We start from the raw sequence: 140588 nt of genomic DNA on the forward strand, positions 1-140588 counted from the left end.
ATTGAAAAGCATGAGTTCAACAAACCTCCCGCTGAGCCATTCAGATTCTGTGAGCCCGCACTCCACCATGATTCTCAATGACAGCAACTCAAGTTCAATAGGGAGTTCTGCCTCCATCCCGTAAACTAAAGAATAGGGTGTCGCTCCTGTTGATGTTCAAATTGACATCCGATACCCCCAAAGTGCTAGAGGTAGTTGCTCATGCCAATCCCGGGTGGACTCAGCAGACTTTTTGATAATTGTCACAATATTCTTGTTTGCCGCTTCAACAGCTCCATTCGTTTGGGGGCGATAGACAGTTGAATGATGGATTTGGATTTTGAACTCTTCAAACAATTCCAATACCCTGCCTTTGAAATGAGTCCCACTATCCGACACAAACGCTTGAGGTACACCGTATCGATAAAATGATGTTCTTCTTGATAAAATGGGCGACCTAAACTGTAGTTAGGGTTTTGTAGGATTCGGCTTCCACCCACTTGGTAAAGTAATCTATCGCCACCAAAATGAACCGGTGATCATTCGAAGCAGACTGTCTGATCATGCCGATGACATCAATGCCCCACACAGAGAAAGGCCAAGGAGAAGTCATGCCAAATAGGCTAGAAGGGGGAACATGCATTAAGTTGGCATGGATTTGGCACTTATGACAACGCCGTACGTAATCTACACACTGAGACTCCGTGGACCAGAAGTAACCCTGTCGTAGGATTTTCCTAGCAAGCATGACACCACTCATATGAGGACCACAGACTCCCTCATGAACCTCCTCCATAATCCTTGTGGCCTCAGAGCCATTGACACAGAGCTTGTGCATCCCACAATGGGATCTCTTGTATAACTTTCCTCCACAAAGGATATATTGGGCCGTTATCCTTCGTAATGCAAGTTGATCCTTCTTAGAAGTTTTAGCCGGATACTCCCCATTTTCAACAAAATTCCATATGTTGTGTTACCAGGGTAGGCCATCATCTACATCATCGATGATGTTGACATACTGATAGGCAGGACAGTCCCGCTGTTCGATCAGAATAGGGCGGAGTTTGACACCCAAAGGAAGTTCGACCACGGAAGCCAAGGTTGCCAAGCCATCCGCAAATTGATTCTTCAACCGGGGAATATGAGTGAAAGTAACCTTATTGAAACGAGGAATGAGATCTTCCAAGTCCTGATGATACAGTTTCAACTTTTCTTCGCGAACTTTCCAATCCGCGTTGGCTTGAGATACGACAAGGTTAGAATCACCAATGACCTCGAGTTTTTCCACACCGAAGGTAAGAGCGGCCTCCATGCCAACAATACAGGCCTCGTATTCAGCTTGGTTATTTGTGACATCGAAGTTGAGCTTGAACGCAAGCGGAATGTGAGAACCATCATGTGTAATCAACAGCACTCCGATCCCATATCCCTTCTGGTTGGCTGCCCCATCAAAGTAAAGTGTCCACACGTCTTCGACAACTATTAGCACTTCCTCATCTGGGAACACAAAATCTGAGTCCTCTAGTCCATCAACGGGATGATCGGCTAAGAATTCCGCAACTGCTCGTCCCTTGAGAGATTTTTTTATAATGTACTCAAGATCGAACTCTGCCAACAAGAGCAACCAACGTGCTAACTTACAAGTAAGCGCTGGCTTCTCAAAAAGATACTTGAGAGGATCCATTCGGGAAATCAACTTCACTCGATAAGCCAGCATGTAGTGTCTCAACTTCTTAAAGGCCCAAACAAGAGCCCAACACGTCTTTTCCAAAGCTGTATAGCATTCTTCACACCCTACCATCTTCTTACTTAAGTAATAAATGGCCTTCTCGACATCCTTATTTCCTTCTTGAGCTAGTAAATACCCCATAGACGAAGGATTCACAGAGAAATAAAGTATCAATGACTTCCCAGGAATCGGTGGCACAAGGATCGGAGGATTCTGCAAGTATTTTTGAATGGATGTGAAAGCCGCTTGGCACATGTCTATCCATACAAATGGGGTATTCTTCTTTAAAAGACGAAACATCGGCTTGTAAGTCAAAGTTAACTTGGCGATGAATTTGCTGATGAACTAAACCTTCCCCAAAAAGCCCCGCACTCCTTTTTCAGATTCTGGTGGCTTCATTTCAAGTATAGCCTCAATCTTCGATGGGTCAACTTCAATCCCACGAGTAGTGATCAGAAAACTAAGCATTTTACCTGTCGTGACCCCAAAAGTGCACTTCTGCGGATTGAGACGCATTCTATACTTACGGAGTCATTCGAAGAACTTTCAAAGAATAGGGACATGCCCTTCACGAGTTTTTGACTTGGCAATCATGTCATCCACATAAACCTCAACTTCTTTGTGCATCATGTCGTGCAGAATGGTTGTAGCAGCGCGCTGATAAGTAGGACCGACATTCTTCAACACAAACGGCATGACCAAATAGCAGTAAGTCCCCCATTCAGCGACGACAAGTACATCAATATGCGGCAGGGGAAAATCGTCTTTTGGGCTCGCCCTGTTCAAATCCCTGAAATTAACGCATACCCGGATTTGTCCATTCTTATTAGGAACCGGCATAATGTTGGCGACCCAGGTGGGGTATTGAGAAACCATAAGGAATCCAGTGTCGATCTGCTTAGTGACCTCATCCTTGATCTTCTGTGCCCAATCCGGCCTCATTCGCCTTAGTTTCTGTTTTACAAGTTTGGCATTCGGTAGTAGAGGAATTCGATGCTCCACTATCTCTAGGTCAATGCCGGACATGTCTTGATGAGACCATGCGAAAATGTCACTGAACTTCGTAAGCAGTTCTTTGAAATTTTGATATTCCTCTAGACACAAAGTGGAGCCCACCCGAACCATTCAGGGATCGTTTTCATCTTTCAAATTTAAAGAAACCACTTCTTCTTTTAACGGCTGAGCATGCCTTTGATCTTCCTTTTCGATGAAAACACAAACTTCCTTGGGAATATCCCCATCGAAATCTATCCCTTTATCGTCGGGGTCGACACAGTTTATGTATAAATCATCAAAGTAGTCAGAAGTGGATTCTTTCATTTCAAAAGGCCCTTCGGGGTAACCAAGTACAGTAGAGTCAAACTCGAAATAAAAGCTATAACGTGGAGGGCCAAGAGGCACAAACTCCGACTCAAAGCTAGACTCAGAAAACTCCGTGTCAAACTTAGACTCAGACACATCATCAACGCAAGTTAGGCGTGGTTTGAAAATGCAATTTTTAAGGCTACCCTTGGCTTCTGTAATAAGAGAGATGGGATCCTCAAGGGTATCCGGCTCGAGCATGAGCACTTCGGCTTCTTCAGCTTCCTCGGCCAAACCCACTTGAGAGAACTCGTGGAACAGCTGCTCCAAGCTTCCCTGATTGAAAGATCCCAACCAGTTAGTCTTGATCTTGGGCTGATTGAGCTTCTTCTTGAACTCCACCCTTGCTGGCTCCTCATCACTATCCGACCAGGTGTCGTTAGCGAAAATCTCAAAACCTGACAGTATCTCCCCAATCTTTGAGTCAATAAAGGGCTCAGCCTGCCCTGTGTAAACAGTATTTCCCTTCTCGCAGACAAAATAGCTATCGGGATCACCATAAAGAGTTCGAGATTTTCCCGTACATTTCCTTCTTTTGGCATCATTGGCTAAGGCGATGTACCCCAAACCAAAGCGGCCCTCGCAGGAAGGAAAGGTAGGGAACTCCGAGATCCCTTGCTAGTGAATCCCTAAGCCCAAACCAGGTAGATAGGACATTCTCCTCATAATGTCTAAAGCGACAGAACTTATGATGAAGTCCCCATCCACATTAATGGCCAAGACGGAGCCAGATGTATCAAAGGAGAAACCTTGGAGATCCACGTCTTCTTCACCATGCATAATTCCCAAAACTAGAGTACCATCCTCCTTGAGCGGGCGAATGCCTGAGTCCCCGCAAATTGTTAACGTGCCAATAGGAAGTCCCAGCATGACCTTTTGGTGGAGAGTTGATGGCACAGCCATGATATCAGATCTATGGAGCCACGGCCTACCGAGGAGAAGGTTGAAAGTGGCAGGGATGTCAACAACATAAAATTCAACATCCATTTCAAAGCCCTCAGCATCGAACTTGAGTATCAGCGTGCTTTCGACCACACGACGAGTACTGTCGTATGCCTTAACGGCTAGATTAGAAGGCGCAAAGTCCTTTTTGGTCAAACCCAAACGGTAAGCCACCCTCAAAGGGCAAACATTGATCGCTGAACCATTGTCGATGAGGACGGTCGAAACCCAGAGCCCTCGGCATTTGACAGTGATGTGCAATGGGGCGATTTTGGTCGACTCCTTCAACTAGTAGGTCCTTATCTATGAAGATCATGGTGTGCTTGGAGGTAGGTGGGAGGATGAGAGATATCATTGCCTCGGAAGTGATATCAGCTGGAATCTCAAGACGAGCAAGAGCGTGACAAAGTTTTTATCGATGCTCACGGGAAGAACAAATTAGTGCCCAGATCGATATAGCAGCGGGAATCGGCTCAAGTTGTTTCTGAATCACATCCGTATCATTGGTGCCGGCAGGTACCTCAAGCGGTGCAGACTTGGGAAGGTAGAGGGCTCGTTCCTTTGGTTAAAAGGGTTGGATGAGCTTCCAGCCTGCAGATTAGCCGGCTGAAAAATTCATCCATTCCTCATAACGTTGTGAACACTTCCCAAAGAGGGCACGACCTGAGGTTCTTGATCAATATCCCAGAGATCAGCAAGGACTTCACCTAGCTTGCGCTACCCTTTGTCGGCCGTTGTTGCCATCATAGGAACTTCCAAGTCTAAACCCAAATCTTTAACCAAGTCATTCACTAAAAGCATGTCCCAAAAGTCCAAATCTTTGACTGCCGCAACCTCTGCAACAGGTTCTGCGTTGGCGATGAAGGGAACATCCCAAAGTCTGCTTTCGGCTAAAGAGCGATTGACCGTCCAAACGTCTGCCCCAACTTGAACATTAACTATATCGTCAACATCCCAAAGATCGGCTGGCGGGATAAGGTCCATCACCATGATACTGCAGTCTTCCCTAGCCGAAGAAGAAACTATAGGACGTGGCAATCCTTCATCAACAATGTAGAAAGTGGGGTCATACTCGACGTCAGATATCGAACTGCTGAGCCTGTTGACCGTAGAAGGGCGGAAACATTCCCCCAAGACATGAGGTTCTTCTTGAATGAAATCATCCTCCACAAAGTAAGTCATGTAATCTGGTAAAGCATAGCCTTGAAGAGGATTAGTGTCGAAATCCAATGAAAATTGCCAAGTGGGTTCGGGATCCCAATAATATTCCTTTTCGGGAAGCAAAGGTTCGGGTTGCTGAAACAACATATACAAGGAAATGCCATCCAAAGGATCGAGCATCACCTGGTTGTGTCCGACCTGCCATTCTTCGTCCCAAGCTTGGTCATGCTGAGGGAGCGGGAGATACTCGGGGTGTAACGGGAAACCTTCTAGCTCGAGCTGGTTCCATTCTTAGATTATAGGAGCGGCGTAATCATCACCGTCGGCTATGGACCAACCCACGGCCTGCATGCTGAGCTCAGGCTCTCGCTCAAAGTATGACGGTAGTGCAGCCCTGAACTGGCTTTCAAAATTCTGAGAAGAACTAGGATCCGTTATGACCAGGATAGGATCACGACGAGTCGAGGTGAGACCAAGTCGTATAGGCTGAATAGAGTTATCGCGGAGATCACCCATGATTTCGTTGAAGAGATCGAAGCTTGTCTGGAGAAGTTGAAGGCTTGGATTAGAATAAGAAGGTTCTCCAATGTACATGAGTTCTGCTTCCGACTCCAAAGGCATAGATACAATCGGTTTGGGCTGGTTCACCGGGATTATATGGTCAGTGGGGTTGAATATGGTGGAGCAAGGGTCGATTTGAGTGGAGCTAGAGGATATATGGTTGATATGGGGAGCAACATTGTGCTTTGGCATAGAATTAGAAAGGATGTTTGGTTTTTGAGACGGGGGAGGTGGAGCCTGAAGAGTCCCTTCATCTATAAGATCCTGAATCGCATGACGGAGGCAGAAGCAGGAATCTATAAGATGACTAGCCCCTTGGTGATAGGAGCAATAGAGATTGGCTTTGAAACTGGGTGAAGGATTTTTGGGTAGAGGAGTTGGATCAAGGGGTTTCAGATGTCCTGATTTGATTAACTTTTCCATAACAGAGGACAATGGAGCCTCAAATGCGGAGAAACTATGGGGTTGGTTACGAGGATAGTTGTTCTGTGGAGTCTGCACTTGATTGACATCGGCAATGTGATTGGCAGTGTTGGATGAGGCGTTAGTGCCACTGGTTGCTATGTTGGAGAAAGTTCCACTCCCAAATAGTGCATTGGTGTTGCCAGAGTATGCCCGAGGTTTTGATTTCGGAGGGTTAGAAGATTCTCCTTTTGATAGGATGCCACTTTGCAGCGCATCCTCAATGGCCAGGCCGGAGTCGAGGCAAGTTTCAAAGTTTGCCGATGCCTGAACAAGAACTAAATGCTTAGTATAATCTGGCTGAAGATTGTGGGAAATGATGCGGAGTTGATCCCTCTCGCTTGGACGATCGGTTATTAGGGCAGCCTTAGCCCTCCACCTCTTGACAAAGTCCGTGAAGGACTCTTTGGCTTCCATCTTAGTAGATTCAAGTTCCCGAGTCGTCACTTGCAGCAAGGAATTATAACTGTACTACGAAATAAATGCAGCAACAATATCCTCCCATGTCTTCCTCATGGCAATGTCGAGTGACAAGAAACAATGAAAAGCCGGACAAGAGAGAGTCTGAGGGAACAACTGTGACATGGCTTCGGGCTCGACTGACAAGAGCTTCATAGCAGCGTGATAACTATATAGATGAGTCTTAGGGTCACCACTGCCGTCAAACTTGGCTAGGTTTGGCATTTTAAACTTGTCAGGAAGCTTGGCATTGGGATACAAACAAAGGCAGTCTAAGTCAATTTCCCCGGCACTGATCCTTTCAGATTTAGAAACAGATTCCTCCAGCTTGGTGATTTTGGCCATGAGAGCAGCCAAATCAGGATTTTGAGTAGGCCTAATGACAGCATGGTCTAGGTTTGCGGCTATTGGGCGAGCTTCTCTCGGATTGGGCTGAACTATGAGCCGCCCAGCATGATTCGGGTCTTCGACAAAGACAGGTTTTGCATAAACATCCTCATCGACCTCGCCTCCCATTTCTGCTACTGGTGGAAGACGAGTGTTGAAGAGGTCATTCAAACGGGAAACATTGGCATCTGTCTGAGCAGCCCTCTGTTGCATGATGGCGATGCTATTCTGAAGGCTTGTGAACATTGCTTTCATAGTGAGCGGTTGAGGTTGATCTGCCATAACCGGTGTTTCAAAGGAACTTGATGAACATGAAGGGGTTGGCGATGTCAGAGGTTTAACATCTTGGAGAACTGAAGACGAGCCTGACTGAAGAGTAGCCAACAGAGAATGCGGAGAGTCTTCCGTTACAATTGACTGGGATTATAACCTGATTAGCCTTGAATCGGATTCTGATGCAGACATTCCTAAGTGGGGTTGCCTTTCTGCTTCGATACTCTCCGTGGTGGTGCAATGATTCAGAACTTTGCTTGCAGTAAAGTAAGAAAAAGGCTTAATCGGGGTCTTGCAATAACTTTAATCCAAATAAAAGACTAAAGCGAAAGCGCAATCACCGTCGTCAGTGTCATCCTAGACTCTAGATCTAAAAGAGAAGTCCGTCTCAAAAATGTTCGGACACCGCCAGAATCCTCAGAAATCTTTTCAAGAGTGTATCCTTTGAATAGACTGATGAAGACCAAGAGATGTCAAAATAGCCTAAGCCTTTGACTATTCCGTTCTCGGCGTTTCAACTTTGAACTTTGGAACAACTTGGTGTAGATGACGTGATACCCTAACCTGGGCGGCGTAGATGGCACAGCACCATAGCCTAAACGATGTACGTGCGTCGCACGATGAATAAGGAGGTGTAAGTATCACGGCATTTTCTCCGTTGTTCCTTATTTTTCTGTTTGAAATTTTGATTGGGTATTAGACAAAGATTTAGAAAGGTTTTGATATCCCAAAGCCTCATTAATCTAAGGATTTTGAAAATTGATAACATGCACCATCAAGAAGCATGACTCTTCATCAGGCCCGAAGCAGTGTCCTAACATTTTAAGTAAGACTCGAAGACTTGAGAACCTAGAATCCACCCTAAAACATGCTCCTACGCAAGCGGTATGTATGTACAGTGCATGCGATAGGGAAATCAGTAACACGAATACAGTATATGGGGGTTAGATTCAAGTAATCTTACCCTGTAGGTACCTGTCCTAGTTTGGAGAGTTCTAGTGCTTTATATATGTAAAGGCTAGTTTTGGCTTGTAACGGGTTCCTCGGACTAAAGCCAAGATATACCTCCCGCTGCCCGCGTAACCGCAGAGCAACAGTCGAACGGTAGAATGACTTATCATCATCGAAGGTTGTTGGTCATTCGGGGTCCCCAGGCTCCGGTAAACCATGCCAGATTACCAAAACGATCCAACGAGGCTTATCCCACATCGATGCAAATGAGAATGCTAGAAAGTTGATTAATGAAACAGAATGGCAAATTCGCAAATTTGCAAATGCCTTTTCAAATTTGGCTCTCTTTATCAATCAATACTTAGAGGAAACTACACAAGAGAACAATCGGAAAAGCCTCAGATCGGATTGGCCGGACACGAGGTCCTGTTAAATCACCATTCCAACCTTCGGTAGCGCGAAGCTCACCGTTTTGACAGACTTTTGAAGGGTTGTTCACAAGTGAATTAAACTCTAAGTATGGATTAATATTGATTCAATGTATCCCCAGTAGAGTCGCCACTATGGGCAGCGTGCCCTTTTAAAAGGATTTCATTCCTCTCAAAATGCCAATTTGAGGGAACGCTTAGCTGGACGACAAGCGCTCGCGAAAATACAGAGTCGCCACTCGGGTTTTGAAGGTCCGACACCCAAGGAACCGTATTTCGAAGCACCTGCCGCGCTATTTGATTTGAAAAAGTTTAAGAAACCAGTCCGTCATAACCATATCTGGGTTCGGGAGCCAGGTTACCAGAGGGGAAGGGTTTTAAGGCACTCCTCTCGCCCAATCCGGAGATCGGTCTCTACTTGAGCATTTTGTAAAAAAGTTTTGCGATTCTTCTTTTATTAATCAATTTCTAGCCAATTAGGGCGGGGAACAATTAATCGAGAATTAAAACTGTAACACTTTGCAGGATGTGAAAAAATAGTATGAATGGAAGGCATGCTTGAAAAAAAAACGAGATAAAACCCAACACCATTGGCGGGTATCAAAACAGTGCGTTGATGTTGGGGGATGAAATCAATTGGTGTTTCGAGCTGCACCAGATTGTAGCGGCTACTCGTGCCTCTTCACCGGAACCCTAGTTCGTTGCCTGAACCCTAATCTGCAAAACAGACAGGAGGTGAGCGCACCTTTGCCCCTCGTGGCAAAGGCCCTCCGATGCCTAAGTTAGTATCACGTACCAGTAATCGAACCCTAATTATCAGTAGGAAAATAATATGAATGTCACGTATTGCGTACCTCTTACTTCTAGGTTTACCTCATATTTATAGATTTTTGGATGCTTGTTGCCCAAGTATCCGTGTTGCTCTAGGTTTCCTACCTCGTATAGGAAAACAGAATATCTTGGACTCTCGTTCCTTTATCAGTTCATTACTAGTTCATTTTGGACTATTTTCCATAGCTGGCCGAACATCCCACTCTCGTTGGGTATTCTATCTAGATCCTGTAATCTCGGGATCTCATTCCTTAATAGAATAACACTGCTTTTGGATCCTTCCAAAGTGTTCTCCTTCCTTCAGCATTTGATTAGAGTTCTTTCGTTGTTTGGCTCTCTCGTAACCGAACAGATTGTCTTGGACTAGCTACTTCACATGTAACTGGTCCGGTATTAACTATTTGGACCACTGTCATTGTATGTCTCTATCTGCTGAACAAATAGCTTGGATTAATGACTTCTCATACCACTTGTCCATATCGCCGATCACCGCTCATGGTGGTTCGTATCACCCGTGATTCCACGTACCACGTATTCGGCCATTTGATTGTACTTGTTCGGGAATACCTCCCTACAATCGCTCTCTAGCTTTGCTTGTTGCCACTGTTCGGAGACTACAGGTAAAGCTTAAAATTAGACCTTGAGCCGAGCTCCTTGAGTCCCGTGTAGATATAATACCCAAACCCATTGACGTTTTTGGCGGTTTAGTCATCATTTTCTCAAAGTGGTGACTCCACATAGCACGTTTCGTACGCCTTGCATTTAATTTGAACTGACATTCCTTCCAAACGGCATTTGAACAGTCCCCCTGGTAAGTTTGCTTTCTGTTACTTTCATGTAACAGAGTCGGGAGGTGTCGTTTCATCTCCATCTTCCCTTTAAGCCTACTTTTGGGTCTTTTGGGATTTTCCTCCAAAAAATCCAATTCCATCCTTTCTCTTTTTCAAACCAGATGAAAGTTTCCTCCTCTTCTGCCATCGCCGCTTTCTGCAACACGATCTCGTGCCTGGGAACCATTGCCACACTCCCGTAAGATTCTTATTCCTTTTTTCTTGTTTTGTTCTAAGATTTGTCATCCTCAAACTCATCTGCCACTAGGGTTTGGTACGTATTTTCGAATTCGTAGAACTTCCAGAGTATCCATGACGGATGAAAATGAGAATCCCCCAAAACCTAGCAAGTTTAGGAAACTCTGTGAAACCCCTACTGCCATGGTGGCATTTAGGGCCGAATATAGCGTTCCTGATAATGTGAGGCTCGAACTCACTCTTTTAGGTGCGGATAGAGATAGCGGTTTGTGGGATAGAATGTGTATTCCAATCGTAGCCATTGTAGAGGGTGGAGTTCATTTCCCCCTTCATCCACTGCTTCGTCAGGTCCTGAATTGGAACCGTCTTACTCCCATGCAAGTTTCGACCAACGTCTTTAGACTGGTAATGGGGATTGTAGCCCTGAATAGGATTCTGGGAACCCAGCTTGGGATTTGGGACATCCAGTGGTGGTATAGCATAGTTTTAAACCCTGAGTAAAACACGTACTACTTCAAGGTTAGGAGAGCAGAGAAGCATCTTGTGCTGAACCTGCCAGATTCTGCTCGTGATTACGAGATTGATTTCCTATATGTTACTAATGCATTCGAACCTATAGGGGAAGATGGCCAAGTGGTGGGCCTTCACTGCCCCCACATATGGGGTTACCCACGTATGCTTCTAATTCACTTTGCCCTTAATCATAACTGTTCTCTACTATTCTTTTTTATTTACTCCATGCTTGTATTTCAATATGCAGCAGATAACGCCAACAAGCATCCCAGACGAGAGCCAAGTTATGTCCGAACAGAGGAGATTAATAGAATTCTGAAATACACTGGTGAGCCCGGTAACTCAACAACTGGTCGGGGTCGTAATGCTGACATACTGTTGTGATACGATCCTTTTTACAGAGGCGTTATTGATAGAAGACTTGCCCATCCGAGTACCAGTGCTGCCTCAACATCGACCGCTCCACAGTCGAGGATTTTAAGATCCAGTGCTGGAGTGACAATCGTCGGGTAGCCAGGTGACGTTCCTATTTCAGAAGGCCTCCCGCTACCTCGTGTGGTACTTAGAAGACCCTCTCAAAGGCAGGCTGCTTCTCAACGACAACCCGAACAGCAAATTCCTGATCGTAACACCAGCCAATCATCTTCTTCTGGCTATTCTCCATCTCATCCAGGCTCAGGTACTATGACCCGTCAACCCCTGAATCTTAGTACTCTACTCCCTGTCACTTCACGGGGACGTGGTGACTCCGGGAGGGCATCATCAACTGGCCGAGCCCCCCCGCCATCTCGTCAAATCAGGGGGATTTCAACACGATCCTCTTCCTCTCCACGGGAACGTGACAGTTCCCTTGAGGCTACCGATGCTCATCGGGACAAACGCCCTAGGAATCAAGAAGGTGGGGATCCCGATGCTCAAGCTGCTGCATTAGTTTCAGAAACTCTCCTATCAACCATTCAAGTAACTCATGAAACGTGGGCCCCTCAACTCATAAAGGGCGATCATCCAGTAAATGTTGGAGATAGTGCTAGTTCTACAGAGACAGCACTGGCCCTAGCATAGGGCTTACTACTACCTATTGACATGCAGAAAGAGTCCTTATCTCCTTCTGATCAGCTTGTGTCCACTGGACTCGTTAGTGGAATCAAGGTGAGTTATTTTTATTTCACGATTTTAAGCCTCGACCTTTTTCCGTGTTTAATTGTAAAGGGAATTGTAGCTCTAAGCTGTACTTGATGTCCCTTAGTTTATCCAAAAGATGGTCACGCTGAGCCAAAAGCTCCAAGAAGCTGATACTGAAAGAATCAGACTGATGAATTACAATACTCGGTTGCTTTGGACAATCTCAAGATTGGAAAGAGAAAGAGATAAAGCTAAGTCCGATTTCGATGGGGCAAAAGGCAAACTTGAGATTGCCGAAGATAGCCTTAACCGGGCCTTGACAGAGATCGATAGCACCAAAAAAGCCGTTTATGAAGAAGGGTACCAGAAGGGCTTTGATGCTACAACTGCTAGCTATGTTGAACAGATGCCAGCTATTCAAGACCAGACTTTGGAGTGCATGTTGGGAGGCATGTTTAACAAAAGTTGGCGTTGCAGACGACTCCCCTCTCTGGGTTGAAAATGATTTGCCGAGTAGCCAGGCTGCAGCTCCCTAAGAGCATGAGGAGCCCCTGGAGGATGACGCTGAGCAACAAATTGAAGATTTTGTTGGTACAGAGGAAGATATTCTATCTGATACTCACCCTGTCCAATCACCTGTTTGTGATTCAATCAATGAACCTATCAACCTGGAAGAGAATCCAACTGGCGGTGATGCTACCACTAAAGTTCATGCAAAGATCCCGGATGAAACTGCTCCGGAGGTTCAAAACCTGGACTGATAGGTAAGTATTTGGTATGAAAAAGTTTGGCTGGTCCTGCGTGATCGTAAGCATTGGCCCTGCGAGGCACTAGTACTTTTAATACTTTTGATAACACAGGTATTCGGCCCCTTGCGGCATAACTATACATTTTGCTCGGCTTCTTCATGTGTTTGCATGTGTTCAGATGCAAACAGTTTATCCAAACAAAGTGTTTGATGATTAACCCTTTAAGCATATGATCGTTATGTTTATTCAGCCTAGTGTTTCGTACTCAGTAATTTTGCACATCTAAGTTTCTCGTACTTAGATGATGTTTAAGTTGCTCATACTCTAAATGAATTGTAAGTTTTGTGTACTTGTACAATCCTCAGTTTCTCGTACTTAGTGTATAGGTGCCTGTTCCCTGCTCCCCAATACGAATGGGGGAAACCAAGCCCGTAGTTCGTATTCTTAGAACAAATACCAAGAACGCAATATTATACTGCAAAAAGTGATTTTATTCATAATCTTTGAAACTCAAGAGGGCGTTATTCGTATCCCTTGCAACTAACAAGTAATAAAAACATAAAAGTTTTACTCGTAACTCCCACACAATCACGATATGCAGCCCTAAAAGACTGGAGGCTTTTAAATAAAAAACTTCCTTAAATTATGGACATTCCAAGGCCTTGGTACTGGGTTTCCTTCCAAATCTGTCAATCTGTAAGCCCCTATGCCCACAACCTTAGTCACCTGATACGGGCCTTCCCAATTGGCCCCTAACTTGCCATCGTTGGCAACCTTGGTGTTACCGAGCACCTTTCGAAGTACAAGGTCTCCAACACCAAACTCTCATGGGTGGACATTTTTGTTGTAGCTTTTCATCAGCTGCTCCTAATATGAGGCTAAATGAACCAGAGCACCAAGTCTTCTGCTGGTATCTGAATCATTGGTGAGAACTTCTGACACTTTTCACAGATTTTCTCATAAACCTTGGCATCTTCCTGCATGTGTGGCCACCAATAACCCTGGGTAATCGCTCGATGGGCTATGGATTTGCCCCCAGCATGGCTTCCACAGGTTCCCTCATGAATTTCGTGTAGGAATTTTTGCACCATCTCAGGATGCACACAAAGCAAATAGGGACCTGTAAAAGACTTCCTGTACAATTTTCTCTCTGGGGACAACCAAAACCTAGCAGATTTGGTCCTTATCTTGTGAGCCTCCTTTTTATCAAAAGCGAGTATTTCGTCTCGTAAAAACTCCACAATTGGGTCCATCCAACTTGGTCCTTGGTTCACGTCCAAGATCAACTCCACACGTCTCCCAATGCTCGGCTCACTCAGATACTCTATTGCCACCTTCCTTTTAAACTCAATTGGTACAGCTGCAGCCAACCAAGCTAATGAATCTGCGTGAGCATTCTGTCCAGAACTTATCTGTTCAATATTTACCCTTTCGAAGGTATCAAGCAGATCTTTGGCTGCCTGCACATAGGCCTCCATCTTTTCACTCTGGGTCTCGTATTCCCCGGACAGTTGATTGACCACGAGCTATGAATCACAATATACCCTAACCCGTTTTACTTTCAATGTTCGTGCACTCCTCAAGCCAGCTAAGAGTGCCTCGTACTCCGCCACATTATTTGATGCACTGAACCCTAACCGAACAGATAGCTCCAACATCACTCCATCAGGGGGAAAGAGCACAATCCCAATCCCTGACCCTGTGTTACATGCTGATCCGTCAACAAATAGCTTCCATTCTAGGGGATCCTGTTCGGCTGGGGCCAAGTTCTTCTTTACTGGTGACCTTGTTACCTGCTCCTTTCTCGTAGGAGGCAAAGGTGCTACTGAAGGTGAGAATTCTACCACAAAATCAGTCAACACTTGGCCTTTGATTGCTGCACGCGGCTGATAATCAATATCGTATTGGCTTAACTCGATGAACCAAGTTGAGATCCTTCCCGAGAAGTCTGCTTTTCATAGCAGCGACTTCAATGGGAACTCAGTATAAACCACAACCTTATGACTTTGAAAATAATGTGACAATTTTCTTGTCGCTGTCCTTAATGCTAGGACCAGCTTCTCAAGGGGCAGATACCTTGTTTCTGCATCTAGCAATGTTTTGCTCACGTAATAGACTGGGATTTGCTCGGATCCTGTATCCCTTAACAGGACCGCACTTACAGCATGTTCAGAAACTGCCAGATACAAAATTAAAGACTCACCAGGTAGTGGAGTTGACAGAAGTGGGGCTTCGGCCAAATACTTCTTTAGGTCCTAGAAGGCTTGCTCGCACTCTGCTCCCCATTCAAATCCTTCCCTTTTTTTTAGCAACTGAAAAAAGGGTCTGCACTTATCACTTGATCTGTTGATAAATCTGTTGAGTGCTGCAGCCATTTTAGTCAATCTCTGGACTTCCTTTGTGGTTTTGGGACTTTGCAAATTCTGTAGGGTCATTATTTGGTCAGGGTTTGCCTCAATCCCTCTCATGGTTACAAGGTGACCCAAGAACTTTCCAGATCCCACTCAAACGCACATTTCGAGGCATTGAGTTTTAGTTTGTACTTCCTTAGGATTTCAAAGGCCTCCTTTCAATCTGCTATGTGTCCTTGGTGAGTCTTACTTTTCACCACCATATCATCAATGTAAATCTCCATGGTTTTACCAAGGAGCTTTTTGAACATGATGGTTACCAATCTTTGGTATGTTGCCCCCGTGTTCCTCAGTCCAAAGGGCATGACACTATCTCGTGGTGTAATGAAAGAAGTTTTGTCCTGATCAGGCTCAAACATAGCAATTTGATGATATCCTCGATATGCGTCGAGAAAGCTCATCTGCTCATATCCAGCAGTGGCATCTACTAACTGGTCAATTCTAGGAAGAGGAAAGCTATCTTTTGGGCATGCTTTGTTTAACTCTGTGAAATCTACACAGACACGCCATTTTTCATTCTTCTTTTTCACTACCACTGTGTTGGATAACCATTCTGGATAATAAACCTCTCGTATTGCCTTGGCCTCCAAAAAACGATCTACCTCTTCGATAACAGCGACAACATGCTGCACGGCTGCCCTTCTTTTCCTCTGAATGACTGGCTTATGTTGTGGGTCAACGTTCAAATGGTGGCAGATGACATCTGCATCCACCTCGGGCATTTCCTCCAGTATCCAGGCAAATACGTCAATGTATGTCTTTAGGAAACTTACCAATTTAGCCTCTTCCTCAGTCGGTAATGATTCTCCAATGAGGAAATACCTTTCTGGATCAGTCTCGTTGATCTGTATTTTCTTCAAACCCTCAATTACCCTCCCTGTTGGGTCCTTCCCGACGTCCTCGATAGTTGGTTGATCCGAGACTTCCACTGTATGAACATGGTGGGCATTCTGGATTTTTTTTATGATGGACACCAAGCACTGTTGAGCTACCTTCTGGTTACCCTTGATCTTTTCAATCCCATTGGATCTCGGGAACTTTACCATTTGATGGAAGGTGGAAGAGACTGCCCTCATCTTGTGTAACCATGTTCTCCCTATGATCACGTTATAGGGGATGGCACATCCACCACCAGAAAGTCAGTTTGTAGTACCACTGTCCCAGCCCGTACAGGCAAAGTTACCTTTCCTAATGGCCAAACTACTCCTACCCCGAATTCGATCAATGGGGTTACTGACTGTACCAAATCTGCTTCAGTCAGTCCCAACTTCTTGAATGCATCGTAATATAGCACCTCGGTGCAACTCCCCGAATCCACCAGGATTCTTTCCATGTCATATTCCCCAACTCGTAGGGTTATGACTAAAGCATCATTGTGAGGTACCTGGACTGCTCCCAGATCCTTATCCGTGAAAACTATGCCCTCGTTGTATGTTCCTTCGTCACGCCCTCTCTTCTTTCCCAGCCGCGTTATGTGTTGGTCATGTTTGATCTGTCTTTCGAGTAATCTCACTTTGTTCCTCGTATAAGGCTCGGCCAATCCATGTATCATTTGGATTATACCCTTTGGATTCTGCTCGTAATCCAATTCCATTGCTTTTTCTTTATCCTTGGGATCTTCTTGGATAAATTCCTTGAGATAACCTCGTGAGACTAGATCGTCAAGGTGTCTTTTAAACATCTCACAATCCTCAGTCATATGACCCCAATCCTTATGGTAGTTGCAGTGCTGATTCGTAGCACGTTTTGTATTTTTATCCCCACCAAGACTTGGTGGCCACTTGAAGTAAGGCTGATTCTTTATTCGATAAAGAATCCTATAGATGGGCTCATTCCAAACTGTGGTAATGGAAAAGAAAGATTTGGGATCAGGTGCTTGTTTATTCGGCTCTCTCTTAACCTGCCCATAGTCCTTCCTCTCTCGATAGGTTTTGGGCTCTGGCTTGTCTACTTTCATTGCAAGGCCTTTAACTTGCTCGGCAACTACCTTGTCGTCTTCTCGGAGTATGTCGTCTTCGTTTCTGGCATGCTATTCTATCCGTTCTATTAACTTTGCAAGTGTTCCCACTGGACTCATGTTCAAGGATTTACGCAGTTCTCCTCGAACAGGCAACCCGGTTTTGAACGTGGCTATCGCGTACTCCTCACTGCAACTTTCAATCTCATTGAAAGTCTCCCAGTATTTCTTTGCATAACTCCTGATCGGCTCGTCCTCGCCTTGTTTCATAAAGGAGAGGCTCTCAAAAGTTTTTGGAGCGCTTCTCCTCGTTAAGAAACGAGCAGTGAATTCTTCGGCCAACTGTACCCATGTTCGGATGGAGCGTGGTTCCAACTTATGGAACCAAGACAAAGCTACCTTCCCCAAACTTGATGGGAACATCTTGCACACAATTGCATCGTCTCCTTCATGCATGAACATTGCTTGCTGGTAATGGTGTATGTGTGCCACGAGATCAACATCTGTTTCACAGATGACGAATGTTCCGTGTTTCACTCTGCTCGGCAACCTAGCCTCCTGTAACTTTCTTGCAAAAGGGGAGGATGCAATATTCCTCAATGATTTTCTTGCTACTTCTCGTGCAGTCATGGCTTCATCTTCTAGTCCCTTTGTTTTCTTCGGTCTAGTCCTTTCCCAATCGGAATCAGGTCTCTCGTACTTGTCCCTATGATGTTTCCTAGTCCCATCCTCCTCAGGGGTAGAACTTCGGCCCCTGCTTCTCCCCTTTCTTGAAGAAGCGCTCCTTCATTTCGGTGTTCGGCTTTTACTTTGCTCCTCTTTTTTCATGGAGAAACTTTGTGTCGCCTTGGGGTTGGACTTCTGCTTCTGCTCCTTCTTCCTCGTGAAGGGGCTTTTCTGTATCTTACCATAACATACCCGTTGCCCCTGGAATTTCTTCAAGACAGTCCGGAATCCTCCAGGTGTTCCCTGATTCCCAGAGCTCCCTGATCTCATGCTCTCATTTTTTAATCAGACGAGCACACTCCTCGATTTCTTGCCTCTTTTTATCAAGGACATCTTTGCTATGGTGCACACTCCTAGAGTGTGCGATCGATTCATCCCTTTGGTGGGATTTACTCTTTCTCGTGGATCTCGAAGCCGTCCCTCCCTCTCTATTCTTAGAGTTGTCATGAACAGTAAGGGAGCGGCCCTTACTCGTGGTCCTCCTTTGTCTGCCTTCGGGCTTTCTCGGAGCCCCGGGCAGAGATTTATCTCCACCTCCATCTGGCAGATTTTTTGGATCGTGAGGTGTTGCTGGATCTATTTTGTAGGGAGGTATTCCCGAGCAGGTACATTTAGTTACCGAACACGTGATGTTTAGGAACACGTGGTAAATACGACTAGACTTACCGCCGGGCAGTTCGGTGAACAGTGATATGAGAAGTCATGGCTATAAATAGACTGTTCGGCAGTTAGAGATATCTTGATTACATTGGACCAAGATACATGAGAAGTAGTTGGTCCAAGCAGACTGTTCGGTTATGATACAGCCGAACAGATGTTGTAAAGAACCTAGCACGTGATACGAGTGATCACGGGTTGAAAGCAATGCAATCGATGTCCGAATAAATGGTACGTGGGACCATAGTTTGAATATAGACAGGACGGTCATCGTGCTAAACAAGTGTTCGGCAATATGGACCAGTGACATGAGAAGTCAACGGTCCAGGAAGGTTGTATGGGCTCAAGGACCAGTTACATGTGAAGTGAACTGGTCCAAGCCGTCTGTTTGGCCATGAGACGGCCGAACAAAGAAGGAGCTCCAATCGAGAGCAGGAGCAGAAGGAATACTCTGGAAGATTCCAGAATAGTCATATTCCGTAAAGGAATAAGATCCCAAGAATATAGGATCTGAGAAAGATACCCAACGAGTATGGGATGTTCGGCTTGTTATGGAAAAGAGTCCTACAAGGATTAAAGTAATGAACTGATAAAGGAAACGAGAATCCTTGATATCCTGGGATTCCTATACGATTTAGGAATCCTAGGGCAACACGGATGCTTGGCCAGCAAGCATATGTGAATCTATAAATAAGAGGAAAACCTAGAGGTAAAAGGTACGCAATACATTGCATTATTATTGCTTTCCTACTGATAATTAGGGTTGAGTTTTCTAGTACGAGATACTAACAAAGGCATCGGAGGGCCTTTGCCACGAGAGGCAAAGGTGCACTCACTCCCTGTCTATTTTGCAGATTAGGGTTCAGACGTCGAGCTAGGGTTCTGGTGAAGAGGCACGAATAAGCCGTTGCAATCCAGTTGATAGGAAGCATCAATTGTTTTCATCCCCCCACAATTGGCGCCGTCTGTGGGAAGACGAAAGAATTCCCTTTTGAAATACGACCATGGTGGAAGTAACTCCAGCAACACCACATGAACCAAAAGATGTATTGGATGGAGGAAGGGACAAATCACCACCTGGGGCTCCGAGAAAGCCCCAGGGTGGGCACAGGAGGGACACGAGTAAGGACCGCCCCCTTACCGTGCATCATAACTCCAAAAATAGAGGAGATGGAGAGACGGCTTCGAGATCCACGAGAAGGAGTAAATCCCATCAAAGGGATGAATCGATCGCGCACTCCAGGAGTGTGCACCATAGCGACGACGTTCTTGAAAGGAAGAGGCAAGAAGTCGAGGAGTATGCTCGTCTGATTAAAAAACGAGAGCATGAGATTAGAGAATTGGAAAGAATTAGGGAGCATCCGGAGGATTCTGGACTGTCTCGAAGAAATTCTAGAGGCAGTAAGTATGCTATGGTACAATACAGAAAAGCTCCTTCACGAAGAAGAAGGAGCAGAAGCAAGAGCAGAAGTCCTGTTATAGGGCATCATGAGGCTTCTCCACGAAAAAGGGAAGAAAAAGTAGAAGCCGAACACCAGAGAGAAGAACTTCTTCACGAAAAAGGAGGAGCAGAGACCGAAGTTCTACCCCCGAGGAAGAGGATACGAGAAAGCATCATCGAGACAGGTACGAGAGGCCTGATGCTGATTGGGTCAAGGCTTCGGCCCACAAGTCAAAGGAGCAAGAGGATGGGACAGTGACTGCACGAGAAGCAGCACGCAAGGCCCTGAGTAATATTGCAGCCTCCCCCTTTACAAAGAGGCTACAAGAAGCAAGGTTGCCGAGCAGAGTGAAGCACGGTGCATTCGTACTTTACGAGACAAATACGGATCCCGTAGCTCACATACAACATTATCAACAGGCCATGTTTATGCATGAGGGGGATGATTCCATCTTGTGCAAGATGTTTCCCTCCAGTCTTGGCAAGGTAGCATTATCCTGGTTTCATAAATTGGCCCCACGATCCATACGAGGATGGAGGCAGCTAGCAGAGGAATTTACTGCTCGGTTCTTAACGAGCGGAAAGGCCCCAAAGACTTTTGAGAGTCTTCCCACCATGAAGCAGGAGGAGAACGAGCAAATTAGAGATTATGCAAAGAAGTACTGGGAAACTTTCAACGAGATTGAAAGTTGCAGTGAGGAGTACGCAATTGCTACGTTCAAAACTGGTTTGCCTGTTCGGGGAGAGCTGCGCCGTTCATTGAATAAACATCCAGTAGCCACCTTGGCTAAATTGATGGAACGGATAGAGCAACACGCCAGAATGGAGGATGACATACTCCGTGAGGATGGCAGGGCGGTTGCCGAACAGCCGAAGGCACCTGCCAAAAAAGTGGATAAGCCAGAACCCAAGTCTTACAAAGACAGAAGGGAGTACGGGCAGGCTAAGAAAGAGCCATACAAGGACAAGCAAGCTCCTGACCCCAAGTCCTTATTTTCTATCACTACGGTTTGGAAGGAGCCAATATACAGGATTCTTTATCGAATAAAGAATCAGCCATATTTTAAATGGCCCCCAAGTCTAGGCGGAGACAAAGATGCAAAACGTGCTACGAATCAGCACTGCAGTTATCACAAAGATTGGGGCCATATGACCGAGGATTGTGAGGTATACAAGAGGCACCTTGATGATTTGGTCTCTCGGGGCTATCTCAAGGAGTTTATCCAGGAGGACCCTAAAGAGAAAGGGAAGGCTATGGAGCTGGGTTACGAGCAACACCCTAAAGGCGTGATCCATATGACACATGGGTTGGCTGCACCTTATACGAGGAGTGAGGTGAGGCTGTTGCAAAGACAGGTCAAACACGATCAGCACGTGATGCGATTGGGAAACAAGAGAGGGAGAGAGACTGATGTATGCAAAGAGAGCATGGCATTCAGTGATGATGATTTGGGGGAGGTCCAAATACCCCACAATGATGCATTGGTCGTAACCCTACGAGTTGGGGAATACGACATCGAAAGAATTCTAGTGGACTCGGGCAGTTGTACAGAGGTATTGTACTATGATGCATTCAAAAAGATGGGGCTGGCCCAATCAAACTTAGAACAGTCCACAACACCTCTTATTGGGTTCGGTGCAGGAGCAGTCTGGCCCCTTGGGAAGGTGACGTTACCTGTTCGGGCCGGATCAGTAGTGTTGAGAACGGACTTTTTGGTGGTCGATGTCCCATCTTCCTACAACGCGATTATAGGGAGGACATGGTTGCACAAAATGAGAGCAGTCTCCTCGACTTATCACCAGATGGTAAAATTCCCAGGTTCAAATGGGATTGAAATCCTTAAAGGAAACCAGAAGGTGGCACAGCAATGCTTGATTTCCATCATTAAAACAGCCCCGAAGGTCCACCATGTTCACACATTAGAAGTACCAGACCAACCAACCATCAAGGATGTTGGAAGAAGCCCGGCTGAAAAAGTGGTTGAGGGCCTGGAGAAGATTCAGATCAACGAGATTGATCCTGAAAGATATTTTTTGATTGGGGAATCATTACCAGCAAACGAAAAGGCTGAGTCGATAAGATTTTTGAAAGAATATATTGATGTTTTTGCATGGGTACCTGAGGAAATGCCTGGGGTAGACGCAGATGTGATCTGTCACCATTTAAACATTGATCCTCTGCATAAGCCGATCATTCAGAAGAAACGAAGGGCAGCCGTACAACATGTAGATGCTGTGATCGAAGAGGTCGATCGTTTATTGGAGGCCAAGGCAATACGTGAAGTCTATTACCCAGAGTGGTTATCCAACACTGTTGTGGTAAAGAAGAAGAATGGGAAGTGGCGTATCTGTGTGGACTTCACAGACCTAAACAAAGCATGTCCTAAGGACAGTTTTCCTTTGCCTAGGATCGACCAATTGGTTGATGCAACCTCTGGTTACGAGCGAATGAGTTTTCTCGATGCATATCGAGGATATCATCAGATTGCTATGTTTGAACCTGATCAAGAGAAGACTTCGTTCATCACACCACGAGGGTTATACTGTTACAGTGTTATGCCCTTTGGACTGAGGAATGCTGGGGCTACATACCAAAGACTTGCAACCATTATGTTCAAAAAGCTCATCGGGAAGACTTTGGAAGTTTACATAGATGATATGGTGGTAAAGAGTCGAGAAAAGGGAGGGCATATTTCTGATCTGAAGGAAGTGTTCGAAATCCTGAGGAAGTATAAATTAAAACTCAACGCCTCGAAGTGTGCGTTTGGAGTTGGCTCAGGAAAATTCCTGGGCCATTTGGTAACTTTGAGAGGGATAGAGGCAAATCCCGATCAGATTGATGCCTTACAAAGACTACAGAGTCCCAAAACTACCAAGGAAGTCCAGAGGCTGAATGGGATGGCAGCAGCACTTAACAGATTCATCAGCAGGTCAAGCGACAAATGCAGACCCTTTTTTCAGTTATTGAAAAAAAGGGAGGGATTTGAATGGGGAGCAGAATGTGAACAAGCTTTCCAGGACCTGAAGAAGTACCTGGCCGAGCCCCCACTGTTGTCGACTCCACAGCCTGGTGAGTCTTTAATTCTGTACTTAGCTGTTTCCGAGCATGCAGTAAGTGCAGTCTTGTTGAGGGACTTGGGGATCGAACAAATCCCCATCTATTATGTTAGCAAGACATTGTTGAATGCAGAGACGAGATATCTGCCTTTAGAAAAACTTGTCCTGGCACTTAGGACAGCAACCAGGAAATTGCCACACTACTTCCAAAGCCATAAGGTTGTGGTTTATACTGAGTATCCATTAAAATCACTGCTTCGAAAGGCAGATTTCTCGGGACAGATCTCGACATGGTCCGTAGAGTTAAGTCAGTATGATCTCGAGTATCAGCCACGTACAGCAATTAAAGGCCAGGTATTGGCTGATTTTGTGGCAGAGTTTTCCCCCACTGTTGCTCCCTTGCCTCCTACGAGAAAGGAACAGGCAGCTAAGACATCATCCTTGAAGGATCAACCCGTAGCCGAACAGGATCCCAAAGAATGGAAGTTATTCGTTGATGGATCAGCGTGCAATGTTGTCCTCTTTCCTCCTCAAGGAGTTCTCATTGAACTCTCTGTTCGGCTTGGATTCAGTGCATCGAATAATGTGGCTGAATATGAAGCACTCTTGGCTGGGTTAAGAAGTGCGAAGACCCTTAAAGTAGAACGGGTCAGGGTGTATTGTGATTCCCAGCTTGTTGTGAATCAACTGTCCGGCGAGTACGAGACTCGGAATGAAAAGATGGTAGCCTACGTGCAGGCAGCAAAAGACTTGCTTGATACCTTCGAGAGGGTATATATTGAGCAAATAAGTTCTGGACAGAATGCTCATGCAGATTCTTTAGCTTGGTTGGCTGCAGCAGTACCAACAGAGTTCAAAAGAAGGGTGGCAGTAGAATACCTAAATGAGCCTAGCATTGGGAAGAGTGTAGATTTGGTCTTGGACGTGAACCAAGGACCAAGTTGGATGGACCCAATCATGGAGTTCTTACGAGACGAGATACTCCCTTCTGATAAAAAGGAGGCCCACAAGATAAGGGTCAAATCTGCTAGGTTTTGGCTGTCCCCAGAGGGTAAGTTGTATAGGAAATCCTTTACGGGTCCCTATTTGCTATGCGTACATCCTGAGATGGTACAGAAGTTCCTTCATGAAATCCATGAGGGAACGTGTGGGAGCCATGCTGGAGGCAGATCTATTGCCCACCGAGCAATTACGCAAGGCTATTGGTGGCCACACATGCAAGAAGATGCAAAGGTGTATGTAAAGATTTGTGAGAAGTGTCAAAAGTTCTCACCAATGATTCGAACGCCCGCCGAAGATCTGGTGCCATTGACAAGTCCCTGGCCTTTTGCTCAATGGGGGATGGATATCGTGGGTCCATTGCACAAAGCAACTGGGAATCGAAAGTTCCTGCTTGTTGCAACTAACTATTTTACTAAGTGGATTGAGGCAGAACCACTGGCCAAAATCACCGAGCCTATGATAGAAAGGTTCGTGTGGAAAAACATCATCACCCGCTTTGGGGTCCCTTATTCATTGATTACAGACAATGGATCCCAATTTCAAAAGAAATTCAAGGCTTTTTGTGCCCAGTATGGAATACGAAATTATTACTCCACTCCGGCCTACCCTCAGAGTAATGGGCAAGCAGAGGCATCCAATAAAACTATCCTAGATGGGATAAAGAAGAGGCTAGACAAAGCAAAGGGAAAATGGCCTGATGAGTTACCATTAGTTTTGTGGGCTCACCGAACAACGCCTAGGAGGTCTACGGGAGAGACCCCCTATTCGTTGGCATTTGGAACAGAGGCTGTCATACCTCTGGAAGTGGGTCTGCCGACCAACAGGACAGCTTTGGTTGAAAGTGGAGGCAATGACAGGGCCCTTGAAATCGAGCTTGATCTTGCCGAGGAGAAGAGAGAAAAGGCCTTGGTACATCTTGCTTCTTACCAAGAACAACTGATGAAAAGCTACAACAAACATGTTCATCCTAGAGAATTTGGTGTTGGGGACCTTGTGCTACGAAAAGTGCTCGGCAACACCAAGGTGGCAAATGAAGGCAAGCTGGGGGCCAACTAGGAAGGCCCGTATAGAGTAACTGAGATTGTGGGCATAGGAGCCTATAGATTGGCAGATCTGGATGGTGATCCAATTCCCAGGCCTTGGAATGTTCATAATTTACGAAAGTTCTTTGTTTAGAAGTATTAAAATCTGTTTTGGATTTACACTACGTGATTGTGTGGGAATTACGAATATAATTCCTTTGTTCTAGTTTTGATTATTTTTGCAAAGGGTACGAGTAACGCCCTCTTGCGTTTTACAGATTATGAATACAATCACTTCTTTCGCATAACTGTTGTGGTATTTAAATACGAACTACGAGTTTGGTTCTCCTTATTCGTATTGGGGAGCAGGGTATACCTTTTGAGTATGTGAAACTTAAAAGTATTATACATTTTTAAGTACGTGACACTTAACGAATACAAGTACGAAACACTTGTATAGAATTTCAAGTATGTGAAACTTGGGTATACATTTGAACGCAAGTATGAAAACACTTGTATGTATTTTCTTAAATATGTGATACTTAGCAAGTATGAAAACACTTGTATGTTTTCTTTTAAAAAGTACAAGTACGAAATACTTGTATGGACGTTCAAAGTACGAGATACTTATATGGTATTTTAAGTACGTGATACTTGAGAAACTATATTGGCTTGACTTATATGTAAGCCACATTTAGTTTAAGTACGTGAAACTGATGTTCCTAAGTATGTGAAACTTGAGGAAAACCTTTATGATCAAGTGTTTGTATGACAACACTTGAAAGACTTTTAAAACATAACGAGTATATGTTAGCCACATTTGTTCAAGTACGAGAAACTTAAAAACATTACGTACGTGATACCTAAACACAAGTACGAGAAACTTAAAAACATTAAGTACGTGATACTTAAACACAAGTATGAAACACTTGTGTGATTTCCAAACGGTTGAGTACGTGACACTTAAACACAAGTATGAAACACTTGTGTGATTAAGTATGAGCACACTTATATGCCTTAAAAACCATTCAAGGTGGAACGCTTTTAAGTACGTGAAACTTAGAATTCAGAACAGAAAATCTTGTGTGAAAGATTTGCTAAAAGTACGACATACTTATGCAAACAAATGATGCTTAAACAGTACGAACTACTTAGATTGAAAATTGCATACGAACAGATGCAGCAAACATGGAAGCCGAGCAAAACATAAAAGTTATGCCACGAAGGGCCGAATACCTGTTTTAACAGTAAAATATTGATAGTACTGGTACCACGCAGGGTAAAAAAGGCTATGGTCATGCAAGACCAGCCGGATGATTTTTAAAAAAACTTCCTGTTTACTATCTTAATCCAGGTTCTGAACCTCAGAAGGGACATCAGCCTCATCAACAGCAGTAGCAGTTTGTACCTCTGGGATAACGATCTCAGTGGTCACTTCCAGAACAGATGATTGCACAACGTCATTTTGTGCTTCAACTTGTATTTCTTCATCAACATCTGCAAAATCATCAATCTGTTGATCAACATCGTCTGCTGGAGCTGCAACTTGGCGACTTGGTAGATCATTCTCAACCCATAGGGGAGAATCCTCAGCAACTCCTACCTTTGTAAGGCACGCCTCCCAGCAAGCAACCCAGATTTGGTCTTGAATATCAGGCATCTGCTCGACATAACTTGATGTTGTGGCGTCAAAACCCTTCTGATAACCATCTTCAAAGGATGCCTTTTTGGTGCTGTCCATCTCGGCCAGAACTTGATGCAGACTCTCCTCCGTGGTCACAAGCTTGCCCTTTGTCTCAGACAAGTCAGCATTAGCTTTATCTCTCTCTCTCTCTAATCTCGTGACTGTTCGGATCAACCTGGTGTTGTCATTTAAAAGCCTGATCCTCTCGGCTTCAGCTTCCTGGAATTTTTGGCCCAGTACGACCATTTTTTGGATAAACTATAGCAAAAACCAAAACTGGACACAAGCCGATCAGGGGGAGACAAAGACTCTTTCTGTAAGTCAACAGGGAGTAGCAACCCTTGGGCCAGAGCAAGTGCTGTCTCCGACGAACTAGCACTATCCCCGACGTGAACGGGACGGTCTCCTCTAGTGAATAGAGGAGTCCATGTTTGAGGAAGTACTTGGGTAGTTGGTGAAACGGGGTGATGTGTTTCGGTGTCTGCTTGAGAAGCAGTACCAGTAGGGTCTTCTGATCTAGGCCGTTTGTCTCTGTGAGCATCACTGGCCTCTATGGTAGTCTCTACTTCACGAGATGAAGTGGAGCGGTTCGAACCTCCTCTGTTACGACGGGGTGCAGGAGGGGCGTTCCCTGTGGAAGCTACCCGACCAGATCCCCGTCCCCGAGAAGAGACGGTGAGGAGAGAGCTGAGGTCTAAAGGCTGACGTGTCATGGTGCTCGAGATTGGAGGAGATAGAGAATAACCTGAGGATGAGGATTGGCTGGTTACACAGATGGGAGCTGGCTGTTCGGGTAATGGTTGAGAGGAGGCCTGACTCCGTGAGGATCTTCGAACTCTTATTCGTGGTAACGGAATTCCTTCAGAAATTGGGACTTCACCCGGTTGACCAGCTACAGTTACTCCTGCGTTGGCTCTTGTGCTCCTAGGCTGAGGAGCAGTTGATGTGGAGGCAGCACTGGTGCTGGGGTGAGCAAGCCTCCTGTCGATAGCGCCTCTGTACGAAGGATCGTATCCCAGAAGCACATCAGCGTCACGACCCCGACCACCTGTTCGGGTACCAGGCACGCCTTTATATTTTAGGACTTTGTTAATATCCTCTGTTTTGATGTTGCTTGGTGTACGTCTGGGACGATGATTAACGTTTTCAGCTGCAAGTTTCAAATTGAAAAACCAAATTTAGTTCATGAGAAAGCTACGAGAAAGCAGTAAATGAAGAATTGTAAAAGAGGAAAATCAAGAGCATACGTGGGTAGCCCCATATGTGGGGACAATGGAGCCCCAACACTTGGCCATCTTCCCCTAAAGGCTCGAATGCTCCAGTCACATAGAGGAAGTCGATCTCATGGTCACGAGCAGAGTCTGGCAGATTGAGCACGAAGCGCTTCTCTGCTCTCCTAACTTTGAAGTAATAAGTATTGTACTCAGGGTTTAGTACTATACTATACCACCACTGGATGTCCCAGATTCCTAAATTGGTCTCTAGAATCCCATTTAGGGCTATAGTCCCCATTATCAGTCTAAAAACGTTCGTAGAAACTTGCATGGGTGTAAGACGGTACCAGCTCAAAATCTGGCGAAGTAATGGATGAAGGGGGAAACGGACCCCTCCTTCGACAATGGATACGATTGGGATACACATTCTATCCCATGATCCAGCATCCCTATCCGCTCCTAAAGGGGCAAGTTCAAGCCCTACGTTTTCAGGAATATTGTATTTTTCTCTAAATGCCGCCATGGCAGCAGGGGTATCACAAAGCTTCCTAAACTTACTAGGTCTAGGAGGGTTGTCATCCGCCATGAGTATATTCAGAAACGGAGAAATAATGGAAGTGGATACGAATCGAAACCCTAGAAACGACCCACGAATCTGAGAAATAAGATCTCAGATGGAAAACTAAGCAGGTGAAATGAAGTGAGAACGAGAAATCTTACAAGAGTACTGTGACGATTTCCCGGTTTGCAATCAAGTTTGCAGAAGGCGGCGATGGCGGAAAGCTTAGAGAGAGAGAATGAAAGTTCGAATGTTTTGGGTAAACAACCAAAAAGAGCCTTTTCAGGGGTTTATGGTTAGGGGACGGAGACGAAACGTTTCCTCTCACGACGTTACGGGTAAAAGTAACGGAAAGAAGAAACTGTTCTAACGCCGTTTCGTAGAACGTCAGTTCGAATTTAATGCTAGGCATATGAAACAAGCCACGTGGAGTCATTACCTCGAGATGGTATAATGATAGAGGCGCCAAAAGGCATCAATGAGATATTGAAATTATGACTGCACGGGATCAAAAGAGTTTGGTCTTGATAGAATTCTGTTTCTAAGCATCATATATTGCCCCCGAACAGTGGTAAATACATGAAGCTGGGGAGCAATTGTAGGGAGGTATTCCCGAGCAGGTACATTTAGTTACCGAACACGTGATGTTTAGGAACACGTGGTAAATACGACTAGACTTACCGCCGGGCAGTTCGGTGAACAGTGATATGAGAAGTCATGGCTATAAATAGACTGTTCGGCAGTTAGAGATATCTTGATTACATTGGACCAAGATACATGTGAAGTAGTTGGTCCAAGCAGACTGTTCGGTTATGATACAGCCGAACAGATGTTGTAAAGAACCTAGCACGTGATACGAGTGATCACGGGTTGAAAGCAATGCAATCGATGTCCGAATAAATGGTACGTGGGACCATAGTTTGAATATAGACAGGACGGTCATCGTGCTAAACAAGTGTTCGGCAATATGGACCAGTGACATGAGAAGTCAACGGTCCAGGAAGGTTGTATGGGCTCAAGGACCAGTTACATGTGAAGTGAACTGGTCCAAGCCGTCTGTTTGGCCATGAGACGGCCGAACAAAGAAGGAGCTCCAATCGAGAGCAGGAGCAGAAGGAATACTCTGGAAGATTCCAGAATAGTCATATTCCGTAAAGGAATAAGATCCCAAGAATATAGGATCTGAGAAAGATACCCAACGAGTATGGGATGTTCGGCTTGTTATGGAAAAGAGTCCTATAAGGATTAAAGTAATGAACTGATAAAGGAAACGAGAATCCTTGATATCCTGGGATTCCTATACGATTTAGGAATCCTAGGGCAACACGGATGCTTGGCCAGCAAGCATATGTGAATCTATAAATAAGAGGAAAACCTAGAGGTAAAAGGTACGCAATACATTGCATTATTATTGCTTTCCTACTGATAATTAGGGTTGAGTTTTCTAGTACGAGATACTAACAAAGGCATCGGAGGGCCTTTGCCACGAGAGGCAAAGGTGCACTCACTCCCTGTCTATTTTGCAGATTAGGGTTCAGACGTCGAGCTAGGGTTCCGGTGAAGAGGCACGAATAAGCCGTTGCAATCCAGTTGATAGGAAGCATCAATTGTTTTCATCCCCCCACATATTTTCACCATGGTCATTTTTCAAAGGGAAATCGTTCATTTCCCACAGACGGCACCAATTGTAGGGGGATGAAAACAATTGGTGTTTCAAGCAGCACCAGATTGCAACGGCTGCTCGTGCCTCTTCACCGGAACCCTAGTTCGTTGCCTGAACCCTAATCTGCAAAACAGACAGGAGATGAGCGCACCTTTGCCCCTCGTGGCAAAGGCCCTCCGATGCCTAAGTTAGTATCACATACTAGTAATCGAACCCTAATTATCAGTAGGAAAATAAAATGAATGCCACGTATTGCGTACCTCTTACTTCTAGGTTTACCTCATATTTATAGATTTTTGGATGCTTATTGCCCAAGTATCTATGTTGCTCTAGATTTCCTACCTCGTATAGGAAAACAAAATATCTTGGACTCTCGTTCCTTTATCAGTTCATTACTGTAGTTCATTTATAGGACTCTTTTCCATAGCTGGCCGAACATCCCACTCTCGTTAGGTATCTTGTTTAGATCCTATAATCTCGGGATCTCATTCCTTAACAAAATAACACTGTTTCTAGATCCTTCCAGAGTGTTCTCCTTTCTTCAGCATTTGATTAGAGTTCTTTCGTTGTTCGGCTCTCTCGTAACCGAACAGATTGTCTTGGACTAGCTACTTCACATGTAACTGGTCCTGTATTAACTATTTGGACCAGTGTCATTGTATGTCTCTATCTGCCGAACAGATAGCTTGGACTAATGACTTCTCATGCCACTTGTCCATATCGCCGATCACCGCTCATGGTGGTTCGTATCACCCGTGATTCCACATACCACGTATTCGGCCATTTGATTGTACTTGTTCGGGAATACCTCCCTACAGTTGATATGAATGTGGCATAGGCAGCGGCCAACTTGCATGCATGGCTCTGCCAACATGCAAATCAACTGTCGCGCGACCAACTCAAACCTTCGCGCGATGATCATATCCTTCCAATAGATTCAATTTTACCTCCTTCTGAGCTCTAGATGGACCAGTGCACACCCAGGACCAAACCAAGCATTTTATAAGTACTGAAAGTAAATAATAATTACAATAGAATAAACGAAATTGAGATACAACCCCTAAACAGTGGGGGTATTAAACCAAAAATCATGGACCAAGTTGCCCCATGCAAGGGCAGTTCCTGAAAATAAACAAACCATCGCGCAATGGAACGAAACTATCGCGCGTTGATCCTGACTGGACTTCCAGGAATTGCTTTACACGCCTGGGCTCTAAGACATATTCAGAAGCAACCCAGGGGCATTCCCAAGCTAATGACAAAAAGTTCTAAGTTAAGCTACAAATTTTAGCATGCAAAACAGTGGGTCTGGTTTTAAACATACTTCACAGTGATTTAAAATACTATAAAACAGAAAATAACCAACATCCCATCCCCACGAGGACCGTCACGTGCTGACTGAAACAGTTGTGCGATATAGTGAGTCCGTCACGTGTGGGTTTGCTTGTAACACGGCTCTTGTAACCCTGTTGATTTTAGAACCAGGACTGATATTGATTATCAGCCTTAGCTCTGCCAGCCCCCCTTAGGGATCAAAACAGTAAACAGCAGGAATTATACCTTTGCTTGAGTGTCTTGAAAATGGATTGAACAAGGTGGTGTAGCTTGGAAAATGAGTGTATGGATGTGGTTAGAGTGAGGAGATATCAAATGTTCTAGGGCTTGTGAAGTTTTTTTTTTGCTTGAGAATTGGTAACCTTTTTTTGTAACCCTTTGGAAGAAGAACCATAGGGGGTACTTATAGGGCAAGAGGAGGTGTATGGTGGGTGGAAGGCTTGGCCTAGCAACTAGCCAACAAGGCTGGCCACCTTCCCTTGGTGGAGGAAAAGGCCAACAAGGTGATGGGAGTGGTTGTGAGGGTGGTGCAACCCATGCACCTGCAGAACACTATTTAGTCGACGAAAACGGGGTTCCTCAGGACAGTGGCCCCTTGATCATCACAAAATCCAACTGGAAAAAGGTGAAAGTGACGGGTGTTGACCATCGCACGATGGAGTGATACCGTTGCGCGACAGTTAACGATGGTCAACAGTCAAGGTTTTGACTTTGACCAACACCTGGCAGATAAAGCATCATGCGAGGGATCCAATAGGTTGTGCGATGGTCAAACCTGAGGTCAGGGTTTTGATTTAGGGTTTTTGGGTTTAGGATGGGCTCCACTCACTCCAAGCTCAAACCATTTCACTCTCAAGACTGTTTTTGATCTGATTCATCATCGGAGAAACAAGAAACCGAAAAATCAAGTAAAACAATCGGGAAACCGGATTGGAGTGTCTACAGTATTCATGGTTTTTTTATTTTATGAGGTCAATAATAGAAATAAAGATCATGATCACATGCTTACAATAAATTAATCTGTTTTGTCAGATTATGTTTTCTGCAATAATGTATGATTATTTTGAAGCATTTATTGAGAAATTTTTTCTACTACTGTGTTATTGTATATGTGAGAGTTATGGTTAGAGTAAATGTCATTGAACGGATTATCAATCACATAAAAGAATACTTGGTTGTGAATATTTTATTTTTATTAGGAGTGATTGAGTAAAAGAATGACATCAGCATAACTCGAATAAAAGAATAGAGTATATCATTCGTTAGTTTGATACTAATAGAGATTACTAATTTGATAGTCACCAAAGTGACCTAGTTTAGTGAAACTTATGAATATTAAACTGCGTTAAAGTTTGTTAAAAGGGTAACAATTAAGTCAATGATATTCTCGATTGCAATCATAATTATAAAAATGGAACTAGGCTCAAAGGGGAGTCACATTTAAATAATTATGAACTGGTTAGGGTAAGTAATTTGTGCAACTTAGCGGGTTAGGATTGGATACTCAAAGGTAACATGACTAACTAGATAAGTTGTATAAATTATTTAGACCTACATATATAGGTGATTATGTTGCACCTTGTTAATGAGTGAACAATAGATATGCTTAGGTTTCGCCCAAAGGAGGACATAGTTGATGTCAATAGTTCATCATTATAAATGTTTATATTTCTCAAAGCATAAGTATTGACCTATTTTGTTTCCTGTTACAGTTCTTTATTTCAATGCACTAGAATACCTAAAGGCTAGGGAAAATTGCTTTTAAGTCTGTTGATAAGTCACTTGTAGGTACAATTATGGCTAAATTAACCACCATGAAATATGATGGTAGTCGTGGAGTTCAAGAGCACATCTTGAACATGTATGACAAAGTTACAATGCTTGCAACCTTGGGAATTCAAGTGGATGAGTCTTTCCTTTGTTCAGGCTATACTTAACTCAGTTCCAGCACAGTTTGGCCCATTCAAAATTCACTGTAATGTCAACAAGGAAAAGTGGAGTTTGAATGAGCTAACAAACTTGTGTGTTCAGAAGGAAGTAAGATTGAGAAAGGAAAGGCGTCACACTGCATTAGTAGTGACTCAAGTTGTTATGAAGGAAAAGGGTAAACTGAGAAAATATTCACCAATGAAAGTCAGTAAACCAGAGAAAAGTAGTCAGGCTCATAATGGTTTCACTCTCAAGTGTCACTTTTGTGGCAGTAAGGGACATGTGAAGGAAGACTGCAATAAGTGTAAGGCTTGGTTCAAAAAGAAGGGTAATAATCTTTCTTTTGTATGTTACGAATCAAATCTTGTTGAAGTTCCTTCTAATATTTGGTGGATACATTCTGGAGCTACGACTCACATTACGAATTCCTTCTAAGAATACCTTTCAACCTGAAAATCGGAGGAAAGTAAGAGATTTGTCTATTTGAGGAATCGTCTCAAAGCTGGGGTGGTAGCGATTGGTACCTATCGCTTAGTTTTAGAGACGGGTCATCAGATAGATTTTGAAGACACTTTCTATGTTCCTTCTAAAATTTTGGTTTCTTTATGTAGATTAGATTGTTCTGGATATTCGGTTTTATTTGGTTATCGAAAACTCATATTGATGTTTAATTCAATAATAGTTAGTTCTGGTGATTTATATGATACTTTATATAAACTCGCCTTGAATCATGAGTTTGCACAATCATTAGTATCTCTGCATTCGGATGTTGGTTTAAAACATGATCAAATTGATGAAAAATCATTTATCCTGTGGCATAGATGATTTAGGGCATATCTCCAAGGATAGAATTGAAAGATTGGTGATGAATGAGATTTTAGAAGACCTAAACTTCACTAATTTTCAAATTTGTGTGGATTTCATTAAGAGAAAGCAAACCAAACACATAAAAGAAGGTGTCATTAGAAGCAATGCACTTCTTGAGATAATCCACATTGATATTTGCGAAATTCCTATTCCATACTTTACTGGACAAAAATACTTCATGGTCTTTATAGATGACTTCTCACTTATGGTTACGTATATCTAATTTATGAAAAGTTTCAAGCCATTGACATCCTTGAGGTGTACATTACTAAGGTCGAGAGACAATTAGATAGAAAGGTCAAAATAGTGAGATTGGATAGATGTGGTGAGTTTTATAGAAAATATGATGAGTCAGACCAAAATCCTGGCCCATTTGCCAAACTATTAGAAAAGCATGGTATTCATGCTTAATACACAATGTCTGGTACGCCACAACGGAACAGTGTTGCTGAGAGGCATAATCGTACACTTATGGATATGGTTAAAATTATGATGAGTTCTTCAAATATATCCGTTTCCTTGTGAAGTGAAGAATTAAAGACCGTTATGTATCTCTTAAATAGGGTTCCTAGTAAGGTGGTTCCAACTACTCCTTTTGAGTTATGGACTGGTCGCGATAGGTAAGGTCTTCCCAAGTGCGTTCTCAGGAGCTGAAGACGCGATTTTGGTAGGGTTGTTTGTGATTGTGTTTTGATTTCTTGGGTGGTTAATTAGGCAGTTGTGTTTAGTTCCCTAGTTTTATTTGGGGCCTGTAGGGCTAGCTCCATGGTCGTTGGCCATTTTTTTCAATTGTCAAGACTATCTCCCTTGGTTTTTCGTTTCGTTGGTTAATTAATTATATCAGCTCACTTTTGCAAGATCAAATCTAAATTATCCATGAAATCAAATCATATATGTATGTCTACGTCAGTGCAATCTTTCTGACAGATAATGTACATTATATTCATGTCAAGATATTTCTCCGTATGACAACTTATCCACACCAACTGAGAATATTCGGTCCATCACAATCTACTTTAAAATGATGGTAAACATCAATACATGTCACGTGTCCTTGTTACTTAGTTGTTGGTTTTGAAGGTTGAAAGATCCATAGATTTATCATAGTTTTTGTTTTGACGTAGCTAGTTTTTTAGTCCTTCATCATGGTGGACTACAATCAGACGCTTACGTATGATGTTTTACATTCTTATTTTCGTAGGAATATAAAAGTAAAATATGCAACCAAGAACATTAAGATAATGTACCTAAGAAGCTCATCATCTTATCAAATATATATATATATATATATATGAGAAGTTATACAACAGTTCTACATGTGAATATTCGCTACATCGATCGATCGCAATTTTTAATTTTTTTTGGAGTACTGCATAATATCAAAAGAAATCATCTGTGCTTAAGTTATTAAAAAAAATCTTCTATACTTCTTTTTTAATTAATTTAACTAATCGGTGATTTTGAAGGATAAAGAATCCATAGATTAGTCGTCACATGTTTTTGAAGAATCCTAATTACTTACACAAAGTATTATGACCAATGTTGCCAATCTTATATCAGCCACGTATTGTTTCCTTTACTGGGAGGGTACATACTTTATTAGAAATACTTTATACATTTCTAGTATGTATAAGTAAAATTGCAAAAGTTGAAGTGGAGAAACGAAAAAATTGTCACTTATAATGTGCATTGATATCAGTTCTAACAACAAATGAACATGATCAATATATTATATATGGACTTCTAATTTTGTTTAATTATCTTAAAATTAAGCCTCTCGTCAAGAAAAAGACATGAGTAATTTTGAACCAATTGATATTCTCCTGGTATAGGCCAGTATCTGATCAGTACAAACCAGTATTTTTTACGGTACAGAACACCATGCTACTATTCTGTTTGGTGTGTGTACAGCGTGGGATTGGCAACCCCGTTGGCATAGCATATTGAGGTAAGCAACTAAGACAAGATAACATGAGAAAATTTCAAAAAAACTCTTGAATTTTTAGGAACTAGAGAAAAAAACACATGAACTTTAATTAATAACAAAAAAAATATCTGAACTTGTCATTCCGTTAACAAAAAAACCCCCGCCGTCTAATTTCGTCAATTTGTAACGGATGGAGTTAACGGAAGGCGTAAACCTCCCTTTTTTTTTACTTTCAACAATTACTTTTTAACTCTTTCTTTTTTAAGTAGTAAATAAATAGGCAATAAATTTTTTTTCCTTACTATTTATCAAAAATTACTAATTTTAAACTACATTTAAACATTTTAACGAGATCTAAAATATGAAACAAATCGATTATTGAATTACGTTTGGCAAGGGGCCGGGAAACGCCAAATTGCACAAGGTGCAGCTTCAGGTAAAATTGAAGTTAACCTCCTAGCTCAGGTAAAACTGAAGGGGCCTCCGTAATTTTTTTTTTTAATCAATAGAAGAGATCGTTTTTTCATCAGATATGAAGTATATTGTACAAATCCGGGACCCTACATCAATTGTGAGAGTCCACGAGACAATCAAGCCCAACAACTCAACCAATACAAGAAATAAACCCATTATAGGGTAGAAACAAAGAAAGAAAGAAAAAGTCCTCTGAGGGAAGAAAACCAGCCCGCATATGAGGAGACTCGAATTCCTAACCTTTTAATGAGATGTAAGAGTTCTAACCAACTGAGTTAGCCGCAGTTACTTCCTCCTCCATGATTAGATGGGGAAAGTTCTTTTGCTAGTTCTTCAACTTCTCAAGAGATATACTCCGCATATACTGAATGACTAATTATGGCGGTGGAAGTAAGAATTAAAACTTCACCCATTGGTGAGGTAAGATCCTACGGCATCATAATTATTTATACCGTCAAACAAATAAGTCCTCAAACTTATCATTCATTGGTGCAATTAACAAAGGGGAGATTTAGCCAAACATCTCTCGTATTTTTATTTTTTGAGTTTAAGGACAAACACTTTTTGCAATCAAATATAAGGATAAATGTGTCTATAAAAATGTCTAAAACCCTAAGATACTCTATGCATGAAAGTGCCTAAAATCCTAAGGTACCTTATGAAAGTGCTTAAAACTTTATGTTATCCTATGAAAGTATCTAAACCACTAAAATCCTATAATAGGAAGTGCACCCTAAAATCTTATAAAAGTGCCCAAACATGTTTTGGCCTTATAGCTAAAAAACTCAAAAAGTTGAAAGATCTTCACTGAAAACGATTTTACCGGTGTCTTTCCTTGAATGAAAACTATTTTTCTGTCCTTATGGCTAATTTTTCCTTAAAAAAAATTATCGTGATCACATTGAAGAGATTTCCGTATAGGTTTTGTGCAAAGATAATTAGTAGTTATTTTCTCCCAGCTAGATTGCCCAAAAATTAGAGGGAAAACAAAATTGGGACAAAAGGGGCATAATGGGTTGCGATTGATCGACTTAATTTCTTCATATTTATATGAAATGATGATAAATAACCTAGGACGGTAGAGAACGTATATGTGAAAATGCCTGCTTAATTTTGTGGAATTGAATCCTATTTAAAATTGAGAGACTTAAAAATTCGTTCTTATTGCTCTCCTCACTTGTGAATTCATGATCATCATGTCATTTTCAACAACTTATAATTTCTTTTTTCTCATACTTTTAATACCTCTATTGCCCTTCGAGTATTGTTAATTGTATATATGTATATATTTTAAACCATATATATAGGCCTGATTTTAAACCATATATGTAATACAAACTTTTCGATTTTATGATAAATTATTTATAGCATTTACCATGAAATATGTTTGTATATTCCTATCATTTCATGGTTAATTATTTGGACCATTTACCATAAAATTTTATGGTTAATTATTTGGACCGTTTATCATGAAACTAGTCCTGCGAAATCTGTTAGGCTGCTACGCGGACCAATTCATATAAGGATAGTTTGAAATGTACAAATACTTATGTTTACATCCTAAAATTCTTGGCCTATATAGACAATAATTTTAGGATGTAAATTACTTATGTTTACATCCTAAAATACTTGGCCTATATAGACAAGAATTTTGGGATGTAAACATAAGTATTTGTACATCCCAAACAATCCTTATATGAATTGTTCCGTGCAGCAGCCTAACAGATTTCGTCGAATTAGTTTCATGGTAAACAGTCCAAATAATTAACCATGAAATAGTTTCATGGTAAACAGTCCAAATAATTAACCATGAAATAGTTTCATGATAAATGGTTCAAACAATTAACCATGAAATGATAGAAACATACAAACATATTTCATGGTAAATGCTACAAATAATTTACTATGAAATAATTTACCATGAAATCGGAAAGCTTGTATCTCATGTAATTGCAGAGATTGATATTCATCCCAATCCTTTTAGTTTAGAAAACCGTAAATGTATATATTTATATAGATATCATAATAAAGAGGTAAGAAGGGTAATTCAGGCATTAAAATGATGAAACTATAAGCATGCAAAGTGGGCAGGATGAAATATTACGTGACATGGATAAAGATGATGATTATTTAAATTTTCCTTTAAAGCTTCAACTATTTTTATTTAACTAAGGGAGCGAAGAAGTGTTTTTTGCATTGCTTGATTGTATTTTTAATAACTAAAAATAATCTGTTCTGCATGAGCTAGCATTGCCTTGGCTAGTACACCTTTCATAAGTAATAGAAAAGAATTAGAATAATATCTAAATCATTCATTAATGATATTTGCACTTTATATTTAATTCAAACCATTTTCAAGTTTCCTATAGCGCTCTCAGGGTTGTCCTTATCGAAAATCACAATGTGATACTATATAGTATACGTTTTATAATATTTGATTCCATTCATTTCTAGTCAACTAGCTGGGTTTTTTTTTTTTTTTTTTAACAGCAAAGAAGAATATTATTAAGGATGGGAAGAGAGAATACATAGGTAGATAAAGCAAAAGAAAAAAAAAAAAAAAAAAGGGCATCACAACGCCAAGGATATATCCCAACGAGGTTGGCACCTATCCCGGCGACAATCATATGCCAACAAACCCAAGCCAGCTGATAAGGAGTCAACTAACTTAGAGAACAAAAAACAACCCAACAAAGTTTCCATCCAAATGCCATTTTACCCTTGACTTTTGTCACCACATTCTGTCTATAGTCCCACATGTACAGTTTCCACATTTCTTCTCTCAGCAGCTTCTTCCTTTTGATTCTCCCCTCGTCATCAATGCTCCCAGACTCAACTTGTATATGATCAACTAGCTGTTTCAAGGCTCTCCTCACGCAAAGACGCCATACAACACCACAGAGTACTGTACCGATTTCATATTGTTAGTAGAATACTTTCCACAATTGACTATATATTCAAATTGGAATGGCGAAATCAAGGAAACATTGATTAAATTGGAACATACTTAGGTTATTCTCATTATAAGTTCGAATGTGAATAAGATATTCAATTCATTGAATTTGAATTTTATTTTCTATTCCAACCATTTCATGCCTCTTGATGATATCAAAGGCTAGTTCTTCACACAAAAAGCTACCGATAATACTATGTAGCAGTACATGTTTTTTTATTCCAACCATTTCATGCCCCTTGACTCTCTGAGGGTTCTTCCAATGAAAAGACGTCATGCACGCAATACAATAACCCCATATACGACCGGAAAAGACTTGATCCAAACAGTTTTTCATAAAAATACATGTATAGCATTTTTATTAAAAAAATTGTTTGGATCAAGCCCTTTCCAGTCATATTTTTTACCGATTTTTCATAGGTATCCTTAAAATTACGTTTTAAACACATTGAATAGTTCGGATCATCAAAATTTGATCGGAAACAATGTCAAACTCATAAGGTCCTTAACTTAGCAAGTTAAGGGGATCCCTTAATAAAAGCTCACTCTGTGTGTGTGTGTGTATATATTCTAACAATTTCATGGCACTCGCGCTCTTAAGATTTTCTGCACAAGAAGTGGTCATGCAATACGATAGTATATAAATTGGTACATTGGTGAATCTCCGCTCAACTTTTGACGAGAAAAAACACAACATGGAAAATTAACATGATGGTATCGGAGAACAACATGACTGAAAATGGGGAGGGAGAGAAACATGAGCTTGACATAATGGTGTCGGAGAACAACATGGCTGAAAATGGGGAGGGAGAGAAACATGAGCTTGAAAGCATCAAATTCAAGACCAAGAAGAAGGTTGGAGGGATCAAAGCAATGCCGTATATCCTTGGTGAGTTTCGGGGTTTTCATGTTCAAACTACTTACTTAATTCAAATACTTGCTCATTGGTTTTGTTTTCTTGACATGAGCTTGAAAGAGAAGTTAACACACACACACACACATACACATTCTCTTGATCATAAGCATATATTGAATTCACAGTGTCATCACACCTAAGTGCAGCTATATATACAATTGTTGGCCAAGTGCCCTAGTCAGTCATGGTTTTTTGTTTCACCATACAAAAATGCTATAATTGTTTCTGCTGATGTGCTTGCAGGGGCAAAGCAACCTTTGGGGGTGGGGGACCGGGGTCCCGGGCCACCTTCAACTTTGCTAGTACCACTCATGTATAATATATACACACTCACATTTATATTGTAATAATTTGCTTTATCGACCAACACCCGCAAACCTGAAAAATTCAAAATAAGCTAGACACCATAAGTAAAAGTGAATAATTTTGTAAAAGGAAGCAAAGATTACTAATATTTACATTCATTTGTTATGAGAGACTCAAAGGTAAAATAAAATTATGAAAAGCTTGAATGAGATTGATTTTAGCACTCCTCCTAACATAAATTTGTTAATTAATACCACACATGAAAAGTTTTACACAAAAGAGTTTGAACTATGAGAAAGACATCGCTGATGCATATTCATCATCTCCTACCATTTCGCTTCCATTAGGTGAGTGATTTTTATTTAAGTGTTAAATCAAATTTCATGCTTAATTTTTAAAATATATGATATGAAAACGTACTTAAAAATTCATGTAATCATGTCAATACATGGAATTTTAGGTTTTATGTTTCGGCCTCTCCTCCGTGTAAATCCTAACTCCGTCCATGTGTGCTTGTCGTACTTGACTTCGTCTTAGGCTGTTAGCCCAAAACAACTAGAAAAGCTGTAACTGTTGAGGAACTTTATTTTGAGCGTTTGCATTTTGATTTCAATAATCAGCTTTTAGCTCAAGTAATGCTACGTACGACCAAAAAACCATAAATATATATTTCAAATCAAGACCTTTTATTCAGTACATAATACCTTTCATGATTGGTTAAATTCACATTAAACTACTTTTTGGTTGAAAATTAATTAGCAGAAGAGAAGCCAATTCTGTAGTATGAGTTAAAATTATTTCCACCTGTGGTGGAAACCTGAGCCCCACGAAGCATTTTTTGTTATAATCTGAATCGTTCATATTGTAGAGCCCGCAGAATAGTATATGCATGCAAAAAATGAGCTTGATCGGACATCAATAGGTATATTAAAAATTGATTTTCGGTTTAGGAAATGGACAGTCATAAACAGTTTAACTTCAAAATCTGACCCTCCATTCAAGCTGATTTTTTCATGGGTATACTACTCTATGTGCTCCACAAAATAAACGGTTCGGATTGTAAGAAAAAAAATCTTGTAGGGCCCACATGCGGTGGTGGAAACCATGGGGTTTCCACCTATGGTGGATAGAATTTACTCTCCTGTAGTATATAGTATCTTGTGAAACTTTACTCAAATGGTATACTATTTTTCCAATAGATCATAAGAAATAGCCAAACGTGTGTTACTACGTACGTACACTTCAAATTATCTTTCTTTTACTAGTGGTTCTAATTAAAGGATTCTGCACCGACGAAATGTGTGGGGTCGATCCACTCTGGGTTTCGTACAGATGAGGTACCGAAGCCTTTGATTACGTATAATTTTATAAAGTATCATTGTAAAAATCAACTCAATCAAATATTAGTAAATACTTCATCGATTCATCTTCTTCTTTTTTATAAATTCTGAATTGTGAATTTTGGATCGGTGCCCTTAGGAATATTTAATTTGTGATAGAAAATGTAAATCTCTCATTGAATTATTGAATGAATCATACGGATGAGAATCGATATTCACTTATACTGCTAACAACAAAACACAACAGAATACCTTTTACTACTTTACTAAACCGACTACCCAAACTACTTTACTAAACTGACATTCCACTAACTAAGTTTGTTACAATAGAAACTTAATCCTCTACACTTGCATCCACACCATATGAACTACTCTCAGCCAGAAGTCTTTGCTGAGAAGGCTTTGTATACACATTGAGAGTGAGCAGTGAGACGTAAATCAGTGATTGGCCTAACCTCATTAACATGCCCCCGCAAGCGAGTGGGTGAGGCACAAACCAAGAGCTTGTCACGAAGATAATGAAAACGAGAGGTTGGGAGAGGTTTGGTAAACACATTAGCAACCTGATCCATAGAAGAGACATGACGAAGTGCAAGCTTCTTAGCAGCCACCTGTTCTCAAATGTAATGGTAATCGATTTCAATGTGTTTGGAGCGAGCGGGAAACACAGGATTTGTGGCAAGAGCCAAAGCACTGAGATTATCACACCATAGAACTAGTAAAGAGGAAACAGAAATAGTAAAGTCCCGTAACAACATCTGTAACCAGTTTAATTCGGCCACAACATGAGCAAGAGCCCTATATTCGGCCTCCGTAGAGGAACGTGAAACCGTTGGTTGTTTCTTTGCGGACCAAGAAATCAGATTACTGCCCAAAAACACACAATACCCCGAAGTAGAGTGGCGATCAACAGAATCTCCAGCCCAATCAGAGTCAGAAAAGGCTTGGAGAGTGAAGGGACCAGATGTAAAAGTAAGACCATGATCAAGAGTACCCTTGACGTAGCGAAGAAGCCATTGGACAGCAGTAAAATGAGCAACAGTAGGAGAAGCCATGTGCTGGCACGCGTGATTAACAACATAAGCCAAATCAGGTCGAGTAATAGTTAAATACTGTAAAGCCCCAACCACACTCCGATACAAAGAAGGATTACCAAAAGGAAGAGAATCCGAAGCAGAACCAGCAGATTTAAGAGCAATTGGAGAAGCACAAGGTTTACATTCCAACATACCAGCTTTGGTGAGAATCTCAGTAGCATATTTGCGTTGAGATAAGAAATAACCATGTTCCTAAGACTGAACTGATATACCAAGAAAATAAGAAATAGAGCCAAGATCTTTCATGGAAAAAGTACTTTGCATTTGCTGAAGAAGCATGTCAATGGCAGCAGAATCACTACCAGTAAGTAGAATGTCGTCAACGTAGACAAGAACAATGAGAATAGAAGTAGAAGTTTTGTGAAGAAAAAGAGAAGAATCACAATGACTAGTAAGGAAACCATGGGAAAGGAGAAAAGAAGAGAAAGTAGAGTACCAAGCGCGAGGAGCTTGCTTAAGCCCATAGAGCGCTTTATGAAGTTTACAAACCAGGGTGAGAAGGATCAACAAAAATAGGTGGTTGAATCATATAAACCTCCTCGTCAAAAGTACCATGGAGGAAGGCATTAGAAATGCCGAGCTGTTTAATAGACCAATGAAAAGAAAGAGCCAAACTGAGTAGAATTCGAATGGTTGGTTGTTTAGCAACAGGGCTAAAGGTCTCATAATAATCAATACCTTCCTCTTGTAAATAACCTTTAGCTACTAATCGTGCTTTATACCTAGCTATAGACCCATCAAAATTTCGTTTCAACTTGAAAACCCATTTACAACCAATAGCATTCTTATGACTGGGCAGAGAAACCAAGGACCAAGTACCCTGTGTTTGAAGAGCGCGATACTCTTCTAACATTGCTTGAAACCATTGGGAAGACTGAAGAGCTTCTTTTACAGTAAGTGGCTCAGTAATAGAAGAGGATGAAGTGACAGCAGTGAGACAAGGAGTAGAAGAGATGACAACAATTTTAGACCTGGTTTGCATAGGATGAGGTGGAAGTTTAGGTTTAGGAGGAACAGAGGACAGAGATGGTTGAGCAGAAGAAGAAAAGGGTAAAGCAATGGAAAGTGAACCAATAGGAATATGACCAGGAGGGACAGAAGTAGTAGTATCAGGAGCAGGAACGGACATAGCTGTAGAAGTAGGGCTAGAAGAGGCAGAAGAAGAAGGAAAATTCGGAGAAAAAGGTGTAGTATAAGGAGAATGAGGGTCTACAGAAGATGTAGTGGATACAGTGGAAGAAGAAGGCCAAAAGAAAGTGGAAACCTGAGAAAGAGACTCAGGAGCAGAAGAAGATGTAGAAGATTTATATGGAAAGATATGTTCATGAAACACAACATGTCGGGACAGATAAACCTTACCAGAGTGAGGATCTAAACACCTGTAACCTTTGACAGTGGGATGCTAACCCAAGAAAACACAAGGAATAGATTTAGGTTGAAGTTTATGAGAAGTATAAGGTCGAAGCCAAGGGAAACATTGACAGCCAAACACTTTAAATGAAGAATAGTCAGGAGAAGTCTGAAACAAAACTTCATAAGGACTAAGATTTTGAAGAACAGAACTAGGCATACGATTAATGAGAAAAGTAGCTGTAGCTATAGCTTCAAACCAATATGTAAGAGGCACACCAGAATGATAGAGTAAAGCAATTGCAGTGTCAGTGATATGTCTATGTTTTCTCTCTACAATACCATTCTGAGCAGAAGTGTATGGACAGGTTTGTTGATGCACAACTCCTTGGGAAACCAAAAATTGATCCATCTTATGATTGACATATTCAGTACCCCCATCTGTTCGAAAAATCTGAAGGGAGGTTGAAAACTGTTTTTCTGCAAAGGTCTTAAACTCTACAAACTTATCAAATACCTCACTTTTGTAGTGTAAAGGATAAAGCCAAGTAAATCTACTAAAATCATCGATAAACAAAACGTAGAACCTGAAAGTAGATGTTGATTTATTAAATGGACCCCAAACATCGCTGTGAACAAGAGAAAGAGGCTTGGACACAGTTGAATTGGACAATTTGAAAGGGAGTCTATGACTTTTTGCCACACAACAAGATGTGCAATCAAGAGCAGCAGACTTGTCACAAATAACATTCAAACCCTGAAGAATCTGTTGAAACTTTGTGAAAGAGGGATGACCCAAGTGCTGATGCCATATGACAGGAGAAACAGCAGTAGAACTTGAAATTGCAGAGGTAAGAAATGCCTTTGAAGAAGGTGAAGAACCAGCAGATGATGTAGAACCAACAGGAAACTGATAAAGACCATTCACTTTAGTGCCCGAATGAAGAACTTGTCTCGTAGACTTGTCCTGAACCACAAAGGAATCAGAATCAAAGGTTACCGTACACCTGTTGTCCTTAGTTTACTGATTCATAGAGACCAAGTTGGTAGACATGGTAGGGATATGAAGAACCTTGTTCAAACAAAAGGAGTAATGTGGTGTGGGAAGAATACCCTTACCAGTGTGTTGAATAGGCAATGAAGCTCCATTACCAATCACCACTTGATCAGTACCACAATAAGGTTGATAATCCTCAAGATTTTGAAGATCATTAGTAATATGATTTGTAGCAGCTGAGTCAAGATACCAATGAGAGGGTCCAGAAACACCAAAATTAAGAACAGAGTTCCAAGAGTCAGAAAAAGGCCCTGCATTCCAAGAACTAGAAGCAACAAAGCTCTAGGTTGAGAAGAAACTGAATGAGGCTGTGAAGCGACATTCACACAAAACCAACAAGTTTTGGCACTATGCCCAGGCTTGTCACAAATTTGACACACAACAGGAGCAGCAAAAGAATTGGATCGAAAATTTGGTCTGAAACCACTTCCTTGAAAACCATGACCTAGAGAGCCACGTCCGCTTGGAGAGAAACCACCACGAAAACCAGAACCTCCTCCACCACGAGGAGAAAAGGAACCTCTAAAATTGTTAGAAAAACCACCTCTAGTAGAAGAAAAACCACCAAAAAACCACCTCTAGCAGTAGCAAAAGCCACAGTAGGATCGACCGAAGACTTCTTGGCCTTAGATTCAATGTGAATAGATTCTGAACATAACAAAGCGGAAACCTGTTCCATAGTAATTGTTCCTAATTGAGCCCTAATAGTAGTAGCAAGAGGATCATAGTCAGTCGGCAAACCATTCAAAGCAGCAAGAACCAGATCATCATCATCTACTGAAGTAGTAACCAGAGCCAATTGATGGGCAATAGCCTTAATTTGTTCAAGATACTCCTCCATAGGTTTCGATTTCTTCGAAACACTGCTTAACTTATTCTTAAGCTGATGAACATGAGAGCGAGAACGAGAAGTGAAACGCGTCGAGAGGAAGGACCATACCTCATAACTAGTGGAGAGATGAAGAACAGATGTGTAAATTGCTGGACTGAGAGTTGCCGTAATACAACTGAAGAGGTGACCATCAACGAGAGACCAGGACTGAAAAGCTTCGTTGGACACCTCCTTGCCATTAGCATCTGTAATCTTCAATGGAGGGCGTGAGATTGAACCATCAATGTAACCAATCAAGCCATTTGCCCTCAGAATATTCTGAAATTGATGATGCCAGATGAGGTAATTGGTAGAATCAAGTTTAACGGTGACAAATGAACTAAGATTTGAGATGAGAAGAGTTAGGGTTGGAGGAAGTGGAGAAGAAAAAGAGGACGACGCCATTGATAGGATCGCTAGGGCTCGGTGGAGCTTACGGGCTCTGATACCATGATAGAAAATGTAAATCTCTCATTGAATTATTGAATGAATCATACAGATGAGAATCGATATTCACTTATACTGCTAACAACAAAACACAACAGAATACCTTTTACTACTTTACTAAACCGACTACCCTAACTACTTTACTAAACTGACATTCCACTAACTAAGTTTGTTACAATAGAAACTTAATCCTCTACACTTGCATCCACACCATATGAACTACTCTCGGCCAAAAGTCTTTGCTGAGAAGGCTTGTATACACAATGAGAGTGAGCAGTGAGACGTAAATCAGTGATTGGCCTAACCTCATTAACAATTTGCAAAGCAAAGAGTCACATAATTTTGTGAAGAGATGCCACGTACCCTCCTGGGTTGGCATTGATTGTGTTCTTTGAGTTCTAATGATGAGAAGAAAACTATAGGAACTGTTGATTACCCGAGCTTGGAGAATGATCGACTATGAATCGTTGATTATACTTTGAACTAAATTTTGTGAAGAGATTTGTCCGTACAACTTTCATATAATTGTATGGCTAAAGATTGATATCTTGTGTAAAGCGAGTGAAGTGTGAGACGATTGATCGAGCTCATGAATTGAATGTTATCTATTGTGTAAAATTTGCCAGCAAATGACATATGCGACATATTTGCGTCCGTTGGTTGGCGATCAAACATGATAACATACTTGACAATGGTGCTGAACATGCCACTCGTCAAGGCTTCCAACACCATCTCATACTTTAGTGGCGCCGGCAATTTCACGCCGCTGATCGGTGCTTTCATTGCCGACTCCTTCGCCGGACGGTATTGGACCATCCTCGTTGGTTCTATCATCTATGAACTGGTATCTCCCTCTCTCTCTCTCTCTCTCTGTGCAAATATGAACTATTTTGTTTTTCATTATCCCGAACTGATTCCACGAGCCGCAATTTATTTTCGATAATTTGGGGTGGCCCGTGGCCGTGAAGGGTTGAAAACGCCAATTAAATTTAACTACTGTATATAGGTTATAAACACTAAATTTGTATAACAAAAATACACTCACTATCACTCAAAAAAGATGACTCTCACACCAATAGAGTTGGTACAAAACTCACTATTAGCAAACTTTCTTACACTAATTTTGACTTTTTTGGTCCCCAAAGTATTTCCGCTGTGCCACTTTGGTTCCCAATAGTTCAATTGCTAACATTGCATCCCCAAAGTATCAATTTTGTATTTAAATGGTCCCTACGGCTCACGCCGTTAATTCCCTCCGTCAAAACCAAGGGTAAAGTTGGTATTTCACATCAAAACGGTGTCGTTTGGTTGGAAACGGCTTTTTGACTTTTTTAGTCCCCAAAGTATTTCCGCCATGCCAATTTGGTCCCCAAAATATTTTCGTCACGCCAATTTGGTCCCCAATATTCAAATTGCCAACATTTCATCTCCAAAGTATCAATTTTGTATTTAAATGCTCCCTACGGCTCACGCCGTTCTTTCCCTCCGTCAATTTAGTCCTCTGGGTTCCGAGGTTTTGGTTTTTATGACCCTCTAGAATAAAATGATCAGAAAATTAAAATTTCGCACCGGTTCAAACGGGTTGAAAATTGAAACACTTGATTTTTTGAGGTTGTTTATAAATTAAAAAATATGGTAAAAAAAATTAAGTGTTCAAATTTTCAATCTGTTTGAACTTGTGCGAAGATCTTAATTTTTTGATCAATTTATCCTAAAGAGTCATAATTATTTTTTTGACTTTAAAGTTTTCAATGAGAACCCTAAGAGAATTATGAATAAGAAAAATCTATGTTTCCAACAAAACGACACTGTTTTGAGGTAAAATACCAACCTTGCCCTTGGTTTTGACGGAGGGGAAGAACGGCGTGAGCCGCAGGGAGCATTTAAACACAAAATTGATACTTTGGAGATGCAATATTGGCAATTGAAATATTGGGGACCAAATTGGCATGACGGAAATACTTTGGGGACCAAATTGGTATGGCGGAAATACTTTGGGGACCAAAAAAGCCGTTTCCAACCAAACGACACCGTTTTGAGGTGAAATACCAACTTTGCCCTTGGTTTTGACGGAGGGAATGAACGGCGTGAGCCGTAGGGACCATTTAAATACAAAATTGATACTTTGGGGATGCAATGTTAGCAATTGAACTATTGGGGACCAAAGTAGCACAACGGAAATACTTTGAGAACCAAAAAGGTCAAAAAGCCGCTCTGTTTGTTTCGATGTAAAATATTTTTCCAGAAAACAGACTTTAAATTTTTATTTTCCGGTGTTTGGTTGGCATTTGAAAATATTTTCAAAAATCGACAAAATAGTGTAGAGAGATAGAGCTAGAGGGGACTTCAACGGTGGAGAGATCTGAGAATATTGGAATTGAACGTGAGTCAAGACTGGCGATCGAGGAAACTGACTAGTGAGAATTGCAATAGAAGGCAGCAAGTTCATTTTGAAAAATAACTTACGGAAGATTTAAGGGTAAGTCATTTTCATTCAATTAATGAAAAAAAATTTACATGTAAAATATTTTTCTCATTTTTTACACAACCAAACACTAGAAAATAGGTAAAACATTTTACCGAAAAATATTTTACGCCCAAACAAACGGAGTCTCGCCTGCTGGTCAAGAAATGAACCCATTAAATTTGGTTGATGACCGCATCCTAGTTTATATGCAAGCTGAAAGGTACTTAGAGATGGAGTATTATTCAAAGTATTCGTGCACGGTTACGCACACCTTAATTAATTTCTGGGGACTCAATCTCACCGTCTACTAGCAGGAAGACTTTAGTCACCTCACACTTCACGCTCAAGACTTTGAGTCTCAATCTCTTTCTTGCATCTTGCATAACCAGGATTTTGAATGGAGAAGACCCATTTCGACAATTGAAGTTAAAATGGCCTGGAGGTATCCAAGATATATATATCCAGAATGAAGTTCTTGGAGATATAGTTTTGCTTTTTCTTAGTGCAGTTTCTAACCAAGATAATGCAAATTTACCAACCGCCAGAACGAGGGCACGCCGGTCCATTATTTTTCACATCATCATTTCGGCACTGCCACATAAACGACAAGAAGCTTAAGATAAGCAACCTCATCCAACATTAGCCACACCCCAACTAATGATACTAACATACGAGAGATTTTTTGGTGCCGAGCGAGTATATCCCACGTGGTATCTATTCGGCGTATTCGAGCCATCCGATACACTTTTGGACGGTTCGAATTGAAACCCTCTCTCGATCTCCTCTCACCCCAACACTTTCTCTCTCATTTTCTCTCTCCAAACCTCATCCAACATTAGCCACGCCCCAACTAATGATACTAACATACGAGAGATTTTTCGGTGCCGAGCGAGTATATCCCACGTGGTACCTATTCGGCGTATTCGAGCTGTCCGATACACTTTTGGACGGCTCGAATTGAAACCCTCTCTCGATCTCCTCTCACCCCAACACTTTCTCTCTCATTTTCTCTCTCCAAACCTCATCCAACATTAGCCACACCCCAACTAATGATACTAACATACGAGAGATTTTTCGGTGCCGAGCGAGTATATCTCACGTGGTACCTATTCGCCGTATTCGAGCCGTCTGATACACTTTTGGGCGGCTCGAATTGAAACCCTCTCTCGATCTCCTCTCACTCCAACACTTTCTCTCTCATTTTCTCTCTCCAAATCTGAGCCGTTCAAAAATAAAATTGATGGCTCAAATGCGCGAGTAGGCACCACGTGGTACCCACTCGGCATTGAAATTTTTTTCCTAACAAATGGTTGATAGGATACCTGACTTATAGGTTTTTTGTTCGTATAGAAAGCAGATTCGAAATTCTCTTTCATTTCAAAGACATAACTTGTACCCAGGCACTTCATATTCGCCCAGAGATTATCTACCTTTTACAATGAAAAAAGTTGTGTAGGGTTGTATAGATCTCGATCAAATCTATATATGCCAACTCTTTTGATTGTACAAATCTCCTCCGCTTCGAACTGTGAGGATCCTTTATGATCATTAGAAGATCCTCGATGGAATAGATTTTTTCTTCCATAAAGAAACTAGTTATTTGGGTAGATAACCTCAATTCTAAAATAAAGAGAAAAGTCAGATGCATAAGGGAAAGATCGATAGGCAACCGGCGGACATTATATAAAGATTGATAGACTGATGTACATTATTTGACACTGACTACGCACGCACAATATATGTCACCATAATTCAGTCGACTCCCACATAAATTATAAGCCCGAAGTAGGACGGATGTGCTATATTGAAACAAGAAAATTCTCAAGGTCAGTAAAGCATTATGACAAACCAAATAAAAAAGCTTGAAGTATTTGAGGTATTTCAAGCGGCATACCCATCTCCAAAGGTAGAAGAGAATAGGCAGTGCAGGAGTGAGTCATAAGAAGTAACCTATTAAAAGTAGGGTTGTGATATTAGCCCAAGATTTGCTAGTAAAAAAACTTATACATTAGGATTTATTGTGCGCAACAAAGATAAGTATTTTCTGAAATTGTCTTCTTTTGAGACTTGCCAAAATGATTACATCATGATATTTTATTTTAAATTGATGGTACATCTAGATAGGACTAACCCTTGACCTTCCAACTTCTTGGTAGGACAAAATAACTCCAACAAATTCTATATCATTACACAAACTATGTTGTGGGAAGACTCTTCAAACTTCTAGAAAAAAAAACTGCAAATTAACTTAGCTTCAAGGTAAAACCCATTTGATTAACATTCCAAACTTTGCGGCCACCAAAGATTTGCCGGGTCGTTAACTTCAGGGCCCAAGAATAGTTGAGGTGCACACAAGCTGACCCGGTTACTAGGTTATCAGAAAAAAGATACACATGCATAGCTCGTTAACATCTCCATTTAGCATGACATAGAGTAAGTCAGCCAACTCCCTCACCTTAAGATTACCAAGATTTGCCTCATGAGGTTGCGATACATTGTCTTGCAACAAGAATGGTGCAACACAATATCCAACCAAACTGATATCTTCTCTTTTAGCTCCAATCTGTTACATAAGTACTAGTCAAGACATGACAAGAACACCACGAAGATGAATGACCTTTAGAGGGTCAGTAAGTATATTGACCATTTCAACCATATACAAAAAAACACAAAGAAACTGAAACATAACTTGAAGACAGATTTAGGCCTTGTCTGGCCTGGGAGAGGAACAGGGGTTTCTCTTTTGTGAGAGTGAGATTATTTGTAATACCTCCCTTTCAAATAATAAATCTGCTTCCCCTCCGTCGCTGTAATCCGAATTTGGAGAACCAGGTAAATCTCTGTGTTCATATGTGCTTTGTGTTTGTGTGTTGTTTGGTTTACAATCCCAACGCACTACAGGTTCTAATTGAGACACGGCAAAAAAAAGACAAAACCAACAGGAGAAGATTTAGAATTTGGTAAAGTTATACCGACATTTTGGAAGGACTTGTAATCTGTGATTCCGAGACATACCAATACCGATATAAACAATTATATTTAGTAATTACAAATTTGGAATCAGTTTATACTATTTGGTATGTATAATATATAATTTGCACAGGGATTGGTGAGCATCACCATATTAGCAACACTAACCCAGCTTCGCCCCCCTGGCTGCCCATCTCAAGAAAATTGCAAGGAAGCATCATCCCAACAGCTATTGCTCCTTTACCTTGCTCTCCTCCTTACGTCAATTGGTTCAGGCGGAAGGAGGCCATGCGTGGTCACATTTGCAGCCGATCAAATTGACATGTCCAAATCGAAGGTCGAGTCTAGAAAGTGGAACTTCTTCAACTGGTACACTTTCTGCCTCGGAATGGGATCACTAGCTGCTCTAACAATTGTGGTTTATGTCCAAGATAATGTAGGGTGGGGACTTGGTTTCGGCATCCCAACAACTGCTATGGCTATTTCCGTAATAGCCTTTGTTGTAGGGTCTCCTCTCTATAGGAAAGTGAAACCAAGGGGGAGTCCTTTCGTTAGATTGGCGCAGGTAGTTGTCGCTGCTGTGAAGAAGAGGAACGAAGTTGCACCAAAAGATGCAGCCATGCTGTACGAAAATAGAGAGCTTGATGCTGATATTTCCAACAATGGAAGGCTACTACATTCAGATCAATACAAGTAAGACATTGCATGAAATAGATACTAAAGCTCTTCCAATGTTTAGATTAATGGAGAGACCCCCTGGTGCTTCCATGTGAATAGTTACTATTCGTAACTTCATTCAGAGATGTCGATTGAGGACGGAGTCAGGACTTTCAGATAATGGCTAGGGTCAACAAGATGCTATAGAGCAGTTATGGGTTTGAGACAATTTAAGTGTTTAAGTGGAATAAAAAATTATACAGAATATATCCATAGAGGATACTCATCTGGTAAGTTCTTCACCCCACCGGTACCCATGTCCCTTCACCTTGATGTCGAGGGATTTATGGTCTGTTCTCAAAATTCTTGCCTTCTTTGTCACAAAGGCTATTTTGACTGTGTGATTCGTATAAATATCAAGACTCTTGAATCTGAGCAATCATTGTGTCACTGGGATGCATTAGAACGCCAGACATGAATTTTGTGGCAGAAGATCCTGTGCCCTCAAAGATGGAGAATTTTCCAATCTGGCTTCAGCTTTTAAGTAGCCTCTCCTCCGCATGTTTTGATTCCAATGTGTAGAAAAGCTTGGCTCAACCAGTTTCGCTCTAACTTCTAAGATGACAAGAAATAAGGCTAAAAATCAGAGAAGCCATTAAGAAAAACTAAACGCAGGTCAAAAGCTTGGTTCCAGACATCATACTTTTTTTAACCACTGTTTTCCTATTAAAAAAAAAAAAGTAAAAGCAAAAATAAGAATTACCTATTAAGCTTAGATGTTTGATTTGTTGAAATGCGTCTTATTGTCATCTTTCAAGGTGGTTTGATCGAGCTGCTATTGTGACTGAAGACGATGACAAAGATCTAAACTCCCCAAACCTCTGGAGACTAGCTACTGTCCATCGAGTCGAGGAAGTAAAGTGCATCATCCGGATTCTGCCAATCTGGGCAGCCGGAATATTAATTGGAGCATCCCATCAAGGTAGCTTCGTAATAATACAAGCTGGCTCAATGGACCGTTACCTCTCTCCGTCCTTCCAGATCCCTCCAGCTTCCATGTCTATCTTCGCTAGCCTTACTTTGGTCATTGGCATTATCCTTTATGAGCGCCTATTCGTTCCCTTTGCTCGTTGGTTGACCAAAAATCCCACAGGCATCACATACTTGCAGAGAATAGGGATAGGCCTCACATTCCACATTCTCTCCACTATAGTAGCAGCCCTTGTCGAGATCAAGAGGAAAAAAGTGGCTGCACATCACGGCTTACTTGACAAGCCAACAGCTATCATTCCCATAAGTGTTTTTTGGTTGCTCCCTCAGTTTTGCCTTGAGGGAATAGGCGAGGTTTTCGCGTCCGTTGGGCACTTGGAGTTTCTCTACGATCAATCGCCAGAGAGCATGAGGAGCATGGCTGCTGCGCTCTATTGGATAGTAACGTCAATAGGAGACTATACAGGTTCATTGATTGTGTCATTAGTTCACAAATATACTCAGAATAATGGGGAATGGTTGCCTGATAGGAATCTCAACAGGGGAAAACTGGAAAACTACTATTGGCTGGTGAGTGGTATACAAGCCTTCAATCTTGTCTACTATGTAGCATGTGCTTGGTTTTACTCTTATAAGCCACTAGAAGAGGCGGCAGAAACAAAAGTTGAAGGGGATGTGGAATTAGCCACTGGAAAATATATCAGATGATGCTAATGGAAATGGGGAAGCGGCAATGAACAAGGTGAGACAAACCAGAATGGTTGGTTAAGGTGCACTGGTTTAGGGCTTAATCCACCAGTATTTCGTACATTTATCTACTAGTACCTAGGGGGCGGAAAATTAAGCATCTGTATCTCTTAGTTTTCTGTACTTCTTTGATTCAGCTTCATCCCTCTAATGATTTGGCAGCCCAGAAAAGTAGAACTTCAAATCTAAAGCTATGTCATGATAAGAGTGCGTCGAATTTCTGGAACATTCTAAACTTAAATACCAAAATATTGGGATGAATCTACAAGCGCACCACCCTTTTGCATGTGTGTTTGTTGTGTACTATTCGTAGCTAACATGTTATTCATGTATTATTAGTTAATTGTTTAGAAATGTACTTGAAATGAACTGTTAGGGAACATATAGGATCTATTTGGTAACACTGCCAATGTTTATTTTTTACTTTTTATCGTCAAGAAAATTTTTTATATGTTTGTTTCAAAAAACCAAAAATAAGAAAATAAATTTTTTGTCAACTAATTTCCGAAAAAAAAACAAACATTTTTTTGGCACGAACAAAATAAGTCCTCATATGCTATGCACAAACTTTACTGCATTAAAAGTGAACTCTCAAGTCACAACAACGGTGATGAGCCTCCCAATCAAGGTTCTTACTACCGGTAGTGCTTCATGGTGCCAGAGCACTTAAAACAAGTCGTAGAGGTGAAGTAGAAGCCGTGAAGCGGGCAAACAATAAAATACAAAATGATACTTATATGTATCTGGAATTAGCTGCTATGCGTGCAAATTATAATATACCAATTTTCAGCTTAATTAAGAAAATTCCATGGGATTGGCCCCTACAAGTTCTTTGAGTGAAAATAAACTTCTTAAAATTTCTCTGTGGGGTAAAAATCTTTTTATTTTCAAGTTATCAATCATTTTTTAGGTTTCGTATATAAAATTAAACAGTGGCTAAATACATACATATAATATCGTCTCTTCTTTGGACCTTACGAGTAGCAACATATACTTATAAAAATTTTATTTTTATCATGAATATGAAAATATACATGATTTGGCCCCTGTGTCTGCTAGGTACGTCTAAGTGTTAACTATATCGGGAGGCCAACAAACCCCATCCTAGTCTAAAAACCGCTATGTAGGATACATACTATTCACGAGCATCCCAATGCAACAAATTTAAGCTAAAAATCACATTTTGATGACACTACTTCCGATCACCATCCTAGTCTTAAAAATAAGACCCCCAAAATAAAAACTTCCATATAACACCGGGCATCAGCATGTGCATATATACCACTACATATGCGTATCACAACAAGCGACAGATTCACAAATGAAACCGTGCATCAAAAAAAGAGAGGGAAGAAGACCTCCAAAAAGGGCAAAATTTGCAGTGAAATTAGAGGAGAAAAAGATCGGGGTTGACTCACCATTTTTGGGAAATTGACACGGTTTCGCTTCTTCTTGGGCTCAGTAGCAGGAGCAGAGGACGAGGATGGGGGTTAGGGTTTCGTCCGGGCAGGAAATTTAGAGCGGGAATGTACAAGGGAGATTTAGTGATAATCCACCGTAGATATTTCATAAACCCATAAGTCTACCTAATAGTTTTGTAAAGCCACAAGTCCACACAACTTAAGTCCTAGAGTACCATATGAAAGTGCCTAAATCCTTAAGCCCTATGAAAGTGTCTAAATTACTAAAACCCTATAATAGAAAAGTGCACCCTAAAATCCTAAAAAAATGTCTAAACTCTAGGGTAACCTTCTCTAGAGTACCCTACGCTAGGGTAATCTACGCTATCCTAAGTTACCATATCCTATAATAAAAAAGTGTACCCCAAAATCTTATTAAAATACCTAAACCTTAAGGTACCATACTCTACTCTATGGTACTCTAAAATGGTCTACTCTATGATACTCTAAAATGGACTTAAGACCTTACAAAATTAATAGGTGGACTCGTAGACTTATAAAGTTCACATAATGGATCTAAGACTAATTTTCTAAATGCACACAATGCAAAGGTTATGGTAGTAGAAGAGTACGGGTAAATTTCACTAAAACCCTCCAGGTTTTCTCTGTATACATATATTCAATTGTCTGTGCATGCAGACTTTTCTCACACAGATCGCGCACAGATTCATGTGAGGGGTTCACTATAGGTCCCACGCAAACGATCATAGTCATTCATTAAATGTAAAACATTTTTTCAAGGGTCTTCACTAAAAATCAGCTCAATTCAATACCTATAGGTGTTCGACTCAATCATCTAACTTTTTATTATTCTAAAATCTAAATGAAAAGTTGGATGCACCTGTAGATATCGTATTGAGCTAATTTTTCGTGGGAGCTCTTGAAAAAATATTTTTACATTTAATAGATCCAATCGAGCCGTGATAATATTCCCTTGGGTACAATACCCGGTCTTTTGGATTATTATGCTTCAAATGACGTATTAGCCTACGCTTGGGGTGATATATATATATATATATATACAGTCCGGATCCAATGAGGGATTCCGTACGGTGCTACCGTGCGGGACTCCCCTTTCCCGATCGAATTGCGACGATCCGAGCCGCTCAAAGTGATCGGAACGTGATTTTAAGGGTACTCGAGAGAAATCAGCAAAAAAAATGATCGGGAAGGGCTTGATCCAAACAGTTTTTTATTGAACGGTTCAGTAAAAAACTGCTCGAATCAAGCCCTTCCCGATCATTTTTTTTGCTGATTTCTCGCAGGTACCCTTAAAATCACGTTCTGCACACTTTGAGCGGCTCGGATCGTCGCAATTCGATCGGGAAAGGGGAGTCCCGCACCATAAGGCCGTAAGGGATCCCTTATTGGATCCGGACTGATATATATATATATATATCGACGGACGAAGCTGTCTGATTCGCTAAGGTCTTCCCGTGCGCGCGTAAGCCCAATCTGTTGGAGAGTATCCACTCAGTCCATACCAGATCACTTGGATCTAATACACATTGAATGACTCATATCTACTTAAAAGGCTAAGCTTGTAAGTGATGAGCCACCCAATTGCCTATTAAGTGTTAAGAATTTGTGTGATGAACTTCGTCTCACATTGAATAAATAAAAAAATGTGTTGGATTTCAATCATAGGAATCAGACATACAAGCTATGCCTATCAGACTTCAAACAACTTCTAACATTAGTCTGACTTCTAATAGAAAATAGAGTGATTTTTCTTCCCCTTCCTATACGAGATCTAGTAGTGTCGACTCTTTCATAGAAGATTACGGTAATGGTCCTTAGCTAAATGATGATGACTGTTGAACATAAATTTCGAGTCTACGAAAAAGACGGAAAAATGTTGAACAAAAGTCAATTGTATTAATGTATGATATTAGGGTTTACAATCTCTGATCTATTTTCTAATCAAAGAAAATAAAGTCTTCTGATTCTTCTCTTCGGTTGTTGAAACGAGGGCTTTATGCTTGATCTCGAATCAAACGGCGGAATCTTCTCCGTGATTTGCGAAGAAGTTGATGACTTGGGTTGAATGTTCTTCGAGGCTTTGAAGCTTTGATTCGAAGAACTTCTTGTTGGATGGAAACTTGCAGAATTCTGAAGGGCTTGAGGGCTTTGATCTTCAGAGCTCTGGAGCTTGTGTGCTTCAATGTCCATATGGAAAAATATGAGAAGGAGCACCTCTATTTATAGAGATGTAGGATAGAGAGTCATGACCGATCTCTACTTCCTTCATATTTATCTCTCTTTAATTATTCTTTAATGTAAAACAAATAATTAAAATTCGATAATTATCCTTCTTTCTTTTATTTTAAGAAAGACAATTATTTGAGAAGAGAAACACAATTATTATTTTACCAAGTGGCTTAACTTGATTAGCCGAGCTCAATAAAAATAATAACTGCATCACTTCGACACGTGGCGCCATTTGATTGGTCCATTTGCGTTATTTTAACTTTTGACCTAAAGACACTTGGCAACTTGTGATTGGCCATTTATTGTGCCCTATTTATTAGGTCCCGCAACACGTGACAACTTGTGATTGACTGTAAAATTTACATGTCTACAGATGCCCCATCGAGACTTACTCATGTCTGAAAGTGAGTAGGTCTCGAAAATGTTGACTTGGTTTGATTTGATGCCGAAAATTTGTGTATTCGGCAATAATTTCTTGTGCTTAAATTTTAGAATGAATTCGACTCTTCAAAAGTTCATCTTTCAAGCCGAGCAAAAATTTGAGGCTAAGGAATTGGTTAGCTCAATACTCGAAACCCACATGAAGTGAATATAGAATCTGATGCGATCTCCTTTCTGATGAATAAACTTGATTTTGGCCCGCGATACTTGACGTCAATTTGACTTGTAAAATTTTAACTCATAGGCCAAGTTAAAATTTCGGGTTCCAATTCTCTAATGCAATGAAATTTGGTGACCCAAATTATTTAAACCCAAGAGAAAAGCTTAGATCAAGCCTAGATGGATTAACTGACCCATTGAAAAGATATTCGCCACTTTGAATATCCCGTGCTCGGAGACATCACCGTGTTCGTATAGGGGTAGAATATTTGATTCCTTTTCCAATTAGGAGTCAGTCTAGTTTTGTCCTATATATTGAGAACAATAGCAGCCGAATCCCATAATTGAGTTCATCGTAGCTTGCAAAGCAATTCTTGACTGTAAGTATCTCTTTTCCTTTTTCTGCTTCTTGTCTTTTATATTGGTTGGGGCTTCCCTTACCAGACACATGATACGTACTTCGTCTTTTCCCAAGCATAGCCATGTGTCCAAAAAAAAAAAAAAGTAACGTGACAGGTTTGTTTTTTTTTTTTCCCCCTTCTTTTACACGTTCCATTCTGCACAGTTTTGCTCTCTGTTTTTCACCGAACATACAATAATTTTTCCAAAGCACACAAACAATTGCACTCTGATTTGTTGTAAATTATAACACCACTGTATTATTAATTTTTCCAACGAAACATCTGAATGCTTTCCTATAAACGCATGTGCTCTCTGATCGAACAAAATTTTGGCATATATCTATAATCCAACTTGTACAATTTGTTGCCTGTACCCAGATCTCGACCCGCCACATATTTGTACTCCCTAATACTTTCGTGCTTGATTTTGCAAAACATAGTCAATGGAACCACGTAACTGTTAGATTGCACCGAAATATTAAAGCGAATTCCATCTCCAGAATGAGTTCCTTTTGTTTTACCTCTTTGAACTAATGGATCAGAACCCCTTTCCCTTGTTGTATATATAGAGTATAAATTATCATTGTTCCCGTACCGCAAACAGTAACTTTGCGATGCTTATATCCATGCAAAAGAAACAACAATAGTATTTCTTAATTAGAACACTAGGCATGTGCTTGCTTTTCGGTTACTTCGTCGTCAACAGATAACTTTGTAATTTTCCAAATTTTCCATGGACTTCTGAACAGTATTTGACCCACCTTAATTTTAATAGCCACGCATTGAGTTCCTTTACGTTTCTGACTATTACTTTTCCCTGCCTTTTTGTTGCAAACTTAGGATTTGTTGCTTCTTCAAGCTTTGAGCTCCGTAGCCACTGCTTTTTCGAGCTTTAAGGCTCCGCTGTTTGTTATTTCTTCGAGCTCTGCTCCGCCGTTTCTTCGAGCTTTAAGGCTCCGTAGCTTCTTCGAGCTTTAAGGCTCCGCTACTGTTATTTCTTCAAGCTCTGCCCCGCAGCATCTTCGAGCTCTGCTCTGCCGTTTCTTTGAGCTTTAAGGCTCTGTTGCTATTATTTCTTCGAGCTCTGCTCCGCTGCCTCTTCGAGCTCTGCTCCGCAGCTTCTTCGAGCTTTAAGGCTCTGCTGCTGTTATTTCTTCGAGCTCTGCTCCACAGCCTCTTCGACCTCTGCTCTGCAACTTCTTCGAGCTCTGCTCCGCCGTTTCTTCGAGCTTTAAGGCTCTGCAGCTTCTTCGAGCTTTAAGGCTCTGCTGCTGTTTATTTCTTCAAGCTCTGCTTCGCAGCTTCTTCGAGCTCTGCTCCGCAGCTACTACCTCTTCGAGCTTTAAGGCTTTGCTGCTGTTATTTCTTCGAGCTCTGCTCCGCAACTTCTTCGAGCTCTGCTCCGCAGCATCTTCGAGCTCTGCTCCGCAGCTTCTTCGAGCTCTGCTCCGCAGCTTCTTCGAGCTTTAAGGTTTCGCCGCTTCTTCGAGCTTTGCTCCACGAAGAGATGGCCTTGTTCAACGATTGTTTGGTAGATGATCATCAAATTCTGTCCATTAGTTACGAAGGTGCTGCCCCAGCCACTCGAGTTGACCTCTGGGTTCATGATCCAGCCATTGGAGCTCTTGCACAAGACTGGGATCTTTCTCCTGATTCACACCACCTCTCAAGATGGTATATTGAATCATCTCGAGAACTATATGACCATGGGAAGTCTACTTTTGTCTCCGGCGATACACTATTACTGCGATCATCTCTACACAAGAAGTACAATGATTCTGAGCACTTCTTCTTGTTAGGCGATCGAATCATCAACGGAGCTGCTAAATGGGGTAACACGACTCCTCAGTTTGGGGAAATTTCTTTCATCGACGGATATTGGGAGTGGTTAGAAGATGTGCTCACACGGAATAAAGATATGCTAACTAGTGCGAAGATATATGACGCTGTCTTTGCATCCTTATTTACTTATGTTCGCAACACAAACCTTATTAGCTCATTTTGTGAGCTTTGGTGTCCCTCAACAAATAGTTTACACGTACCAATCGGAGAAGTGTCTATTTCCCTATGGGACCTACGCCTGACTGGGGGACTTTCAATTGATGGAATCTTCTATGACGAGGTCGTGCCTTCTGCTAGAGAACTCACTGGTGTTGACAAAAAGGGTGTGCCACTTCTTGCTCCAAGTTGCAAGTACTTATTTTTGGCATACCGCAAAATTTACTGTGCGAGCGAGACTTCAAATGTTACTATCCATGACTGGGTAAAGTTCTGGTTTAAAGAGGAATCCCGTTACAAACAGCCGCCCGCTAGAGTTCAAAAGAAAAGGTTGGGCGAGCCCAGGACATCCAACAATCCAACTGGCTTTATTGGAGAGAGAAAGCCGCACTCCCAAGATACAGAAAAGGTCTTTGACGACTTGGGTGTTGAGAAGGACGTGAAAGAAGAAACTAATTTGGCTGCTCTTCTATCTTGTTGGCTATGTGTTTTTGTGCTGCCTAACAAGGAAATTGATCAAATTCGTCCAGGCGTCTTCAAAGTAGCAAGTATGATAGCTCATGGAAAGAGGTTTTCTTTGGCAGTACCTATCCTTGCAAGCATATACCATGGTTTGAGAGAGATCACATCTTCACCTAATCCAAGCAAATGTGGCGCAGCGTTTCCCATCCATTACGTTTATGGGTGGCTCGGTCGTTAGTATGATAGTTACTTCTTGTCTGCTTCCACAAAATTTGATTCTGGTGCCCGGATGGTGAGACTTGCCGGGGAAAAGAAAGCTAAACATTTTAGTTTTCAAGAAGCTTGTGATCTTTTGAAGAGCATCATGCCATCGACTCTATCGCTCTTAGCCTTGGGTAAACCACAACAAGGAATTGTCACTGACCATGGAAGGCATTCGGACTCTTGGAATGATTACGTCATCAGTCTCAGATCAAGCTACTTAACTCTTCGTCGTGGTAATGAGCATATTGTTGAGCCATATAGCCCTAACCGATTTGCTAGACAATTTCAATTTTGTCAAGATATTCTTGGAAAGTTAAGAGAAGAGCTCTCAACCGGAACTTTGAAGGCAATATACCAACTTTGGGAGTCTTGCACAAGATTAAACACGAGGGCTGATTTTATGATTCCGTCGCATTCATCTGAAGGCCTTGCCACTAAAGAGTATGCTGAATGGTGGGAAAAATCTTCAAGCGGCTTCTGCAAATATAAGCTTGCATGTGCGAAGCCAGATCCATCTCCCGCTGCTCCAAAAGGGAAGAACCTTATCAAAATATCCACTACGAAGTCAAAATTGGCTTCAGAAGTTACTCAGCCTCTTTTAAAACCTAAGGAGAAGGAAGTGACCAAAGCAATGACCAAGGAAGCAGCAGTTGTTATGGCAGTCAGGACAAAAACTCCTTTGAGTATTCCATCTTCTGAGCCAAAGCCTGCTGTTACCAAGACTCCAGAACCAAAGGGTGGAAGGAAGAGGGCTACTGTAGTTCTTTCGGAAGGCAGTAGTTCTGATCAAGGTGAGCGCCATTGGAAGCGTTTGAAAAAGAAAGTAGTAGATTCTGATTCGCAATTGAAAGAGACAGTGACAGTTTCTGATTTAGCAAAATTGGACTTTAATTTACATGGCGTCCTTGATGATTTGCCTGACACTTCAGACCACCTTGAGGTATTGGGTAAACGAGTAAGCTTTAACCACTGCCTTCTTTTGTTCTTTACTTTATTTACTCTTTAAAGAAGTTTGGACTTTTTCATCAAATTTCTTAATGAGTCATTTCCTTCTACAGTTGGGAAACCAGTTTGCATCAGATGAGCGTGAAGGTTCTGTTGATGGTCCAGATTCTTTTGATCTTGCATTGCGTTCAAAAGATAATTTTGTATCTGGGACAATCCATCTTCCATCTACTTTCAAGCCTCCTATGTTGGACCGTGCGGCGCCGTCAACTGTTACCTTATTTGATACAGGGAGTACCATCCATTGCGGTCGTCTTTTGGCCGCGAAGATTTATGATAGCAGTATTAAGAGTATCTTGGGAAAAACTCCTTTTGAGAAGCTGGCATCTTTAAGACCAAAACTACAAGTGATTTATGCCGAATTTTCGAAGCTTGAATTGGATTATTCCCCGCTCCAAACTCAGGTAGAGAAATATATACAGAATACGACCAACTATGTTTCCATGAGATCGAATTTTGCTAGCGGGATGACTTCAGAGGCGAATGAGCGACGATTGGCAGATGTTGATACCAAGAGAGGTCAACTGATGGAGGAGTTAGAGCAGTTGGACTTGGAGGCGAAAAAGCTCAGAGAATCGCTCGAAGGGATTGATGCACAAAGAGCTCAAAAGCAACATGTTGTCTCAACTTTACAGGCAGAGCGAGCCAATATAGAAGCGACTGAGTTGATGGAGCCAGCGGACATGGAAGTGGCTAACAATTTGGAGCAACTTCTGAAGTCCGAGCTGGAAGAGATCCAAAATTTGGCTTGGCTGGACTAATGCTTATTCCGCTTTCCTTCGTCGTATTTTTTGTTTAGACTTGTTTAGTTTACTAAATGGATGTTCCATTTTTAGCAAACTATGCCTTTGCATTTATGATATTTTAGCATAAGACAATCACTTTATTTTTTTTAAATAAAGTTTTCCTCATACTTTTAGCTATTCATAGTTAAATCTCTTGCGAGCCATGAGTAGCGTAGTTGTGGTTGAATGTTTTTTTTGTTTTTTGATGAATTGACTGAACTTAAGAAAAATTCTCAAGTTGCCTACGTACCCTTGGAAGGGATCAAGTCAAAAACGTAGTTCAAAAGTAAGACAATTTTTTTGAATGACTGAGCTCGAAATTCAAGCTGCCTACGTACCCACAAAATAGGATCAAGTCAAACGTAGTTCGTATTTTGGATTCTTTTTTTTTTTTCTCTTTTTTTTTTCTTTTTTTTTGGTTTGCCGTGCACAATTTTAGCTCATGCGGGCCAGGAGCAACATGCAGTTTAGGCTCATGCGTTATGGAGTAACGCTTGCTCTTCAAGGGTAGTAGCGTTTCAAGAATTTGCCGTTTATGGGGCCAACTCTTAAGCCATCTGCAGCAACCACTTTGTAGGCGCCACTTGAGTAAACTTCTTGCACCACATATGGTCCATCCCACTTGGAAATGAATTTACCACCAATTTTATGAGTCGTATTAATGGGCCTTCTTATAGCAAGAACCAAGTCTCCTTTCTGAAAAGAACGAAGACGAACCTTCTTGTTGAATGACTTTGACATGCGGGCTTGATAGCATTCAAGACGTTGTTGTGCCTCGAGCCTCTTTTCGTCAAGTGCCTCTAGTTCTTCAAGGCGCAAGCGAGCATTGTCTTCATGAGTGAGGCCTTCTTGAACGACCATCCTTAAAGATGGGATCTGGCATTCGAGTGGCAAAACAGCTTCCACACCGTATACTAGCGCATATGGAGTGGCTTGAGTAGGTGTTCGATATGTAGTTCGATACGCCCAAAGAGCTTCTTCCATTCTCTCAGGCCAATCTCTATTTGCTTTGGCAACCACTTTCTTCAATAAGTTCCCAAGAGTCTTGTTGAATGCTTCCGCAAGACCATTTGCAGGCGGGTTGTACATAGTAGAGGTATGCTGCTTGAAGCCAAATTTCTGACAAAGTCTAGTCATGGCACTGTTGTAGAAATTCTTTCCGTTGTCTGTGATGATGCAACGCGGTACACCATATCTAAAGATGAGGTGAGTACGGATGAAGTTGACGACATTTTCTTTCTTTACCTCTTTCAGTGCGATTGCCTCCGCCCATTTGGAGAAATAGTCAGTTGCAGCCAAGATTTACAAGTGACCATCAGAAGACTTCGGCAAAGGCCCCACGACATCCATCCCCCATGCATCAAAAGGCCAAGAAATGATAGTTGGATGGAGCAGTTCTGGCGGTTGATGTATAAAATTGGCGTGGACTTGGCAAGCATGACATCTCTTGGCGTACTCCATGCAATCTTTGACCATGGTTAGCCAATAGTAGCCCATTCTTTTGATGCGAATATGAAGTTTTGGGCCAGATTGATGAGCGCCACATATGCCAGAATGAGCTTCTTCCAGAGCTTTTTTGGCTTCATTTTCTTCAAGGCAACGGAGGAATAACCCTTCAAAAGATCGGCGGTAAAGCATGTCTTTATAGTAAATGAATCGAGGGGCTCGACGCTTCACATCCGCTCTCTTATGTGGATCATCAGGCAGTTTTCCATGTTGCAGATAATCGATAAGGGGTTGACGCCAATCTTCAGTTTCAATTTCCAAAACTGAGACGACGTTCACTTCCCTTTCACCATTGTCTTCATCGTCAAAGATTGGAGGTATGACCCAACTTCAGCATATTGGAACGTGCATCTCTTGGTCAGGGAAAGTAAGTGTAGAAGCAAGCTTTGCAAGTGCGTTTGCTTGCCTATTTTTGCCTCGCGGTACATGTTCCAGAGTGACACCACCAAGCCATGCAATCAAGCGACGTGCGTAGTTATTGAAAGGCATGAGCTCAAGCTTCTTCACTTCATAGATGTCGAGGAGTTGGTTGATGATCAACATTGAGTCTCCATATACCTTGAGTTGCAGATGCTTTGCTTCAACTGCCATCTCCAGTCCAAGAATGAGAGCTTGGTACTCGGCTTCATTGTTTGAACAGTTTTGTGTGAGGGTGAAAGCATAAGGCAATACATCTCCTTCTGGGGAAATAAATACTACACCAGCACCTGCTCCACTTCGATGAGACGCGCCATCAAAGTACATTGTCCAAGGGGGACAAACTTCTACTACCATAACGTCCTCATCTGGCAATTCTTCAGACAACTCCCATTCGGCTGGTATAGGATGGTCTGCCAAGAAGTCGGCCAGAGCTTGCCCTTTAACGGCTTTTTGCGGCACATAGATGATCTCGTATTGTTGGAAAATGAGTGACCATCTTGCTAATCGATTAGAGAGGACTGGCTTTGACATGACATATTTGATTGGATTAGCCTTGGAGATGAGATGCACTGTATGAGCTTGAAAATAGTGCTGCATCTTTTGGATTGCGAAGACGAGGGCGAGGCACATCTTCTCAATCACGGAATAGTTTAACTCATGTGGCAACATCATTCTGCTCAAATAATATAAGGCACTTTCTTTCCCTTTATCATTCTCTTGAGCGATAAGAGCTCCAACCGAACGCTCTTACGCAGCAATGTACAAGATTAGTGGTTGTCCAGGTATAGGAGCAGTGAGAACTGGAGGGCTCGTTAGACAGGATTTGATACTTTTGAAAGCATTGTTGCATGCTTCATCCCATTCAAATGGAGCCCCTTTCTTCATGAGACGGCTGAATGGTTGACATCGACCAACCAAATTTGATATAAAACGGCGGAGGTAAGCCAATCGTCCTTGAAGACTCTTTAGCTCATGAATATTCCGAGGTTCAGGCATTTTTCGGATAGCGTCGATTTTAGCTTGTTCAATTTCTATGCCGCGGTGGCGCATAATGAACCCAAGAAATTTTCCAGATGTAACCCCAAAAGCACACTTTAAGGGATTCATTCTAAGTTGGTACCTTCGTAGCCGTTCAAACACTTGCCTCAAATCATGAAGATGGTCGGTTCGTTTCGCTGTCTTTACGACCAAGTCAACGACATAACACTCCACATATTTGTGGAGCACATCGTCGAAGATCTTTTGCATCGCTCTTTGGTACGTGGCTCCCGCATTCTTCAAGCCGAATGGCATAACTTTGTAACAGTAAATGCCTTTAGGTGTGCGGAAAGCTGTGAGCTCTTCATCTCGCGGAGCCATGCGGATTTGATTGTAACCAGACGAACCATACATGAATGACAAAACCTCATGTCCAGTAGTGGCATCAACCATAAGCTCGGGTATAGGGAGCGGAAAGTCATCTTTTGGACAAGCGTTGTTCAGATCGCGAAAGTCGACACAAACTCGTGTTTGCCCATTTTTCTTCTTTACTGGGACGATGCTTGAAATCCAGGTGGGGTATTGGACTTCTCGAATGAAACTAGCTTCGATAAGTTTATTGACCTCTGCTTCAATCTTGGGAACCAAGTTTGATCGGAAGCGTTTTTGAGATTGCTTGACAGGTCGAACGCCGTGCTTTACTGCGAGATGGTGAACAGCGACTCTTGGGTCTAATCCTGGCATTTTCGTGTAATTCCAAGCAAAGATGTCTTTATACTCACTGAGAAGTTCAATGTAAGCAATTTCTTCTTCAGGAGTAAGTGAGGCACTTATGTAGGTTGGCCGTGGGTCATCTTCAGTCCCTAGGTTGATCACTTTTAAATCGTCAATGGTAGACTTCACGCCTTCTTCCAACTCTGGTGGAGCACCTTCAGCATCCTCTTCTTCTTGAACTTCATTACAAGTGGCCGTGATATGGAATGAGGAAGTGGCAGACTCTTCATCGAGACAACAATCCAATTCCTTAAAAGGCGCTTTGGTCAGCACCACAGTTCGTCGCCTTACTCTTAGTAATGCATCATCAGTTGCCATAACGAGAGTAGTTTGGCGCTTCATGCGAGAGGGTATTTGACTCTTCAATTTCTTGTCATCTTCTGACAAAAGAACAGTCCTCCGTTTTGAAGCCTTCCCGATGGCATTGCTCGAAACACCCAATCGACTTTGGACAGACTTTTGTGGAGCGTTTGTTGAAGATATCTCATTTGGTAGACCCAATCTACTTTGGATAGGCTTGCACAAGATAGAAAGTATCGAGCTCTTGCTTTGTGACCCTAATCTATCTTGAATGGGTCCTCTCATGGGGATTGGTGAGACCACTTCTTCTTGAGGAGTTAATCTGTCAAAGACTGACCTTTGTGATTTCGGAGGACTCAAGCGATCGAAGACCGATGCTTTTGGCGGTGAAGTGCATTCTTCCGCCATAATGTGATTGTTGCTCGACTTCTTTATGAAGATGCGAGCAGGAGCAGGTGCAGTGTATCCAACGCCTGCTTGGGACTCCTTGATAGAATATCCCTTTTGCTTGAGCATTTTCTGAGTCTGATTCAAGCCGTGTATCTTTTTGCCAGTCACTTCAGGCAGGAGTCTCTTTAGAGTGGTTGAAGCTTTTGGATTATGTCCAGCCTTTGCGAACAGCTTGTAGGCATTGGGATCGAAGCCATTTATCCGCTGTGAAGGCAGATATTCATGCTCCACTTGAGGGCCATGTGTGGCTCGAACGAATCCTTTCAGGGGTGGAACAATCTTTGCCTCGTTAAAGTCGGTGACTGGGAGTGTTAATCCTTTCAATGCCGACTCTTCATTTTTTTGCAACTTTGGTACATAACGAAGTATTGGCGTGCCTTTCTTCTTTGATGGATCTTCCACGTGATGTTTGCCCCCTTGACTATTTTCCTCCTTCGCTTTAGTAAGAATGTTGGTTTTACCAATTTGAAGGTCATTAGCTTCAGAGGGTTTGTAACTTGATGAAGAGGCAGCTGGCACTAATTCTGTCAACACCATATTTGCCAAGTAGAATTTAGCATCAGCAAAATGGGATTCAGCTTCGCTAAAGGGTTTGTCATCGGCTACCACCTTCTTTGTCACACCATCTTTGCAGTACTTGAAGCATTGATGGAGGGTTGAGGGAACAACGCCATTCTCATGGAGCCACGGCCGCCCTAGCAATATATTATAAGAGGTTTTGGCATCAATGACATGGAGCAGTGCGCTTGAAGTCATATCATTGATGAGTAGGTCCAGACGAAGGACGCCAATAGCTCTTTACCCCCCTTGATTGAATCCTTGGATCATGAGACGACTAGGTGCCAGTTCTTCCATAGAGATGCTGAGTTCCTTCAGGGTACGAAGAGGCAAGATGTTGACCGTAGATCCGCCATCTAGGAGCATCCTATTAACTCTTTGTTCACACGTATATCCAGAGACAAAGAGTGGACGATTATGTGGAGTTGCGCCAAGCAATAAATCTTCGTTAGAGAGTGTAATGGCTCCAACGCAAGCAGAGCAATCTTTGGCGCAAATGGTAGAGTTAATACGGATTGGAGAGTGCTTACATGCAGGAGGCGACTCTAGTTCCGTCTCTTCAGTTTCTTCACAACTCACAGTATTGCATGAAGCTTCAAAAAGACTGGTGTTGTGAATTGATTCGGGTAAAAAATCCCATAAAGTAAATGGAGTGCGTAGTCTTTGGACATGGATGTCTTCTTGCAAGTTTGAAGCTATTTTCTTTAGCTTCTTCCTTCTTTGTTGCCTTCTTGTATGCCTCCTTCTGGGACTAGGCTTTGGGGCCACGGATTGAGGATACTTTGCACGTGGCTCGCGCTTCTTCTTTCTGCGAGTAACAAGGGTCCATCCTTCGCCATCCTTGTCATCTACTTTTGCCTTGGCACAAATGTTGCCCCCAAGCTGTTGAATAGCATGACATCGGACTATCTCAATTGGATCGAATGACCCAAATTGAATCTTCACACTTTGTGGCAGTTCAGGCTGTTGAGTCTCATCTTGTAAAGTAGCCACAATTTGATTTGTAGCTACGGTTTCTTTTTCTTCCTCTAAGACAATCTTCCCTTGGCTAGCGAGCTCTACTATCTTCTCTTTAAAGACGAAGCACCGTTGAATGGGATGGCTAACCAAGCGGTGGTACTTGCAATAGTTCTGATCATTCACCTTGTTAGCCTCCTCGGGTAGTTTCATCTCTGGGAGCTCAATGAATTTCAGATCCAGCAATTGATCAAACATTGAAGAGACCTCTGTATCTGGAAATGGATACACCTTTTCTTGCATCTCTTTCAACGTGAGCCTCTTTTTCTCCTTCACCTCTGGAGCAGTAAACTTTTCTACTTGCTTTGTCTTAGGTCTAGTAGAGATTTTGAAAGGTGCAACATTCACTGTCATGGAATCCTTCTTTCCTCCTTTGACTATGGGTTTACCCCCTTTGTGAACGTCTGGCTTATTTCCTACGGTGCGAGAATCTTGCGTTTTGCGAGAGTCTTGTATTGGTTGGCCTTGCCTTCCATTTGCTACAATGGTGAGTTCCATGTCATGAGCTCGAGAAGCCAACTCTTCAAAGGTTTTAGGCAGGATTCCTTGAAGAATGTATTGTAGATCCCATTGCATGCCTTTGATGCACATCTCGATTCCGGAAGTTTCAGACAGTCTATCCTTGCAATTTAGACTCACGTGTCGCCATCTATTGATGTAATCAATGACAGGTTCATCCTTCCATTGGCGAGCATTCGTAAGCTCGAACATACTGACAATACGGCGAGTGCTGTAAAAACGATTAAGAAATTCTTGTTCCAGCTACTCCCAACTTTCAATCGTGCCAGGCTCAAGGTCGCAATACCAGTCGAAAGCATTGCTTTTGAGCGTTCAAACAAACTGCTTGACGAGAAGATCACCATCAGTTCCAGCATTGCTACACGTTTCAACAAAATGGGCAATGTGTTGTTTTGGATTGCCCTTGCCATCAAATTGTTGAAACTTGGGTGGTTGATAACCAGTAGGCATCTTCAAAAGGTCAATCCTTCTAGTATAAGGTTTAGCATAAGTAGAAGAAGATTTTGGCGCCTTCTCGTACTTCTGCTTGATAGTGCCTAAAATGAAATCCTTCAGCTGGTCCATGGGAATTGAACCATCACCAAAAAGCGAAAATTCTTTTGGTACCTCCTTATGTTTGTTTGAAGACCCAATTTGACTTGAATCCCCCATAGTTTCTATTTTGTTCTTGAGGAAGGCAATTTCTGAATCACGCTCTTCTACGGTTTTTGACAAGCCCTCAATTGCTTTGGCCAAGGAAGCAACCTGCTCTTCTAGATTGACCGCATTTATTGTCATAACATCCATGATTGAAGAACTGACAGACTTGGTGAAGGCATTGAGGTTTGACAGAGGAGTGCTTCGAGAAGATGTGGAATCAGAACTGCATGAATAGCCTTCTTCCGTGTTCTTCTGAATTTCTGAAGAAGACTTATGAAGCATGGGAGGATAGACAAAGGGATTCTCAATGATGGTTGCCATGTCTTTTGCTGCCTCCATGGTAGAGACGCCTTTCTTCCCTTTTGGTGAGCTTGTGAAGGTTAGCGATGCTTTCGGTAGATCAGCACCAACGGCAGAGTTTGGTTTAGGTTGAAGCGAGGCTTGTGCATATGCTTGAGCTGCAGCCTTTGACTTGCTTCGAGTTATTGGACCACCACTTCTAGCATCAGATCCAGAGCCAGGATTTGCAATGGTTGAAGACTTGAAACATATAACCTTAGCTTGAAAGGCCTTTGAACTGTTGTTCTTAGGAGCCTTTGAAGCCTTGGAACTGTTCTTCTTAGCGGCCATTGAGAGTTTGCTTGATTTGTTGAAGAGATGAGATGAGATGAGAAGCAGAGATGGTCCCACCGGGCGTGCCAAAATCTGTTGAACACAAATTTCGAGTCTACGAAAAAGACGAAATAATGTTGAACAAAAGTCAATTGTATTAATGTATGATATTAGGGTTTACAATCTCTGATCTATTTTCTAATAAAAGAAAATAAAGTCTTCTGATTCTTCTCTTCAATTGTTGAAACGAGGGCTTTATGCTTGATCTCGAATCAAACGGCGGAATCTTCTCCGTGATTTGCGAAGAAGTTGATGACTTGGGTTGAATGTTCTTCAAGGCTTTGAACCTTTGATTCGAAGAACTTCTTGTTGGATGGAAACTTGCAGAATTCTGAAGGGCTTGAGGGCTTTGATCTTCAGAGCTCTGGAGCTTGTGTGCTTCAATGTCCAAATGGAAAAATATGAGAAGAAGCACCTCTATTTATAGAGATGTAGGATAGAGAGTCATGACCAATCTCTACTTCCTTCATATTTATCTCTCTTTAATTATTCTTTAATGTAAAAGAAATAATTAAAATTCGATAATTATCCTTCTTTCTTTTATTTTAAGAAAGACAATTATTTGAGAAGAGAAACACAATTATTATTTTATCAAGTGGCTTAACTTGATTAGCCGAGCTCAATAAAAATAATAACTGCATCACTTCGACACGTGGCGCCATTTGATTGGTCCATTTGCGTTATTTTAACTTTTGACCTAAAGACACTTGGCAACTTGTGATTGGCCATTTATTGTGCCCTATTTATTAGGTCCCGCAACACGTGGCAACTTGTGATTGACTGTAAAATTTACATGTCTACAATGACCAATATCAGTCGGCCATAAATTTTGTGTTTGGGGATGGAATCTTCCGAGAAGGTTTAACCCTTTTTTCAATTTATCTAATGTGAGATTCAATTCTTCACACATGTTTCTAACACTTAATAAACAATTGGGTGACTTACCACATAGACTTAGCTTTTTAAGTAAATATTGGACATTCAATATATATTGGGATTAGCCTGGCGTTTACTAGAGTTTAGTTCTTGTTTTCTCTTGCACCGAAAAGAATCGGGGAGATCTTTCATGTAATTCCAAATTATCCCCATTTAGTATACATCTACGTACGATCTACCAACCACCAGAGAATACCAAATAATGCAGCTTTATTGCATAGGAACAAAAAAGAGAAGTACTCTAATCCTTCGAGTTGTATTCAATTTATCTGAAGCATATTCAAAGTTGTTATGTGAAGGATGATGTCGCAGGCTAAAATAAATAAAAAAACGATAGGATCTGCGAGAAGGATCTAGGAAATTGTCTAGAAAAGAAAGTTGGACGGTGTAGATTCACTACTTTTTTTGGGCAGTTTTCTGAAACATTTTCCCGTAGAGGAGTGCTAGGAACAAAGAAAATGCTCTTAAAATATATATGAACGGTTCAGATTCATTGTGCAGTCATTGCTGGCTCTGGGCTAAGGCCCAAAAGGCGTGGGCCTTTAGCCCCCCAAAACTGTCAAAAAAGCAAGGCCCCCACTTATTTGTAAGACCTATTATATATGAGTTAATTTAGGGCCCAATTTTAAATCCAAGAAGACATTTTACACTTAAGGCCCAATGGCCGAGAAAAATGGAACACGGAACGCAAGAAAAAAACAAAAAGGAGGAATAACAAAAGGTCATAGGATAGCCAAAATCTCTAAGGCCCTTCAAAATTATTCAGTGTGATGGGTGCATGAATACATCTTCTTCTTTTTTGCCTTAAACGCTAGTACTCTGAGTACTTCCCATTACAAACAAATAGAATGAAGAAAGAAGAATAACAAAGAACAGGAAGGTGTGGTGGGTGCATGGATGCATCTTTTTTTTCCCCTTAAACGCTAGTACATTGAGTACTTCCCATTACAAACAAATACAATGAAGAAAGAAGAATAACAACGAACAGGACTAGTGTGGTGTATTTTATTTTTTGTGGGGTTTTCTGCCTTGAATACATGTATTTGGTTTTGAAATTAAAGTTCATTTATCGACTTTTATTTTATTTTCGTTTACAATTATCAAGGGTCTTACTTTCGAAGATTTTCTTTGGCTTCCAAAATCTCAGAATCAGCCCTGTGTGCAGTGCATCTGAACCGTTCATATACACTTTAAGGGTATTTTCTTTGCACCTAGCATTTCTCATTCCGGTATTGTACCAGCCTGAAAATAAATACATCTAACCATTAACCGTTCAAGTCTTGATAGGATTGAAGAATGAAGATTAGGTGAATCTCAACATCACATGCAAGTAATTAATGAAGTCAGAACTTGACTCTTGTTTTATCACAATTCTCACCGAAAACTAAATTCTCCGCTAAATGATTTTCACACTGTACTTTCTAGTTTCTTATTCTTTTGTGCGATTTTTCCGGAAAAAAAAAAGGTTTTTTCTTTGCTAGTCTATGCTATATTGCTACTGTTGCATTTTTGGTCCCTCTAGTCATAAATTTCTAGTTTTGCGTGCCCCTGATCCGATCCATATATAGTTGAGGCATAAGTCTATTTTGGGTAGTGATACAATCTGGCATTAATTGAGAAGAAGAAGATGGAGCAGGAGAGAAACATGAGTGTCAACGAAGAGGAGGAAAGGAATATTGGGATTAAGCAGAAGAAGAAAAGGGAACTCGGAGGAGTCAAAACACTTCCATTCATTATCGGTGAGTCTCTCTGAATTTGGTACTTTGAGGCTTTGTTACTAATAATAGAGAGAACCGTGAACAAGTTTTTTATGGCAAAAACCGGACCGTTCAAGACACTTTTGGACGGTCACAATTGGCTCCATAAACAACTATTCACAGCTCCGTTGTTAAGAAAGTTTTTCTCCTAATAGTAATAATGTTGTATTTTCTGTTTTAACGTAATGAATTACTAGCAATTTTTTGTTCAGCCCTGTTTTGATGTTTTTGACGATGCCTTGGAAATGCACGATGGAAGGCTCATTTTCTTGTAATAAATGCATGAGTTCTTGAAACTTCAGACTTAATTAAAAAGTAGACATTCCCAAGAAAGAAAGATGAAAAACGAGTTTTTTTTTTTTCTTCCCTTTTTTTGGGTTAATGACTAATTTGTACAATCTCTACCATAGTTTTTTCACACGTTTATGCATAAGGTAAGGTCACTCCAAAAGTTATCGGTAAGGAGAATTGAACATAAGACCTTAGGAAAGAGCAAACTTCTACGTCGCAGGCCGAGACCAACAACCTTGGGAGGATGCTAAACACGAGTCGATTTCTTGTTCTTCTTTAATCAAGTTAATGTTGGGAACATGTGTGAAAGATTAGTCTCACATCGGATAAATAAAAAAAATAGTTGCACGTTAATATACAATTGAATAACTCACCACTTACAATATTTAGTCTTTTAAATAGACATGGATCATTCAATCTATATTGGGTCCATGCAATGTGATGTAAACTTTGTGGGTATTCCCCAACAAATTAGACCTACGCGCACACAGAACTTACAAACTTTTGGGGATTTGCTTTTTCCTGTTTGGAATGCCCAAGGATGTGGAGAAATTTTTGGGTGCCGAGCGGGTACCACGTGACAGTATCCGTCGGCGATCCCAACCGTCCAAACCTGTTTTGGACGGTTCATAATTATTCTCTCTCTCTCTCCCCACCCCCCCCCCCCCCCAACCACTCTCCTTTTTTTCTCTCTCTAAAATCTGGATCATCGAAAATACATTTGGATGGTTGAAATCGCCAACGGAGTTTCACATGTGTGGTATCTGCCCGCCATCCAAAAACTTCTGGAGGATATGGGCTAAAAAAAATTTATTTTGTTTTGGCTTACGCTATCTATTGAAACTTTTTTCGAAAGCAAATACAGAGGAAGATATTTGACTTCAAAAGCCTGATGGAAGTCGGTATAGATGGGAAGTTGCGGTTACTTAATACGGTCCATGAATATGAAGACGAAACGAATATTGGTTTTTCATCTTCCATATGCGTTGTATAAACTTTCTTTGAAGTCGGTCCATACGGATTCTGCTCCGACTTTAATTAAGCCCTCACTAATGGACAGTAAAATGTATCCCATGATTAGTCCGGCATGAGTAATTAAACTGATCCGAACACCTGTTTTATAAAAACAATCACCAATTTTTTTCAATATCGTAGGGTGCAGTTTCGTTATTAGCCTCACCATGAATTCGACATAAAATATTCCAGCCGTCCATTTCAAAGATTTGTCAACAGGTAGTCAAAACACTTTTATCTCAATAAAAATAGGTTTTATTTAGGTGAGACAATATTAATTATTTTAAAGGAGTAGAAGATTGACCCCGTTCATTTTGGGATTTTGGATTTGGATTTGTAGGTAAGAGCATGTACACCATTAAAATGTAAAATAGCTATTCAAAATTTTGTCTCATGTATTTTACCTAACATTTCTTTCCTCACCTCTACAACAATGGTAGGTATTTTATCTCTATTTGATAAAAATATTACTTTACATAGTTGTCACCCGCATAAAGTAGAGAGAGAGAGAGAGATAGGGGGTGCAAAGTACTGCAAGAGGCTAAATAAACATTTTTTTATTCTTTACCTTTTTAACAATTCATCACTAAAAGTGCCGAGGTTTTTTAGAAAATGTATGATACCTGGGGTAATACCTAAGCTGCTGTAAGACTCTTTTCAAGATTTTCCTCTCTATTTTTCACCTAAAAATTAAGAAATACAGAATCTGATGTACTTGCTCTAATGAGTGTAGAGAAAAATAAAGTAATGATTGAAAATAAAGGGTAATGATTGGAGAGACATAGAGAGAAAAATGAGACTAATAATTTGAAAGAAATAGGGCAATGATTAAAATCCAAAATCCAAAATTTCAAAACGAACAGGCTAGTGATTGTTGGTTCTCTTTTTTTTATTCCTATGTATTGCAAAAAGTGCAAAATCACACATAGTAACTAATTTGGGGTAACGTATTTGACAGCAAATGAAATCTCAGAGAGATTTGCAACAGTGGGGTTTCATGGGAATATGATAACGTACCTAACACAGGAGCTGAACTTGCCGCTGGTGAAGGCATCCAACATCCTCACCAATTTTAAAGGGTTTGCTGCTTTCACTCCCCTCGTCGGCGCTCTCATTGCCGACTCTTTTGCCGGTCGATTTTTGACCATCATTGCCAGTTCGATTCTCTATGAATTGGTATATATCTAACTCTCTTTCCTCTCCGGCTCCCTTTACATATATATATATATATATATATATATATATATATATATCGGGGCGGTTCCGAAGACACCCAAAAAAATACCTAAAAAAACATCTCATAGTTCCCGATCAAATTTTGATGATCCGAGCCGCTCAATGTGATCAGAACGTGATTTTAAGGGTACCCACGAGAAATCAGCAAAAAAAATGACCGGAAAGGGCTTGATCCGAACAGTTTCAAACAGTTTTTTATTGAACGGTTCAAATAAAACTGCTCAAATCAAGCCTTTTCCGATCATTTTTTTTGTTAATTTTTCGCGGGCACTCTTAAAATCACATTCTGCACACATTGAACAGTTCGGATCATAAAAATTTGATCGGGAACTATAAGTTTGAAATTTGGGGTGTTTTTTTAGGTGTTTTTTTGGGTGTCCCTTGAACCGTTACTTTCACTCAACATCCCCCTTTCAGTGTTGGCTTTCAATTTGTAAACAAAGATTTACCACAACCATCTACAATTACTACTCACTCAACACACTTAAAAGCAGGGTCGGCCTCAGGGTAAGCTCCCAAGCCTTCGGTTTTGGGCAACTCCGGGCTGAAAAAACAACAAAAAAAAAAAATTTAAGTAACATATATATTCAAAAAAGTTTCCCATACAAGCACAGGCAATTACCTTTGGTGCGGTGGTCATGCAAGCTTTTAAAATTCCAGGTGGATTGAGTTCGATTTTTAGAATTGCATCGTGCTAATTATAAAACACTATAATCGGAGTATACATTTTGATGTTGATTTTTTTATGTTATTCAAGCTAAAATAACAATGTAATTTTAATTTTTTTGTACTTTATATTTTTTTATTTTGTATGACTTAATTGTAAATGAGCAACAAAATATGAGGTTGGGCTAGGACAATCCAAATGTCGGGACCAATACTACTTAAAAGCCATGTGACTCTACTGAGCACACAGTTGTGACTGATTGTGATGAATTTTTGTGTATGTAGCATTATTAGAAAGAAAAAAAAAATGGTGTCACATGCTCAGCAGATTCCTTCGTATCCATTTTTTTCATGTGAGAAATTTATGAGGCAAGAATAGAAGACACATATTATTGACCAAGAATAAATTAATTATACGAGACCTGACCCGAGGGAACATAGGAATACGAGACCTGACCCGAGGGAACATAGGAAAGAAGGGATAAACAGATTTGCTTCTCTAAAATGGCTACTCTCTATTTGGCGATGGCTGTGGTGTGCACCAGTTGTAAGTCCTGTTCCGCTAAGAGTTATTAAAAAATAGTAAGTACTTATTTATAATTTTTAAATTTAAGAAATAATGTATTTACAAAAATAATTTTTTGACTTTTTTTTTTGCCCGGTTCAAAAATCTCTTATAGATCTATCAAACAAGATCTATATTGCACACATAAAAAACTACTTCTCCATAAAGGAGTTTTTAAATATCCATCCTCAGATCTCATTCTACGTAAGTATTCATCCATCATTTTTTAAACAGTTATGTTTTCATCATTTTAGATAGTGAATTACCTACTTTACCATTTTAATAAGATATATATATATATATATATATGTCTGTATATATTTCCTTCCTAAATTATTGGATTGTAGTAATTACAGTCACCTAAAATCATGGGATCATTAATGGATAGGAATGAGAAAAATTTTGAATTCTCAATTTTTTCAAATCCTTCATGGATATATTCTATAAACCATTATTCTCTCCTTAATTTTGTGAATTTCGTGAATTTTTGTAAATTTGTTATATAATATTCCAAACTTAAGTGAATATGATTCGACCAATTTCGTAAAAAATAATTTTTTCTACAAAATTACCATGAACATATTTTTTGAAATATGGTGGATAATCAAATCGACCATGTTTATCATGAATACACCATGATTTTATTTTAAAAAATACAAATCCAAGCCATAATTTCATGAAACTAAACAGAATATATACACCATGATTTAATCGAAAAAAGGATGAATAAAATATACTATGAAATCATGGTTTATAAACCATGAAATACATAAATAAACATTGAAATAGTAAATACAAGTCAATTTACTTAAATAAACCATAAAATCCTAAATAAACCATGACATCCTTAACCATGAAATTCTAAACCACGAAATTGTAAATTCAGAAAACCTACAAATTGGAATAGAACCAGTCATGGAGGCCGGCCATCGGCAGTACCGGAGGGAGATTTTTGTCGGCTTCATCGACGATGAAGGATGGTTGATTGGCGAGAAGGAGATTCCTTGTGAGTTGAGGATTTCCTATAGATCCCCAATTGGACTGTGGGGTGAAGTGCATGCGTTGATTTTCTTCACCGAATGTCGAAATAATGGAAACTGGTTGTATTGTCTTCTTCTCCATCGTTTTCTGTTATACTGCACAACTATGGAGGATTCGAAATGGGTCTTGGCGGGTGGGCAGAGACGGTGATAGAACACGTTTGTATGATTTGTGGACAGGAGGATGGCGAGAATGATGGAGTATTTTTTTTTTTTTGATCCACAGAATGATGGAGTTGGATTGTGGGTCATGGGATCAATTCCGTGATTAGGTGCATGCTCCAGTAATGGAGATATGGATCTGTTTGTTGCCGGATTTTGTGCAATAAATTATATCCCATAATCACGATTGGGACTCCAACTTTAGGATTCCGTCCCAAAATTCAATGCATATATTTGGTATTAAGCTATCACGGAAATAATGAAAAATGACACTTTTGGAATTAAAAAAAAAGTGAGGATGAAAACATAAATGTCAAAATTGGACAAAACAGCCCAGGTAAGCTAAAACTACCCCAAATGCCCTCTCTCCGTGAAGCACTTGAGTCGACCCTGACCACAGACCCCCACTGCGGCGGTGCTGCACCCATAACCGCCGCCACCGGTCACCGTTCGATGACTTAATTCTTAACCTACCGCGTCCTGCATTTAACTTTAATGTGTTTCAACACCTAGCCGTCACCACAAAAACCAGCCGGGAGAGGTAACTCGCTGCAGTCTGATTTGTGAGATTGAATTGACTTCTGACTTTATTAGATTTTGAACTTTAATTACGCGATTATGTGAGTGGTTGGGGTCGAACTTTGGTGTATTGGGGTGTGGATTCGGTTTACACGCTGGAAATTCGTGTTGGGTTTTCGTATAGGGTTCCTGTAATTCCAACTAGCCTTCTATGAATTCCCCGCATTAGTTGGAGACATTAATTTTGAACCGTAGAATTTACCCACACTTCGAAATCTATATCTCAAATATTCTATATATCAAATATACTATATCTCAAATATCCACTGTTTAAGCGAACAGTGTTGATTGTTTATATGTAGGCTCCTATTTCCGATTTGGATTTCAAATCATTAATTACATACTATAAAAGTAAAACCTCCGATTAATGAAGAATAAAGAACGGGAAATAGACTAGAACAATTTAATTACATCAAAACAGAGAATATTTGATACATTTAGAGGGATTGGAACCCTTTACCTATCACTTGGTATGCTTACTTTTACTGATCTTCGAAGTTTGCTGAAGATTGCAAGTGGTAGTGAGCAAATAGGTTGCTTGGTGGTTGTAGATTGTAGTGATTTTGCTTGAATGGAGTATATTTTATGTCTCTCTCTGTATATTTTCTACGTTGAAGGAGAAGAGGTGTGTATAGCTTCTATGTTTGGGCGGAGAGTGTGATGGAGAAGAGTTGAGAGTTCTGGCAAAGAGTTGAGAGATGAGGTCTGAGGTCTGAGGTCACTTCCTTTGATGATGGACCTTATATTTATAGGGGCTTCCTTAATCAGATACTTGGCCGCCAAATAATTCTTTTGAATTTGAATAGTTGTTGCTAGAGGATAGGATGATATCATATCTTCTTAGTCTCTTCAAATTTTGAATGTTGGTTGCATCAAATGGCATCCACCTTGGAATATTCTTCTGCTTCCACGGAAGTGTTTCTTGGACTCTACGTACTACCTGATTTGAGACTACGTGAACCCATATTTGGTTTGTAGGCCCTGTGAAATGCGGGCCTATATGGTTCAACCGAATATTTGATTTGTAGGCCCTGCGAGATATGGGCTTACATGGTTCAACTGATTTGTAGTCCTGCTACTTCTTCTGCCAGCTCATATACTCATTAGGCTTGTCGGGCCAACATGTGTTTGTTGATTCGCGGGCTCGCTGGGTCAACATGCATTTAGGCTCTTTATATACCTTTTAGTCCGCAAGCCCAACATTGTTAATTTGACGTAATGCATCAAATTTTAGATGAAATTTGTGTGCCAACATTAGTGTTATGTTTTCACATAGATAGGTGTTTGTCCTTTATTAGAAAGATGGGTTAGGATGAAGATTAAGATGCGTTGCTGTATTAGTCACAAAATTCGCACGCGCTAGTGTGAAGGTGTCTTTGAAACACATTTGAAACTTCTAAAACCTGTGAGAGCGAGGATTTAAAGCAAGAGTGCAGGGCATTTTGAAGGATTATGTCACTAAGATTGCAGTGCTGGAGGTTGAATGTGGTAATAAAGTTGGGGACAAAAGGGTGACTGGTTTTAAAAGTGTTTCCTGAGGAAGAATGATAGTTATTATAGGCGATATGCGCAATAAAGCCCAATGGTCTGTTGGGGCCTAGACACAACGCGAGGTATTGGCCTTATTGAAATGTTGCGCACCTAGTCAAGAAAAAATAGCACAGACAAATAACCAAAGTTGAATATAGAACTGTCCAAGAATAGCTGATGAAAATGTCAGTATGTAAACTTTGGAAAATGGGTTTAATGGTTCCAATTTGAACTTTTCATCCCATTGCATTGCAGTGTAATCTTTTTCGCATGGATCGGCATGATATATCTTTAAGAAAATATTGATGAAAAATGTAGCTCTTACCACAGGGATTGGTTAGCATCATCCTATCTGCAATCCTACCCGGGCTCCGTCCCCTGCATTGCCCTGCTCAAGAGAACTGCAAGGAAGCCTCTAAGTTACAGCTATGGGTCCTCTACACCTCTCTTCTCCTCACTTCCCTTGGATTGGGCGGACTCAGGCCTTGCATAGTTACCTTTGCTGCAGACCAACTCGGCATGAGCAAGAAAGAAATGGAGTCTCGGAACTGGAATTTCTTCAACTGGTACTTCTTCTGTCTGGAATTAGCATCACTAGCTGCTCTAACGTTTGTGGTATATGTCCAAGAGCATGTGGGTTGGGGTTGGGGTCTTGGAATTCCTGCTCTTGCCATGGCCTTATCAATCACAGTCTTTATCATTGGATCTTCTTATTATAAGAAACAGAAGCCAGAAGGGAGTCCATTAATTAGATTGGCTCAGGTTATTGGTGCTGCTCTGCGTAAGAGGAAAGAAGTTGCACCAGCGGATTCGGGAGTGTTGTACGAAAATGACGAACTTGATGCAGCTATTTCTTCCAATGGAAGGCTTCTCCACACCAACCAGTTCAAGTAAGTTGCCTTTCATATTTAGCACTAGAACTTAGAATAAATGGTAATGATCTCTATTAGCCATAAAGTTGCACTGTCTCTATTATCCATTTCCTTTGCATAGGTTGTGCTGGTTATAGCTTGTTCTGGGGTAGGTTGGAGACCTTGCGTATAGCCAGGGGTATGTCCCTGTGTAGCTTGTATATTTGTTTGGGAGTTTAAATGAAATGTGTGCTTATCAAAAAAAAAGAAAGATGGTGGTAATTTGCTATGGTACAAGACACCGTAGTTTATGCGTTAAATCTCACTGCAAACACCATAATTATACTTTACACGTGTTTGGTTGGAGTGTCTGGTCATGGGAAGAGACATAATGTTGGTTCGTTAGTTGCAAGAACCTCCTATATAATGTTGGTTCGTTAGTTGCAAGAACCTCCTATATAATGTTGGTTCGTTAGTTGCATGAACCTCCTATATGTGTGGCGAATCCACCTCAAAACCTCGCTCACAAGCTCCTAAGTCTCCCTGGAACCTCACTTCCATCGAGAAAGTAGCCCGCTCCCACTGGCATAGAACCTCTTAGGTATGTAAATCCCAAAAGAAACAATTGTAAAAGATATAATGCAAGAGAAAATATGACACAATGATAGGATAATAGAAAAATATTTTAAATTTTCTCAAGTAGTCAGGATAAACATAATTTTTACCTATATTCACTAAAACAATAACTATAGTTGACATAAATTACGAATTATTATCTACTTGGGTTACATAAGTACATTTTTGTAGTATTCCCCAAAGATCTCACCGGCGCTCCCAAGCGAGGAGCTTCTATGATCCTCCGCTCCCTTGCATCCTCCCCCACCCCTGCCTTGTGTAACAATGTTTTATACTATATAGGCAGGTGTTGGTAATTATAGTTGTGATAACTCTGAGTAGAAGTTGCCTTGCATCCTCCCCCACCCCTGCCTTGTGTAACAATGTTTTATACTATATAGGCAGGTGTTGGTAATTATAGTTGTGATAACTCTGAGTAGAAGTTGGATTGATGCGGGAGCATGCATCACACTCTTGAGTAGAAGCCGGATTGCCACTCACACAGTAAAGCAACCCCTTTGTCATATGTTTGTTTTACTGCTATATTTCACCAGGGTATACTTTTAAATCACGGTATTGGTCAGTGTAACGGTCGTGAGTAATGGATATCGGGAGTATCAGTCAATGTGTAACGAAAATCGTAGAACGCACTCTTGGATTTTTTTCAAGCACTAGCAAATGTTAAAAATTCATTGATACACATGCTCTAACCTTACTTATGACTAAATTGAATGTTTTTAGGCAATATTTGACTTTTAGAAGGAGTTTTAAGAAAGATTTGATCAAATGTTCTGTTTTACGAGCGAAATTGAAGTTTTTTTTTTTCCCCCTTAGTCTCTCTGAACCAAGTCAAAATAACGATAGTGTGATTCTCAAAATACCCATTTTAGTGAAGGTAGTGTGATTCTCAAAATACCCATTTTCGTGAAGGCAGAAGAATTTCATAAAGTTGCTGTTGCTCTATCGTTATTCTCAAAATACCCATTTTAGTGAAGGTAGTGTGATTCTCAAAATACCCATTTTCGTGAAGGCAGAAGAATTTCATAAAGTTGCAAAGAATACACTGTAGGATCACATGGAGGTTTGAGAAAGGAACCAAAAAAAAAAAGAAGAAAAGATTTTCCCTCTGTTATGTAGGCGTAACGGTCCTATAATGAGGTGTAACGGCCATTACGGACCGTTACGCAATAAGTAACGGCCGTAGCAGCCGATACACACGAGAGTTTTCGTAACGCCGTTGTTTTCACCAGTAACTGTGTTGGACCTTCAAAAACCCATTACGTAAAGACCCTTACCTTATGAACTGCCGTTTTTATAAAAACAAGCACCAGGGTATGTAGCAAGAGGTACATATATATATATATTTAGGTAAAGTAAGATATAATCCGACTTAACCAAGGTCTTCATAGTTATCTTGAGACAGCAAGGATCCAGTCACACGAGTATCTGAGCAGGTGGTGATACGAAATACTGGGGACATATGACACTGTTCTATACTTTATAGAGAGTGAGATCACAGAGTTTTGCGCTTATAACTTTACAAGTATGCATAGACAACCTACAGAACTCTGTTATTTGTTTAAATCGCACGTCTAAGGGGTCCACAACAAAGCTTGAGAAGTTTAATAGGCAGTTTTGATGGAGGTCATAATTTCTGCAATCCAAACACACCAGGAACCCTACATACGATTTATTAACCCTGTTTGTCCACATGTTTGTAGGTGGTTTGACAAAGCTGCAGTAGTAGCAGATACTGATAACCCATCCTCGAACCCACCCAATCTATGGAGGCTCTCCACTGTCCACCGGGTTGAAGAACTAAAGTCCATTGTCCGAATGCTACCCATTTGGGCATCTGGAATCTTACCCATCACCGCCTATTCCCACCAGGAAAGCTTCAGCATCCAACAGGCTCGCACCATGGATCGTTCCCTTTCCCCCTCCTTTAAAATCCCCCCAGCCACTATGTCTAGCTTCGAAATCATTAGCATTCTCATTGGCCTCTTACTGTACGAGCGGCTATTCGTCCCCTTCGCTCGCCGTTTCACCAAAAAGCCTAACGGGATCACGTCCCTACAGAGAATTGGAATGGGTTATGCGATCAGCATTTTCGGTACCCTTGCTGCAGCTCTGGTGGAGATCAAGCGGAGAGGTGTGGCGGCCAATCACGACTTGATAGGAAATCCGGCTGCTGTTATTCCAATAAGTGTGTTTTGGTTGGTTCCTCAGTACTGGATCCAGGGGACGGCTTTGGCTTTAATTACTGTTGGGCGAATAGAGTTCTTTTATGACCAGGCACCAGAGAGCATGAGAAGCACTTCTGCGTCCTTCTTTTGGATAGCAATAGCTTTGGGGAATTACACCGGTACGTTTGCTAGTACCATGCCCTAATAGTCTCTGTAAAATGTGCTTTGCATGTTTTGGTAACAATCTTATCATGTACTTGCATTTTATTTTAGCTAAAATGTTTCCTGAAACATATCTTCTAGTATTTGGTGCAATGGAAAAGGTCAAATTAAGGGAAAATGTTTTCCCTAGCCAACAGAAAATCAGTTGATTTTGTCTTAAAATGGTTTCCAGTTTTTAGTGATAGAAAATGTTCTCCAGATCAGCACCACACCACCACAACTACCACCTCGCCCTACTTTTGTCACCGCAGCCCACCGCCATCACTGCTGTATTCACTACCACTATCATTTTTTTTAGGGTTGCGACAAAAAGCTGTAAGCTGGATTGTCATTGGGGGAAAATGTTATATCCCAAAACAATCAGAGCGTGTTAATTGACAACATGGGTGTGTGGTTCTTAACAGGTACCCTGATGGTATCGTTGATTCATGAGTACACCGGGAAAGGGGGAGGGAAAAACTGGATTCCAAATCGGAACCTCAACAATGGAAGATTGGAGTACTACTACTTGTTTGTGTCTGGACTGCAGCTAGCTAATCTGATATACTATATGATATGCACCAAATTTTATGCATATAAGGCCTTGGAAGAGGTAAGTGAAGGTGGAATGGAAGCAGGAGATGCAGAGTTAACTACAAATAGAACCCCATCTGGGTCAATGGGTGATGGTCATGACAATGGAGAAACAATGAAGTAAAGAGTTCAGTGTGTTTTAGTCAAATTACTTTCTCCTGATATCAGGATTGAGGTGTAATCGGTGTATGGCTGATATCAATTTTTGCTGACCACTTTTTGGAAAATTTGCCATGATATATTTAGATATTGGATATGTGAAGAAAAAATTGGAAAATGAAATGGATATTAATTATTTCTAGATGCTACTAATTTTTCTTGGTCAAAAAATGGATTTTCTTAGGCCCCGTTTGATAACAGTGATAGATGGTTGGGATTCGTAAGGAGATGGGATTGGGATTGGTAATGAAAAGGGATTGATAAGGAGATGGGATTGGTGATGAGTATGTTTATTTGAAATGAGATTATTAATATCATGTTTGTTTCACATGAGATAGGATTGGATTGATATTATACATTTCCGTTGTTGCCCTTCACATGGGATAAGATTGGTAAGATGATGAAATTGGTGAAGGCTATTTTCGTATTTGTGCATTGGCAAGGAGGGGATTGAATTATTAATACCAAGTCTGGGCCCCGTTTGATAATGGGTTTGAAGGTTGGGATGGGACTACTAATCCCATGAGAGTATTAATACTTTGTTTGGTAACAAAAAAAGGTCTGGACTATTAGTCCATTGGGATATCCAAGCCGGCCATTAGGGGGTATTAGGAATACCTTCTTGGAGATGGTATTGGTAATCCCAACTCAACCTCTTCTCATTATCAATCCCTTCTCATTATCAATCTCTTCTATCAATCCAATCCCATCATCTAATCACATGTCAAACAAACATAATATTAATAATCTCATCGTCGAATCTCATCCCAAACAAACATACTCATTATCAATCCAATCACAATCCTAATCTCATCTCTTTACGAATCTCATCTATCTATTACTATTATCAAACTAGGCCCCAAGGTATTGGTAATACCCCTAATGAGGGGATTTATATGCCTACGGGACTAATAGTCCACACCTCTTTTTGGTTACCAAACAAGTTATTGTTAAACCCATGGGATTGGTAGTCCAATCCCAAGGCCTAATATGGTTATCAAACGGGGCCTTAATGTAGATTGTCTCATCATTTTCGTACTAACTGTTCATTATATTTTCTCAATTCTTTCCATGTAGAAGTCTCCCTAGTCCTTTCCATACGTCAACAGTTGGTTAGACACCAACTGTAAAAGCCAGGAAATGAAGTCATTCACATTGTGGGCATTTGATCTCCACTTCATTTTCACCCAAAACCCTAATCTGATCTATGTAAGTTCTGCGACCTCCTCCCGTTTGAGACTCTCATTCTGAAACACACAATCAATTCCTCTTGTTCCAAACAGTGCACATGAGAACAAATGGAATGCAATCCGAGATCACCTTCTTCTTTGATATATATGTCCAGCTCTTCTACCTCTGCAGTAAATTCACTAAAGATGCTGGCACCACCTATTGACCGTTGTGCTTCACTGTTCTATATGCACTTGCATTTTAAGCCAAGCATATAAACAGAAATGCTATAGAACAGAATTGACCAGAATCAACCTTCCTCCCACACATGAAGTTAACACGCATTCAACTTTGTCTATAACTGGTTTTCATATGGAAGTACTTAATTGGCAGTTTTTGAGCTTTACATCTTAGAACCTGGCGGGGCAAAGCTTCCAAGTCGTCCCTCATGTACTACAATATCACACACTATAGTCTTGAAAAAATTTGTTCTAGGCCCTGACATCACTTCAACACATCTTAGTAGCATCTCAATAGTTGTTACTTCATTTGGCTTCACAAAAAATTGCTTCGTTATCAGCAAACTACAAATGAGTTAAGCATCACTCCCATTCTTCCAACTAGAAGCCTCTAATCCCCCCTTGTTGGACAACCCTTTCGGGATAACCAGTTAAGCCCTTCTGCTCCAATTATGAACAAAAAATGGATAAGGATCCCCTGACCTAACACATTTGTGCATTTTGAATTCATTAGTAAGTGACCCATTTCCATTTACCAGCACAAACACCCAAGCTCTTTGGTTGTGTTATTTCATACAATGAAGTTCTTGCTTTTCCTCTCAAAAGAAAAGAAAAAGAAAATATTGTCAATCTAATACAACACAGCCAAATAGCTACAGAGGAATATAAAAATCAGCATAAGCTCTCTGGAACAGGTGATGGTCTCTTGTCACTGAATGCTGATCGAAATTTGTCAAAAGCCCGTTTAGCGAAACAATGGGCACACCGGATGACATCCTTGCGATCCATCTTCTGCTCCAACTTGAAAAGAAAGTTCCAATCAAATGATCGTATGCTTTTTCAAAACCAGAACTGCATGATCAAAACTATTTCCCCATTTTGTTTCTAAGCAATCCACCAATTCGTTAGCAATTAAAATGTCTTGTAGTAGCTTTTTACCTCCTGTAAATGCAGATTGGACCTCGCCCACAACTCTCACAATGGTACTTTTTAAGTCAAGCTGTTAACAAAAGTTAGAAAGCATCTTCTATGTGCCCACTAATTAAACTCATTTGTCTGGAATTAGGTTTGCTCAATGCGGTTAAAAGAGGAAAAACGCCGCTCTTACCTTTGCAAGCTTAATTATGAATATGTCAAATATCTTATGGGTGTCCCTCTTAAGTTCTGTTTTCTTTTCTTTTCTTTTCTTTTTTTCTCCAGATACTAACATTTGCTCTGTGACCATTTTTCTCACATGTATCTACACTAGGAAGGTAAGAATCTTGTGTCCGTTTGGACCGTTTCATTCTGCAAGGGCTTAGATTGTAGGAATGGGAAAAAACACAAATTAGACGCTGTATTTGATGTAATCTAAGGTGTAGGTATACGTCATTTTCAGAGGCGGATCCAGTGTAGGCATAAAGGGATCACATGACCCCCCTAAAAACATGAAAATGTCCATGAAAGAAAATTGACGGCTCGAATTCACACTCCGAGTCGTCAATAATTGCCATCTTTATGGAATTTGGCTCTTTTAGTTTTTTTTTTTTGACTGAGAAAAAGGGTGGGAGGGGGCGACCAGCATAACCTCCCTTAGGCGTGACCATTGGGGCTCCCCACCCGCTGTAGAATGTCTGGTTCAAGCCATAGAAGGGGTGGGAGGGGGCGACCAGCGTGGCAACCCCTTGGGCGTGACCACAGGGGCTCCCTACCCGCTGTGGAATGTCTGGTTCAAGACATAGCTACTGTCTGTGAGGACAGGCCGTCACCACAGCACCACATAGGTACAGGATGACAAGAGAACAAATCTCTCATTTCCTTGCCACTGACAAGACTCGAACCAGAGTCTTGCTTGGGAATGATGGTGGCTTTGGCCATCAAGGCTACCACCATCGGTGGTATTGGCTCTTTTAGTTTGATGGATAGGGAAACACAATCATTTCCGTTGGAACAAAAAAAAAAAAAGGAACGGTGGAAAACAATGCCTTTTTTTCGCTTTTGTCAATGGTGTTGCTTTTTCCCTCAGACTTATTCCATGTCCTTCCAAATCCTACAAATAAACAAACCATCTATTTACTACCAACCATATATAAATAAATATATAAGTGATGCAACTTGCTTACATAGGAACAACGCAGAGAACAAGAATCTCACAACATTAATATTTTTTTCAATGGATGGTCTCACCTGACGTGGTCGATTCTCCGCCCGAGTCAATTGCCTCACCTCGTCGATTAATACCTTTATGTGCATTCGAGATGCGCCTGAGAGAGAGTGGTAGACTACGAATTTCCTGTTTTGCCATCTACTCAACAAGCAAAATAAAAGAAATCAAAAAACAATATTAAACGATGAAAACAAAGATATACGTGAAAACCTTCATTAATTAAAAAGGGTAAAAAACACGGAAGGAAATCGACACACTAAAAATGGACCTTACAGACTATATCACACATCCCACACCTCAACCACCCAAGCTTGGTTAATATAGTCTAGAGATATAAGATTGGAACTTAGAACCTTCCAAGAAATCTAATAGAATGAATGCAAAATATCTCAAGGCTGATATCAGAAGCTACAATAGTACTCCCTCCTTTCCCAAATAAGAGTTCAATAGTTCATTTTGGATTGTCCTATAATAAGTATCTATTTTGAAAACTAATGCGTAAAAGTTTGTACAATTATGATTTTATCATATTGCAAAGTTAATGGGTAAAAGTAAAGAATAATATTGGAAAGTAAAGGTAAAAGTTGATATAAAAGATCAAAGATGTAATGATAATGGTAGTGTTTGGTTGAGAGTTCAGTTTAGTTTAGTTTTGGTAGTGAGTAGAGAGAGAAATAGAGTAATGATTGAAGAAATGGGTAATGATTGGAGAGAGATAGAGAGAGATGAGAAAGTAATAATTGAAAAAATAGGGTAATGATCGGAGAAAAAAGTAGGGTAATGGTTAGAAACAAAATTAAATAAGAAGAAACAGATGTGTATACTCGAGAAGAAACAGATGTTTCTCAAACGGATGGAGTACTATATATACATCAAGTACTGCTCAAGTCTTGATAGGACGTAGAAGATGGAGTTGGAAGAAAACATCCCTGTAAATGAGGAGGGGAGGCGAGAGATTGAGAAGAAGAAGAAGAAGCTGCTGGAGGAGAAGGAACTTGGAGGAGTCAAAACACTTCCATTCATTATTTGTAAGACTTAATTTGAACTTGCTTCTTTGAACTTTTTCCCTTCTCATTTTTTCCCGTGGACAAGATTGAAAACTTGTTTTGCTGAGAGTATTAATTAAATTCGTCGTCTAATTTTCAAATTTTTATTCGGGAAGGTGAGCATAATTTGGTTTTAATTTGTTAATAAAAACTAGTTCTTGCATCCCATGGTGTCTTTTTTGAAAGTTCATGTTCATGCAATTTTTCAACTGTTTATATCTCGTAATTTTATACTGTTCTTCTATTTAACAAAGTTCATAGTGCACATAAAAAGAATTGTTATCATTGGAAAACATGTTACCCCAATGGGTTGGCCTAGTAGTCAAGGCCTGAAACTCAAGAGTTTACTCTCTCATAAGCCCCTAGATTCAAAATCTCTGACGTGCTATTAACTCCTTTGGAATCAATCCATAGCTCGGGTTTTAATTAACTGGAACCCCCGCAAGTGGGCGGTGGGATTGATTATAAGGATTAGTCAACGTGCATGCAAACTAGTTAGGACATCTGAGTTATTCAAATACTGAAAAAGCATGACCAATTTATATTCCGTCAGGATAGAACGAGGGGCAATTGGCAAACGAACCGGGACAGAGGGAGAATTAACGAAACTAGTTCTTGTTCGTTCAAAGGAGTGTTTATGTTGCTCTAGTTTCAAAGTTTTTGAACCAATTTTCAGTTTCCAGATAGTATCTGTTGTTGTCTCCGAGTAGCAAAGGATGTGAAATGATTTGCGCAAACCGTGATTTATGTAAAATATGAAATTAATTCTGTGACCGAGTGAGAATGTCCTAATTAAATTCTTGAATATTCCCAGTTTTCGTAAATACATAAATTTGAAAATAAAATGAAAATGTAAGAAGAGCTAGAACATGTTTAATAGCTAGCAAGTTTTCGTAAATACATAAGTTTGAAAATAAAATGAAAATGTAAGAAGAGCTAGAACATGTTTAATAGCTAGCTAGGCAATACTACTCTGTTTAATTTAATTGTGTATAACTTGTACTTGACACAGCAAATGAAATCTCCGAAAAATTCGCGACGGAGGGGTTCCATGGGAACATGATAACGTACCTAACACTAGAGCTGAACTTGCCGCTGGTGAAGGCATCCAACATCCTCACCAATTTTAATGGACTTGCTGGCTTCACTCCCCTCGTCGGCGCTCTCATTGCTGACTCTTTTTCCGGCCGCTTCTGGATGATCATTGCCGGTTCCAGTCTCTATGTTTTGGTACCTCTCTGTCTTCCCTCTCTCACTGGTTTCCCAATACATTGCCTGCGCTCCGACAAAGTGCTAAGATAAATTTAAATCGAACTTCAATTTTTTTCTCGAAATCCAACTTCGTGAAACAATATTTGGTGGTTGCCAGAGAAAAACTTGTCTTTTCGAAACTAATAATATTTTTGTTTTGTTTTAGTACTTTTGCGATATACCGTTCATTACAGGAGTTTGAATCCCAAACTAATAAAGAAAAAAATGGAAATAAATATCTTAAATTTGAAACATCAGGAACGTGATATGTGTGTGCAAGAGCTTATGTACGTGTGTATAGTGGTAGCAGTGATGTATTGGTATATAACTTCATATTGAATACGGATCGTGTGATTTAAATCATTCACTTTGCAAGGCTCTCTAACGATATCAATTGTAAAAATAATCAAGTTAATGTTGGTTCCATGTAGCTAGATAGCGTACACAATCAGATTACATTGTTATCTAAAAGGAATAGACAATTAATTCTCAAAATAATTATTGATGCAATGCGTTTTCTTGAAAACAAAGTAATCATCTACGTGAGTAGTCTTGTGACGAACTCCTACAAATAGTAAAATGTCTTTGCGGGCCGTCACGTGGTGCACCGAGCCATTCCACCACCACATACCCAAAATTAATTACATTAAAACCTCATGTCAATGTGTTATGGTACAGAGAATCGATCGATCTGAGTAGCACGTACTGTACCAAATTCAGGATAGCTCACAATGCTTCACAGTTGCATCAGTACTTCTTCCTTAAATATTTATGATACTCCACTTAACCCATCCTTCAAATTGTTACTACATCTTACAAAGTCAGTAAAATAGGAACATATTAGTGAAAAATACTATAATTTGATCGGATGCAAATCGATATATGAACAAGTTACATTTCTCCTTAAAATGAATAATAAAAAGAAATGTAATTTGTTCATGCTTCTTTAATTGTTAGTTGTTGGTAGGGCTGTAAACGCGCTGAGCCAAATTGAGCTTTAAAGTGTTGGACCTTAACTCCTTCAAAACTATTTTGGGCGAGCTCGAGTGAAGCCCAAATAATCGAGCTCGAGCTCAATTCGTTTAGTATTAGGTGTTTGAGCCCTAATTTGTTTACTAAAAGAGACTCTATAAACGAGCTGAGCCGAGTTTTTATCAACGATCCGAGTTACAGCTAACTCGAGCTTAGTTCGCCAAACAAACTTCAAACTCTGAACTTGGCTCGTTTATTAACGAGCAGTGTTGAGCGCATAACAAGCCGAGCCTTAAGCTACACATGAAAAGCTTGGTTCGTTTGCAGCCTTTCCTAACCAATAGGAGATGAACGCCTTAAAAAATTTCAAAATTATGTTTGCGAGCCCATGGCAGATCCTCAAAATGGACAGGTGGAGTAGCTGATCCCACCAAAACCCCCACCATTCCAATAGATTCCAATAGATTAGGTAAAAGAGCATCTTAAGTATTTTATCTAGGCAAAAATCCAAAATCAGCATTGCAGTAGGTTAGCAATAGCCTCTTTTGAGTAAAGTAGATTTTGCTCCCGTGCTTAGATAAATTTATCTAACAACTATTCACTATCTATATATTTTATTTTATTTTCTCTCTCCTCAAAATTCATCCCTGGCCCCTCTTTCTCTCTCTCCAACAAGAATAGTGAAAGGAGAAGAAGAAAAAGAAAATGAAAGAAAGTATAATTTTAATATAGAATAGGTAAAATAGATAGTATAGGTGTAGTATTGAAAAAGATATGAGTAGCTTTGACCCAAGAAAAGAAAAAGAAAAAGATATGAGTAGCTATAGGAAAAATGTGTACTGTTCACTAGCATGTTTGACTCAATTTTTGCCTAGTCTTGGTGCACTTGCTTTGCAGAGAGAAGTACCACCCATCGCCATTGAAATCACCACGAATTACACACCCGCAACCCAATCACCAGCCATCGACGCAATTCAAGACACACACACACACATAAACTAATTCAAAACCATGCAGTCATAACCACAAAAACCAGCCGGAACTACATCAAATGCAACCACTACACCACATTCTGCATTATTGTTAAATTGACATTTGATTGTAGTGCTTAATTAGCTTTGGGGTTTTTTTTTTGGTGTGTGTGTGTGTGTTTTGAATTGGGTTTTCGTATAGGGTTGCTGTATTTCTATTTCTTAGCCCACCTTCTATGAATTATGCATTCTAGTTAGACCTTCCGCTTTATCCTAATCCTAGTTGTCTATTCCCGTGAGGTTGGTTTTCGAGGTTGAGGTTGTGTGTTGAAACTGATTTTTCGTGGACCCATCGTATTAATCTAACTTTGGAAAAATAAAATTGGTGTTTGTTTACACATAGATAGGCTTTTGATCACCTATAAAAAGGGGTAATGGGGGAGAAGAGGAAGATTATGATTTATGACATAGTTGCGGTTGAACTTGGTAATCGAGATGGTTATAGAGGTGGAGACGAGCGGTGTGTCTGGTTTTTCATAGGGATTGCGCGCTTATAGGATTGCGAGTTGGATTATGGGACGGTGGTGCCATGGTGATCTGTAGTGGCAGAGCCAAAAATTCAACATGGAGGCCTACCTATTGATCGCAACCTTGAATGACCAAATTCTCACATGTCCGTTTAATTTTTTTTTTTTTCTTCCAGCATTCGACAACAATGAAAGTTACTAGACCTAAACGTCCATTCGTAAGCATCATAGTTACGAAAGGTGACTGACACAACAAAGCGCCAATGGTTGTTGGCGCCTAAGCACAAAGGAGAGGCGAGGGTCTTATTGATGCACGTTAATCTAGTCGAGCAAAAATAACATAGACAAATAATCAGAGTTCAAGAAATGCTGATGAAATGTGAGCGTATATAGTTCGGGAATTGGGTTCAATGGTTGTAACGTGAACTTTTCTTCCCATTTCATAGTAGCAAAATCTCTTTCATTCAGCATCAACATGAGATATCTTTCAGAAAAATTTGAAATAGTACAACATTTGCCGCAGGGGTTGGCTAGCCTCATCTTATCAGCAATTCTACCAGGGCTACGGCCCCCACACTGCCCAACTCAAGAGAACTGCAAGGAAGCCTCTGACTTACAGCTATGGGTCCTTTACACCTCTCTTCTCCTCACTTCTCTGGGATTGGGAGGAATCAGACCCTGCGTAGTTACCTTTGCCGCGGATCAACTCGGCATGAGCAAGAACGAAGTAGAGTCTCGGAGTTGGAATTTCTTCAACTGGTACTTTTTCTCTCTCGAAACAGCAGGGCTATTGGCTCTGACATTTGTTTTCTACGTTCAAGACCATGTGGGTTGGGGTTGGGGCCTTGGAATTCCTACTATTGCCATGGCTTTATCGATTATAGTCTTCATTATTGGATCTCCATATTATAAGAAACAGAAGCCAGAAGGGAGTCCGTTGGTTAGATTGGCTCAGGTTATTGCTGCTGCTCTGCATAAGAGGAAAGCAATTGCACCAGCAGATTCAGGACTCTTGTACCAAAATAAAGAACTTGATGCGACCATTTCTTCTAATGGAAGGCTTCTCCACACCAACCAGTACAAGTAAGTTGCTTTTCATATTTTTCCACCAAAACCTACTATTAATAGTAAATTATCTTAGTTACCAATAAATCATCAAGTTATTTAACAAATCTCTGTATGGCAATTGTTGAGAATAATCCTAATCAAGTTGTGGCTCTCTACAATAGTTTGAGCTTATCTACAAGATCATGGTGGTAAGTAATTAAATGTGGTATAAGAAACGAAAGTTTAAATGGTCAAATCCATTGAATACCTATATACCACTAGTGTTTGGTTTTCTTAATGAGTGTTGTCTGGCCATGGGAATTATAGAGGTGACTGCTCTGAGAGGAAGTTGGTATTTCCAAGGGAGTGGCTTGAATGGCAGTGTGATGAATTGGGTCTGGATAAAAAGTTGGATTATTCGCAGTTAACTTGTTGATTGCCGGGTTAAAGAAATTTGGGAATAAGGCTTTTGTGAGGGTTGTGTGGAAGAATGTTGTGCCACCATAGGTTCTGTTCTTCTGCTGGCGAAAGTTGCTACTAGGGTATTGTCTTGACAATGGATTTAGTCTGCCTGGATCCTGTGAAGTGTTACATGGCACAGAAGAGAATCTGTTGTCGATTATCTACTTTTCTGCAACATTTTTTGGAAGATTGTGCCTTGTTCCATGGTGCAATGGTGGCTGAGGCCTGTCCAGGGTGTCTCCTGGAATCTTTGAGATATAACATCTGTAAAAGGAAATTTGGTAACCTTTTTTTTTTGGCAGTGATATCGACCTTGTGGATATCAACAAATGGGTATTTTATTAAAACAAATTTAAAAGTTCAATGGGATGATGAGTTTCCTGATCAGATTAAACTCCGTGCAGTGTTTTGGGGAAAAGAGAAGTTTGCTGGCCTCTCAGTTACTATGAACGATTTCCTATTCAATATTGCAGGACTATGGTGCTTCCATACCAAGAAGGCTGGAGTGAGTAAAAGATATATAGGCATGATTATGCTTTTGCGAGGATGGGGGGTTAAGGTATCTATGTACAAACACTATATAGGAAGGAAGTAATTCGGGTCTGTTGTTGGTTAGTGGCAGATTGGTTGTTGAGGTTGTGTATCAGTTGGCACTGTTCTAACTGATGAGTTTTGGTCTGCTTTTGTGTCACATATGAAAGCTTAGTTGGAAAGCAATGGAAGTGGAGGAGGGAGTTTAATGCGTTGCTCTTGTGTTTCGGGTATGACATACCTTCCCTAATATTAGTACCATACAAACTTTTTCACCGTACAAAAGAAATTCAAGTAGAAAATTGAGAGCATCGCTATACATACCAGATTACTTTTGCAGTTTTATTACACTGGGGTATGTGCCATGATATTATTTTGCTTCGCGGTGTACTTAGTTGATATTTGAAAACAAGGAGCCAATCATGAGTATTCAGGTAGGGGATGGTGCAAAACAGTGATATAATAAAAGGTGACATGTAGCATTTTTCCTAAAATTGGAGAGAACAATATGGCTGAGTTCTGCTTTTATAAGTACAGGCAAATAGTTTTAAAAAAACTGACAATATGATTTGTTTAATTCATTCGTCTACTGGACCCATAAATTTTTTTTTTTTTTTTTTTGAGATATGAAGTTCATCCTTTCTGCATCACGAATGAAACAGTTCATCTTACGTACAATATGTTAACCGTCTTTATGCTCATGCTTCTAGATGGTTTGACAAAGCTGCAATTGTAACCGTTGCTGACAAATCAGACTCGAACCCACCAAATCTTTGGAGGGTCTCTACAGTCCACCGCGTAGAAGAACTGAAGTCCATTATCAGAATGCTACCAATTTGGGCGTCTGGAATATTACCTATCATTGCCTATTCCCACCAGGGAAGCTTCAGCATTCAACAGGCTCGCACCATGGATCGTTCCATCTCCCCCTCATTAAAAATACCTCCAGCCACCATGTCTATCTTCCAAATCCTTAGCATTCTCATTGGCCTCTTACTATACGAGCGGCTATTTGTCCCTTTTGCCCGTCGTTTCACCAGAATTCCTAGCGGAATCACTACCCTACAGAGAATGGGAATAGGGTATGCGATCAATGTTTTCGGTACCCTTATTGCAGCTATGGTGGAGATGAAGCGGAGAGGAGTGGCGACGAATCACAACTTGTTAGGAAAACCGACAGCCATTATCCCAATCAGTGTGTTTTGGTTGGTTCCTCAGTACTGGATCCATGGGATGGCTTTGGCTTTCGTTAATGTTGGGCGAATTGAGTTCTTTTATGATCAGTCGCCAGAGAGCATGAGAAGCACTTCCACGTCCTTCTTTTGGATAGCAGTAGCACTGGGGAACTACGCAGGTACATTTTACTAGTACTCATATCAATGTCCAAAATTATCTACGCATATTTCCGTAACAATCTTATCAGGTATGTGTGATTCCTTTTGGAGGGAAAGGTAAATCAAGGGAAAAACTTTTACTTGGTCAACGGAAAATGAGTTGATCTTGGCTTCAAATGTTTTCCACTTCTTGAAGGAGGAAGAAATATTTTCTGGACCATCACCACAACCACACCCCCGCAACTACCACTCAACCACAGCCACCACCGCCACCCGCACCACCTTTGTCGCCACCACTCACCAGCATCACTAACACAGTCAATAGACTCAGTACCAGTACTATTGTTTTTATCGTTGCAACCAAAACCAATAAAATTGTTTTACGTGGATTTTCTTCAGCAGGAAAATATTGTTCAATTACCAGAATGGGTATGTGTTTCCTTACAGGTACCCTGATGGTATCATTGATTCACGACTACACGGGAAAAGGGGGAGGGAGGAATTGGATTCCCAATCGAAACCTCAACAGTGGAAGATTGGAGTACTACTACTTGTTTGTGTCTGGACTGCAAGTTGTTAATATGATGTATTATTTGATATGCACCAAATTTTACATTTACAAGGCCTTGGAAGAGGTAAGTGAAGGAATAACGGAAGGAAGAGCTGCGGAGTTACCTACCGATAAAAAGACACCATCTAAATCAATGGCTGAATGGTAATGACAACTGAAAAAACCATGAAATAATGACGAAGATGGAATGGTAATGACTACTGAAAAACCATGAAACAATGACGAAGCTGGCCGGAATGGTATTCGACGCTAATAATTACTGGTGATGGTCAAGTTACTTTCTCCTTATATTAGAAAATTATGGTGTAATGGTTATGGCTGATCACGGAACACAGCAGTGACAACATAAGTAAGTATATAGTCCTTTTGCAATCAAGCTGTTTGCAGGTCAGATTGATAACAAGCATATGTATATCTATCTTAGTTCTAGCCTCGTGCCTTTTGAATAAAATAAACACCTGTCAATTGTGCCTCGAAGATAGCGCAGGATACCGTTTAACTCCATTCCGTTATAGCTTATGATTGGACAAGAACTACATCTAGCCAATAAATTGACTGAAAATGCAATTTCAGCCCATGTGCATTAGCCATATACATAAGAGCACCGATTGCACTCGAGTAGGGGTTACTTTAGAATCAACGATTTGTTCATCTTCTTCTTGAGGATGAAAAAGATCTTTGTTCACATCAAGTGATCGAACAACCGTCAGAAGGCTTAAAGGAAGAGAAGAGCTTTCAATCAATTTTTTCAATATAAATGTGTTCCAAAATCACATTAAATGACATGCGATCAATTTATTTTTTGGCATGCTAGCTTGGTTCTCTAAATTAATTGAAAAATGAACGGTCACAATAATTGAAGTGGGCTCTGGAAAAATGTTTTGTCAGTTTGAAATTGTATTTTCCAATCCTTTTGACAGAGTCTATTAAGTTTGGAAAAGTAAGAGAGGGAAAAGGAAAACACAGCTTTATTAGTTTCTCCTCTTAAAAAAACTTAACTGTAAAATTTTTTTTACTGCTTTCGCTGTTCGTATTTTTTTGTCCTTAATAAAAAAATTATATTTTTTATAACTTGTTTTTGACTCTTTGGATATGTAAAGAAAAAAAGCATTGTTTAAGCACCTCTTACAAAAATTCACTAAAAACAAAAAAAAAAGTTATTCGGAAAGTAAAATAGTCAGAGTAAAGCCAAAGCTAGCTAATTTTTCCATTTTTATATTTGTTCAATACTATAATTTTTTATAATTCTTTTTGTACCCTTAGTTTTATTCGGTTTTTTTTTTTTTTTTTTTTTGTGATCGCGGTTGAGAAGTACTCCTAATATTCAAAAAAAAAGAAGAAGAAGAAGAGGAAGGGCGGTTAAGAAGGAGAGATAGAAGCCCTCTCTCTCTACCAACTCTCTCTCTATCCAGGTGATTAACGTAGGGCTTTTTCCTTGTCCGCCGCCACCAACATGGGGGAGGTGCCCTCCTCCCCCATGTCCAATCTCCTCTCCTTCCCCTCTATCTCTCTCTCTCCTATCCTATTCTCCTCCGGATCGCGCCTCTTTTCCTCTCTTCTGTTCTCAATGGGGTTCCGCCCTCCCCGACGTGGGAGGGTGTGGCGTTTCGCCTCCATTGGTGGTCTCTTGATTCTGTCGGAATGCCTAGCGGTGTGGGAGCCTCAATTGGTTGTTTGGTGGTCTGTTTTGGTGGCGGTTGGTTCGGACAAAGCCGGCTAATGGCATAGGCAGGAGAAGCACGGGCTTCGGGCCCCCAAAAAATGTTAAAAATGAGAGCCTCAAAATTCTAGGATCCCTATATATATGTATGTACATATGGTCCAAAAAATTTTTTGCACTAAACCTTCTTTACACAAAATAAGCCCAATTGAAATTTAAGAGTCACAAATAGGCTCAAACGGTAGAATTCCTCATTAGAATCATTGCGACGATCGAAACAAAAGAAAAGAAAAAGAAATGCCAATTCAAGGGATAGAAGAATGCATGAGCCGATCCAAAAAAGAAAGAAAGAAAGAAACTTTGCTTCATGCTTGAGTGAGTCATTGGTGAAGCAGCTTAACTATAGAGACTTAATTAGAATGTTTGCAGCAACAAATGTGAGAAGACTAATTTTCAAATGATAGATTTTGTGGTATTATAGTAGTTGCATTTTTTTTGGATAATTATATGCTTCTATTTTGTAATGGGTAAATCTTTTGTAATTATTAATTTTTTTTTTGTGAGACTTTTTGTAGACCACTTTTGTATGAAAAATATATGGAGGCCTCATTCAAAAGGTTCGCTTCCGACCTCCAAAACTTATGAGCCGGCCCTGGGTTTGGATCCGGTGGTTGTATAGGTGGAGGGCGGTGGAGCGGTGGTGGGGTGGTGTCCCGTTAGTTTTGTTTTTCTATTTTTGTTTTGCAGGTTTTATTCAAAACAATCGGTGAAGATTGCGGAGTGTATCGGCTATGGTTTTCAGTCCGGTGGTGATGAAGTGGATGTGGCCCCCATGGTGGTTTTGCTCAAGTCGTTTTGCATGCCGAAGACCAGTCGGCGGCCATTCCAAGTTCTCCTCCAGGTGCGGGGCTGGCGGTTCATCATTCCAATTTTTTGTTGTTGTTTGGTTTCTCCGGTGGTGCCGAAGTTAGGTTGGGGCAGCTGTTTGGTGGTGGTGTGCTCCCTTGCCTTGAGTGTTGTGTTCTTCATTGTCGTAGGCCAGTTTCCGCCGCCGGTCTCTAGATCTAGGAGGGGTCAGCTCAGCTTAACAATGAGACTAGTTTTCCAATGGTTTGTGCAGTGGTGGAGTATATAGCGTTTTGGGTGTTGGATTGGGTGGGCCGGTCCTTGGTTGGACCGGATTTGGGTGTTTTGAGCTTTTATCTATTTTATTTGGGTGTTGGATTGTGCTGTCTTTTTTATTTATTTGTTGGACCCTTGTAGACTTTTGGATATTTTGGGTTTTGCTGTTAAGGTGTATCGTCCAACTTTTTGTTAAATTTCCTTTTCCTTTTCTTGTTTTTAATAAAATTTCATCTTTTATCGAGAGAGAGGTAGGGGTTTTGGGCCAGCGTTCCTATATAATATATATACTGCTATATATACGGATCAACTAGGTGCGGCCACGTGCAAAGCACGAATATCATTTGCCCGTTGAAGATGACATACTCCCTCCGTCCATTTTTAAGTGTCCTGCTTCGTAACTCCAACTTATTAAAAAGACATCATCATTACACCTTTCACATCAACTTTTTTCTCCACTTTTCCTACTTACCCATCATCATTATACTTTTACTCACTAACTTTTCAAAATAAAATCTACTTTTAGGAACAAAATAGACAATACACCAACTTTTACCCCCCTAACTTTACAAAATGGACACTTATTAAGGGACAGCCCAAAATGAAATACTGGACACAAAAAAAGGGGACGGAGGGAGTACTATTTTGTTTCAGGGCAAAGATTAATGTTGTTTTTGATGGTCAAGATGGAATGCAGGAATGATAGTAGAAGAGTTATGAATGTATATTACATTGCTTAAGGAAGCAAAAAGTCTAGCTGATGCACATGTAAATTATATATTGCCTACCTTAATTACAGATGGGAGAGTAGTTTCTTTGTAGAAAAGTTTATGGTAGTTAGGTAAACGATTCAAAAGTACTTAGAAAGCAAATCATGCACACCAAAAGAGTTATGGCTTGAGATAATGGGTCATTTGTTAACTCTTTGAAATCAACCACACAAATTTTTGTAGGGTTAGTTCTCGCGCCAGCTTCCATTGCAGAAAGAACTTTCAAGCCCCAATGCACACATGCTGCAAGAAGTGCCACCTATTACACATTAGGAATGCAAAAATTGTAAATTGAAAAGTAAAACCTCTATCATTCAATTCTCACAAGGCATTTGAACTCAAGATAGACAACTTAATAACTGAATTGCAGGTAGAACAAAATATTTTTTCGTTGAAAGCCAATCATTCACAAGTTCCAATCCATAAATTCTCAAAATGCATCATCCAAGGTACAAATTATAATGGAAGACCTCTGCAAGTCCAATAATTTTCCAAACCCGATGGCCATTAATGCTATTATGTGCTCTTAGTCAAATAATTAAACATGGCAATTCGCAAACAACCATACATGTGCCTATAGACTGATAATAAGGAACACCACAAATGTTAGAATTTTCCCATCTTCTCAAAATGGTCGTCCCTGCCCTATTGGAGCCATTCAATTTCATATTACTTAATCAAACTCTAGGATCATGGACAAAAGAATTCAAATGATGACATGCGAAAGCCTAGCTCTTGTATAATAGAATCATAAAACTTTGGGAGAGTAAACTAAACTGATGAGATCAGGGCATCAAATTGCACAAATCAATCAGCTCTAGGAAATGGAGAGAAGCATAATAATCAGTAATTGGAGATAATGCATACATGGTAGATCAACAAGAATATAAAGCAAGCACATAGAAAAGCATGAAGCAAGCCTAACTCAAAAGTATTATTGAATGCAAGAATTTGCACTCCTACATTGACCCATAAATTCTCTAGCTCTGTCTTGGTTGATTAAATCCTCGACTCCTCAATTTGCATTTAATAAGTTCTGATTGCGTAACCTGAATCTAAATATAAAAGCAAGCAGCAAACTGAGAATATATTGCGAACGGCAAATCACCTAGTTCCATAAAACGCTACTAAAGAGAAGACAACCCCAAGTGATTGACTTAGCTCGTTCAGCTGGCATGTTAAAAAGTTTGGACTTCACATAGCTGATTAGCATCCTTGTCCAAAAACCTAAGTTCAGCAATCCTCAAATTCTAAGATACTTTAAGTCCTCTTTTTCAAACATGTTTATGTAAGAACTATGAGTACAATTGTAAGCTTTCAAGTGAAGTACCAACCAACTCTAGTAATCCACCAATTACTAAGCTAGCTAATAGTACTGGCATAATCTTATACTCTTATTAGAAATTCTTGCAGTATTTTTCACAAAAAAAAAATTACTGGTTTGATAGCTTACTTAGGGCAAGTGTAGAGCAAGAGCTCGACAGGGTCATCCAGAGGATGCCCAAGCTTCTACTCCTTTTCCTGTTCAAGTTTTTTTTAGCCACAAAATGGCATGCACCCTCTATCCCATAATCCTGTAATCTTTAGCCAACTTTAAAAACGTGTACACTTCTGGATTCTCCTTATGAAACTGATATATTCCTGCTTTCTTAGAATCCTTCAAATATGAGCCTCTAAGTCTAGGCTCTCCCACTTGCTTCAACACTGCACTAATTTACTGCATTGTCTTAGCCTACCCATCAACAAATGGTTTGCCCTGGCAATTTTTTTGCATCCAGTTGTTTAAGATAGTCTCTCTTCCGAACTTATGATTTTACAGAAGCAAATTCTCAATGTATTTGGGAAAAAAGGCCAATACCCAGCGAAACTCAACCCAAGCTACATTTCGAAAGGTAGTGATGTTAACAACACTTTTCATGTACCATGAGCCACAAACCTCTTTATTTACTCAATCTATCACACCAAAAAGGTAGATAGTAAAAAAGAATGTAATGGTTTGATTTGAGATGCAAAAAATCCCTCCACAACCAATTCTAACATTAAATTTTGAACCACTGCAGCAACTCAACAACATGACAACGCGAACATAAGAAGGAAGTGAACTAAAAAGTAGATATTAAGCATGGTAAACAACAAACCTCCTTTTGTATTCCTACAACAAATCTTTGAATTAGCAAGATAGAACTCTGTAAAACGTGGGGAAAAATTGAGAAAGTATGTGAATAATCCCCAAAAATAAGTAGGAAAATGGATTTGTCTGTTCAATTTTTTGGATTCTAGAAACTAAGCCATGTACAATATGGACCCAAGCATTCCTATTACTTTACCTTTCTTAACTTTGCATAACAATCTCCCTTAATCGACGGCCTACAAATAAATAAATAAATCAAGCGCCGCATACTGCAGATTTCTTCGTGATGTAAAGATTAATTGGTTGTGTATATTAACCTAGAAACTATGAGCAGAAAGGACCAAATTCATGAAAAACAACCAATCAAATTTCTCTTTATTAAGATATAGTACAATATTAAACAATCACACACAACACAAAATTAAATGCTCATGATTGTAAAACAGTAATGGACATTTGAATAGTGTGTGTGTGTGTGTGTGTATATATATATATCGGGGCGGTTCTGGGGACACTTAAAAAACCCCCCCAAAGTTTCTGATCGAATTTTGATGATCCGAGCCGCTCAATGTAATCAAAACGTGATTTTAAAGGTGCCCGTGAGAAATCAGCAAAAAAAATGACTGGGAAGGGTTTCATCCGAACAGTTTTTTTATTGAACTTTTTTTGAACGGTTCAATAAAAAACTACCCAAATCAAGCCCTTCCCGGTTAGTTTTTTTGCCAGTTTCTCGCGGGCACCCTTAAAATCACGTTCTATAAACACATAGAGTGGCTCGGATCATCAAAATTTGATCGGAAACTATGAGATTGCAATTTGGAGGTTTTTTTAAGTGTTCCCGGAACCGCCCCGTGTGTGTGTGTGTGTGTATATATATACATAACGTACTGGAAAAATATCCATTCAAGATTTAGAAGATTCGAAAGGGAAGCCCAACAACCATACCTAATGCCAGAATCCTTCCATGTCCTTTAAAATCCCTTTGCATGTACTTCTCTTACGATTCCTATAATGTGTCTGAAATGAAACAGACAGAATCATAAAGGTTACTGTAACACCCCATCCCAGAAATTACCACAATATACTGTTTTCCAAATGGGATGAACTCACACCCTAGCACCGCTCAAGTATAAAGATAATGGACCAGCCAGCCAGGTGTCAAACCCCCCCAAAAAAAACTCAACCCGCGAATATTCCGGAAAATATGAAGCACATGATAAGCTCACTGGTATTTACAACATTAAAGAAACCCAAAACTATCCACATATGCAAGGGAATCAAAAGTCTGAACTACACTATCCACAATCTTGTCTAGACTCTGCAGTGGACCCACACACCTGGAAAACAAAGATTTAAGACATAAGCGCGGTGCTTAGCGGATGAACCAACTCATTTAAGCTAAAGGCATGTATTGTGGCAAGATAACACCATAACTTTGGCCCAAAATATCAAACTATATATAAACCAAGACTTTAATAACCTCCCACCAATCATAATACCAAGTACTTAGTATGAATATTGTGTCCAGTCTAAGTGATTCATTTTGTCCATACCATTGTATATATATTGCAATATACTTGCTTTTTAGAGAAGTCCATGTGTTGCTTTTCCAAATTTCTAAATTTACTGAATTTTGGTTTACCCTTGTTTTGCATTTTCCATGCCTGGTCCAACAATAGCAATAAGTTCAACAACTGCAACGGAACATGAACCATGTATGCAATTTATCACATTTCTATTAAACTTTTAGCTATCTGCAATATCACTTGAGATTGAATATACTAACCTCTAAACTTTCACACAAGCATACTATCCGACATCTCCATAGGTACACATTTTAACTTGCAATCCATAAATAATTTTCCCTCTAAAATTCTTATTCCTAATTCTAAAAAATTGAATGTAGGCGCAGCAGTTGGAACTCTAATGCCAATGCCAGCTGTAAAGTAACGTTCAATACCAACTGAGACATTAAGATTACCATCAATGCAGCCTTGCCGATTTTGCAGAGCTAAAAAGTTTCCCTATGAAACCATAAAATTTTGCTGCTCTAGTGGAGAAGTTTCTCTTTACAAATATGTTATTCTGCCTGAGTTGCTGTAGCTTTACTCTGGTTCTAATACAGATTCAATTCATTTTTTGGCAGTACATAAACCTATACAACGATATCTTTGCATTTACATCAATGGGTGTCCATCTAGATCCTACGTTTGCCAAGCGAACAAATGGCATCTACACTTTCCGAGCACAGGGTCAAATCTATCATTGTATCAATGGTCTTTATCCTTCCAACCAAGTGCCATCATATTTACAGCTCTACTTTTATGACACAACAAAGGAAGTCACCAACAGGAAAGGTAAAAAGAACAAACTCAGGGATGATACTATAGCACAATTAATTGAAATATTGAAGGGCAATCCGTACTCCCAGTTTTTCTGTGGTCTAGGTCAGATACCAAACCTCGATGGCTATGATAGATGATACCATCTAACCATGCTATGAGCTGACATCTAAAGTTCCATTCCAGCGCAGCATTCAAAGGCAAAATATTATCATACTCTTGGAGGAAAGCAGGCAAAGGTCTATAAATCATGTGTTTTCCTTGCCCAAAGATACCAGCAACACAATCAACCCTTTGACCTTGAGTTGTTTCTAGATAATAAATACCTGCTCTTGGGTTTGGGGAAGAAGCATCCCTATCTAAGTCCCAACGGACAAAGGGTGCATGGACCACCATTTTATTACAAACAAATGAAGCAAAACAACAATTAGGAACACGAGATGAAAATATCCAGCCAACAACAGCCAGATAAATTGGGCGTATGCTGAGACAGAATCATTTGCCACAAAGACAAGTTGGAAGCATCTCGGTTACATACATTTTTAGCGAATGGTCACTAACCGAGAATAGAATGCAGTAAAAACTATTGAGCAGGAAGAACTGGCACTTTAAAGAAAGCAAAAACGTAGAAGGCAGAAAAAAGAACATCTGTAAATGCAAGAAAATATTGAAGAACCAAATGGGATGCACATACGGTTCCTTCTACCAGCATCAGCACACATAATCAGGGCAAAATAAGCAAGTAGTTGTCTAAGCTTCTGTAAACAAAACAAATGACAACAAACTACACCAGTAGGAGTACAAAGAGGACAACAAAACCCATAAACCGATAGCAAAGCTAATGTCAATGAAATGATATACAAACTCATTAGTATAAACCTAGCAAAAAACGAAACGTACAAATTTGCAGAAACGTTCGAAACCTACCAAGGACCAACACATCAACGCCAAAACTATCCCTGTCCCTGTAATAAAAATGTGATCATATTTTGCCACAGAAACCACGGATTTTATGGCCCTTTTCCCCTGGAGGTCGTAGCTCGATCGGGGGCCTAGTTTTTTGGGGTGTGTGTGCTTGTGCGTTGAGGCATATTGTAAGATTGGCCAAGATGAGGCAGCGAAGGATAACGAAGTTAGGAAACCCTAAACGAAACCACAAAAATTGCGAGAACAGACAAACCACCACACAACAAAAACTGCGGCCAACGGATTTGCGGGTAGATACAGCAACTCAGGGAAAGGGAAAATTGGAAGAGTTACCCGTACCTGCAAACCAAAACGGAGAATAGCTTCGCCCTAGCAAAGGAAGAACTTGCAGAGAAGAACCAGTCCAGTGGAAGCCAAAAAAGATAGCCACTGAAGAAGTACCAGTCCACAGTCTCAGATCCCCACACCGGCGTACTCTACCACCAACACCTAAAACCCACCAATGGCAGAGGGACATCTACGCACACCTCCATGAACAGGAGCACAAATCGCTGAGATCGAAGAAGGAACAGGACCGCTCCTGATTTTCTGGGTTCTTTTCCTGTAACCTACAGCCATTATTCGATCTGATATTTTGGCTGGGGGAGACATCAATGAGAGGGGGAGAAGTGGAAGGAATAGCCCTAGCCCCACTCACAGATGTCGGCGATAACGTTGTAGAACGTGCATGTCGATGAAGTCTGGGACGCTCTCGGTCACCACCGCCATCTATCGCCACCAACACCACCTTCTCTCTCCTTTTCGTCTTCTGCTGACTCTTTTCTCTCTCTCTGTATTTCTCTAACCAGAGGAAGAGAAGAAAATGAGCGGGGAAGAGGTACCTACGTGGCCTGATATGGTCCACGTTTTTTGCCTGGACCGAAAAGACAGGATTACCCTCTTTCACTTTGCCTAGCCAGTTGCTGCGTTTTGTGTTTGGGTAATTGGTAAAATGGCAGAAATCAAAGGGCAAATTCGTTCGAAATTGAAAGATGGCATCCGAAAATCTGAATCGTTTTATATAAGTAGGTGCTCCTTCGTGCATAGCACGAATGCATGCCTGTTGAAGGGAACAAATTTTGATATAGATGTGATATGTCTTGTTTGTATATCAACCCTTCCTCTTCAAGTGTTCTGATAGATTCACTGGCAAGAAAACAATAAGAAAGATAATTAAGGGCATGATTGTGCATAATGTGAGTGTGTGTGTGTGTGTGTGTGTGTGACAGAGAGAGAGAGAGAGAGAGAGAGAGAGAGAATACATGATCTTCTCCATAGAAAGTTTTAGCTTCTGGGACAGTTCATCCCTATGTACCCTTTTGTAGGGAGGTATTCCCAAGAAAATACATTTAGTTGCCGAACACGTGAGGTTTGGGAGCACGTGGTGAATACAACTGGACTTATCTCCGGGCAGTATGAAGAACAGCGATATGGAACAAATGACATGTGAAGTCCCTGGTCCATGCAGTCTGTTCGGCTAAATAAAGGCCAATGACATGACAAGTCATTGGTGTAAACTATCTGTTCGGCAGATAGGAGACATTTTGATTACGTTTGGACCAAGTTACATGTGAAGTCCCTGGTCCAGGTAGTCTGTTCGGCCATGAGACAGCCGAACAAAGAAGGAGCTCCAATCGAGAGTAGGAGCAGAGGGAATACTCTAGAAGATTCCAGAATAGTCATGTCCCATAAAGGGATAAAGATCCCAAGAATATAGGATCTGAGAAAGATACCCAACGAGTATGGGATGTTCGGCTCTTAAAGGAAAAGAATCTTAAAAGGACTCTTTTCCATAAACTGATAAAGGAAACGAGACTCCTTGATATCCGGGGTTTCCTATACGAGTTAGGAATCCTATGGCAACAAGGATGCTTGGGCAACAAGCATACGAAAATATATAAATATGAGGTAAACCTAGAGGCAAAAGGTACGCAATACTTTGCATTCTTGCTTTCCTACTGATAATTAGGGTTTAATTGCTAGTACGTGATACTAACAAAGGCATCGGAGGGCCTTTGCCACGAGAGGCAGAGGTGCATTCACCCCCTGTCTATTTTGCAGATTAGGGTTCAGACGACGAGTTAGGGTTCCGGTGAAGAGGCACAAATTAGCCGTTGCGATCCAGTTGATTCAAAGTACCAATTGTTTTCATCCCCCTACAATTGGCGTCGTCTGTGGGAAACGAAAGAATTCCCTTTTGAAATACGACCATGGTGGAAGTAACTCCAGCAACACCGCATGAACCAAAAGATGTGTTAGATGGAGGAAGGGACAAATCACCACCTGGGGCTCCGAGAAAGCCCCAGGGTGGGCACAGGAGGAACACGAGTAAGGACCGCCCCCTTACCGTGCATCATTACTCCAAAAATAAAGGAGATGGAAAGACGGCTTCGAGATCCACGAGAATGAGTAAATCCCATCAAAGGGATGAATCGATCGCGCACTCCAGGAGTGTGCACCATAGCGACGACGTTCTTGATAGAAAGAGGCAAGAAGTCGAGGAGTATGCTCGTCTGATTAAAAAACGAGAGCATGAGATCAGAGAATTGGAAAGAATTAGGGAGCATCCGGAGGATTCTGGACTATCTCGAAGAAATTCTAGAGGCAGTAGGTATGCTGTGGTACAATACAGAAAAGCTCCTTCACGAGGAAGAAGGAGCAGAAGCAGGAGCAGAAGTCCTGTTATAGGGCGTCATGAGGCTTCTCCACGAAAAAGGGGAAGAAAAAGTAGAAGCCGAACACCAGAGAGAAGGACTTCTTCACGAAAAAGGAGGAGCAGAGATCGAAGTTCTACCCCCGAGGAAGAGGACACGAGAAAGCATCATCGAGACAGGTACGAGAGACCTGATGCTGATTGGGTCAAGGCTTCGGCCCACAAGTCAAAAGAGCAAGAGGATGGGACAGTAACTGCACGAGAAGCAGCGCGCAAGGCCCTAAGTAATATTGCAGCCTCCCCTTTTACAAAAAGGCTACAAGAAGCAAGATTGCCAAGCAGAGTGAAGCACGGAGCGTTCGTACTTTATGAGACAAATACGGATCCCGTGGCTCACATACAGCATTATCAACAGGCCATGTTTATGCATGAAAGGGATGATTCCATCTTGTGCAAGATGTTTCCCTCCAGTCTTGGCAAGGTGGCTTTATCCTGGTTTCATAAGTTGGCCCCACGATCCATACGAGGATGGAGGCAGTTGGCAGAGGAATTCACTGCTCGGTTCTTAACGAGCAGAAAGGCCCCAAAGACTTTTGAGAGTCTTTCCACCATGAAGCAGGAGGAAAACGAGCAGATCAGGGATTACGCAAAGAAGTACTGGGAAACTTTCAACGAGATTGAAAGTTGCAGTGAGGCGTACGCGATTACTACCTTCAAGACTGGTTTGCCTGTTCGGGGAGAGCTGCGCCGTTGATTGAATAAACATCCGGTAGCCACCTTGGCTAAATTGATGGAACGGATAGAGCAACACGCCAGAATGGAGGATGACATACTCCGTGAGGATGGCAGGACGGTTGCCGAACAGCCGAAGGCACCTGCCAAAAAAGTGGATAAGACAGAGCCCAAGACATACAAAGACAGAAGGGAGTACGGGCAGGCTAAGAAAGAGCCATACAAGGACAAGCAAGCTCCTGACCCCAAGTCCTTCTTTTCTATCACTACAGTTTGGAAGGAGCCAATTGACAGGATTCTTTATCGAATAAAGAATCAGCCATATTTTAAATGGCACTCAAGTCTAGGCGGAGACAAAGATGCAAAACGTGCTACGAATCAGCACTGCAGTTATCACAAAGATTGGGGCCATATGACCGAGGACTATGAGATATTCAAGAGGCACCTTGATGATTTGGTCTCTCGGGGCTATCTCAAGGAGTTTATCCAGGAGGACCCTAAAGAGAAAGGGAAGGCTATGGAGCTGGGTTACGAGCAAATCCCTAAAGGCGTGATCCATATGATACATGGGTTGGCTGCACCTTATACGAGGAGTGAGGTGAGGCTGTTGCAAAGACAGGTCAAACACGATCAGCACGTGATGCGATTGGGAAACAAGAGAGGGCGAGAGACTGATGTATGCAATGAGAGCTTGGCATTCAGTGATGATGACTTGGGAGAGGTCCAAATACCCCATAACGATGCATTGGTCGTAACCCTACGAGTTGGGGAATATGACATCGAGAGAATTCTAGTGGACTCGGGGAGTTGTACAGAGGTATTGTACTATGATGCATTCAAAAAGCTGGGCCTGGCCCAATCAGACTTAGAACAGTCAACAACACCTCTTATTGGGTTCGGTGCAGGAGCAGTCTGGCCCCTTGGAAAGGTAACATTACCTGTTCGGGCTGGATCAGTGGTGTTGAGAACAGACTTTTTGGTGGTCGATGTCCCATCTTCCTATAACGCGATTATAGGGAGGACGTGGTTGCACAAAATGAGAGCAGTCTCCTCGACTTATCACCAGATGGTGAAATTCCCAGGTTCAAATGGGATTGAAGTCTTTAAAGGCAACCAGAAGGTGGCACAACAATGTTTGATTTCTATCATCAAAACAGCTCCAAAGGCCCTCCATGTTCATACACTAGAAGTACCAGGTCAACCAACCATCGAGGATGTTGGAAGGAGCCCGGCTGAAAAAGTGATTGAAGGATTGGAAAAGATTCAGATCAACGAGACTGATCCTGAAAGATATTTTTTAATTGGGGAATCACTACCAGCAAACGAAAAGGCTGAGTCGATAAGATTTCTAAAGGAGTATATTGATGTTTTTGCATGGGTGCTAGAGGAAATGCCCGGAGTGGATGCAGATGTGATCTGTCACCATTTAAACATTGACCCTCAGCACAAGCCGATCATTCAGAAAAAACGAAGGGCAGCCGTGCAGCATGTAGATGCAGTGATTGAGGAGGTCGATCGATTACTGGAGGCCAAGGCAATACGTGAAGTCTATTACCCAGAGTGGTTATCCAACACTGTTGTGGTAAAGAAAAAGAATGGTAAGTGGCGTGTCTGCGTGGACTTCACAGACCTGAACAAAGCGTGTCCTAAGGACAGTTTTCCTTTACCCAGGATTGACCAACTGGTTGATGCAACCTCTGGTTACGAGCGAATGAGTTTTCTCGATGCATATCGAGGATATCATCAGATTGCTATGTTTGAACCTGATCAAGAGAAGACTTCGTTCATCACACCACGAGGGTTATACTGTTACAGTGTCATGCCGTTTGGGTTGAGGAATGCTAGGGCTACATACCAAAGACTTGCAACCATTATGTTCAAGAAGCTCATTGGGAAGACTTTGAAAGTTTACATAGATGATATGGTGGTAAAGAGTCGAGAAAAAGGAGGGCATATTACTGACTTAAAAGAAGTGTTCGAAATCCTGAGGAAGTATAAACTAAAACTCAACGCCTCGAAGTGTGCGTTTGGAGTTGGTTCAGGAAAATTCCTGGGCCATTTGGTAACTATGAGAGGGATAGAGGCAAATCCCGATCAGATTGATGCCTTACAGAGACTACAGAGTCCCAAAACTACCAAAGAAGTCCAGAGGCTGACTGGAATGGCAGCGGCACTTAACAGATTCATCAGCAGGTCAAGCGACAAATGCAAACCCTTTCTTTCAGCTATTGAAAAAGAGGGAGGGATTTGAATGGGGAGCAGAATGTGAGCAAGCTTTCCAGGACCTGAAGAAGTACCTGGCCGAGCCCCCACTGTTGTCAACTCCACAGCCTGGTGAGTCTTTAATTTTGTACTTAGCTGTTTCCGAGCATGCAGTAAGTGCAGTTCTGTTGAGGGATTTGGGGATCGAGCAAATCCCTATTTATTATGTTAGCAAGACATTGTTGGATGCAGAGACGAGATATCTGCCTTTAGAAAAACTTGTCCTGGCACTTAGGACAGCCACAAGGAAATTGCCACATTACTTCCAAAGCCATAAAGTTGTAGTATATACTGAGTATCCATTAAAATCACTGCTTCGAAAGGCAGACTTTTCGGGAAGGATCTCAACATGGTCCGTGGAGTTAAGCCAGTATGATCTCGAATATCAACCACGCACAGCAATCAAAGGCCAAGTGTTGGCAGATTTTGTGGCAGAATTTTCACCCACTGTGGCTCCCCTACCTCCTACGAGAAAGGAACAGGTGACAGAGACATCATTCATAAAGGATCAACCTGCAGCCGAACAGGATCCCACGGAGTGGAAGCTATTCGTTGACGGATCAGCATGTAATACTGGTTCTGGAATTGGGGTTGTCCTTTTTCCTCCCCAAGGAGTTCTGATTGAACTATCTGTTCGGCTTGGATTCAGTGCATCGAATAATGTGGCTGAATATGAGGCACTCTTGGCTGGATTAAGAAGTGCAAAGACCCTTAAAGCAGAACGGGTCAGGGTGTATTGTGATTCCCAGCTTGTTGTGAATCAGCTGTCCGGCGAGTACGACACTCGAAATGAAAAGATGGTGGCCTACGTGCAGGCAGCCAAAGACTTGCTTGATACCTTCGAGAGGGTATATATTGAGCAAATAAGTTCAGGACAGAATGCTCATGCGGATTCCTTAGCTTGGTTGGCTGCAGCTGTACCAACTGAGTTCAAAAGAAGGGTGGCAGTAGAATATCTAAATGAGCCGAGCATTGGGAGGAGTATAGACTTGGTCTTGGACGTGAACCAAGGACCAAGTTGGATGGACCCAATCATGGAGTTCTTACGAGACGAGATACTCCCTTCTGACAAAAAGGAGGCCCACAAGATAAGGGTCAAATCTGCTAGGTTTTGGCTGTCCCCAGAGGGAAAATTGTACAGGAAATCCTTTACGAGTCCATATTTGCTATGCGTACATCCTGAAATGGTACAGAAGTTCCTTCACGAAATCCATGAGGGAACATGTGGGAGCCATGCTGGAGGGAGATCCATTGCCCACCGAGCAATTACTCAAGGCTACTGGTGGCCACACATGCAAGAAGATGCAAAGGTGTATGTAAAGATTTGTGAGAAGTGTCAAAAGTTCTCACCAATGATTCGAACACCCGCCGAAGATCTGGTGCCTTTGACAAGTCTCTGGCCTTTTGCTCAATGGGGGATGGATATCGTGGGTCCATTGCACAAAGCAACTGGGAATCGAAAATTCCTGCTTGTAGCAACTGATTATTTTACAAAGTGGATTGAGGCAGAACCACTAGCCAAAATCACTGAACCTATGATAGAAAGGTTCGTGTGGAAAAGCATAATCATTCGTTTTGGGGTCCCTTATTCATTGATCACAGACAATGGATCTCAATTCCAGAAAAAATTCAAGGCTTTTTGTGCCCAATATGGAATAAGAAATTATTATTCCACCCCAGCCTACCCTCAGAGTAATGGGCAAGCAGAGGCGTCTAATAAAACTATCCTTGATGGAATCAAGAAAAGACTGGACAAAGCTAAGGGAAAGTGGCCTGACGAGTTACCATTGGTCCTGTGGGCTCATCGAACAACGCCTAGGAGGTCTACGGGAGAGACCCCCTATTCATTGGCCTATGGAACAGAGGCTGTCATACCTCTGGAGGTAGGCCTGCCGACCAACAGGACCGTTTTGGTTGAAAGTGGAGGCAATGACAGGGCCCTTCAAATCGAGCTTGACCTTGCCGAGGAGAGGAGAGAAAAAGCCTTGGTACATCTTGCTTCTTACCAAGAACAGCTGATGAAAAGCTACAACAAGCATGTTCACCCTCGAGAATTTGGTGTTGGGGACCTCGTGCTACGAAAAGTGCTCGGCAACACCAAGGTGGCTAACGAAGGCAAGTTGGGGGCAAATTGGGAAGGTCCGTATCGAGTGACTGAGATTGTAGGCATAGGGGCCTATAAATTGGTAGATTTGGATGGTAATCCAATTCCGAGGCCTTGGAATGTTCATAATCTACGAAAGTTCTTTGTTTAAAAGAAGCATTCAGTTCTGTTTTAGATTTGCACTACGTGATTGTGTGGGAATTACGAATATAATTCCCTTGTTCTATATTTTAGTTGCAAGGGGTACGAATAAACGCCCTCTTGAGTTTTACCGATTATGAATAAAATCACTTTTTTAGTATAATTGTTATGTTCTAATCTAGAATATTGGTATTTGTTTTAAATACGAACTACGAGATTAGTTTCCCTCATTCGTATTGGGGAGCAGGGTATACAGTTCAGTACGTGAAACTGAAACACAAGTATGAAACACTTGTAAGATTTTCAAAACTTTAAGTACGTGATACTTAGGCGTTTTTGTATGAATACATCCAATACACAAGTAGTTCTAAGTACGTAATACTTAGAAGTTGTGGTGTGAGTACGTGAAACTCAACGAATGCAAGTACGAGACTCTTGTAAACGTTTATTGGCATGGCTTGAAAACATAACGAGTATATGTTAGCCACATTTGTTCAAGTATGAGAAACTTAAATACATTAAGTACGTGACACTTAAACACAAGTATGAAACACTTGTGTGATTTTCAAACAGTTAAGTATGTGACACTTAAACACAAGTATGAAACACTTGTGTGATTAAGTATGAGCACACTTATATGCCTTAAACTTAAAGAACCATTCAAGGTGGAACGCTTTTAAGTGCGTGAAACTTAACATTCAGAATAGGAAATCATGTGTGAAAGATTTGCTAAAAGTACGAAATACTTATGCAAACAAATGATGCTTAAACAGTACGAAATACTTAGATTGAAAATTGCATACGAACAGATGCAGCAAACATGGAAGCTGAGCAAAACATAAAGTTATGCCACGAAGGGCCGAATACCTGTGTTAAACAAAGTATTTGATTATACTGATGCCTCGCAGGGCCAAAATATGCTTATGGTCACGCAGGACCAGCAACAGTTTATATACTTACCAGCTTAGTCCACATTCTGGACCTCAGGAGTGTTAGTGTTGATGTCAGTATCAGCACCATCTTCAACTACATTCTCTTCCAAGTTAATGGGCTCAATGGGTACATCCCGAGCAGGAGCTTCAGTAGGGTCCACATCCATGGGGATATCTTCCTCAGCATTGGCAAATTCTTCAATTTGCTGTTCAAAGTCTTCCTCTGGATGTCCTGCTGGCTCTGGAATGTCTTCGATGTTCTGAACACGGGTGCTAGGCAGCTCGTTGTCAACCCAGAAGGGTGAATCCTCAGCAACCCCTAGTTTTGTTAGACAGGTTTCCCAACTGGCAATCCAGACCTAGTCCTGTATAGCTGGCATCTGTTCCACGTAACTAGCAGTTGTGGCATCATAGCCCTTCTGGTAGCCGTCTTCATATGAAGCTTTCTTGGTGCTGTCAATTTCAGATAAAGCCTGGTTTAGGCTCTCTTCGGCAATTTGCAGCTTGCCCTTAGCACCGTTAAAATCCACCTTGGCTTTGTCTCTTTCTCTTTCAAGACGAGCAACTGTCCGAAGAAGTCGAGTGTTGTCATTTAGCAATCTGATTTGTTCGGCCTCAGCTTCTTGGTACTTTTGCCCCAGGGTTACCATTTTTTGAATGAACTGGCAAAAACAGCGAGTGGTAAGTGACAAGTGTAGCAGTATATGATATGTGGTATACGAAATATACATAAAGACTTATATGAAAAGATTGAGTCACATTACCTTAATTCCATTAACGAGACCAGTAGACACCAGCCGATCAGGAGAAGACAAGGACTCTTTTTGCAAATCAACAGGGAGCATTAACCCTTGAGCCAAGGCTAGAGCAGTCTCAGATGAACTGGCACTATCTCCGACATGTACAGGACGGTCTCCTCTAATAAGAGGAGGAGTCCATGTCTGGGGAAGGATTTGAGCAGTTGGTGAATTAGGATGTTGAGTTTCATTATCTGCTTGAGAAGCAGTACCATCATGATCATCTACCCTTGGGCGTTTGTCTCTATGAAGGTCAGCAGCCTCTGTAGTGGCGTCCACTTCTCGAGGAGAAGATGATGACCGTGCGGACCCCCCCTATTACGACGAGATCGTGGGGGAGGGGCCCCAGTTGAAGCCACCCGCCCAGTCCCACGTCCGCGAGAAGAGACGGTGACGAGGGAGCTGAGATTTAGGGGCTGGCGTGTCATAATGCTTGAGATAGGAGGAGATGGAGAATAACCTGAAGACGAGGATTGGCTAGTCACACAGATCGGAGCTGGCTGTTCGGGTAATGGTAGAGAGGAGGCCTGACTTCGTGAGGATCTTCGAACTCTCACTCGTGGTAATGGAATTCCTTCAGAGATTGGGATTTCACCCAATTGACCAGCTACAGTTACTCCTGCGTTAGCTCTTGTGCTCCTAGGCTGAGGAGCAGTTGATGTAGAGGCAGCACTGGTGCTAGGATGAGCAAGCCGCCTGTCGATGACACCTCTGTACGGAGGATTGTATCCCAGAAGCACGTCAGCGTCACGACCCCGACCAGCTGTTCGGGTACCAGGCACGCCTTTATATTTTAGGACTTTGTTAATGTCCTCTGTTCGGATGTTGCTTGGTGTATGTCTGGGACGATGATTAACGTTTTCAGCTGCAAAATTCAAATTGAAAAACCAAATTTAGTTCATGAGAAAGCTACGAGAAAGCAGTAAATGAAGAATTGTAAAAGAGGAAAATCAAGAGCATACATGGATAGCCCCATATGTGGGGGCAATGGAGCCCCAGCACTTGGCCATCTTCCCCTAAAGGCTCGAATGCTCCAGTCACATAGAGGAAGTCGATTTCATGGTCACGAGCAGAATCTGGCAGATTGAGCACGAAGCGCTTCTCTGCCCTCCTAACTTTGAAGTAGTAAGTATTGTACTCAGGGTTTAGTACTATACTATACCACCACTGGATGTCCCAGATTCCTAAATTGGTCTCTAGAATCCCATTTAGGGCTATAGTCCCCATTATCAGTCTAAAAACGTTCGTAGAAACTTGCATGGGTGTAAGACGGTACCAGCTCAAAATCTGGCGAAGTAATGGATGAAGGGGGAAACGGACCCCGCCTTCGACAATGGACACGATTGGGATACACATTCTATCCCACGATCCAGCATCCCTATCCGCTCCTAATGGGGCGAGTTCAAGCCCTACGTTTTCAGGAATATTGTATTTTTCTCTAAATGCCGCCATGGCAGCAGGGGTATCACAAAGCTTCCTAAACTTACTGGGTCTAGGAGGGTTGTCATCCGCCATGAGTATATTCAAAAAAAGAGAAACAATGGAAATGGGTACGAATTGAAACCCTAGAAACGACCCACGAATCTAAGAAATGAGATCTCAGATGGAAATCTAAGCAGATGAAATGAAGTGTGAACGAGAAATCTTACAAGAGTACTGTGACGATTCCCTGGGTTGCAATCAAGTTTGCAGATGGCGGCGATGGCGGAAAGCTTAGAGAGAAAGACTGAAAGTTCGAATGTTTTGGGTAAAAAACCAAAAAGAGCCCTTTCAGGGGTTTAAGGTTGAGAGACGGAGACGAAACGTCTCCTCTCACGCCGTTACAGGTAAAAGTAACGGAAAGCAGAAACCGTTCTGACGCCGTTTCATAGAACGTCAGTTCGAATTTAATGCTAGGCATATGAAACATGCCACGTGGAGTCACTTACCCCGAAATAGTATAATGACAAAGGCGCCAAAAGGCATCAATGAAATTTTGAAATTATGACTGCACGGGATCAGAGGGGTCTGGTCTAAATAACAATTTAGTTTCTAAAGCATCATATATTGCCCCCGAACAGTGGTAAATAGATGAAGCTGGGGAGCAATTGTAGGGAGGTATTCCCGAGAAAATACATTTAGTTGCCGAACACGTGAGGTTTGGGAGCACGTGGTGAATACAACTGGACTTATCTCCGGGCAGTATGAAGAACAGCGATATGGAACAAATGACATGTGAAGTCCCTGGTCCATGCAGTCTGTTCGGCTAAATAAAGGCCAATGACATGACAAGTCATTGGTGTAAACTATCTGTTCGGCAGATAGGAGACATTTTGATTACGTTTGGACCAAGTTACATGTGAAGTCCCTGGTCCAGGTAGTCTGTTCGGCCATGAGACAGCCGAACAAAGAAGGAGCTCCAATCGAGAGTAGGAGCAGAGGGAATACTCTAGAAGATTCCAGAGTAGTCATGTCCCATAAAGGGATAAAGATCCCAAGAATATAGGATCTGAGAAAGATACCCAACGAGTATGGGATGTTCGGCTCTTAAAGGAAAAGAATCCTAAAAGGACTCTTTTCCATAAACTGATAAAGGAAACGAGACTCCTTGATATCCGTGGTTTCCTATACGAGTTAGGAATCCTATGGCAACAAGGATGCTTGGGCAACAAGCATACGAAAATATATAAATATGAGGTAAACCTAGAGGCAAAAGGTACGCAATACTTTGCATTCTTGCTTTCCTACTGATAAATAGGGTTTAATTGCTAGTACGTGATACTAACAAAGGCATCGGAGGGCCTTTGCCACGAGAGGCAGAGGTGTGCTCACCCCCTGTCTATTTTGCAGATTAGGGTTCAGACGACGAGTTAGGGTTCCGGTGAAGAGGCACGAATTAGCCGTTGCGATCCAGTTGATTCGAAGTACCAATTGTTTTCATCCCCCTACACCTTTTTCCCGTCCACTGCAAACATAAATTGTTCTCACAAGCAGACAATCAATTACTCACAAGTTTGAAGGTTGCTGCAGATAATCAAGCACCATTTGATCAAATCCCTTCAATCCGTCTACACTAAATCGTCCAGAGAACTGGGGAGGAAAAACAACAAAATAGGATATTTACAATACTAAAGATATCACAACAAAAGTTAGTTTTCCCAATACGAATCTCATACATGATTTGGTGGTGTTGACTGATATCCATTTGATCCATCCCTCGAAACTGTGTTTGTAGATGGAGTCACAGAATGAGACTGAGTTGTGGCATCTCCTTGCTGGTTTAAGCAGAATAAAGACAATCAGCTATACAAGAGCAGGGAAGGCATTTCTGAAAACAAGCAAGGTGCTAATTTGGTGTTTTTTTTTTTTTTTTGAGACAATTAGAACCTTGAAGGTGTTAAATATTTATACCTTTGTTCTGGAATTTTGCACTTGGAAATGTATACACTCGACGAAGTGGAAGGTAAGCTCATCGAAGTTTGTCACGGGCCTGAAATGAGTCCAAAACAGCTCTTTAAAATTTAAATTATTGACTTGTGATAATTGCAGAGGAAGTGCACCGCCAATTGATGCATGCTACAGAAACGTAAGGTAGTGCGATGAATAGTTAAGATTTCCTTGACTAATCATTGCACTTCCATATAGACGCAAGCGATGACATACTCCATACATGCATCGCTGTCTATCCGCTCCACTATATAAATGCATGCTACCACAAACATGGTTAAAGTACGTACAGCCACAGATGACAGAACTATAGACTACAGACAGACTACAGACTTTAAAGGCATTTGCAGAAAGCATTATACAATTTAAAAAGCGACGACAATCTTCAAAGCTGTTCATGTAATTCTACAGCTTGACAATGATATAACAGTCAATTTTTTCAAGCTAACACTAACAAATATGTTTGTCTATCACAATCAAATCTCAAGCTCCTCAAACACGGACATTGATACGGATACGGGGCAAGAAAATTGTAAATAAATGGGGACACAGTAAAAATTTTGTATACATATACTGATATTTAGTTGTTACTTATGTGAACATTACATCCAGAAACGATCATAACTAATATCTTTCTAATTCTTATTGTTTCCTTTTGAAATATTACAAGTCAAACAAGAGTTATTTTATCAAAATTAATTTATTCGTACTTTTTTCATTATATCTTTGGATTTCATATCCTCAAAATGAACTTTTAGTATTATAAATTGATCCTTGTCATGCTTCCATTCAGGTTCAAGATCAGACATGGCTATGGCTGTCCCCAAAGTGTGCCCTGGTTAAAAATAACTAAATTGATTGGATGAACCATGGTGCGTCTCATACATGTCCCCATTTGTACGTCGAAGCATGTCACATGTGCCCCAGTGTCAATACAGATACAACAAGCAAGTAGGTGTGTTGGTGCTCCATAGGACATATCTAAAAGGCGAAAAGGAAGGAGGACAACAAAAAGTTAGGCAGAAAGCCAAACTGAAATGTGAAGAGAAGAAAATAGAATGAGAAAGTGAATCTGGCAAGTTATGACTCTTAACCAACCCAAGAAAAAATGGGGGGAAAACAAACTAATAAAATCGACGAGAATTGAAATAGTGCAAAAATTTAAATTCAATAAAAGTAACCCGCCCCACAAACTGTTTCAAAGTTTCCTCCAGATGATCAGACATTTTGCCCCTTTTGAAGCAAATTAATGTTGCAGACCCCTTTATCAGTTTTCAATCATGAAGTGACTATGCATAGCAATTGACTCAATTATTGGGAAAATGGAGTAAAGCCATCTTTGCATACATACTTAGACACAGGAAACAAGTAAACGAATGTTTCACACTTAAAAATTTTCCAAAGAATTGGAACTCAAGTACATTGCATCATGTATGTATTTCAGTCTAAAATCTGAAACATTAAACTTGTAACTATATTTAGTAAACAATTGACTAATAGAGTGTCACTTGAAAAGGACAACCGTCTCTCACCTCTAATTCTGTAATTCATGTGGGCATGCTTTTACCAAAGTTTACACCACAATGGTTGACAAAATAGAAGACTCTTGCACGTTATAAATACTCTAAAGCATATTCCATAACAAAGTCCATCTAAACAACGCCAAATACAGATACAGATGTTATGAAAACCATCCTTTGCTTCCATCGACATGTATAATTTAACTCAATAAAACCATGAATGGAAAAGAACTGACTATCGACATAAAACAAAAATGCCACACCCAACAGATGGAATTATTTTGAATTAATAATTAAAACAGAAATTCAAGCAATAGATATACCTAACAAAAAAAGTAACTAATTGCTTACTGCCTTTAAAGATTTTTAGGCGCCCATTGACACGAACATATATTCCATCTCTATGCAAAGAAAAAGAAATCATAAACAAAACACCGTGAAAATAACACATCCTATTTGGAAATCAACAGACTCAATTCACAAAGTTAGACAACAAATATCCATAAATTTGTATGAGATTGGAAACCTACTGTATGTCTTCCATTTCCTTGGTATTAAAAGCAGCATGGGATAGATATTTCACATTTAACAATGTGTCACAAACAGCTCTAATTACAAATAGTTCATGTTATTATTTTCCATGAGTTCACCGCACCAACAGAAATTGTATTGCCACAGCGTTGGAGTATAAAACCATAAATAACTAATTAATTTATGAAATCAACAATCGATAATCACAATACATCAGCACACAAATCTCTCAAGCCATCTAAACTGACAGGCAAAATAGAAACTTTATATATTTAAAAACAAATTCTAGTTGGAAATCAAATTCCATATGCATAGAATATAAAACTCTGAATAAGTAATCAATTTATAAAATTGACAATCGATAATTGCAATATATTGACAAAACAAGCGCCACAATTCCCTCAAGTCCTCAAGACATATAAACTCGTAGCAAAAATACAAACTTTATTCATTCAAAGACAAAATCCCTACAGAAATCACAGGTATATACATCCAACTCAAAGAACTCAGACTTTCTCAATACACAAACTGTAACTGTAGAGGGATGAAAACAATTGATGCTTCAGATCACCTTGGATTACAACGGCTTATTCGTGCCTTTTCATCGGAACCCTAATTTGTCGTCGGAACCCTAATCTGCAAAATAGACAGGGGGTGAGAGCACCTTTGCCTCTCGTGGCAAAGGCCCTCCGATGGCAAAGTTAGTATCACGTACTAAAGAAACCCTAATTATCAGTAGGAAAATATCGAATAATGCAATGTATTGCGTTCCTTTTTCCTTTAAGTTTACCTCATATTTATAGATTTGCGTATGCTTGCTGGCCAAGCATCCCTGTTGCCCTAGGATTCCTTTCTCGTATAGGAAACCTTGGATATCAAGGATTCTCGTTTTCCTTATCAATTCATTAGAAAAGAGTCCTTTTAGGATTCTTTTCCATTACAAGCCGAACATCCCATTCTCGTTGGATATCTTTCTCAGATCCTATATTCTTGGGATCTCATTCCTTTATGGAACATGACTTCTCTGAAATCTTCACGAGTATTCCCTCTGCTCCCACTCTTTAATTGGAGCTCTTTCTTTGTTCGGTTATCTTGTTGCCGAACAGTCTGGCTGGACCAGCTACTTCACATGTAACTTGGCCCAATGTAATCAGAATGTCTCTATCTGTCGAATAGTTAGTTTTACACCAATGTCTTCTTATATTACTGGGCTTTGTCGCCTGTCAACATACTGATCGGCGGTCAATCATGTTCAATCTTTCACGTGTTTTTATACACCATCTATTCGGCAACTAGATGTATCTATTCGGGAATACCTCCCTACAATTGCTCCCCAGCTTTACCTATTTTCCACTGTTCGGGGGTAATGGGTGAAGCTTTTAGAGACAAACGTTTAGACCTGAACTTCCTCTGATACCGAGCAGTCATAGTTTTTAATACTTATTGATGCTCTTTGGCGCCTTTGTCATTATACCATTTCGAGGTGTAAACTCCATGTGGCACGTTTCGTATGCCTATCATTAATTTTGAACTGATGTTCTATGAAACGGCGTCAGAACGGTATTTGATTTTCGTTACTTTAACTTGTAACGGCGTGAGACGAGACGTTTCGTCTCCGTCTCTCTCATTTTAAATCCCAAAGAGGGATTTTCTTTGGAATTTTTTATCCAAAACACTGTGTCCCGTCTTTATCTTCCTTAAAAGTCAGGCGAGAAAAACTCCCTTTCTACCACCATAGCCGCCGCCTGCAACTTGCTCGTGTCACAGGGACCTTTTAAACTCGTAAGATCTCTATTTCTTCTGTTTAGGTTTCCCATTAAGATTTCTCTCCTATTCCATTTGTTTCCATCTGAGATCTCATTTCTCAGATTTTGGATCACTTCTAGGGTTTCGATTCGTACCCATTTCCAGTTTTTCTTTTTATTTGAGTATACTCATGGCGGATGCACATGATCCCAAGCCCAGCAAATTTAGGAAACTCTGTGACACCCCTGCTGCCATGGCGGCATTTAGAGCAAAATATAACATTCCTGAAAATGTAGGACTTGAACTTGCTCCATTAGGAGCGGATAGAGATGCTGGCTCTTGGGACAGGATGTGTATCCCAATTGTAGCTATTGTTGAGGGCGGAGTTCGTTTCCCCCTACATCCATTACTCCGCCAGATTCTGAACTGGTATCGTCTTACTCCCATGCAAGTTTCAACCAATGTTTTCAGGCTGATAATGGGGATTATAGCCCTAAATGGGATTCTAGGGACCCAATTAGGAATCTGGGATATCCAATGGTGGTATAGTATAGTACTAAACCTCGAGTACAATACTTACTACTTCAAGGTTAGGAGGGCAGACAAACGCCTCATACTTAATCTGCCAGATTCTGCTCGTGACCACGAGATCGACTTCCTCTATGTAACTGGAACATTCGAGCCTATAGGGGAAGATGGCTTAGTGGTGGGGCTCCATTGCCCCCACATATGGGGCTACCCACGTATGCTCTTGCTTTTAACTTTTGCAATTCTTCGTTTACTGCTTTCTCGTAGCTTTTCTATGTGTCTAATTTTGGTTTTTCAATTTCGATCTTGCAGCTGAAAACGCTAACAGGCGTCCTAAACGTATACCGAGCTACGTCCGAACAGAGGACATCAACAAGATCTTAAAGTATACAGGCGAGCCTGGTACCCGAACAGCAGGTCGGGGCCGGAACACTGATGTGCTTTTGGGATACGACCCCTCTTACAGAGGTGTTATAGACAGAAGACTTGCTCATCCCAGCACCAGTGCTGCCTCCACATCAACTGCTCCCCAACCACGTAATTCAAGACTGCAAGCTGGTGTTACCGTTGCTGGTCAACCTGGTGAAGTTCCCATTTCAGAAGGCGTGCCGCTTCCCCGTTTGAGACTTAGAAGACCCTTGCTAAGACAGGCTGCCTCTCATCCACAGTCCGTACAACCAGCTCCCAGCCGTGTAACCAGCCAATCCTCCTCTTCAGGTTATTCTCCATCTCCTCCAAACTCTAGTACTATGACTCGTCAACCACTAAACCTCAGCACCCTTCTCACCGTCTCTTCTCGGGGACGTGGAACTGGTCGGGTGGCCTCCACTGGGAACGCTCCTCCTGCACCCCGTCGCAATAGAGGAGGTTCTACTCGCTCCCCATCAACTTCCCGAGGAGCGGATTCTACTCTTGATGCCAGTGACGCTCATCGAGATAAACGGCCTAGGTCTGAGGACCCAACTGGCACTGCTTCTTAAGCAGATACTGAAACTCATCACCCTACTTCTCCAACTACCCAAATTCTTCCCTAGACGTGGACTCCTCCATTTACTAGGGGAGACCGTCCTGTTCACGTTGGAGACAGTGCTAGTTCATCAGAAACAGCACTTGCCCTGGCTCAAGGGTTGCTGCTCCCTGTTGATTTGCAGAAAGAATCCGGATCCCCACCAGATCGTCTCGTAGCCACTGGTCTCGTCAGTGGTATTAAGGTAAGAACAAAAACTTTTCCTCAATCAAGTTTCAAACCTAATATTATACGTGATTACTAACTCTTTTTGGTAATCCATAGTTCATTCAAAAAATGGTTGTATTGGGTCAAAAATATCAAGAGGCTGATACTGAAAGAATCAAGCTGATGAATGACAACACTCGGTTGCTTCGGACAATCTCTAGGCTGGAAAGGGAAAGAGACAAAGCCAAGTCTGACTTCGATGAAGCTAAAGGAAAACTCGAAATTGCCGAAGAGAGCCTCAATCAGGCTTTGTCAGAAATTGATAGCACCAAGAAAGCTTCCTATGAAGAGGGCTATCAGAAAGGCTTTGACGCCACAACGGCAAGTTATGTTGAACAAATGCCGGTTATTCAAGATCAAATTTGGATCGCCAGCTGGGAGGCCTGCCTGACCAAACTAGGGGTTGCCGAGGACTCACCCTTCTGGGTTTACAATGATCTGCCAAGCACTCATGCTCAAAGCATTCAGGATCCAGCGGAGCATCCTGAAGACGACATTGAGCAACAAATTGAAGAATTTGCTAATGCTGAAGAAGACATGGTTACTGATGTGCACCCTGCTCAATCACCTGCTCGGGATTCAACCCTTGTGCCCATTGACTTGGAGGAGAGTGCAACCGATGGTGATACCACTGCTTCGCCGCAACCTAACCTCTTGGAAAGGTTCACACCCCAAGCGTAGGGCTAGGTCGTTGAAAGCATAATAACCGGTAAGACCGGAATCGTTCCCACAGAGAAATCTTCTTTAGCAAATTTGGATAAGATGTTGCATAGAGAGTTGTGGTGTTCAAGCAGCCAACTTTGGTATTTGATTTGAATAATGAAATTAAACTTGGAAATAAACTAGGTTAAGATGGTCAAGTCAAAGGGATCGATTACCCACGACTTAGCCGTCAAACGGTTTCTTCACCTAACTCAAGAGTGGACCGAAACCGTCCGGATTCCACTAGAAGAATTAAAAGTTGAAGACTACTTATAACTTAATTCAAAGCTCTAATTCAAATTGAACTCATTTAACGCAAGTGAGAGATGAAAAAGGATCATTCGCACGCGTAGGATTATCAAGCACGTAGCATAAGGCGATAGACTTCATTGATCAAAGAAGCCACCAACCCCATGATCAAAGCTATAAATCATGGGTTTAATTCATTCAAAACCTTGAGATTAAGCTAAAGTTAAGAGAAACCATTTAAACGATTAAGTCATAGAGTGAACCTCACCCCATGACCAAACCTTTGAACTACTCACACATAGCAAAAAAGACTAGAAAAAGAGTTAAGCATGGAAAACATGATTCACCGATGAAAACAAAAATAAACTAGATTTTATAGAAGATCCAAACCATAGCTACAACATTAATACTTGAGAATTAAACATACAACCAATACCTTGAAGTGTTCTTGAAGGAAATGACAAGAAAAGCTTGAACAAAGCTATGGAGAAACCTAGAGAAAAAAACTAGAAAACTTAGGCCTAAAAACTAACTAATGGCCATCATCCCATAAATGGCATACAAGCCTATTTATAGGGCTTATAAAATCAGCCTTACAATGGACAAAAAGGCCCCCAAAATATCCCAAAAACATACTAGAAGTAGAAACTTTCCATATATGGAAGGTTGAAAAATTCAGCAAAAAGGTGCTGGCCGAAGGGTATTGGTACCGGTACCTCAAAAATGAGGTATTGGTACCAATCCAACTATCTTCCATTTTAGCACCAAGGTACCGGTACCATGTTTTTGAGGTACCGGTACCATTGTCTGCAAAACTACAAAACATGGCAGCTTGGCCTTTGAGCTCTTGTGATGTCTCGGCGGGTCTCCGATACTTCAATACTTGATCAACGGGACTTGACGGAAGTATGCCATATGGCCTTGGTCTCTTGGATACCCTCGAGGGCCATCCTCGATGCATATGTCTCGCTTGAAACACTATGGCATGTTCCTTGCCATCTTGACCACCGAACGTCCTATGAGGCTCCATATGATGCCGTTAGGATCCGGTGACAATGAAATGTATACCGCCGGGCACTTGAACACTTGGTTGCACCCCGGAACGTCTCTTGGCGTTCAAAACCGCCTTATTAGCACGTTTTACCTGAAATACACAAAAACGTACCTTACGTGCATTATGGGATAAAAACGACTACTTAAACATATAAAAGCTACAAATTACAGGATTAAAGCCCCAAGATAATACAATCTTAGGTGCTAATCAACCACAACGGAGGAACAAGACAGAACACAATCAGATGTCCAAAACCTGGACTAATGTTATGGTAAGTTTGCTTGAGAACTCCTTTAAACCAATTTGGCTGGTCCTACGTGACCATGATATTTGAGCCCTGCGTGGCATCAGTACTTTTTTTTTTGGTAACACAGGTATTCAACCCTTTGTGGCATAACTATGCATTTTGCTCGGCTTCCCTCTTTGTTGCATCTGTTCAGATGCAAATTAGTTTAATCTTAAGTATTTCATACTTTGATCCTATTTGTTTGCTTTCAATACGTAGCAAATCTTGTGAATCATCATTGCTTGTACTCTTTCAAGTACTTAGAAACAAATGCTCTAAGTATCTCGTACTTGTGAACTGCAGTTAAGTTTCACGTACTTATGAATTTCTAAGTATCTCGTACTTTTTAAAAAATACTTGTGTTTGAGAACTTTTAAGTTTTTACGTACTTAAAAATCCATACAAGTGTTTCATACTTGTTAAGTTTCACGTACTTAAAAACGTTCTAAGTTTCTCGTACTTAAAAACGTTCTAAGTTTCACGTACTTAAAAAACAAGCATACAAGTGTTTGTTAAGTTTCACGTACTTAAGAACAAACATACAAGTGCGTTCATACTTGTTAAGTTTCACGTACTTAAAAAAACAAGCATACAAGTGTTTGTTAAGTTTCACGTACTTAAGAACAAACATACAAGTGTTTTCATACTTGTTAAGTGTCACGTACTTACATGTATAAGTGCCCGTTCCCTGCTCCCCAATACGAATGAGGGAAACCAAGGCCATAATTCGTATTCTTAAGACAAATACTAAGAACGCAATAGGTATACTGCTAAAAGTGATTGTATTCATAATCTGTGAAACTCAAGAGGGCGTTATTCGTACCCCTTGCAACTAAAATAACAAAACTAGAACAAGGGAATTATATTCGTAATTCCTACATAAGTACGTAGTGCAATCTAAAACAGAATTTTAACACTTCTAAACAAAAAAAATTCGTAGATTATGGACATTCCAAGGCCTCGGAACTGGATTACCATCCAAATCTGTCAATTTATAGGCCCCTATGCCTACAATCTCGGTTACTCGATACGGGCCTTCCCAATTGGCCCCCAGCTTGCCTTCATTGGCCACCTTGGTATTGCCGAGCACCTTTCGTAGCACTAGGTCCCCCACACCAAATTCTCAAGGATGAACATGCTTATTATAGCTCTTCATCAACTGTTCCTGGTAGGAAGCCAGATGGATTAAGGCCCTTTCTCTCCTCTCCTTGGCGAGATCAAGCTCAATTTCAAGGGCCCTATCATTGCCCCCACTTTCGACTAGTGCAGTCCTATTGGTCGGAAGACCAACTTCAAAAGGTATAACAGCCTCTGTTCCATAGGCCAATGAATAGGGGGTCTCTCCCGTAGACCTCCTTGGCATTGTTTGGTGAGCCCACAGCACTAATGGTAACTCGTCAGGCCACTTCCCTTTAGCTTTGTCCAGCCTTTTCTTGATCCCGTCAAGGATAGTTTTATTAGACGCCTCTGCCTGCCCATTACTCTGAGGGTAGGCTGGGGTGGAATAATAATTTCGTATTCCATACTGGACACAAAAAGCCTTGAATTTCTTCTGAAATTGGGATCCATTGTCTGTTACCAATGAGTAAGGGACCCCAAAGCGAGTGATAATGCTTTTCCATACGAACCTTTCTATCATAGGTTCAGTGATTTTGGCCAATGGTTCTGCCTCAATCCACTTAGTGAAATAGTCTGTTGCAACTAACAGGAATTTTTGATTCCCAGTTGCTTTGTGTAGTGGACCCACGATGTCCACTCCCCATTGAGCAAATGGCCAGGGACTCGTCAAAAGCACCAGATCCTCGGCTGGTGTTCTAATCATTGGTGAAATTTTTTGACACTTCTCACAAATCTTCACATACACCTTTGCATCTTCCTGCATGTGTGGCCACCAGTAACCTTGGGTGATTGCTCGGTGGGCAATGGATCTGCCTCCAGCATGGCTCCCACATGTTCCCTCATGGATTTCATGAAGAAACTTCTGTACCATCTCAGGATGTACGCATAGTAAATACGGTCCTGTAAAGGATTTTCTGTATAACTTACCCTCGGGGGACAGCCAAAACCTAGTAGATTTAATCCTTATCTTATGAGCCTCCTTTTTGTCAGAAGGGAGTTTCTCGTCTCGTAAGAACTCCATGATTGGGTCCATCCAACTTGGTCATTGGTTCACGTCCAAGACCAAGTCTATACTCCTCCCAATGCTCGGCTCATTCAAATATTCTACTGCCACCTTCCTTTTGAATTCAGTTGGTACAGCTGCAGCCAACCAAGCTAATGAATCTGCATGAGCATTCTATCCAGAACTTATCTGTTCAATATATACCCTTTCGAAGGTATCAAGCAGGTCCTTGGCTGCCTGTACGTAGGCCACCATCTTTTCACTTCGAGTTTCATATTCCCCGAACAGTTGATTGACCACAAGCTGTAAATCACAGTACACCCTAACCCGTTCTACTTTTAGGGTCTTCGCACTCCTTAATCCAGCCAAGAGTGCCTCATACTCAGCCACATTATTTGATGCACTAAATTCGAGCCGAACAGATAGTTCAATTAGTACTCCATCAGGAGGAAAAAGGACAACCCCAATTCCTAAACCAGTATTACATGCTGATCCATCAACGAATAACTTCCATTCTATAGGATCCTGTTCGGCTGGGGACTGAATCTTCTCGGGTGATGTCTTAGTCACCTGTTCCTTTCTCGTAGGAGGTAGGGGAGCCACTGTAGGAGAAAACTCTGCCACAAAATCTGCCAATACTTGGCCTTTGATTGCCGTGCGTGGCTGATAATCGAGTTCGTACTGACTTAACTCGACGGACCACGTCGAGATCCTTCCCGAGAAGTCTGCTTTTCGTAGCAGTGATTTCAGTGGAAACTCTGTGTAAACCACAACCCTATGGCTTTGGAAGTAATGTGGCAGTTTCCTTGTGGCTGTCCTAAGTGCCAGGACAAGTTTTTCTAAGGGCAGATATCTCGTCTCTGCATCCAGTAGCGTCTTGCTAACATAATAAATAGGGATTGGTTCGATCCCCAAATCCCTCAACAGGGCTGCACTTATTGCATGCTCGGAAACAGCTAAGTACAAAATTAAAGACTCACCTGGCTGTGGGGTTGACAAAAGTGGGGGCTTGGCCAGATACTTCTTCAGGTCCTGAAAGGCTTGTTCACACTCTGCTCCCCATTCGAATCCCTCCCTCTTTTTCAATAATTGAAAGAAGGGTCTGCACTTGTCACTTGACCTGCTAATAAATCTATTAAGTGCTGCAGCCATTCCAGTCAACCTTTGGACTTTCTTAGTGTTTTTGGGACTCTGAAGCCTTTGTAGGGCAGCAATTTGATCGGGGTTAGCCTCAATCCCTCTCATGGTTACCAAATGGCCCAGGAACTTTCCTGAACCAACTCCAAACGCACATTTAAAGGCGTTGAGTTTCAGTTTGTACTCCCTCAGGATTTCGAAAGCTTCTTTTAAATCAGCTATATGCCCCCGTTTATCTTGTCTTTTCACCACCATATCATCTATGTAAACTTTCATAGTCTTTCCAAGGAGCTTTTTGAACATGATGGTTGCAAGTCTTTGGTATGTTGCCCCAGCATTCTTTAGCCCAAACGGCATAACACTATAGCAGTACAACCCTCATGGTGTGATAAACGAAGTCTTCTCTTGATCAGGCCTAAACATAGCAATCTGATGATATCCTCGATATGCGTCGAGAAAACTCATTCGCTCGTAACCAGCGGTTGCGTCAACCAACTGGTCAATCCTTGGAAGAGGAAAACTATCTTTTGGACACGCTTTGTTTAGGTCAGTGAAGTCTACGCAGACACGCCACTTCCCATTCTTTTTCTTCACCACTTGTAGGGGGATGAAAACAATTGGTATTTCGAATCAACTGGATCGCAACGGCTAATTCGTGCCTCTTCATCGGAACCCTAACTCGTCGTCTGAACCCTAATCTGCCAAATAGACAGGGGGTGAACGCACCTCTGCCTCTCGTGGCAAAGGCCCTCCGATGCCTTTGTTAGTATCACGTACTAGCAATTAAACCCTAATTATCAGTAGGAAAGCAAGAATGCAAAGTATTGCTTACCTTTTGCCTCTAGGTTTACCTCATATTTATATATTTTCGTATGCTTGTTGCCCAAGCATCCTTGTTGCCATAGGATTCCTAACTCGTATAGGAAACCCCAGATATCAAGGAGTCTCGTTTCCTTTATCAGTTTATGGAAAAGAGTCCTTTTAGGATTCTTTTCCTTTAAGAGCCGAACATCCCATACTCGTTGGGTATCTTTCTCAGATCCTATATTCTTGGGATCTTTATCCCTTTATGGGACATGACTACTCTGGAATCTTCCAGAGTATTCCCTCTGCTCCTACTCTCGATTGGAGCTCCTTCTTTGTTCGGCTGTCTCATGGCTGAACAGACTACCTGGACCAAGGACTTCACATGTAACTTGGTCCAAATGGAATCAGAATGTCTCTTATCTGCCGAACAGATAGTTTACACCAGTGACTTGTCATGTCATTGGCCTTTATTCAGCCGAACAGATTGCATGGACCAAGGACTTCACATGTCATTATTCCATATCACTGTTCTTCATACTGCCCGGCGATAAGTCCAGTCGTATTTACCACGTGTTCCCAAACATCACGTGTTCGGTAACTAAATGTATCTTCTCGGGAATACCTCCCTACAATTGCTCCCCAGCTTCATGTATTTACCACTGTTCGGGGGCAATATATGATGCTTAGAAACATAATTCTATCTAGACCAAACTCTTTTGATCCCGTGCAGTCATAATTTCAATATCTCATTGAGGCCTTTTGGCGCCTCTGTCATTATACCATCTCGAGGTAATGACTCCACGTGGCGCATATCGTACGCTTTTACATTAAATGTGAACTGGCGTTTTATCTTAACGACGTCAATACGACGTTAGCTTGATCCCTTTATCCCGTTACTTAAAAGGTAACGGTGTGAGACGAGACGTTTCGTCTCCGTCTCTGGCATCTAAACCCCAGAAAGGGCTCATTTTGGATTTCCCCACTTAAAACTCCAAAACTCCTTCTCTCTCTAAGCTTTCTGCCATTGCCGTTGTCTACAAACTCGATTGCATTCTAGGGAATCGTCACCATATTCTTGTAAGATCCTCGTTCTTACTTCATTTCTTCTGTTTAGCTTCTTATCTGAGATCTCTATTCTCGATTTCGTGAGTCGTTTTCTAGGGTTTCAGTTGCACCCTTTTTCAGTCTTTCTTCTTTCCTGAGTATACCCATGGCTGACGATGGTGAGAATCCCTTGAGACCCAGTAAATTTAGGAAATTATGTGAAACCCCTACTGCCATGGCGGCATTTAGGAGGGAATATAACGTTCCAGAGAACGTTGGTCTCGAACTCGCCCCCCTGGGCGCAGATAGAGACGGAGGTTCCTGGGATCGAATGTGTATCCCCATTGTTGCTATCGTTGAAGGCGGAGTTCGATTTCCCCTTCACCCATTACTTCACCAGATCCTAAACTGGTATCGTCTTACCCCCATGCAAATATCAACAAACGTCTTTAGGTTGATAATGGGTGTAATAGCTTTGAATAGGATTCTGGGGACCCAGTTAGGAATTTGGGATATTCAGTGGTGGTACAGCATTGTACTAAACCCTGAATACAACTCCTATTACTTCAAAGTTAGAAGGGCCGACAAGCGTCTCGTGCTAAACCTGCCAGACTCTGCTCGGGATCATGAAATCGATTTCCTTTACGTCACTGGAGCCTTTGAGCCACTAGGAGAGGATGGTCAGGTGGTGGGTCTCCACTACCCCCATATATGGGGATACCCACGTATGCTTCTTATTTTGCATCTATGCTATTTGTTTGTTTGCTGCTTTCTCGTAGCTTTCTATTGTGTCTAATTTTTGATTTAATAACTCCGATTGTTCAGCTGAAAACGTCAACAAACGTCCAAGACGAGAGCCTAGTTACGTCCGAACAGAGGACATCAACAAGATCCTTAAATATAAAGGCGAACCTGGTACCCGAACAGCTGGTCGGGGTCGAGACGCTGATATACTGCTGGGATACGATCCTTCGTACAGAGGGGTCATTGACAGAAGACTCACCCACCCCAGCACTAGTGCCGCGTCTACATCCACTGCTCCCCAACCACACAGTTCAAGGCTTCAAGCTGGTGTCACTCTTGCCGGTCAGTCAGGCGATATTGTTATTCCTGACGGTATACCTCAAACACGTCTGGTACTCAGGAGATCAAGCCGCAGGCAACTCATTGCCGAACAACAACCCGTTCCTCACCAAATTACCAGTCAGTCGTCCTCATCCGGTTATTCTCGATCACCCCCAACCCCAGGTACGATGACGCACCAACCTATTAACCTCAGTTCTTTACTCACTGTCTCTTCTCGGGGACGTGGGACTGGGCGGGTGGCTTCAACTGGGGCCCCTCCCCCACGATCTCGTCGTAATAGGGGGGGTCCGCACGGTCATCATCTTCTCCTCGAGAAGTGGACGCCACTACAGAGGCTGCTGACCTTCATAGAGACAAACGCCCAAGGGTAGATGATCATGATGGTACTGCTTCTCAAGCAGATAATGAAACTCATCATCCTAATTCACCAACTGCTCAAATCCTTCCCCAGACATGGACTCCTCCTCTTATTAGAGGAGATCGTCCTGTACATGTCGGAGATAGTGCCAGTTCATCTGAGACTGCTCTAGCCTTGGCTCAAGGGTTAATGCTCCCTGTTGATTTGCAAAAAGAGTCCTTGTCTTCTCCTGATCGGCTGGTGTCTACTGGTCTCGTTAATGGAATTAAGGTAATGTGACTCAATCTTTTCATATAAGTCTTTATGTATATTTCGTATACCACATATCATATACTGCTACACTTGTCACTTACCACTCGCTGTTTTTGCCAGTTCATTCAAAAAATGGTAACCCTGGGGCAAAAGTACCAAGAAGCTGAGGCCGAACAAATCAGATTGCTAAATGACAACACTCGACTTCTTCGGACAGTTGCTCGTCTTGAAAGAGAAAGAGACAAAGCCAAGGCGGATTTTAACGGTGCTAAGGGCAAGCTGCAAATTGCCGAAGAGAGCCTAAACCAGGCTTTATCTGAAATTGACAGCACCAAGAAAGCTTCATATGAAGACGGCTACCAGAAGGGCTATGATGCCACAACTACTAGTTACGTGGAACAGATGCCAGCTATACAGGACCAGGTCTGGATTGCCAGTTGGGAAACCTGTCTAACAAAACTAGGGGTTGCTGAGGATTCACCCTTCTGGGTTGACAACGAGCTGCCTAGCACCCGTGTTCAGAACATCGAAGACATTCCAGAGCCAGCAGGACATCCAGAGGAAGACTTTGAACAGCAAATTGAAGAATTTGCCAATGCTGAGGAAGATATCCCCATGGATGTGGACCCTACTGAAGCTCCTGCTCGGGATGTACCCATTGAGCCCATTAACTTGGAAGAGAATGTAGTCGAAGATGGTGCTGATACTGACATCAACACTAACACTCCTGAGGTCCAGAATGTGGACTAAGCTGGTAAATATATAAACTGTTGCTGGTCCTGCGTGACCATAAGCATATTTTGGCCCTGCGAGGCATCAGTATAATCAAATACTTTTGTTTAACACAGGTATTCAGCCCTTCGTGGCATAACTTTATGTTTTGCTCAGCTTCCATGTTTGCTGCATCTGTTCGTATGCAATTTTCAATCTAAGTATTTCGTACTGTTTAAGCATCATTTGTTTGCATAAGTATTTCGTACTTTTAGCAAATCTTTCACACATGATTTCCTGTTCTGAATGTTAAGTTTCACGTACTTAAAAGCGTTCCACCTTGAATGGTTCTTTAAGTTTAAGGCATGTAAGTGTGCTCATACTTAATCACACAAGTGTTTCATACTTGTGTTTAAGTGTCACGTACTTAACTGTTTGAAAATCACACAAGTGTTTCATACTTGTGTTTAAGTGTCACGTACTTAATGTATTGAAGTTTCTCGTACTTGAACAAATATGGCTAACATATACTCATTATGTTTTCAAGCCATGCCAATATAGTTTCTCAAGTATCACGTACTTAAAATACCATATAAGTATCTCGTACTTTGAACGTCCATACAAGTATTTTTTAAAAGAAAACATACAAGTGTTTTCATACTTGCTAAGTATCATGTATTTAAGAAAATACATACAAGTGTTTTCATACTTGCGTTCAAATGTATACCCAAGTTTCACATACTTGAAATTCTATACAAGTGTTTCGTACTTGTATTTGTTAAGTGTCACGTACTTAAAAATGTATAAAACTTTTAAGTTTCACATACTCAAAAGGTATACCCTGCTCCCCAATACGAATAAGGAGAACCAAACTTGTAGTCGTATTTAAATACCACAACAGTTATTCGAAAGAAGTGATTTTATTCATAATCTGTAAAACGCAAGAGGGCGTTACTCGTACCCTTAGCAAAAATAATCAAAACTAGAACAACGGAATTATATTCGTAATTCCCACACAATCACGTAGTGTAAATCCAAAACAGCTTTTAATACTTCTAAACAAAGAACTTTCGTAAATTATGAACATTCCAAGGCCTCGGAATTGGATCGTCATCCAGATCTGCCAATCTATAGGCTCCTATGCCCACAATCTCAGTTACTCTATACGGGCCTTCCCAGTTGGCCCCCAGCTTGCCTTCATTTGCCACTTTGGTGTTGCCGAGCACTTTTCGTAGCACAAGGTCCCCAACACCAAATTCTCTAGGATGAACATGTTTGTTGTAGCTTTTCATCAGCTGTTCTTGGTAAGAAGCAAGATGTACCAAGGCCTTTTCTCTCCTCTCCTCGGCAAGGTCAAGCTCGATTTGAAGGGCCCTGTCATTGCCTCCACTTTCAACCAAAACGGTCCTGTTGGTCGGCAGGCCTACCTCCAGAGGTATGACAGCCTCTGTTCCATAGGCCAATGAATAGGGGGTCTCTCCCGTCGACCTCCTAGGCGTTGTTCGATGAGCCCACAGGGCCAATGGTAACTCGTCAGGTCACTTTCCCTTAGCTTTGTCCAGTTTTTTCTTGATTCCATCAAGGATAGTTTTATTAGACGCCTCTGCTTGCCCATTACTCTGAGGGTAGGCTGGGGTGGAATAATAATTTCTTATTCCATATTGGGCACAAAAAGCCTTGAATTTCTTCTGGAATTGGGATCCATTGTCTGTGATCAATGAATAAGGGACCCCAAAGCGAGTGATGATGCTTTTCCACACGAACCTTTCTATCATAGGCTCAGTGATTTTGGCCAGTGGTTCTGCCTCAATCCACTTTGTAAAATAATCAGTTGCTACAAACAGGAATTTTCGATTCCCAGTTGCTTTGTGCAATGGACCCACGATATCCATCCCCCATTGAGCAAAAGGCCAGGGACTGGTCAAAGGTACCAGATCTTCGGCGGGTGTTCGAATCATTGGTGAGAATTTTTGACACTACTCACAAATCTTCAAATACACCTTTGCATCTTCTTGCATGTGTGGTCACCAGTAGCCTTGAGTAATTGCTCGGTGGGCTATAGATCTGCCCCCAGCATGGCTCCCACATGTTCCCTCGTGGATTTCATGAAGGAACTTTTGTACCATCTCAGGATGTACACATAGTAAATATGGGCCTGTAAAGGATTTCCTGTACAATTTTCCCTCTGGGGACAGCCAAAACCTAGCTGATTTGACCCTTATCTTGTGGGCCTCCTTTTTGTCAGAAGGGAGTATCTTGTCTCGTAAGAACTCCATAATTGGGTCCATCCAACTTGGTCCTTGGTTCACATCCAAGACCAAGCCTATACTCCTCCCAATGCTCGGCTCATTTAGATATTCTACTGCCACCCTTCTTTTGAACTCAGTTGGTACAGCTGCAGCCAACCAAGCTAAGGAATCCGCATGAGCATTCTGTCCTGAACTTATTTGCTCAATATATACCCTCTCAAAGGTATCAAGCAAGTCTTTGGCTGCCTGCACGTAGGCCACCATCTTTTCATTTCGAGTCTCGTACTCGCCGGACAGCTGATTCACAACAAGCTGGGAATCACAATACACCCTGACCCGTTCTGCTTTAAGGGTCTTTGCACTTCTTAATCCAGCCAAGAGTGCCTCATATTCAGCCACATTATTCGATGCACTGAATCCAAGCCGAGCAGATAGTTCAATCAGAACTCCTTGGGGAGGAAAAAGGACAACCCCAATTCCAGAACTAGTATTACATGCTGATCCGTCAACGAATAGCTTCCACTCCGTGGGATCCTGTTCGACTGCAAGTTGATCCTTCATGGATGATGTCTCTGTCACCTGTTCCTTTCTCGTAGGAGGTAGGGGAGCCACAGTGGGTGAAAATTCTGCCACAAAATCTGCCAACACTTGGCCTTTGATTGCTGTGCGTGGCTGATATTCGAGATCATACTGGCTTAACTCCACGGACCATGTTGAGATCCTTCCCGAAAAGTCTGCCTTTCGAAGCAGTGATTTTAATGGATACTCAGTATATACTACAACTTTATGGCTTTGGAAGTAATGTGGCAATTTCCTTGTGGCTGTCCTAAGTGCCAGGACAAGTTTTTCTAAAGGCAGATATCTCGTCTCTGCATCCAATAATGTCTTGCTAACATAATAAATAGGGATTTGCTCGATCCCCAAATCCCTCAACAGAACTGCACTTACTGCATGCTCGGAAACAGCTAAGTACAGAATTAAAGACTCACCAGGCTGTGGAGTTGACAACAGTGGGGGCTCGGCCAGGTACTTCTTCAGGTCCTGGAAAGCTTGCTCACATTCTGCTCCCCATTCAAATCCCTCCCTCTTTTTCAATAGCTGAAAAAAGGGTCTGCATTTGTCGCTTGACCTGCTGATGAATCTGTTAAGTGCCGCTGCCATTCCAGTCAGCCTCTGGACTTCTTTGGTAGTTTTGGGACTCTGTAGTCTCTGTAAGGCATCAATCTGATCGGGATTTGCCTCTATCCCTCTCATAGTTACCAAATGGCCCAGGAATTTTCCTGAACCAACTCTAAACGCACACTTCGAGGCGTTGAGTTTTAGTTTATACTTCCTCAGGATTTCGAACACTTCCTTTAAGTCAGTAATATGCCCTCCTTTTTCTCGACTCTTTACCACCATATCATCTATGTAAACTTCCAAAGTCTTCCCAATGAGCTTCTTGAACATAATGGTTGCAAGTCTTTGGTATGTAGCCCCAGCATTCCTCAGCCCAAACGGCATGACACTGTAACAGTATAACCCTCGTGGTGTGATGAATGAAGTCTTCTCTTGATCAGGTTCAAACATAGCAATCTGATGATATCCTCGATATGCATCGAGAAAACTCATTCGCTCGTAGCCAGAGGTTGCATCAACCAGTTGGTCAATCCTGGGTAAAGGAAAACTGTCCTTAGGACACGCTTTGTTCAGGTCTGTGAAGTCCACGCAGACACGCCACTTACCATTCTTCTTCTTTACCACAACAGTGTTGGATAACCACTCTGGGTAATAGACTTCACGTATTGCCTTGGCCTCCAGTAATCGATCGACCTCCTCAATCACTGCATCTACATGCTGCACGGCTGCCCTTCGTTTTTTCTGAATGATCGGCTTGTGCTGAGGGTCAATGTTTAAATGGTGACAGATCACATCTGCATCCACTCCGGGCATTTCCTCTGGCACCCATGCAAAAACATCAATATGCTCCTTTAGAAATCTTATCGACTCAGCCTTTTCGTTTGCTGGTAGTGATTCCCCAATTAGAAAATATCTTTCAGGATCAGTCTCGTTGATCTGAATCTTTTCCAGTCCTTCAATCACTTTTTCAGCCGGGCTCCTTCCAACATCCTCGATGGTTGGTTGATCTGGTACTTCTAATGTATGAACATGGAGGGCCTTTGGAGCTGTTTTGATGATAGAAATCAAACATTGTTGTGCCACCTTCTGGTTGCCTTTAAGGACTTCAATCCCATTT

The 140588-nt window shown here is 41.2% G+C and overlaps 5 protein-coding genes and 2 long non-coding RNA genes across 12 annotated transcripts; 4 read left to right on the forward strand and 3 right to left on the reverse strand.

Moving 5' to 3' along the window:
• Positions 1–40491: 40491 nt before the first annotated feature.
• Positions 40492–55291, forward strand: LOC131322245 (protein NRT1/ PTR FAMILY 3.1-like). Its single transcript, XM_058353496.1, has 4 exons — positions 40492–40704; positions 47826–48043; positions 52770–53329; positions 54112–55291. The coding sequence occupies exons 1-4, from the start codon at positions 40524–40526 to the stop codon at positions 54989–54991; spliced, it is 1839 nt and encodes a 612-aa protein (XP_058209479.1). The 5' UTR covers positions 40492–40523; the 3' UTR covers positions 54992–55291.
• A 10761-nt stretch (positions 55292–66052) lies between these two features.
• LOC131323752 (uncharacterized) lies at positions 66053–66814 on the reverse strand. The gene has a single exon (XM_058355597.1). It carries the CDS (start codon positions 66812–66814, stop codon positions 66053–66055), a length of 762 nt encoding a protein of 253 aa, XP_058211580.1.
• A 7796-nt stretch (positions 66815–74610) lies between these two features.
• Positions 74611–86581, forward strand: LOC131322247 (protein NRT1/ PTR FAMILY 3.1-like). Its single transcript, XM_058353497.1, has 5 exons — positions 74611–74724; positions 77006–77223; positions 82156–82715; positions 85013–85656; positions 86104–86581. The coding sequence occupies exons 1-5, from the start codon at positions 74613–74615 to the stop codon at positions 86394–86396; spliced, it is 1827 nt and encodes a 608-aa protein (XP_058209480.1). The 5' UTR covers positions 74611–74612; the 3' UTR covers positions 86397–86581.
• Positions 83500–84664, forward strand: LOC131322249 (uncharacterized). Its single transcript, XR_009198780.1, has 3 exons — positions 83500–83598; positions 83697–84186; positions 84322–84664. It is a non-coding gene; the product is annotated as an uncharacterized LOC131322249 (long non-coding RNA).
• A 4252-nt stretch (positions 86582–90833) lies between the features above and the next one.
• On the forward strand, positions 90834–99175 carry LOC131322248 (protein NRT1/ PTR FAMILY 3.1-like). 2 transcript variants are annotated; one of them, XM_058353498.1, is made up of 6 exons: positions 90834–91014; positions 92045–92262; positions 95277–95836; positions 97504–98147; positions 98575–98851; positions 98898–99175. In XM_058353498.1, the coding sequence occupies exons 1-5, from the start codon at positions 90894–90896 to the stop codon at positions 98844–98846; spliced, it is 1815 nt and encodes a 604-aa protein (XP_058209481.1). In that variant the 5' UTR covers positions 90834–90893; the 3' UTR covers positions 98847–98851; positions 98898–99175. The 2 variants fall into 2 exon arrangements, with proteins under 2 accessions (XP_058209481.1, XP_058209482.1); XM_058353499.1 differs by having other exon boundaries at positions 98575–98837; positions 98884–99175.
• Positions 99176–102180: 3005 nt separating this feature from the next.
• On the reverse strand, positions 102181–108708 carry LOC131322250 (uncharacterized). 5 transcript variants are annotated; one of them, XR_009198784.1, is made up of 3 exons: positions 107990–108708; positions 105327–105398; positions 102181–104617 (listed from the first exon to the last, which is right to left on the reverse strand). It is a non-coding gene; the product is annotated as an uncharacterized LOC131322250 (long non-coding RNA). The 5 variants fall into 5 exon arrangements; XR_009198782.1 differs by having other exon boundaries at positions 105327–107866; XR_009198783.1 differs by lacking the exon at positions 107990–108708 and adding an exon at positions 106168–107983 and having other exon boundaries at positions 105327–105718.
• An 11518-nt stretch (positions 108709–120226) lies between these two features.
• On the reverse strand, positions 120227–124283 carry LOC131323753 (replication protein A 32 kDa subunit A-like). Its single transcript, XM_058355598.1, has 7 exons — positions 124228–124283; positions 122787–122864; positions 122580–122657; positions 120701–120779; positions 120466–120564; positions 120300–120379; positions 120227–120254 (listed from the first exon to the last, which is right to left on the reverse strand). Exons 1-7 carry the CDS (start codon positions 124281–124283, stop codon positions 120227–120229), a joined length of 498 nt encoding a protein of 165 aa, XP_058211581.1.
• Between the last annotated feature and the right edge of the window lie 16305 nt (positions 124284–140588).

The sequence above is a fragment of the Rhododendron vialii genome, chromosome 4a, assembly GCF_030253575.1.
Source record: "Rhododendron vialii isolate Sample 1 chromosome 4a, ASM3025357v1".
NCBI lineage: Eukaryota > Viridiplantae > Streptophyta > Magnoliopsida > Ericales > Ericaceae > Rhododendron > Rhododendron vialii.

Coding starts and splice junctions, on each gene's coding strand:
- LOC131322248 (XM_058353498.1), top strand. CDS start 90,894: ATGGAGTTGGAAGAAAACATCCCTGTAAATGAGGAGGGGAGGCGAGAG. Junction 91,015..92,044: donor AACACTTCCATTCATTATTT/GTAAGACTTAAT, acceptor TACTTGACACAG/CAAATGAAATCTCCGAAAAA. Junction 92,263..95,276: donor GTTCCAGTCTCTATGTTTTG/GTACCTCTCTGT, acceptor CATTTGCCGCAG/GGGTTGGCTAGCCTCATCTT.
- LOC131323752 (XM_058355597.1), bottom strand. CDS start 66,814: ATGATGTTGCCACATGAGTTAAACTATTCCGTGATTGAGAAGATGTGC.
- LOC131323753 (XM_058355598.1), bottom strand. CDS start 124,283: ATGGAGTTTACACCTCGAAATGGTATAATGACAAAGGCGCCAAAGAGC. Junction 122,865..124,227: donor GCGCCAAAGAGCATCAATAA/GTATTAAAAACT, acceptor ATTTGTAATTAG/AGCTGTTTGTGACACATTGT. Junction 122,658..122,786: donor AAGGAAATGGAAGACATACA/GTAGGTTTCCAA, acceptor TTCTTTGCATAG/AGATGGAATATATGTTCGTG.
- LOC131322247 (XM_058353497.1), top strand. CDS start 74,613: ATGGAGCAGGAGAGAAACATGAGTGTCAACGAAGAGGAGGAAAGGAAT. Junction 82,716..85,012: donor CTCCACACCAACCAGTTCAA/GTAAGTTGCCTT, acceptor ACATGTTTGTAG/GTGGTTTGACAAAGCTGCAG. Junction 85,657..86,103: donor AGCTTTGGGGAATTACACCG/GTACGTTTGCTA, acceptor GGTTCTTAACAG/GTACCCTGATGGTATCGTTG.
- LOC131322245 (XM_058353496.1), top strand. CDS start 40,524: ATGATGGTATCGGAGAACAACATGACTGAAAATGGGGAGGGAGAGAAA. Junction 48,044..52,769: donor GTTCTATCATCTATGAACTG/GTATCTCCCTCT, acceptor TAATTTGCACAG/GGATTGGTGAGCATCACCAT. Junction 53,330..54,111: donor CTACATTCAGATCAATACAA/GTAAGACATTGC, acceptor TCATCTTTCAAG/GTGGTTTGATCGAGCTGCTA.